This window comes from Nomascus leucogenys, chromosome 18 (assembly GCF_006542625.1).
Source record: "Nomascus leucogenys isolate Asia chromosome 18, Asia_NLE_v1, whole genome shotgun sequence".
Classification (NCBI taxonomy): domain Eukaryota; kingdom Metazoa; phylum Chordata; class Mammalia; order Primates; family Hylobatidae; genus Nomascus; species Nomascus leucogenys.
The window spans coordinates 41,448,784-41,592,962 of NC_044398.1; positions in this window are offsets into that span (position 1 = coordinate 41,448,784).

Genomic DNA, 144,179 nt, shown 5'->3' on the forward strand with positions numbered 1-144,179 from the left:
TTGCTTTTTGCACTTCTGTCAAAAAACAGGGGAACACATTTGTGTGGGTCTACTTTTGGGTTCTTTACTCTGTTCCATTGATCTATGTGTATATCCCTTGAGTAATATGCCACAGTCGTGATTACTTTAGCTGTATAATAAGTCTTGAAATCAGCTGGATAATTCCTCATATTTTATTTTTCTTTTACAGAATTGTTTTAGCTATTCCATACAGATTTCTATATTAATTTGAGAACAATCTTATTTATAATATATCCATCTAAATTGTCTATATCTCCAAAAATCTTGATGAAATTTTGATAAACCTGTATATCAATTCAGCTGAGAGTTTGTCTTCACCATACTGAGCCTTCTAATCCACGAACACAGTATGCATCTCTATTTATTTAGGTCTTCTTTTATTTATTTCATCAGCATTTGGTAGTTTTCATCATAAAGTCTTGTATATATTTTCTTAGATTTACACTTCAGTATTTTTTTATTTTTCAATGATATTGCATTTCAAATTTTGATTCCCATATGTTCATTGGTAGTATGTACAAATACAATTGATTTTTAAATATTTACCTTGTATCTGTGAACCTGTATCTTGTTGAACTCATTTATTCTAGAATTTATTTTGGTAGTTTTTTTTTTAATCTGCATTGGCTATCATGTCATCCACAAATAGGAACAGTTTTACTTCTTTTTTAGTCGGTATGACTTTTATTTCGTTTCTTTGCCTTAATGTGCTGGCTAAAACTTTCAAGTATTCTGTTGAGTAGCAGTGTCACATGAAAGTAGAATCCATGCCTCATTCACAATTTTAGGGGGAAAACATTCAGTCTTTTACCATTAAGTACCATGCTAGCTGTTTTGTAGATGCTCTTTATCGAGTTGAAAAAGTTTATCTCTACCACTATTTTATGACAGTTTTTGTCATAAATGGGTATTGAATTCTGTCAAATGCTTTTTCAGCATCCATTAGTATAGTGGATTACACTGATCGATTTTTCAATATTTAACCAGCCTTGCATTCCTGGAACAAGCCATACTTGGTCATGGTGTATATTCTTTGTACATATTGCTAAATTCTATTTGCAATTTTTTTTCTTTGTGGTATCAAGGTAATATTGGCTTCATGGGATATATTAGAAAATGTTCTCTTTTTTCTGGAATAGATTGTATAGATTTGGTATGGTTTTTCTTAGATCACATATTAGTCCTTTCTTGCACTGCTATAAAGAAATGCCTGAAACTGGGTAATTTATAAAGAAAAGAGGTTTAATTTGCTCAGGGTTCTGCAGGCTGTACAGGAAGCACGGCTGTGGAGGCCTCAGGAAACTCACATGGCGGAAGTTGAAGGGGAAACAGGCACATCTTTCATGACCAGAGCAGGAGGAAGAGAGAGAGGAGGGAGGTGCCACACACTTTTAAATAAACAGATAACATAATAACTCACTCACTATCATGAGAACAGCACCAAATGGGAAATCTGCCCACATTATCCAATCACCTCCCACCAAACCCCACCTCCAACATTAGAGATTACAATTTGGCATGAGATTTGGGTGGGGACACAGACTCAAACCATATCAGACCATTTGGTAGAATTCTCCAGTGAAACCATCTAAGCCTGGATATTTCTCTTATGGGAGGTTTATAATCATGAATTCAACATTCCTAATTGTTTACAGGATTACTCAAGTCATTTATTTTACATTGGAAGAGTTGTGCTACTTTGTACTTTTTGAATAATTTGTCCATTTAATCTATGCTGTCAAATTTACTTATGTAGAGTTGTTCATAGTGTTAATTATTCATTTGATGTCTGCAGAGTCTATAGCTATCTTTTCATTTTTGATATGGTTGAATATCTCTAATCCAAAAATTCAAAATCCAAAATGCATCAAAATCTGAAAATTTTTGAGTACTGACTTGACACTCAAAGGAAATGCTTATTGGAGCATTTTGGATTTTGCATTTTCAGATTAAGGATGTTGAACTATAAGTGTAATGCAAATGGTTCAAACTCTGAAAAAGTCCCAAATCCAAAACACTTCTGGTCCTAAGGATTTTGAATAAGGGATAATAAACCAGTACTGGTATATTTGAATGTCTTCCTTCTTTTTAAGTTTTGCTAGAAGTTAATGACTTTTACTTTCATTGAAGTTCTTTACTGTTTTTCTGCTTTCAATCCCACTGATTCTTGCTCTTTTGTTTCCTTCTTTCTACTTGTTTTAGGTTTATTTTGATTTTATTAAGATGAGAATTTAGCATTGATTTGAGACTTTTTCTTTTCTCTAATGTAAGCATGTAATGCTATAAATTTTAGTCTTGGAACTGCATAATTGCATACCATAAATTTTGATATATTTCATTTTAATTTTCATTTTCAATGTAATTTTTATTTCCCTTCTTTTAGCTTTCCTTTGAGAGAAGCTTAATTTCTCCTTTATTACTTATGAATATTTTGGGTGAATATAGAATTTGGGGTGAACAATTTTTTTTCTTGCATCACTTGAACAATGCTTTGCCCCTCCCTTGGGCCTCCATGGTTTCTGATTAAAAAAATCTACTGTAGGCTGGGTGCAGTGGCTCACACCTGTAATCCCAGCACTTTGGGAGGCCAAGGCAGGTGGATCACGAGGTCAGGAGATCGAGACATCCTGGCTAACATGGTGAAACCCCATCTCTACTAAAAATACAAAAAATTAGCCAGGTGTGGTGGCGGGTGCCTGTAGTCCCAGCTACTCGGGAGGCTGAGGCAGGGGAATGGCATGAACCCGGGAGGTGGAGCTTGCAGTGAGCTGAGACTGTGCCACTGCACTCCAGGCTGGGTGACAGAGCAAGACTCCATTTCAAAAAAAAAAATCTACTGTAATTTAAATTATTTTTCCCATGTAGGCAACGTGCTCTCTTTCTCTTGTTGCTTTCGGGATTCTTTCTTTGTCTTTAGTTTTTAGAAATTTGACTGTGGTGTATCTTCGAGTGAATTTCTTTGAATCTATCACGTTTGGAATTTATTTAGCTTCTTGCATCTCTAAATATATAGGTTATTTTGGCCACATTTGTTAATTTAGCGTTGTTTTTTGAAAACATTTTTAGTTCCATGATCCCTCTCTTCTTCTAGGACTTTGAGGACATGCTAAATTTTTTGTTATAGTCATATATGTAAATGAGGCTCTGCTAATTTTTTCAGTCTGTTTCCTCTTTGTTGTTCAGACTGAGTAATTTCTATTGCTCTATCTTTAAGTTTATTGATTTATTTTCTTTTGTCATCTACATTCTGCCATTGTGCCCATTCACTGAAATTTTTATTTCAGTTGTTGCATTGTTTAGTTCTAAAATTTCCCAGGGATGAAGCCCACTTGATCATGGTGGATAAGCTTTCTGATGTGCTGCTGGATTCGGTTTGCCAGTATTTTATTGAGGATTTTTGCATGGATGTTCATCAGGGATGTTGGTCTAAAATTCTGTTTTTTTGTTGTGGCTCTGCCAGGCTTTGGTAACAGGATGAGGCTGGCCTCATAAAATGAGCTAGGGAGGATTCCCTCTTTTTCTATTGATTGGAATAGTTTCAGAAGGAATGGTACCAACTCCTCCTTGTACCTCTGGTAGAATTTGGCTGTGAATCCATCTGGTCCTGGACTTTTTTTGTTGGTAGGCTATTAATTATTGCCTCAATTTTAGAGCCTGTTACTGGTCTATTCAGAGATTCAACTTCTTCCTGGTTTAGTCTTGGGAGGGTGTATGTGTCAAGGAATTTATCCATTTCTTCTAGATTTTCTAGTTTATTTGTGTAGAGGTGTTTATAGTATTCTCTGATGGTAGTTTGTATTTCTGTGGGATCGGTGGTGATATCCCCTTTATCATTTTTATTGCATCTATTTGATTCTTCTCTCTTTTCTTCTTTATTAGTCTTGTTAGCGGTTTATCAATTTTGTTGATCTCTTCAAAAAACCAGCACCTGGATTCATTGATTTTTGAAGGGTTTTTTGTGTCTCTGTCTCCTTCAGTTCTGCTCTGATCTTAGTTATTTCTTGCCTTCTACTAGCTTTTGAATGTGTTTGCTCTTGCTTCTCTAGTTCTTTTAATTGTGATGTTAGGGTGTCAATTTCATATCTTTCCTGCTTTCTCTTGTGGACACTTAGTGCTATAATTTTCCCTGTACACACTGCTTTAAATGTGTCCCAGAGATTCTGGTATGTTGTGTCTTTGTTCTCCTTGGTTTCAAAGAACATCTTTATTTGTGCCTTCATTTTGTTATTTACCTAGTAGTCATTCAGGAGCAGGTTGTTCAGTTGAGCAGTTTTGAGTGAGTTTCTTAATCCTGAGTTATAATTTGATTGCACTGTGGTCTGAGAGACAGTTTGTTATAATTCTGTTCTTTTACATTTGCTGAGGAGAGCTTTACCTCCAACTATGTGGTCAATTTTGGAATAAGTGCTATGTGGTGCTGAGAAGAATGTATATTCTGTTGATTTGGGGTAGAGAGTTCTGTAGATGTCTAATACGTCCACTTGGTGCAGAGCTGAGTTCAATTCCTGGATATCCTTTTTAACTTTCTGTCTTGTTGATCTGTCTAATGTTGACAGTGGGGTGTTAAAGTCTCCCATTATTATTGTGTGGGAGTCTAAGTCTCTTTCTAGGCCTCTAAGGACTTGCTTTATGAATCTGGGTGCTCCTGTATTGGGTGCATACATATTTAGGATAGTTAGCTCTTCTTGTTGAATTGATCCCTTGACCATTATGTAATGGCCTTCTTTGTCTCTTTTGATCTTTGTTGGTTTAAAGTCTGTTTTATCAGAGACTAGGATTGCAACCCCTGCTTTTTTTTGCTTTCCATTTGCTTGGTAGATCTTCCTCCATCCCTTTATTTTGAGCCTATGTGTGTCTCTGCACATCAGATGGGTCTCCTGAATACAGCACACTGATGGGTCTTGACTCTTTCTCCAATTTGCCAGTCTGTGTCTTTTAATTGGAGCATTTAGCCCATTTACATTTAAGGTTAATATTGTTATGTGTCAATTTGATCCTGTCATGATAATGTTAGCTGGTTATTTTGCTCATTAGCTGATGCAGTTTCTTCCTACCATTGATGGTCTTTATAATTTGGCATGTTTTTGCAGTGGCTGGTATTGGTTGTTCCTTTCCGTATTTAGTGCTTCCTTCAGGAGCTCTTATAAGGCAGGCCTGGTGGTGACAAAATCTCTCAGCATTTGCTTGTCTGTAAAGGATTTTATTTCTCCTTCACTTGTGAAGCTTAGTTTGGCTGGATATGAAATTCTGCATTGAAAATTCTTTTCTTTAAGAATGTTGAATATAGGTTCCCACTCTCTTCTGGCTTGTAGAGTTTCTGCCGAGAGATCTGCTGTTAGTCTGATGGGCTTCCCTTTGTAGGTAACCTGACATTTTTTCTCTGGCTGCCCTTAACATTTTTTCCTTCATTTTAACTTTGGTGAATCTGACAATTATGTGTTTCTGAGTTGCTTTTCTCGAGGAGTATCTTTGTGGCATTCTCTGTATTTCCTGAATTTGAATGTTGGCCTGCCTTGCTAGGTTGGGGAAGTTCTCCTGGACAATATCCTGCAGAATGTTTTCCAACTTGGTTCCATTCTCCCCGTCACTTTCAGGTACACCAATCAGACGTAGATTTGGTCTTTCCACGTAGTCCCATATTTCTTGGAAGCTTTGTTCATTTCTTTTTACTCTTTCTCCTCTAAACGTCTCTTCTTGCTTCATTTCATTAATTTGATCTTCAATCACTGATACCCTTTCTTCCAGTCAGCTACTGAAGCTTGTGCATTCGTCATGCAGTTCTCGTGTCATGGTTTTCATCTCCATCAGGTCATTTAAGTACTTCTCTACACTGGTTATTCTAGTTAGCCATTCGTCTAATCTTTTTTCAAGGTTTTTAGCTTCTTTGCGATGGGTTCAAAATTCCTCCTTTAGCTCGGAGAAGTTTGATCATATGAAGCCTTCTTCTCTCAACTCGTCAAAGTCATTCTCTATCCAGCTTTGTTCCGTTGCTGGCAAGGAGCTGTGTTCCTTTTAATTCTTCCTTTTACCTCTGTCTTCATTGAGATTTTTGGATTTCTTTGCTGAAACTTCTATATTTTCCTGTGTTTCAAGCTTGTTTTTAATTGCTAATTGCAGCACTTTTCATAACGATTGTATTAAAATTCTTGAAAGATAATTCTAGCAATTGTATCATCTCAGTGTTGGTGTTTTGTTGATTGTCTTCTCATTCACCTTGAGTTGTTTTTGGTTCTTGGTGTAATGAATGACTTTTGATTTAAATATAGACATTTGGGTATTATAAGACTATGAATCTTATTTAAATAATGTGTTTTAGCAGGCTTCCTCTGTCATCTCTTCAGTGGGTGAGGCGGTGGGGTCACTGCCATGTAATTACCAATTAGGGTTGGAAAACCAGGTTCTCCACTTGACCTTTTTTGGCACCTAGGCTGGGGGAAGGGCTCTTTGTTACTGCTGGGCAGAAATGGAGTTCAGGTTCCCCACATTGTCTCCACAGACATGAAGGGACAGGAGACTTGTTACTACCTAGCAGGGAGGAAAACCCTGGCTCCCAACTCAGCCTTTATTTATACCAGCTGGCAAAGGAGGTGGAGATGCCGCATAACAACACAGTAAGGGCAGAAGTCCAGTCCCCCTGCTCAGCCTTGGCTTGTGCGAGTGGTAGTGGAGCCACACTTTTTCTGTGTTTGGCTGGAGTAGGCATTTTATTCCTAAAAGTTTTCTGTCTTGCTAGGTTTTTCCTTTCCTGGTTCTTTGGCTAGAAAGAGCTGGCGGTTTTTTTTTTTTTTTTTTTTTATCTTCACTAATTAGCAGTTCCAGGTTGCTGACTTTCCAAATACCTGATCTTGGGATATATGAGGCAATAAGAGACTCATTGTCATGTTATTCCTTTAAGTCCCATGGTCTCTGGCTGTTCTGCCTTCTTCTCTGTACCTTTCAGAGTCTTCTTATATTTGTTTTATATATAATGCCTAGGCCATTTAGTTATACTTAGTAGGAATAGGGAAAAGTATGTCTACTCCATCTTCCTGGAAAATGGAAGTCTTATTCTCATAGACTTTTGGCGTTCAGGGAAATTGAAATAAGAGCTGGATCCCTGGAAATAAATCAGGCCAAATTCCATGATTGGGACTTGCTGAGCATTGAGTAGATAGTGTCATTCATTCATTCATCCACAAATGTGTGAGCACCTGCTCTGTTCCAAGAACTGCTTAGAAACTGCAAATATAGAAATAAACAAAGCAGTTAAAGTTCCTGTCTTGGAGACTCACATTCTACAGAGCAGACAGAAAAACATCCATGATACATAAGCAAAAAGTATATTTTATTAGATATGTTATTAAATGCTGATAACAAGATGTGAATGAGGGAAAGAGGATATAAAGTGTTAGATGGGGGGTGGGAATTCCCAGCAAAGTGGCCAGGACAGGCCTCATTCAGAAGGGAACTTCTGAATAGAGACTTGAAGGAAGTAAAGCAATCAGGATTTCAGGCATGAAGCACACTGAGTGCAAAGGCCCGAAGCAGATGTATGTCTGGCAGGTTCAAGGAAGGGTCAGGCAGGAGATGAGAAGAGGGAGTTTGGTGAGTGAGCTGGAAAGCCATCAGCAACCTGACAGCAAGGGTGAGTCTTAATCTAACTTTCATAAATGGTCATTCTGGCTGCTGTGTTGAGAGCAGACTGAGGAGAGGCAAGGGCAGAAATGAGAAGATCAATTTGGAGGCTTGTTCAATAACACACTAGAGAGGGTGGCTTGACTGCTTGGGGACAACAGGGGCCATGAGTGGTCAGAGTCTGGATATGTTTTGGAGATGGAGCCAATAGGATTTGCTGAGGCTGGATGTGGGGTGAGAGAGGAAGCTGGGAGCTACAGGTAACACCAATGGGTGTGGCCTGAGCGTGGGGCTGACTCTTGGTGTGTTAGGAGTGTGGACCTGCCATGAGTGTGGACATGCCACGTCATGATGCTGTTAACCTTCCCACAGGGAGGTCCAGCCCACTGTGGACACAGGTTTGAGTTGGGGACTAGTCTGAGAATCAGCATCGGTGACTTTAGAAAAGCATGACCTGTGTGCTGACCCTTGAGGCAAGTGTAGATGGAATGTGGCTTCACACATGGGGCATTTGGGAGGACCCCACACTGGCGAAAGTCCCAGTTCATGAGATTCTGGAACCTTCCCTGATGGATATGGGCTCTTTAAACTCCCTGTTATCATGGGAGGCAGCCTGACAGTACCTCTCTTAGGGCTCAGCTTTTCCTGGCAAAATCCTTTGCCTTTGTATGTGTCCCTTCATACCCTCCAATGTGTTTCCTCTGCCCACACCCCATGCCCACCCCTGTGCCAGCAAGTTTGTGTAGTCAGGATGCCTGGCTGGGACCAGGGTGGCTCCCACAGCACAGTGCTGCAGCCCAGGAAGCCCGATCGAAGGTGCAGGGCGGTTTGTAAACTCCTCAAGGATTGCTTACACACCCAGAGAAAATTCCATTTGCCTATTTTCTTACACATGTGTTCACCCCCTTGCTGGCTTTCCCAAGTCCAAATAAGAGGATCAATAATTTTGTTTAACAGTGCACAACTTAGTCTGATTCTGTTTGGGAATTTTCATGTTTTGAGAAATGAACCTTCCTGTTAAAGAGATTTAGCATGCACCCAGACCACAGAAAGCTCATATGGAGAAAAGTAAGGCAACATACCGTAAGTTTTGTTTTCAAGGCCTCCAGGACCCCAGCAAAAGCAGCGGAGTCAAGTGAGCCAGCTTTCCCGCCATCTGAGTTAGACCTAGTGACGTCTTCTGGAAAGTATGAGCTTAACATTTCACAAGTTGTGACTCAAATAAAATTTGCACCCACCATCTCTGCTGGCCCCATGCCTGGCACTCACTTAGTGAAAGACTTTCGATAAATCCTCAGCCTGTGAGCCTTAGGTGCAGGGGAGGGAGCAGAGCAGGTGTTCTGAGGGACCCTCCCGCTGAGGAGCGAGGCCATGATGCCTGGCTTGTGCCAGTGGGTGTGACCATTCCTTATGCCCCAGTTAAACCAGTGCAGACTGCAGCTGCCCTTGGGCAGTATTTCCTGGCCTGCCCACCTTGACCCTTCTACCATTCTATATCTTCTCTCACTCTTCTGTGAAAGGCTCAAACGAGTAGGTCAATTCATGGGCATCCAAGAAAATGCCCCCCAATGCATGGGGCAGGGTCAGCACTCCTTCAAGGGCAAGAGGAAGGAGTCTTTGCTGTATTTCTCCCCACTGATGCCCCGCTCAAAATTCCCCCTTGGACATCATGCTCCAATTACCCAGCAGGACAGGGGCTGGGAGCAGAGTTCTAGAATGGGCTCTTCCTGTAGGAGGGGCAGGTTCCTGGCAGGAGACCAGCTGCAGGGTCCAGGAGGATGCGGGCGGATGGGAGAGGGTGGAGATGGAGGTAGCCGCTTGTCTTTCCCAGCCACTGAAGTCAAATTCGTGAAGTGCTTTTTGAATTGGAAAATGGCTTACAAGTGTTCACTGCTTTGAATTTCTGGTAACCTGTGATAGACGTGTGTGTGTGTGTGTGTGTATGTGCACGCACGTGTGCTGGGGAGGTGGGTAAGGAGTGAGGGGAAACACCAACACCTCACAATTACAGTCCCCTCCTACTTCACCTTTGTATTTCCCACAATCTTCAGAGCAATCAGAAGGGGAAGCATTACTCCAATACTATGGCAGAGAAATCTGAAAGTCACAACAAACAGAACTGTTAAGCCAAGGGGCCAGTCCCAGGTGCTGACCACTTGAGATGTCAGCAGGGCTATTTCTCCTTGGCTGACCTGCCAGTCTTGGGCCGTGACCCTGGGACCTGGGTGGGACAGGTGGAAGACACATGCTTTATTGGTTTCTCAACAAGCTTTCTGGTCTATACAGAGGGTGGAGCATGCAGATGTCCTTGACAGCACACAAGGAACCTGGATGGAGAGAAAGGCAGGCTTCTCAGAGAGGTCTGCAACCCAAGAAGTGAGGCAGGGTGGCCTGGAGTCTGGGGCAGCGTTGCCAGTTCCCAGGCTCAGAGTGCCAGGCCAGGCCACGCATTTTTCAGGCTGCGCAGTCTAGAAAAATGACTTCTGCAATCTTATCCTTATCATTCACAAAGTGAGCACAGGGGCTGCTTATCTCATTGGAATGTGGCAAAGAATACTGAATTGAGATAATCACAAGGCGTGCAGTCAGGTTTATAAAGTGCCATGTAGAACAATACAGAAATAAATGCAGAAATGCAAGTCCTTTCTTCAGGAAGCTTGTCATCTTTGTGGACTAAGAAAAAACTTAGTAGACACTTGAACAATGAACCCTGAAGTACAGGGCATGCTCACCGTGTTGCCTTCATTTACAAACCTTTCTCCGAAGGTTTGTCAACCAAGGAGTTTCGCTTAAACCTGTCTGGTAACTGCAATATATTTGCAGTTAAATGTCCCAGCAAAGTGCATTGTATTTTTCCCCCTTTATGCAAAAGTTGTGCTCAGATTTTAATTCCTTTGACCTGTGGGCCATTTGATCCCTTCTGGCTTTAATTACTTCTATCCCTGATTAATCCCTTGGTGTTCTTCGCCTTCTCTGCTGTCACTAGCAGAACATACTGCAAACTGCAAATGCTTTTTGGTATGTTTGTGAATTTAACTGATCCCAAATGTGGAGGAGAAACCTCCTGGAATTTAGATCTGGAATTTTCATTTGATGATTAGAATTTCACAGGTGTTTTCTTCTTTTTTCCTGTCTTGAATGAAGGCTTTGGGAACGTGTTTTATCATTTTATTTTTTTGTAATTAGATTTTGTAATCTCTGTCTCCTATGTTCCCATCAACAAACACTATATCTTGCTCACAAATAACACGAGCCACAAGTATAATCTGCCTTTTCTTCTCCTGAGGATTTTAGTTAATATCTGTGCCTTTCAATCCTGCATTGCTTGAAGCAGCAGCAGGCAGCCTATGGCTTTCCTGTACCCGGAGTCCTGTCTCCCTGTGGATGGTGGAGCCAGGGAGAATAGGCTAAGGGAGTGAGGTCCTGCGAGTGAAATTTAGATTCCATACTCAGTCTGTATTTGATTCTGGGCAAGAATTTCAAGTGTATCAATATTTTTCATCTCTCAAACAGAATGAAGCTATTTATGTTAAAACACTTAAAAAGTGAAAAGCACTGTATTCAAAGGGGGGATTTGCACACATGTTCATACATGTACATGCACAGGATTGAGAACACAAAAGCACAATGCGTGTATGGTTTTTATGAGTGACAATGACAGAAATAGGTATTCAAATTCTTTGCATTTACCAAGACACTCTCTCTGTTTCTGTTTTTCTCTCTTCCCTTCACTCCCTCCCTCTCTCCCTGGCTTCTTCTCCTTCCCCTCCTCCTTTCTGTAACTGTTGCTCTCACGACACACACACACACACACACACACACACACACTCATTTTCTCTCTCTGTTACACACACAGCTGTGGAAAATTGGAAAATTGATATCAGAAGTTAAATTATCAATTGTTTTAGAGGTTAAATTTATTGCTGTCTACAGATGCTATGCTTTAGGGAATTTAATTTAATAATAACATCTGTTTCATTTACATAGTTAAGAGTGAATTGATGTGAAAATGATGTATCAATATTATATCTCTCAGTGACTAAGAATTGCACTACAGCCACTAAATAATTGTTTCATAATTTTATTCCTTAAATAATGTTACTATTGTTTATTACAGATTATTTCTATAAGCAAACTTTCAAATCCATATCCTTGCATATCCACCTGTCAAAATACAAAATAGGTGGCTCTTTTTTGGCCTGTTATGTTTTTGGTGGTTGTTGATAAAATATGATTTACAATCAACAAAATGGAGAGGTCTAAATTTTTCTGTGCATATGAATCCCAGCAGTTTTCTTTTTTTTAAAAAAAATAGATTCCATAGCGTGTTCTATGTACATAATTGTCTTCTATTAAAAAAAGATAGTTTTATTTACTTTTTAAAAAATGCTTGCTCTTTCCTTTTCCTTGCTTTATTGCCCTTGCTGGAATTTCCAGTAGAATAACATTGAATAGAAGAGCGGAGAGTGGAAAGCTTTATCTTGTTTCAGATCTTAGGAAGAAAGTGTTCTATTTTTCATCACAAAATTTGATGTTAGGTGTAGGTTTTTTGTAGATGTCCTTTATGTGATTAAAAGAGTTCCTTTTTATCTCTAGTTTGCCAAGAGTTTATCATGATGGACATTAGCTGCATATGTATTTTGAATTATTGCCTCTTGTTTCTTGATCACGGCGTGGCCTCAGCTCCCATTGCCTCAGGTGTCCATTTCAATCCTGTAGAGTTGCCTTTGCTTAGGCCTTAATCTGTCTCCTTCGTTGGTCTTAGCAGAGTCTAAAAAAATCCTAAGGGTTTTTTTTTGCGACATGAAGACAACATTACCCACTGTTTGTGAAACTAGATGTCAGACTTTATATTGTTTATTGTACAACTTTGTACAATCTAAAAGTTCTTTCGCCCATCCAATTTTAAATCAATTCATTATTTCACAAGGCTATCATTGGGATTTCATAAAATATGATCCTATAATGTTTTAGGACCATAATGAACCAAACCACACTACCTGAACCAAAAGGTAGTAATTGAGTTTAAAGTAAAGGAAACTAGTTCATCATACCTATTGTCCAGGAGTGTAGGCTGGGTCTTCGTGATAACCGTTCTTTTTTCTAGGTGTTAAGAAGCAATTGATATATTAGAATCTTACTATAGAATCCATTTTATGGTCCTACACTTTTACTTTTGAAATGTATATGTAAACAAAAGAACTTAAATCAAAACCCTCTGATTTTAAATTTGTAAAAAAGACCAGCAGGAACTTATGATGCATGTTTTTTTTTTTTCTAAAAAGAAGTTGTGTTTTCTAACTCTATTCACTGAAAACACCAAGAGGCAATGGCAACTCCATCATAATTAGCACTTTAGGGACCCAATTTGTGAACTTTAAATTATATTTCCCACTAAAACAAAATTCAGGGCTTCTTGCAGAAATGGTTGATTCCAGGTTTGAAACAGAAAATGTTAAAGATAAGTTTTTATGTGCCTTTAACTTGAAGGACTCCTGGCCTGAGATGGAATGATTTGACACACAAAGTAATAATGCTGCAAGTGATTGAAATACAATACATAGATTTAATGTTTTTATGAGTTCTAATTATAGTAAAAAAAAAAGCAAAACCATTATTGGTCATGTTTCAATACTGCTATATAATCAATTCATTATTTTGAAAATATATAATTAAAAGAAAAAATTAAACATTTATCCTGCATTTCCTATATAAACTATGGCCAAATAATTGCTTCTTTGTAGAAGACATTGGCTAATGCAAGTAGAAGAAGTGAGATCCACAGAAAATCACATATTTGTAACCTTTCATAAGATAATGGGTTTAGGCAATGGTCTAATGGCTGTAGAAATCTCCGAGTGAAATTTTAGTGGGGAGTCATCTGATAGACGGATAAGGCTACCAACAGCTGAACCCACTCAGCAGCTCTAACATCATAAAAAGAAAGGCAATCGGACATTCAATGTTTCCTGATGTGATACAATAAGAAAAAGTGCACGTGAAATATTATTTCAAAAAACATGAACCTGTACCTGTTTAAGTGTCTAGAGCTAGCTACCATTTACAGGAAATCAGAGGGTAGAATAGTGTGTTAAATGTCACCAAAGGATGTCAAATCTAGAGTGTGGGAAAATTTACAGGACAATTGACCTGCTTTCTTCAATAAATAAATGGCAAAAGAAAGAGGCAAAGTAAAAAATAAAAAAGGGGCAGGTGGAATTTAATAGACAGACTCATCAAATGAAATGTGTGGCCTTGTTTGGATCCCAACTGATAAAAATCATTTAGAGACAATTGGAGAAATTTGAACACCGAGTAGCTATTTGATGATATGAAGGAATTTATTGATTATTTTGTTAAACGGGATGAAAACATTACTGTTACTTATTGTGCCTTATCTATTAGACATTAAAAGAGGAAGCAGTTTCTGATAAAATATGGTATCTGGGATTTGTTTTAAAATGTTCCAGTGCATAACAGTGGTGGTAAAAAGAATGTGTGGGAAGTACATAGGGTGGCCATGTAATTTATCATCCAAACTGGAACACTGGAGAATAATGTGGTGCCACAACATTACAAGCATGAACAGGCATCCCCAGGCTCTTGCCCTGCGTGCATGTCTGCTTGGAGCCGTGGATGAGCTGCTCTGGTATAGACACATTCACATTTCTCATGGGGCACCTGGGAGTGATACAGTTTGGCTTTGTGTCCCCACCCAAATCTCACCATGAATTGTAACAATCCCCACACGTCAAGCCAGGGGCCAGGTGGAGATAATTGAATCATGAGGGTGGTTTACCCCATACTGTTCTTGAGATAGTGAATAAGTCTCACAAGATCTGATGATTTTACAAATGGGAGTTCCCCTGAACAAGCTCTCTTGCCTACTGCCATGTGAGATATGCCTTTCTTCTCCTTTGTCTTCAGCAGTGATTGTGAGGCCTTCCCAGCCATGTGGAACTATGAGTCCATTAAACCTCTTTTTCTGCGTACACTACTCAGTCTTGGATATGTCTTTTTTAGCAGAGTGAGAACTGACTAATACAAGGAGACAGCACTCCCACAGTGCAGCACTGGGCCCCATCAGCTACGAGGGGCCCAACCACGGCCAAGATGGCACTTGAGCAAAGAAGATGCTGCCTGTGGTTCACAGACTACTCTAAGCTTGTCCTCTCTTTTTTCCTGTGTGCTTAGCTGAAATAGAGAAACTGCCTGTCTTGGTGATTCCTTCTTTGGTGAAGGAGGCAACACCATCAGCGATGACTTCATGTTCTTTCTAAGCTCTTGGAAATATGGTCTTGGCCACTGGCCCTTTGCTGACAAACAAGGCAGTGAGGATCACTGCTTCCTGGTCATGATGAAGAGGTAGAAGAAGCAGGGCAGCAGTGAGATGTCTCCAAGGCTGGCCTATGAAATGAGGTTTTCTGCAAAGTACCCCAGCACTGTCTCATTCATTCATTTTGTATTTATTCCATGAATTTGTATTGAGTCTTTGTTATATGCCAGGTTCTGGGCTAGGCTGTGGAAAAACTGAGATAAGAGACACAGTCCTTGTTCTCAAAGAGTTTGTCATCTAGTGGGACAGATGGGCAAATATTTCTCTCAGAAGTGTAAGCTCAAAGATATATACTTCATTAGTTCATCCAAAGAACACGGCTGATTAGAAAAAGGTTGAGCATTGTTTTAGATACTGGAGAAACAGTCCTGGTAGAGAGGGTTGCTGTCCTTACCTGGGGAAGATTAACATCAGGTTTGAGTGGCCAGAAAGGATGTCACAGGCCCACGGATGTTGGGCACAGTCTTGAAGGACAAAGTATGTAGGAGGGAGTGAAGACCAGGCATCCCAAGCAGAGAGAACAGCCTGGGCCAAGAGGCAGAAGCAGAGACATGCCAAATGTCATAGAAGGAAAGGCCAAATTCTCACCCCTGGATGGATTCCAGACTTTCAGCCAACAAACAAATGTGTTAATTGATTGCTTTATGAGCTAATTATCTCATGGCCATCAGCTTCTTTAATTGAGATGAGCACAGGCCCAGCTTCCATATCAGCTGAAACTTACATCCCACTCTGTTCCCTCCCACACCCTGGGAAAGGAGTCAGGATCAGGAAGACATGCCCGGGCAGCCTGGGCTTTCTATCTCATTGTGCCAAATTGTTTGGCCAGCATTGTCTTCAAGGCTTTGCTCCAGGCTGTGGCTGGACATCTCTGCAATCTAATCATTTTTACAAGAAATGGATTCTTGCTAATGAAAAGTAGGAATTACAGCCAATAGCATACTCTTAGATACCAGAACCCACCCAAATTTGTCAAGGGTTTCTAGCTGGGTTTCTGATTCTAAAAACATTGCTTAAAGCATAGTTACTAAAGCTAGGAGTCGGTCTCAGGTTTGATGAGTAACTCTATAGGTCAGTAGTGGTGACAGGCACTAAATAAAAAGCCCCCCCCAGGATCCATCACTTCTGCCAAATTTCTCCTATAACTTGTTTTTCTGTCATTTGTTTCCTAAGTCCCCATCCATTCAGTGACAGTCATAGGCTATCTGACAACCCGGAAATTGTAGAGCAAGGGGCATAAAGGGTGCCTTTTAGTCTATGGCAATACATAGAGAGGATATACATAATTACCTTGCATATATCTTAAGATACAAGTAAACGTTTTTGAAAGTGTAGTAAAATACTACAGGCATGACCTTAGAGCAAAGTTTTGCCTATTGCCACCTGAAGAGTCATAATGAAAGAGGATCACAAAATGAACTCAACATATCTTTTTAGATTCATCAGATAATTGAGCTCACAGAGCAAAATGATGTTCCCCAAATTGAAGAAGCAGGTGAATGCAGAGAATCACAGCTTGCTGGGACCATAAGCTGCTGAGGAGGGAAACAAGGATTCCATATAATAACATGGGGTTACAATTAAAAGAGCCACAACACTAATACTCAGTTAAGAAAGAAGCTCAGATATAACAGAGGAAATGAAAAGAAGGACACCAGAAGAAACTGAAGCCTCAGACACCTACAGCTAAAACAAGGAGTAAACACAGACACAATAATTCCTAACCAGATAAAGATAAAGCCACACACTAAAAGCTTACTAACCTCAACTTCTACTCTCCAATATGCAACAAATGTTTCTCAATGAAAAATTACAAACCATGAAAAATGGTTCCAAGATGGCCCAATAGGAACAGCTCCAGTCAGCAGCTCCCTGCGTGATCTAAAGACGGGTGGTTTCTGCATTTCCAACTGACATACATGGTTCATCTCATTGTGACTGTTCTGAAAGTGGGTGTAGCTCATAGAGGGCAAGCCAAAGCAGAGCAGAGCATCGCCTCACCCGAGAAGAGCAAGGGGTTGGGGGATTTCCCTTTCCTAGCCAATGGAAGCCGTGACAGACTGTACCAGGAAAATCAGGACATTGCCACCTAAACACTGTGCTTTTCCAATGGTCTTAGCAAATGGCACACCAAGAGATTGTATCCACACCTGGCTCAGTGGGTCTCATGCCCACGTAGCCTTGCTCACGGCTAGTCTGAGATCGAGCTGATAAGGCAGAAAGCCTGGCTAGGGAAGGGGTGTCTGCCATTGCTGAGGCTTGAGTAGGTAAACAAAGCAGCCAGAAAGCTCAAACTGGGTGGAGTCCACTGCAGCTCAACGAGGCCCCCCTGCCTCTATGGACTCCACCTCTAGGGGCAGGGCATACCTGGACAAAAAGCAGCAGAAACTTCTGCAGACTTAAATGTCCCTGTCTGACAGCTCTGAAGAGAGCAGTGATTCTCCCAGCATGATGTTTGAGCTCTGAGAATGGACAGACTGCCTCCTCAAGTGGGTCCCTGATTCCCACATAGCCTAACTTGGAGACACCTTCCTGTAGGGGTCGACTGACACCTCATACAGCTGGGTGCCCCTCTGAGATGAAGCTTCTAGAGAAAGGATCAGGCAGCAATATTTGCTGTTCTGCAGCCTCCGCTGGTGATACCGAGGCAAACAGGGTCTGGAGTGGACCTCCAGCAAACTCCCAACAGACCTGCAGCCGAGGGACCTGACTGGTAGAAGGAAAACTAACAAACAGAAAGGAATAACATCAACATCAACAAAAAGGACATCCGCACCATAACCCCATCTGTAGGTCACCATTATCAAAGACCAAAGGTAGATAAAACCACAAAGATGGGGAGAAACCAGAGCAGAAAAGCTGAAAATTCTAAAAACCAGAGTGCCTCTTCTCCAAAGGATCGCAGCTCCTCGCCAGCAATGGAACAAAGCAGGATGGAGAATGACTCTTACGAGTTGACAGAAGTAGGCTTCAGAAAGTCGGTAATAACAGATTTCTCCGAACTAAGGGAGGATGTTCGAACCCATTGCAAGGAAGCTAAAAACCTTGAAAAAAGATCAGACAAATGGCTAATTAGAATAAACAGTGTAGAGACAAACTTAAATAACCTGATGGAGCTGAAAACCATGGCATGAGAACTACTTGACGCATGCACAAGCTTCAGTAGCCAATTCAATCAAATGTAAGAAAGGGTATCAGTGATTGAAGATCAAATTAATGAAATGAAGCAAGAAGAGATGTTCAGAGAAAAAAGAGTAAAAAGAAATGAACAAAGCCTCCAAGAAATATGGGACTATGTGAAAAGACAAAATCTACATCTGATTGGTGTACCTGAAAGTGACAGGGAGAACAGAACCAAGTTGGAAAACACTCTGCAGGATATTATCCAGGAGAACTTCCCCAACTTAGCAAGGCAGGCCAACATTCAAATTCAGGAAATACAGAGAATTCCACAAAGATACTCCTCAAGAAGGGCAACCCAAAAACACATAATTGTCAGATTCACCAAGGTTGAAATGAAGGAAAAAATGTTAAGGGCAGCCAGAGAGACAGGTCGGGTTACCCACAAAGGGAAGCCCATCAGACTAACAGCGGACCTCTTGGCAGAAACACAACAAGACAGAAGAGAGTGGGGGCCAATATTCAACATTCTTGAAGAAAAGAATTTTCAATGCAGAATTTCATATCCAGCCAAACTAAGCTTCACAAGTGAAGAAGAAATAAAATCCTTTACAGACAAGCAAATGCTGAGAGATTTTGTCACCACCAGGCCTGCCTTACAAGAGCTCCTGAAGGAAGCACTAAACATGGAAAGGAACAACCAATACCAGCCACTGCAAAAACATGCCAAATTATAAAGACTATCAATGCTAGGAAGAAACTGCGTCAACTAATGGGCAAAATAACCAGCTAACACCATAATGACAGGATCAAATTGACACATAACAATATTAACCTTAAATGTAAATGGGCTAAATGCTCCAATTAAAAGACACAGACTGGCAAATTGGAGAAAGAGTCAAGACCCATCAGTGTGCTGTATTCAGGAGACCCATCTCACATGCAGAGACACACATAGGCTCAAAATAAAGGGATGGAGGAAGATCTACCAAGCAAATGGAAAGCAAAAAAAAGCAGGGGTTGCAATCCTAGTCTCTGACAAAACAGACTTTAAACTAACAAAGATCAAAAGAGATGAAGAAGGCCATTACATAATGGTAAAGGGATCAATTCAACACGAAGAGCAAACTATCCTAAATATATATGCACCCAATACAGGAGCACCCAGATTCATAAAGCAAGTCCTTAGAGACCTACAAAGAGACTTAGACTCCTACACAATAATAATGGGAGAATTTCACACCCCACTGTCAATATTAGGTCAATGAAACAGAAGGTTAAAAAGGATATCCAGGACTTGAACTCAGCTCTGCATCAAGCAGACCTAAGAGATATCTGCAGAACTCTCCACCCCAAATTAACAGAATATACATTCTTCTCAGCATCGCATCACATGAATTCCAAAATTTACCACATAGTTGGAAGTAAAGCACTCCTCAGCAAATGTAAAAGAAGAGAAATCACAACAAACTGTCTCTCAGACCATAGTGCAATCAAATTAGAACTCAGGATTAAGAAACTCACTCAAAACCACTCAACTACATGGAAAGTGAACAACATGCTCCTGAATGACTACTGGGAAATAACAAAATGAAGGCAGAAATAAAGATGTTTTTTGAAATCAATGACAGCAGAAACACAACATACCAGAATATCTGAAACACATTTAAAGCAGTGTGTAGAGGGAAATTTATAGCACTAAATGTCCACAAAAGGAAGCAGGAAAGATCTGAAATCGACACCCTAACATCACAATTAAAAGAACTAGAGAAGCAAGAGCAAACAAATTCAAAAGCTAGCAGAAGGCAAGAAATAACTAAGATCAGAGCAGGACTAAAGGAGATAGAGACAAAACCCTTCAAAAAATCAATGAATTCAGGAGTTGGTTTTTTGAAAAGATTAACAAAATTGATAGAGTGCTAGCAAGACTAATAAAGAAGAAAAGAGAGCAGAATCAAATAGATGCAATAAAAAATGAAAAAGGGGATTTCACCACTGATCCCACAGTAATACAAACTACCATCAGAGAATACTATAAACACCTTTACACAAATAAACTACAAAATCTAGAAGACATGGATAAATTCCTGGACACATACACCCTCCCAAGACTAAACCAGGAAGAAGTTGAATCCTTGAATAGACCAATAACTGGTTTTGAAATTGAGGTAATAATTAATAGCCTACCAACCAAAAAAGATCCAGGACCAGACGGACTCTCAGCTGAATTCTACCAGAGGTACAAAAGTAGCTAGTACCATTCTTTCTGAAACTATTCCAACCAATAGAAAAAGAGGGAATCCTCCCTAACTCATTTTATGAGGCCAGCATTATGCTGATACCAAAGCCTGTCAGAGACACAACCAAAAAAGAGAATTTTAGACCAATATCCCTGATGAACATCAATGCAAAAATCCTCAACAAAATACTGGCAAATCGAATCTAGCAGCACATCCAAAAGCTTATCCAAGATCGAGGTGGCTTCATCCCTGGGATGCAAGGCTAGTTCAACATATGCAAATCAATAAATGTAATCCATCACATAAACAGAACCAACCACACAAACCACATCATTATCTCAATAGATGCAGAAAAAGCCTTTGACAAAATTCAACAAGGCTTCATGCTAAAAACTCTCAAGAAACTAGGTATTGATGGAATGTATCTCAAAATAATAAGAGCTATTTATGACAAACCCACAGCCAGGATCATACTGAATGGGTAAAAACTGGAAGCATTCCCTTTGAAAACAGGCACAAGACAGGGATGCCCTCTCTCACCACTCCTATTCAACATAGTGTTGGAAGTTCTGGCCAGGGCAATCAGGCAAGAGAAAGAAATAAAGGGGATTCAATTAGGAAAAGAGGAAGTCAAATTGTCCCTGTTTGCAGATGACATGATTGTATATCTAGAAAACCCAATTGTCTCAGCCCAAAATCTCCTTAAGCTGATAAGTAACTTCAGCAAATTCTCAGGATACAAAATCAATGTGCAAAAATCACAAGCATTCCTATACCCTAATAACAGACAAACAGAGAGCCAAATCATGAGTGAACTCCCATTCACAATTGCTTCAAAGGGAATAAAATACCTAGGAATCCAATTTACAAGGGATGTGAAGGACCTCTTCAAGGAGAACTACAAACCACTGCTCAACAAAATAAAAGAGGACACAAACAAATGGAAGAACATCCCATGCTCATGGATAGGAAGAATCAGTGTCGTGAAAATGGCCACACTACCCAAGGCAATTTATAGATTCAATGCCATCAACATCAAGCTACTAATGACTTTCTTCACAGAATTGGAAAAAACTACTTTAAAGTTCCTATGGAACCAAAAAAGAGCCTGCATCACCAAGTCAATCTTAAGCCAAAAGAAAAAAGCTGGAGGCATCACAATACCTGACTTCAAACTATACTACAAGTCTACAGTAAACAAACCAGCATGGTACTGGTACCAAAACAGAGATATAGACCAATGGAACAGAACAGAGCCCTCAGAAATAATGCCACATATCTACAACTATCTGATCTTTGACAAACCTGACAAAAACAAGCAATGGGGAAAGGATTCCCTATTTAATAAATGGTGCTGGGAAAACTGGCTAGCCATATGTAGAAAGCTGAAATTGGATCCCTCCCTTACACCTTATACAAAAATTAATTCAAGATGGATTAAAGACTGAAATGTTACACCTAAAACCATAAAAACCCCAGAAGAAAACCTGGGCAATACCATTCAGGACATGGGCATGGGCAAGGACTTCATGACTAAAACACCAAAAGCAATGGCAACAAAAGCCAAAATTGACAAATGGGATCTAATTAAACTAAAGAGCTTCGCACAGCAAAAAAAAACTGCTATCAGAGTGAACAGGCAACCTAAAGAATGGGAGAAAATTTTTTACAATCTACCCATCTGACAAAGGGCTAATATCCAGAATCTACAAATACATTAAACAAATTTACAAGAAACAAGCAAATAACCCCACCAAAAAGTGGGCAAAGGATATGAACAGACACTTTTCAGAAGAAGACATTTATGCAGCCAACAGACACATGATAAAAATGCTCATCATCACTGGTCATCAGAGAAATGCAAATCAAAACCACAATGAGATACCATCTCACACCAGTTAGAATGGCCATCATTAAAAAGTCAGGAAACAACAGATGCTGGAGAGGATGTGGAGAAATAGGAATGATTTTACACTATTGCTGGGACTGTAAATTAGTTCAGCCATTGTGGAAGACAGTGTGGCGATTCCTCAAGGGTCTAGAACTAGAAATACCACTTGACCCAGCCATCCCATTACTAGGTATATACCCAATGGATTATAAATCATGCTACGATAAAGACACATGCACAAGTATGTTAATTGCAGCACTATTCACAATAGCAAAGACTTGGAACCAACCCAAATGTCCATCAATGATAGACTGGATTAAGAAAATGTGGCACATATTCACCATGGAATGGTATGCAGCCATAAAAAAGGATAAGTTCATGTCCTTTGTAGTGACATGGATGAAGCTGGAAACAATCATTCTGAGCAAACTATCACAAGGACAGAAAACCAGCCACTGCATGTCCTCACTCATAGATGAAAACTGAACAATGAGAACACTTGGACCCCAGGTGGGGAACATCACACACTGGGGCCTGTCGTGTGGTGGGGGGATGAAGGAGGGATAGCATTAGGAGAAATAACTAATGTAAATGATGAGTTAATGGGTGCAGCAAACCAATATGGCACATGTATACATATGTAACAAAACTGCATGTTGTGCACATGTACCCTAGAACTTAAAGTATAATAAAAAAACATAAAATAATAAAAAATAAATAAGAAAAGAAAAATTACAAAGCATGCTAAAAGGCAAGAAAGAGCATAGTGTCAAATGGCAAAGCAAGGAATGGAGCCAGTCTCAAGTATGATGCAGATTTTCTAATTATCAGAAGAGATATTTAAATTAAGAATGATTAATATGCTAAGGGCTCTAATGGAAAATGTGACTGATATGCAAGAAAGAATAGGTAGTGAAAGTAGAAAAACGTAAGCTCTAAGAAAGAATCCACTGGAAATTTTGGAAATCAAAAACACTGTTGCAAAGAAAAATGCATTTGATGGGCTCGCCACTAGACAGGACCCTGGGAGGAAAGAATCACAGAACCTGAAAATGTGTCAATAGAATCTTCCTAAACTAAAATGCAAAAGAAAGGAAATAAGAATAAAATGAGGATGGCCAAATAGGAACAGTTCCGGTCTACAGCTCCCAGCATGAGTGATGCAGAAGACGGGTGATTTCTGCATTTCCAACTGAGGTACCAGGTTCATCTCACTAGGGAGTGCCAGACAGTAGGTGCAGGACAGTGGGTGCAGCGCATCATGTGCCAGCCAAACCAGGGTGAGGCATTGCCTCACCTGGGAAGTGCAAGGGGTCAGGGAATTCCCTTTCCTAGTCAAAGAAAGTGGTGACAGACGGCACCTGGAAAATGGGGTCACTCCCACACTAATACTGCACTTTTCCAACCGGCTTAAAAAACAGCACACCAGGAGATTATATCCTGCACCTGGCTCAGAGGGTCCTACGCCCACAGAGTCTCACTCATTGCTAGCAGAGCAGTCCAAGATCAAACTGCAAGGCGGCAGTGAGGCTGGGGGAGGGGCACCGCCACTGGGGAGTTAGTTGTTTGATTAGGTAAACAAAGCAGCCAAGAAGCTCGAACTGGGTGGAGCCCACCACAGCTCAAGGAGGCCTGCCTGCCTCTGTAGGCTCCACCTCTGGGGGCAGGGCACAGACAAACAGAAAGACAGCAGTAACCTCTGCAGACTTAAATGTCCCTCTCTGACAGCTTTGAAGAGAGTAGTGGTTCTCCCAGCATGCAGCTTGAGATCTGAGAACAGGCAGACTGCCTCCTCAAGTGGGTCCTGACCCCCAAGTAGTCTAACTGGGAGACACCCCCCAGTAGGGGTGGACTGACACCTCACACCGCCGGGTACTCCTCTGAGACAAAACTTCCAGAGGAACAATCAGGCAGCAGCATCTGTGGTTCACCAATATCTGCTGTTCTGCAGCCATTGCTGTTGATAACCAGGCAAACAGGGTCTAGAGTGGACCTCTAGCAAACTCCAACAGACCTGCAGCTAAGGGTAATGTCTGTTAGAAGGAAAGCTAACAAACAGAAAGGACATCCACACAAAATACCCATCTGTACGTCACCATCATAAAAGACCAAAGGTAGATAAAACCACAAAGATGGGAAAAATACAGAGCAGAAAAACTAGAAACTCTAAAAATCAGAGCACCTCTCCTCCTCCAAAGGAACACAGCTCCTCACCAGCAACGGAACAAAGCTGGATGGAGAATGACTTTGATAAGTTGAGAGAAGAAGGCTTCAGACGATCAAACTACTTGGAGCTACAGGAGGAAATTTGAACCAATGGCAAAGAAGTTAAAACTTTGAAAAAAAATTACACGAATGGATAACTACAATAACCAATGCAGAGAAGTCCTTAAAGGACCTGATGGAGCTGAAAACCAAGGCATGAGAGCTATGTGATGATGGCAGAAGCCTCAGTAGCCAATGCAATCAACTGGAAGAAAGGGTATCAGTGATGGAAGACGAAATGAATGAAATGAAGCGAGCAGAGAAGTTTAGAGAAAAAAGAATAAAAAGAAACGAACAAAGCCTCCAAGAAATATGGGACTATGTGAAAAGACAAAACCTACGTCTGATTGGTTTACCTGAAAGTGACGGGGAGAATGGAACCAAGTTGGAAAACACTCTGCAGGATATTGTCCAGGAGAACTTCCCCAACCTAGCAAGGCAGGCCAACATTCAAATTCAGGAAATACAGAGAACGCCACAAAGATACTCCTCGAGAAAAGCAACTCAGAAACACATAATTGTCAGATTCACCAAAGTTAAAATGAAGGAAAAAATGTTAAGGGCATCCAGAGAGAAAGGCCAGGTTACCCACAAAGGGAAGCCCATCAGACTAACAGCAGAAACTCTACAAGCCAGAAGAGAGTGGGGACCAATATTCAACATTCTTAAAGAAAAGAATTTTCAACCCAGAATCTCATATCCAGCCAAACTAAGCTTCATAAGTGAAGGAGAAATAAAATACTTTACAGACAAGCAAACGCTAAGTGATTTTGTCACCACCAGGCCTGCCCTAAAAGAGCTCCTGAAGGAAGCACTAAACATGGAAAGGAACAACCAATACCAGCCACTGCAAAAACATGCCAATTTGTAAAGACCATCAAGGCTAGGAAGAAACTGCATCAACTAATGAGCAAAATAACCAGCTAACATCATAATGACAGGATAAAATTCACACATGACAATATTAACTTTAAATGTAAATGGGCTAAATGCTCCAATTAAAAGACACGGACTGGCAAATTGGAGAAAGAGTCAAGACCTATCCGTGTGCTGTATTCAGGAAACCCATCTCACATGCAGAGACACACATACGCCCAAAATAAAGGGATGGAGGAAGATGTACCAAGGAAATGGAAAATAAAAAAAAGGCAGGGGTTGCAATCCTAGTCTCTGATAAAACAGACTTTAAACCAACAAAGATCAAAAGAGAAAAGAAAGCCATTACATAATGGTAAAGGGATCAGTTCAACAAGAAGAGCTAACTATCCTAAATATATATGCACCCAATACAGGAGCACCCAGATTCATAAAGCAAGTCCTTAGAGACCTACAAAGAGACTTAGACTCCCACACAATAATAATGGGAGACTTTAACAACCCACTCTCAACATTAGACAGATCAATGAGACTGAAAGTTAACAAGGATATCCAGGAATTGAACTCAGCTCTGCACCAAGCTGACCTAATAGACATCTACAGAACTCTCCACCTCAAATCAACAGAATATACATTCTTTTCAGCACCACACCACCCCTACTCCAAAATTGACCACATACTTGGAAGTAAAGCACTCCATAGCAAATGGAAAAGAACAGAAATTATAACAAACTGTCTCTCAGACCACAGTGCAATCAAACTAGAACTCAGGATTAAGAAACTCACTCAAAACCACTCAACTACATGGAAATTGAACAACCCGCTCCTGAATGACTACTGGGTAAATAATGAAATGAAGGCAGAAATAAAGATGTTCTTTGAAACCAGTGAAAACAAAGACACAACATACCAGAATCTCTGGGACACATTCAAAGCAGTGTGTAGAGGCAAATTTAGAGCAATAAATGCCCACAAGAGAAAGCAGGAAAGATCTAAATTTGACACCCTAATATCACAATTAAAAGAACTAGAAAAGCAAGAGAAAACACATTCAAAAGCTAGCAGAAGGCAAGAAATAACTAAGATCAGAGATGAACTGAAGGAAATAGAGACACAAAAAACCCTGCAAAAAATTAATGAATCCAGGAGCTGGTTTTTTGAAAAGATCCGCAAACTTGATAGACCGTCAGCAAGACTAATAAAGAAGAAAAGAGAGAAGAATCAAATAGATGCAATAAAAAATGATAAAGGGGATATCACCACTGATCCCACAGAAATACAAACTACCATCAGAGAATACTATACACCTCTATGCAAATAAACTAGAAAATCTAGAAGAAATGGATAAATTCCTTGACACATACAGCCTCCCAAGACTAAACCAGGAAGAAGTTGAATCTCTGAATTGACCAATAGCAGGCTCTGAAATTGAGGCAATAATCAATAGCTTACCAACCAAAAAAAGTCCAGGACCAGACGGATTCACAGCCGAATTCTACCAGAGGTAGAAACAGGAGACGGTACCATTCCTTCTGAAACTATTAAAATCAATAGTAGTGGAGGGAATCCTCCCTAACTCATTTTATGAAGCCAGCATCATCCTGATACCAAAGCCTGGCAGAGACACAACCAAAAAAGAGAATTTTAGACCAATATCCATGATGAACATCGATGCAAAGATTCTCAATAAACTACTGGTAAACCGAATCCAGCAGCACATCCAAAAGCTTATGCAACATGATCAAGTTGGCTTCATCCCTGGGATGCAAGGCTGGTTCAACATATGCAAATCAATAAATCTAATCCAACATATAAACAGAACCAAAGACAAAAACCACATGATCATCTCAATAGATGCAGAAAAGGTCTTTGACAAAATTCAAAAGCACTTCATGCTAAAATCTCTGAATAAATTAGGTATTGATGGGACGTATCTCAAAATAATAAGAGCTATCCATGACAAACCCACAGCCAATATCATACTGAATGGACAAAAACTGGAAGCATTCCCTTTGAAAACTAGCACAAGACAGGGATGCCCTCTCTCATCACTCCTATTCAACACAGTGTTGGAAGTTCTGCCCAGGGCAATCAGGCAGGAGAAGGAAATACAGGGTATTCAATTAGGAAAAGAGGAAGTCAAATTGTCCCTGTTTGCAGATGACATGATTGTATATCTAGAAAACCCCATTGTCTCAGCCCAAAATCTCCTCAAGCTGATAAGCAACTTCAGCAAAGTCTCAGGATGCAAAATCAACGTACAAAAATCACAAGCATTCTTATACACCAATAACAGACAAACAGAGAGCCAAATCATGAGTGAACTCCCATTCACAATTGCTTCAAAGAGAATAAAATACCTAGGAATCCAACTTACAAGAGACATGAAGGACCTCTTCAAGGAGAACTACAAACCACTGCTCAATGAAATAAAAGAGGATACAAACAAATGGAAGAACATTCCATGCTCATGGGTAGGAAGAATCAATATTGTGAAAATGGCCATACTGCACAAGGTAATTTATAGATTCAATGCCATCCCCGTCAAGCTACCAATGACTTTCTTCACAGAATTGGAAAAAACTACTTTAAAGTTCCTATGGAACCAAAAAAGAGCCCACATCGCCAAGTCACTCCTAAGCCAAAAGAACAATGCTGGAGGCATCACGCTACCTGACTTCAAACTATACTACAAGGCTACAGTAAACAAAACAGCATGGTAATTGTACCAAAACAGAGATATAGAACAATGGAACAGAACAGAGCCCTCCGAAATAATGCCACATATCTACAACTATCTGATCTTTGACCAACCTGACAAAAGCAAGCAATGGGGAAAGGATTCCCTATTTAATAAATGGTGCTGGGAAAACTAGCTACCCATATATAGAAAGTTGAAACTGGATCCCTTCCTTACACCTTATACAAAAATTAATTCAAGATGGATTAAAGACTTACATGTTAGACCTAAAATCATAAAAACCCTAGAAGAAAACCTAGGCAATACCATTCAGGACATAGGCATGGGTAAGGACTTCATGTCTAAAACACCAAAAGCAATGGCAACAAAAGCCAAAATTGACAAATGGGATCTAATTAAACTAAAGAGCTTCTGCACAGCAAAGGAAACTACCATCAGAGTGAACAGGCAACCTACAGAATGGGAGAAAATTTTTGCAACCTACTCATCTGACAAAGGGCTAATATCCAGAATCTACAATGAATTCACACAAATTTACAAGAAAAAAAAAAACAACCCTATCAAAAAGTGGGCAAAGGATATGAGCAGAGAATTCTCAAAAGAAGACATTTATGCAGCCAAAAAACACGTGAAAAAATGCTCATCATCACTGGTCATCAGAGAAATGCAAATCAAAAACATAATGAGATACCATCTCACACCAGTTAGAGTGGTGATCATTAAAAAGTCAGGAAACAACAGGTGCTGGAGAGTATGTGGAGAAATAGGAACACTTTTACACTGTTAGTGGGACTGTAAACTAGTTCAACCATTGTGGAAGTCAGTGTGGCGATTCCTCAGGGATCTAGAACTAGAAATACCAGTTGACCCAGCCATCCCATTACTGGGTATATACCCAAAGGATTATAAATCATGCTGCTATAAAGACACATGCACACGTATGTTTATTGCAGCACTTTTCACAATAGCAAAGACTTGGAACCAACCTAAATGTCCAACAACGATAGACTGGATTAAGAAAATGTGGCACATATATACCATGGTATACTATGCAGCCATAAAAAATGATGAGTTCATGTCTTTGTAGGGATATGGATGAAACTGGAAACCATCATTCTCAGCAAACTATTGCAAGGACAAAAAACCAAACACCGCATGTTCTCACTCATAGGTGGGAATTGAACAATGAGAACACATGGACACAAGAAGGGGAACATCACACACCAGGGACTGTTGTGGGGTGGTGGGAGGGGGAGGGATAGCATTAGGAGATATACCTAATGCTAAATGATGAGTTAATGGGTGCAGCACACCAACATGGCACATGTATACATATGTAACAAACCTGCACGTTGTGCACATGTACCCTAAAACTTAAAGTATAATAATAAAATTTAAAAAAAGAATAAAATGAAAAAAGGAACAAGATATCCAAGAACTGTAGTACAATTACAGAAGGTGTAATATATGCACAATGAGAATTCCAGAATTTGTTAAAGAAAGGACCAGAAGAAATATTTGAAGTAATAATGGTTGAGAATTTTCAAAAATTAATGACACGTGCCAAGCGACAGGTCTAGGAAACTCAGGGAACACCAAGCAGGATGAATACCAAAAAAAAAAAAGTTGACACTTAGGGTCACCCTATTCGAACTGCAAGAAACTAAAGATAAAGAGAAAATCTTGAAAGAAGCCAAAAGAATAAAACACATTACTTATAGAGGAGCAAAGATAAGAATTATATCAGACTTTGGAAGACAATTATACCGGGCTTCTCTACAGAAGTCCGATATAATATAGATCTTCACAGGTAGTGGGTACCTTATAACAGAGTAAGTCCCAATTTCTTCCTCCCATGCAAATGAGAAGAGGTGAAGTGGAATATTTAAAGTATTGAAAGAAAGAAATACCCATCAACCTAAAATCCTGTGTACTGCAAAATTATTCTTCAAAAGTAAAGGAGAAATAAAGACATTTTCAGGCAAACAAAAATTGAGAGAATTTGTCTCCAGTAGGCTTGAATTGCATGAAATGTTAAAACAAGTTCTTCAGAGTAAAAAAAAAGGCAGAAATTTTGATCTACTGAAAGAAATAAAACTTTAGTAAAGGAATAAATAAAAGTAAAATTTTAAGGATTTTGCATTTTATTCTTAATTGTTCTAATAAATAATTATTCACATAGTAATAGCAACAGTGCATTGGGTGACTAGCTTAGCGGTAAGTGGTATAAATGTTTGAAGGCATGGGAGAAAGAAATTGAGACTACTCTGTTATAAGGTACACGCTACCTGTGAAGAAGTGTAGCATTATTTGAAAGTGGACTTACATTACTGCAAATTCAAGAGAAACCATTGAAAAAGAGGGTGGGAAAGAAGTATAATTGATATGTTATGAGAGGAGATAGACTGAAATCATATAAAGTGCTCAGTTAACACTGAGAGAAGGCAGAAATGAGAGACAAAATAAAAACAAAAAAGGGCAACAAATAGAAAACAATAACAAATATGATAAATATTAGTCCAATTATATTAATAATCACTTTAAATGTTAATAATATAAATACACCAACCAGAAGACAAAAACTGATAGAATGAAAACAAAAAAGACTAAACTATATGTTGTCTATAAGATACCCATTTTAATTAATATAGACACAGATAGATTAAAAGTAAAGGGATGGAGAAGATATACCATGCTATTATCAGGGATAAAGAAGGATATTACATGACCGGGTGCAGTGGCTCATACCTGTAATCCCAGCACTTTGGAAGGCCGAGGAGGGCACATCATGAGGTCAGGATATCTAGACCATCCTGGCCAACATGGTGAAACCCCATCTCTACTTAAAACACAAAAAATTAGCCAGGCGTGGTGGTGGGCGCCTGCAGTCCCAGCTACTCAGGAGGCTAAGCAGGAGAATGGCTGGAACCTGGGAGGCGGAGCTTGCAGTGAACCGAGGTGGTGCCACTGCACTCCAGCCTGGGCAACAGAGTGAGACTCCGTCTCCAAAAAAAAAAAAGAAAAAAGAAAGATATTACATAGTGATAAAGGGTCAATTCTCTAAGAAGATCTAATAGTTTTTAATGTATATGTGCCTAATAACAGTGCATCAAAATACATAGGGCAAAATTTGGCATAACTACAAGGAGAAATAGATTAATCCACTATTATAGTTGAAGACTTCAATGTCCCTCTATAAGAAAAGGACAGATCCAGCAGGCAGAAAATAAGTAAAAACATCGTTTAATGTAACACCATCGGTTAACTGGATCTAGTCAACTTGACACATTACAGATGCTCCTTGAGTTACTATGAAGTTACATCTTAATAAACCCATTGTAAGTGGAAAATACACAAAGTCAAAAATGCATTTACTACACCTAACTTACCAAATATGATAACTTAGCTTAACTTAAATGTGCTCAGAACACTTACGTTATCCTACAGTTGGGCAAAACTATCTAAGCCTATTTTATAAAGGGTTGAATATCTCATATAATTTATTAAATACTGTGCTGGAAGTGAGAAATAGAATGACTGTATGGTGCTTGAAGTATGGTTTCTGCTGAATGGGTTTTGCTTTTACACCATCTTAAAGTCGAAAGTTGAATCATCGTAAGTCAGGGACCATCTGTACTTCATCTAGTAAAAGCAGAATACACATTTTTCTCAAGCTCATATGGAATATACTTAGCAAGATAGAGTCCTTTCTGGGTACTGAAACAGAATGAACGAATTTTTAAAAATTAAATTCATAAAAAGTATGCTCTTGGACCATAATGAAATTAACTAGAAATCAATAACGGAAAGATGGCTGGAAAATCACCAAATATTTGGAGATTAAGCAACATACTTGCAAATAACACGTGAGTCAAGGAGAAATCTCAAGAGAAATTACAAATATTTTGAATTAAATGAAAATAAAGATACAACTTATCAAAACTTGGGGGATACATCAAAAGGAATGGTTAGAGAGAAATTTATAGCATCGAATGCATATATGCATATATTAGAATAGAAGGATGACCTGAAATCAATACAGGAAATAGGAAAATAGAGCAAGGAGAGCAATATAACTCTAAAGTGACCAAAAGAAAAGAAATAATAAAAATCAGAAGTTCAGTGAAATCAACAACAGAAAAACAATAAGGAACCCAACAAAACCAAAAGTGGATTCTTTGAAAAGATCAATAAAATGGATAAACTTCTAGCCAGGCTAAACAAGAATCAAAGTGAGAGACACACATTTGTAGGGTGAGAAATGAAATAGGGGAAATGACTACTGATCCCAAGGATATAAAAAGAGTGATACAGGAATATTATGAACAACTCCATGCCCACAAATTTGATAACTTAGATAAAATGCACTTCTTTACAAAATGCAGAAGATGCGATGAGAAAATGACTTGAGTATTAAAATGGGGAAAATCAACATATTCTAAAAACTTCAAGATGGAAATTCTGTCATGATACAATCCAAAAAAATTTAGCACATAACTAATGAAATAATTAATTATCATCTACAGTAAGAATGGGATTATTACAAGAGGGAAATGATGAGCTCATTAAGATTAAGTAACATTGGAATAGTGCTAGTTATTTTTTTCAGTAATATATGTAACATAACTACATAAGGAAAAAGAAGTGAGAATGTTTTGGCCTATATGTCTTAATTTTTTTAAGTGACATAATGTCTTAAGAATACTAGAAAACAATGTAATGAAGTGTGTTCTTTTTAATAGTACTTGTGGAAAAGTATGTAACCAGCTTGTGTAACCCTGTCCTAACACTGTGATTAATAGCTTAATCTCAACACAGAGGGAGGCTTCAGGAAACAACTACAATTCTGTGTTTCCACTCTCTTATTCAATATTCTTATCAAGGAATAAAATTAAAACCTTGAAGGAATACACATAGAGCTAAATATTTAAAAAAATAGATTGAGAGATTTTGAAATGGCTGTATCAGGATTAAACTTAACAGGAACAAATATAAAGTCCCTGTGTTGGGAGTTTCCAAGACTACCTCCAGTTTCAGTGATTTCCTAGGAGGATGCAGAGGCCTCTGCATGTAGTCATATTCATGGCTATAATTTATTACAGCAAAAGGGTACAAAGTAAAATCAGTAAAGACAAAAGCCATATGGGGTGAAATCTGGAGGAAACTAGGCACACGCTTTCAGGAGTGTTATCCCAGAGGAGTCACACAGTATGTGCTTAATTCCTCAAGCCCTGAGATATGACAACACGTGCTCAACATCTACCAGATGTCTACCAGAGAAGCTCATTAGAGGCTCAGTGCCTGGGGTTTTGATTGTGGGCTTGTCATATAGGTACCCCTCTGTCTAACACATACCAAAATTCCACACACCAGGAAGGAAAGCACATATTCAGCATTAACCATATTGTTTGAACAAACAGTTTAAGCACAGTGAGCCATTCTAATCAGGGAATAATGGAAATTCTCCTGAAATCCAAGACCCCAGGTGCCTGTCAAGGGCCAGCCTTGCAAACAAGGCTTCCTAAGGAATGCAGTCTCAGGCCTACTCTGTTAACCCTTTTCTACACAGCCCATATTATGGTGAGCACCAGCTTCATTGCACAAGCAAAGGGTATCAATGAAGTAATTGGCAGCACTTCACAGGAAACAGATCTAATGGTCTCCTTTGACATCAACCATGGAGCAGGGAGCATGATGGAAAGAACTTAGTTTTGCAGTCATAGATATCTGAGCTCAAATATCAATTTGACCACTGACTTAATTTGACTAAGTTACTTAAACTGAGTTTCAGCTTCCTTGTCTATAAAATGGGATAGCAATAATAATAATGATGATGATAATAATAAATGTTGGTATTATTGTGGGGATTATAGATACATTTTATAAAGAATCTGGCAATCAATAAATGGTAGCTACTACTGTTTTAAGCTTAATATTAACCAAAATTGTACTGTGACTGGTAAAAACAATTCTACTTTTGGATTTACTATGGGAGTGAGAAGCAGATTATAATCAGTCTCTTAAAACTATTTCCAACATTTGAGCCATGAAATAATTTAATGTTATAATAAATACAGGGAGGAAGCTTTGGTGGCAAGTGAAATACAAAAGACCATTACAGTCCATTGGAGGTGAAAGAATATCCTTGGTGGGGATGGAGGTTGTATCAGGAATCTTCAGAAGGCACTGGGAAACTAGAACATGAAATATAAAAGACATGTTGAAATTGAACTCAAATGTTTGATTACCCTTTTGGGAAGATGAGATTATAATTTTATTTTATAAGGTTCTGATGGGCTGAGTTAGGATAATTCCTTAGAAATTACAGGAAAACTCAGATTTGTTAAGATAAGGAATATTTTTCTGACAAGCAGCTCTGTCTAACATTGGAATAGAAGACAACTGGAGGTGCTGAGGTCTCCATTCTGGAATGTGTTCAAAGAGAATCTGGATAAAACATCTGCTAAGAACACTGTAGAAGAGTTCCCTGTATTAAGGGGAATGAGGTTGCTCTTCTTGAGGAATCTTTTTAAGTATGTTGTAGAGAAAATCAGTAATTAATTTTTTCCTGTTCAGATCCCTTTCTACACTTTTTGTCAATAGCATCCCAATTTCCCAGCCCTCATGTCCAACCTATGAAGTTTAGTGTCATGACCCTGCCCCTACCTGTGGAAGCCATGTGCCTCAGACTCGGCTACTCAGAAAACTGCCTCCTCTTGCTACAGGACTAGCCCGGGGTGACACATGGACCAAGATAGGACAGAAAGAGCCCTCACTAGGGCTTAGGCTGGAGCCACCAGGGAGGAGACGCTGCAAGCTTACTGGGATTGCTAAGAAGGTGGCCTACAAATTAATCCTGCTGGGCCCAATTTGCCACCTGATGGAAAAGCCTACTGAGAATTCAGCCAGCACAGAGGAAACAAAAGCTAGAGTCAGAGACAGGAAATGAGAGAGACAGCCCTGATAACATCTTTTGTGTTATCACATCCATCCAGGCCCTGCATCCATCCATTTCTCCCAGTTTTATGAGCCAATAAAACCCCATTTCTTACTTAAAGTGGTTTGAATGAGGTTTTGTTAAATGCAACCAAATGACCCCTAATAATACATTTTTTCTCCTAATTGTCAAATAAGCTATTTTAAGAAATGAAATATATGTGTAAGCCTCTTGTCACTCTAAAGAATATGGATGCCACTTATAAATACAATAGGGCTAACTAAAGTTGGCATTCAAAGAGATAAACCAGAAAGTCCTGCACGTTTGCTAAAGCTGGGTTGCACATTTACCTAGAAGTCTTTCAAGAGCTGCTCAAAACAGATAAAGAGCATTTGTTACAAGATCAGCAAAAGAGGATCAGTTGTAGCGTTCATGAATACAAACAGTGCTTGGGGATGGCATTTGTTCCAGGGCACTAATGTCAGAGAGAGGTTTCTCCTTGGGTCGTGGTAAGACCACCTCCTTGCTAACCTCCTACAGCAAGAATAATTAACAAATGCTGCCAGTTGCCCTCTACAGCCCACCTTGACATAAACTACAGGAGCCACAGAAAAGCAAGAGAAATTAAAGCCCATCTATGCAACATCAAAGCAAGTCTATATATTTCAATCTCTATTCAGAACGGTAAGAGCTCTGATAATCTGGCATCAGTAAAGGGAAGAGTTGACCAGATTTAGAAGAATGAATGAGTCCTTCATTTTCATGCAGCATTTGCTGAGTGGCAGAGCCTCCATATCTGGAAGTGCAAGTGGCCCTCTTCCCTGATTTCTCAGGTGAGGGGCCAGTTCTGCTCAGTGTGCTGGATACTCTAGCGCAGGGCTGCATCCCAGAGGGAAGGCCTGCCTTTTTCTCACTTGCTAGAAATGCAGTCTCCCCCTTCTAGCCAAAACAATCTTGAAAACGAACAAAGTTGGAGGTCTCATGCTTCCTGATTTCAAAACTTATCACAAAACTACAGTAATCAAAGTGGTGTGGTACATCAAACTGGTGTAGATCAATAGACTAGAATAGAAAGTCCAGAAATAAACCCTCACATATATGGTTAAATAACTTTTGAAAAGGGAGCCAAGATTATTCAATGAAAGAAAGGACAGTTTTCCCAACAAATGATGTTTGTTGGAAAAATGCATATTCATATGCAAAAGAATGAAGTTGAACTCTTACCTCACGCCATACACAAAAATTAAATCAAAAGGGATTAAAGACCTAAACATAATGCTAAAACTACAAAACTCTTAGAAGAAATAGCAAATGCATCATGTTGTTGAATTTGGCAATGATTTCTTGGGTATGACACCGAAAACACAGGCAAATAGCAAAAATAGATAAATTGGACTGCATCAAAATTAAAAACTTCTGTTCACCAAAGGATACAATCAACAGAGTAAAAAAGTAATCAATGGGATGGAGAGAAAATGTTTGCAAATCATACACCTAATAAGTTAATATCCAGAACATACAAAGAATTCCTACAACTCAGTGATAAAGAAGACAGCCAATCTGATTAAGAAATGTTCAAAGAACTTGAATAGACATTATTAAAAGCAGATACAAAACGGCCAACAAGCCTATGAAATGATGCTCAATGTCACTGATCATTAGGGAAAAGCAAAACAAAACCACAATGAGATGTCACCTCACACCCTGGCTACTATAAAACAACAAACAACAACAACAAATACAGAAAATAAGAAGTGTTGGTGAGGATGCAGAGAAATTGGAACCTTTGTGCACTCTTGGTGGGAATGTAAAATGGTACAGCTGCTGTGGAAACAGTATGGTTGTTTATCAAAAAATTAAAAACAGATATATCATGGGATCCAGCAATACTGCTTCTGAATATATAGCTAAAAGATTCAAAGCAGGATCTCAAAAGATTTGAAAGCATGGTCTTAAAGAGATATTTGTACATTAATGTCCATAAAGCACTATCCACAATGGCGAAAGGGTGAAAGCAACTGTCAGATGAATAGAAAAACAAAATGTGGTATATACAGAGAATAGAATATTATTTATTCTTAAAAAGGAAGGGAATTCTGACATACGCTATGTTATGGATGAACCTTGAGGACATCATGCTAAGTTAAATAAGACAATCACAAAAAGACAAATACTGTATGAGTCCACTTATAAAAAGGTACCTAGAGTGGTCACATTCATAAAAAGTAGAATGGTGGTTGCCAGGGGCCGGGTAGAGGTAAAGTGGGGAGTTCTTTAATGGATGCAGGGTTTTAGTTTTGCAGGATGAAAATGATGTGGAGATTGGTTGCACAACAATGTGATTATACTTAACACTAAGAACTGTACACTAAGAAATGGTTAAGATGATAAATGTTATGTTATGAGTATTTTACCACAATTTTAAAAAAATGTATAGTCTGCTCTCCGAGCCATGCTTTTGTGGAGACCATCCAGAGGGTCTCTTTTGTCTAATTTGCACGAAGGTATCATAAAAGACAACAGAAGCCCAGGAAACATGTCTCACCATAGCATTTGGGGCACATTTTGAGAAACAGTTTAAAGCGATAATATGGAAAAACTTGGAGCAACATTGATGTGTGTCCCAAAGGATATTATATCCAAATGTTCAAAAACACAAATGGTGGGTTGTGTTGTCTTGAAGAAAATTATAGTGCCTGAAAAGATTTGTTCCTGAGAAAAAGACCATTCAGTCCTTACTCAGCAGTGGAACAAAGAATCACATTTGAGCAGGACTAAGAAAACAGCTTGGATATGCTTGAAACACAGGACAAATAGGGGCTGGGGCTTCAGAGTTCTGAACCATGAAGTGTGGCTGCAGTGATGTTGGAAACATTCTGAGTAAGTAGTTACAGTCACTCACTGTGGCCATAAAACCTTCTGATAACTCATCCAGAAAATGATTAATTTTAAGCAATGCCATTTCCTAATGAAACTTACAAGATAAATTGGTTGCAAAAATGTACATTCTGGTAACTAAATGAGTTGACCTGCAGAACACGAGTCAATTAAATGTTGGCAGGTGGCTAATCTGGAGTTTAGAGAAGTTGATCTTAATTCATTCTTTTGGTTTGAAACTGGATACAAGGTCCACTGGTCTTTTGGGCTCACTTCTAATTTATGACTATTAATGAGAAAATAGTTCCAGTTTATCTAAAATGGGCTTAGGTAAAATGTAAGGTGAAAGCAGTATGTATAGGACACATTCCTCTTTTATCACTATCTAAAATTAATATTTCTATAGAACACATTTTTTTCAGGGACACTGGAGGACAGTGTTATGTATAAGCATCAGTGATTAGGGACTTGTGATTAAATGTCTCAAAGGAAAGACATTATTGAGGGTGTTGATTCTCCTTATTTTTCCATATATTTAAAACAATTCCAACCAAATGTGTCTCATGACTGCTTTTTTAAAACCTAACAAAAAATAAAAACATAAATGCTACCAGCTAAGAAATTGTTATATAGGAGTAATGAGGAAGAATTTTATTAATAGATATACATTGTATCATTCAGAAATCGACACATGTGTATTGACAGAATTTATTCTTGTAAGAAATTGGGTTAAAGGTGAAGGTGGCTTGATCATTTAAAAGCCACAGTTGACTGGATAACCATTTGGGAAAAAAAAAATGAATGCAGACCCGTATCTCATGCCAGATTTAATTCAGAGTTAATTAAAATTCTAAATACAAAGCCTGAAAACATTATGTGCTAAAACAACATAAATGAATCTTTATCTAATCATGAGGGAGTGGCATTTCCAAACATGGCCTCAGAAGCAGAACCCTTGAAGGGCAGATTTTGAAAGCTTTTCACAGTAAAATATACAGATCAGTACACACTCTTCTCAGATACCCGAGGCATAGTCATAAAACAGACTATGATTAGGACACAAAGGACATCTCCATAAATCCCCAAGGCAGAGAACCTTGATCCATAACCCTTGATTGCAACACAATTATATATATTTAGAAAAGCATTAAAAAAAAGTACTCCCATCTCTCATTCTCTTCCAAAGCAAACAAAAAACCCCACATAGACATTTAAAATTAAAACAACTTCATATCACATTCGTCGTTTAAATCAAAAGTAAAAATTGAAATTGAGAATCAGCAATTACAGCACTAAATGGCTAAACCTGAGGGCTGGAGCCAGAGCAACTGCGGGGATATTTTACAACTTTCAAAGTTTTTAATAAGACATGATGAAAACTGAAAGCCTGAATACATTTTTTTTTTTGTTTTTACCTAGCGTTTCATCAATGAAATCCCAAAGAGAAGAAATCTGCCAGAGAAGAGGATGGAATGGACTTGGGTAGGGCAGGCCATAAGCTGATGAGGTTTCAGAAAATTTCCCAGTAATGGAAAGGAGTAAGGAACATTCAAGGATATGAGAAAGAGGGGAGCCACAAACTGGAATGTGAACACAAGAGCAGCTGCAACAGAGGAGGGCACCCCTCGTCCTAACATCTCCCTGACCACTTACAGAGACCAGATCAGTAACCTGCCCCCTACCCCACCCAGCAAACACAATTTCAATTTATCCTTTGTTCCAATCACAGAGTGAACAGCTCTCTAGCATTTTTCCACTAGTCAACAAAACCAAAAGCCAAATCATAAGGATTGTTTTGAAGAAAATATTAACAAGAAGCCTGATCCATTAGCATATGGATGTTGGGATCGCAAAACAAGGCCATCTTCACTTAGGGGCCTCTCTGCACATACCTCCCCACCTATCCTCAGGAGTCATCTCAGGGAATGATGGAGGGGGAAGCTATCTAAAATGTTTGCCCCCCACCTTCCCCCATAAGGACTGTTAAAATGACAAGATTAGAATAAATTTTCAATTAGTTTGAATGCTTGAAAACATAGATTATTATTTTTCCCACTGGTCAGCAGTTGAGGGTCATGGAGTCCAGTTCAGCTAACAACAAAATCAAGGACTTACAGCATGGGTTTGAATGTGGAAGGCTGCTATCACTCAACCCATACAAATGTCTTCCTTTCTCTCCATTGCCCACAGGCTCCTGAGCACCCATTTATCCAGGCTGGTCCCCCTACAAATTTATGGTTTCCAATCTCTAGAGAAGACTCAAAATCTGTCTGGCTTATCTTCTTTTTCTTCTCTCCAGCTATATTAGAAGATGTCCCTCTTCTTCCAGTGAACCCATGATCACTGTCCTTGAATCCATGGTCACCATTCCTGAACCTATGGTCACTACCCTTGAACCCATAGTTATTGCCATGGACCCATGTTCACTGTCTTTGAACCCATGGTCACTGCCCTTGAACTAATGGTCACTACTCTTGAATCCATGGTCACTGCCTTTGAAGCCGTGATCACCATACTTGAACTCATGGTTACCACCCCTGAACTCATAATCACTATTCTTGAGGCCACAGTCATCAGTCTAGAACTACGGTCACTGCCCTTGAACTCATGGTTTCTGCCCTTTAACCCATGATCATCACCCTCCCTGTCCTACAATAACATCCCCTCTGGTATTCTCAGCCTTCAAAATCATGACTTATATGGGGATAACAGTTTCTGCCCAGTCTCCTTTCAAAGAGTCTTTTTCCACATCCAGACCTGTGCAATGTTTACAGGGGTCAGGAGCTGCTCTGAGACTCTGCTGTCCCCCACATGTCTAAGCACTAGACTGGGAAAGACAGGCAGGGACAGCAAGTAGGGAAGGGCCAACAGCCAACCTTGTCTCCTGCAAGTGGAGACAGTTCACATGCTATGCAAGTGGAGCTCTGAGACTGTCCCCAAGCCTGCTTCCTTTTAAACAGATTGCTTTTGAATAACATTAGGGAATAGGAAAATTGGAGGATATGTTTCCCATTTGGCCTGAAAGTCCAAGTACAGACCAGAGCCCCAGAAATCTGTTATCAGAGATGCATGCAAGCTGAAACCTGCATGGCAACCCTGCCCTCTTGTATTTCCTTCATAGGTCAGAAGATTGGCCAGGCTGCTGCTTGATTCTCTCTGGTGCAATATATGATCAAGGTTTGGGAGGAGCCCAGTGTGTGGTCACCCTGTATGAGGACAGACTGACTGCTGATGAAATACCTGCCAGGGAAGGGAATCTGGAAATTCATTCATTTAATTTGTTCCTTCATCTGTCAATTTCTTTATTCTAGAGTGGTTATCTCTTTTATTTTATTTTATTTTTATTTTATTATTATTATATTTTAAGTTTTAGGGTACATGTGCAAAACGTGCAGATTTGTTACATATGTATACATGTGCCATGTTGGTGTGCTGCACCCATTAACTCATCATTTAGCATTAGGTATATCTCCTAATGCTGTCCCTCCCCCCTCACCCCACCCCACAACAGTCCATGGTGTGTGATGTTCCCCTTCCTGTGCCCATGTGTTCTCATTGTTCAATTCCCACCTATGAGTGAGAACATGCGGTGTTTGGTTTTTTGTCCTTGCGATAGTTTGCTGAGAATGATGGTTTCCAGCTTCATCCATGTCCCTACAAAGGACATGAACTCATCATTTTTTATGGCTGCATAGTATTCCATGGTGTATATGTGCCACATTTTCTTAACACAGTCTATCGTTGTTGGACATTTAGGTTGGTTCCAAGTCTTTGCTACTGTGAATAGTGCTGCTGTAAACATACGTGTGCATGTGTTTTTATAGCAGCATGATTTATAATCCTTTGGGTATATACCCAGTAATGGGATGGCTGGGTCAAATGGTATTTCTAGTTCTAGATCCTTGAGGAATCGCCACATTGACTTCCACGATGGTTGAACTAGTTTACAGTCCCACCAACAGTGGAAAAGTGTTCCTATTTCTCCACATCCACTCCAGCACCTGTGGTTTCCTGACTTTTTAATGATGGCCATTCTAACTGGTATGAGATGGTATCTCATTGTGGTTTTGATTTGCATTTCTCTGATGGCCAGTGATGATGAGCATTTTTGCATGTGCCTTTTGGCTGCATAAATGTCTTCTTTTGAGAATTCTCTGTTCATATCCTTTGCCCACTTTTTGATGGGGTTGTTTGTTTTTTTCTTGTAAATTTGTTTGAGTTCACTGTAGATTCTGGATATTAGCCCTTTGTCAGATGAGTAGGTTGCAAAAATTTTCTCCCATTCTGTAGGTTGCCTGTTCACTCTGATGGTAGTTTCTTTTGCTGTGCAGAAGCTCTTTAGTTTAATTGGATCCCATTTGTCACTTTTGGCTTTTGTTGCCATTGCTTTTGGTGTTTTAGATATGAAGTCTTTGCCCATGCCTACATCCTGAATGGTATTGCCTAGGTTTTCTTCTAGGGTTTTTATGATTTTCGGTCTAACATATAAGTCTTTAATCCATCTTGAATTAATTTTTGTATAAGTTGTAAGGAAGGGATCCAGTTTCAGCTTTCTACGTATGGCTAGCCAGTTTTCCCAGCACCATTTATTAAATAGGGAATCCTTTCCCAATTGCTTGTTTTTGTCAGGTTTGTCAAAGATCAGATAGTTGTAGATATGTGGCATTATTTCTGAGGGCTCTGTTCTGTTCCATTGGTCTATATCTCTGTTTTGGTACCAGTACCATGCTGTTTTGTTTACTGTAGACTTGTAGTATAGTTTGAAGTCAGGTAGCGTGATGCCTCCAGCTTTGTTCTTTTGGCTTAGGATTGACTTGGTGATGCAGGCTCTTTTTTGGTTCCATAGGAACTTTAAATAGTTTTTTCCAATTCTGTGAAGAAAGTCATTGGTAGCTTGATAGGCATGGCATTGAATCTATAAATTACCTTGGGCAGTATGGCCATTTTCACGATATTGATTCTTCCTACCCAAGAGCATGGAATGTTCTTCCATTTGTTTGTATCCTCTTTTATTTCATTGAGCAGTGGTTTGTAGTTCTCCTTGAAGAGATGCTTCACATCCCTTGTAACTTGCATTCCTAGGTATTTTATTCTCTTTGAAGCAATTGTGAATGGGAGTTCACTCATGATTTGGCTCTCTGTTTGTCTGTTATTGGTGTATAAGAATGCTTGTGATTTTTGTACATTGATTTTGTATCCTGAGACTTTGCTGAAGTTGCTTATCAGCTTGAGGAGATTTTGGGCTGAGATGATGGAGTTTTCTAGATATACAATCGTGTCATCTGCAAACAGGGACAATTTGACTTCCTCTTTTCCTAATTGAATACCCTGTATTTCCTTCTCCTGCCTGATTGCCCTGGCCAGAATTTCCAACACTATGTTGAATAGGAGTGGTGAGAGAGGGCATCCCTGTCTTGTGCCCGTTTTCAAAGGGAATGCTTCCAGTTTTTGTCCATTCAGTATGATATTGGCTGTGGGTTTGCCAAAGATAGCTCTTATTATTTTGAGATACATCCCATCAGTACATAGTTTATTGAGAGTTTTTAGCATGAAGCGTTGTTGAATTTTGTCAGAGGCCTTTTCTGTATCTATTGAGATGATCATGTGGTTTTTCTCTTTGGTTCTGTTTATATGCAAGATTACATTTATTGATTTGCATATGTTGAACCAGCCTTGCATCCCATGGATGAAGCCCACTTGATCATGGTGGATAAGCTTTTTGACGTGCTGCTGTATTCAGTTTGCCAGTGTTTTATTGAGGATTTTCACATTGATGTTCATCAAGGATATTGGTCTAAAATTCTCTTTTTTGGTTGTGTCTCTGCCAGGCTTTGGTATCAGGATGATGCTGGCCTCATAAAATGAGTTAGGGCGGATTTCCTCTTTTTCTATTGATTGGAATAGTTTCAGAAGGAATGGTACCAGCTCCTGTTTGTACCTCTGGTAGAATTCTGCTGTGAGTCCATCTGGTCCTGGACTTTTTTTGGTTGGTAAGCTATTGATTATTGCCTCAATTTCAGAACCTGTTATTGGTCTATTCAGAGATTCAACTTCTTCCTGGTTTAATCTTGGGAGGATGTATGTGTCAAGGAATTTATCCATTTCTTCTAGATTTTCTAGTTTATTTGCGTAGAGGTGTTTGTAGTGTTCTCTGATGGTAATTTGTATTTCAGTGGGATTGGTGGTCATATCCCCTTTATCATTTTTTATTGCATCTATTTGATTCTTCTCTCTTTTCATCTTTATTTGTCTTGCTAGCAGTCTATCAATTTTGTTGATCTTTACAAAAAACCAGCTCCTGGAATCATTACTTTATTGAAGTGTTTTTTATGTCTCTATTTCCTTCAGTTCTGCTCTGATCTTAGTTATTTCTTGCCTCCTGCTAGCTTTTGAATGTGTTTGCTCTTGCTTTTCTAGTTCTTTTAATTGTGATGTTAGGGTGTCAACTTTGAATCTTTCCTGCTTTCTCTTGTGGGCATTTAGTGCTATAAATTTCCTTCTACACAATGCTTTGAGTGTGTCCCAGAGATTCTGGTATGTTGTGTCTTTGTTCTCATTGGTTTCAAAGAACATCTTTATTTCTGCCTTCATTTCCTTACGTACCCAGTAGTCATTCAGGAGCAGGTTGTTCAGTTTCCATGTAGTTGAGCAGTTTTGAGTGAGTTTCTTAATCCTGAGCTCTAATTTGATTGCACTGTGGTCTGAGAGGCAGTTTGTTATAATTTCTATTCTTTTACATTTGCTGAGGAGTGCTTTACTTCCAACTATGTGGTCAGTTTTGGAGTAGGTGTGGTGTCGTGCTGAAAAGAATGTATATTCTGTTGATTTGGGGTGGATGTCTGTTAGGTCCGCTTGGTGCAGAGCTGAGTTTAATTCCTGGGTATCCTTGTTAACTTTGTGTCTCATTGATCTGTCTAATGTTGACAGTGGGTTGTTAATGTCTCCCATTATTATTGTGTGGGAGTCTAAGTCTACCTACCTACAAAGGTAGGTCACTCAGGACTTGCTTTATGAATCTGGGTGCTCCTGTATTGGGTGCATATATATGTAGGGTAGTTAGCTCTTCTTGTTGAATTGATCCCTTGACCATTATGCAATGGCATTCTTTGTCTCTTTTGATCTTTGTTGGTTTAAAGTCTGTTTTGTCAGAGACTAGGATCACAACCCCTGCTTTTTTTTTGTTTTCCATTTGCTTGGTAGATCTTCCTCCATCCCTTTATTTTGAGCCTATGTGTGTCTCTGCATGTGTGATGGGTTTCCTGAATACAGCACACTGAAGGGTGTTGACTCTTTATCCAATTTGCCAGTCTGTGTCTTTTAATTGGAGCATTTAGCCCATTTACATTTAAAGTTAATATTGTTATGTGTGAATTTGATCCTGGCATTATGATGTTAGTTGGTTATTTTGCTCATTAGTTGATGCAGTTTCTTCCTGGCCTTGATGGTCTTTACAATTTGGCATGTTTGCAGTGATGGGTACCGGTTGTTCCTTTCCATGTTTAGTGCTTCCTTCAGGAACTCTTTTAGGGCAGGCCTGGTGGTGACAAAATCTCTCAGCATTTGCTTGTCTGTAAAGTATTTTATTTCTCCTTAACTTATGAAGCTTAGTTTGGCTGGATATGAGATTCTGGGTTGAAAATTCTTTTCTTTAAGAATGTTGAATATTGGTCCCCACTCTCTTCTGGCTTGTAGAGTTTCTGCTGAGAAATCAGCTGTTAGTCTGATGGGCTTCCCTTTGTGGGTAAACCGACCTTTCTCTCTGGCTGCCCTTAACATTTTTTCCTTCATTTCAACTTTGGTGAATCTGACAATTATGTGTCTTGTTGTTGTTCTTCTCGAGGAGTATCTTTGTGGCGTTCTCTGTATGTCCTGAGTATGAATGTTGGCCTGCCTTGCTAGATTGGGGAAGTTCTCCTGGATAATACCCTGCAGAGTGTTTTCCAACTTAGTTCCGTTCTCCCCATCACTTTCAGGTACACCAATCAGACGTAGATTTGGTCTTTTCACATAGTCCCATATTTCTTGGAGGCTTTGTTCATTTCTTTTTATTCCTTTTTCTCTAAATTTCTCTTCTCGCTTCATTTCATTCATTTCGTCTTCCATCACTGATACCCTTTCTTCCAGTTGATCGCATTGGCTACTGGGGCTTCTGCATTTGTCACATAGCTCTTGTGCCTTGGTTTTCAGCTCTGTCAGGTCCTTTAAGGACTTCTCTGCATTGGTTATTCTTGTTATCCATTCGTCTAATTTTTTTTCAAAGCTTTTAACTTCTTTGCCATTTTAGAATTTCCTCCTGTAGCTCAGAGTAATTTGATCATCTGAAGCCTTCTTCTCTCAACTCGTCAAAGTCATTCTCCATCCAGCTTTGTTCCGTTGCTGGTGAGGAGATGCATTCCTTTGGAGGAGGAGAGGTGCTCTGATTTTTAGAGCTTCCAGTTTTTCTGCTCTGTTTTTTTCCCCCATCTTTGTGGTTTTATCTACCTTTGGTCTTTTATGATGGTGACGTATAGATGGGTTTTTGGTGTGGATGTCCTTTCTGTTTGTTAGTTTTCCTTCTAATGGACAGGACCCTCAGCTGCAGGTCTGTTGGAGTTTGCTGGAGGTCCACTCCAGAACCTGTTTGCCTGGGTATCAGCAGCAGTGGCTGCAGAACAACAGATATTGGTGAACTGCAGATGCTGCTGCCTGATTGTTCCTCTGGAAGTTTTGTCTCTGAAGAGTACCCAGCTTTGTGAGGTGTCAGTTCACCCCTACTGGGGGTGCCTCCCAGTTAGGCTACTCTGGGGTCAGGGACCCATTTGAGGAGGCAGTCTGCCCGTTCTCAGATCTCAAGCTGTGTGCTGGGAGAACCACTACTCTCTTCAAAGCTGTCAGAGAGGGACATTTAAGTCTGCAGAGGTTAATGCTGTCTCTTTGTTTGTCTGTGCCCTGCCCCCAGAGGTGGAGCCTACAGAAGCAGGCAGGCCTCCTTGAGCTGCGGTGGGCTCCACCCAGTTCAAGCTTCCCGGCCACTTTGTTTACCTAATCAAACAACTAACTCCGCAATGGTGGACGCCCCTTCCCCAGCCTCACTGCCGCCTTGCAGTTTGATCTTGGACTACTGTGCTAGCAATGAGTGAGATTCTGTGGGTGTAGGACCCTCCAAGCCAGGTGCAGGATATAATCTCCTGGTGTGCTGTTTTTTAAGCCCGTTGGAAAAGCACAGTATTAGGGTGGGAGTGACCTGATTTTCCAGGTGCCATTTGTCACCACTTTCTTTGACTAGGAAAGGGAATTCCCTGACCCCTTGCACTTCCTGGGTGAGGTGATGCCTCACCCTGCTTCGGCTGGCACACAGTGCACTGCCCCCACTGTCCTGCACCTACTGTCTGGCACTCCCCAATGAGATGAACTGGGTACCTCAGATGGAAATGCAGAAATCACCCATCTTCTGCATCGCTCATGCTGGGAGCTGTAGACAGGAGCTGTTCCTATTCAGCCATCTTGGCTCCTCCCCCAACAGTTATCTCTTAATAAGCACATAGAATAAATAGCTTTTAATTTTCTTTGTTAGAGAGACAGAAGTTGTTTTATGGCAAGAGAGTGTGATTGAGAGCTGAAGAGTGGAAGAAAAGTTTTTCGAGGAGGCACTTTCCAGGAGGAAAGCCCTGTCTGCTGCCCAGGTGAGTGGTGTCAAGTGGAGGCAGCATACGAAGCCACAGCAGGAGGTGCCCACATCTCCAGGAGACTCCGTGTTAGCAGCACCACACTTCCTGTAAGAAGAAATCTCACTGTCCTCGGCTTCTAGCTCCTTTCTTTTCCAGAATAAGGTGATTGGTCTGGGATAAGCAAACTTTGCCTGCAGGAAATTGTTAAAGAGCTACCCTTGTGTGGATTCATTTCTCTCATGCTTTGAATTTGAAAGAGTAAATCCATTAGAAGCAAGAGCTTGGGGTGCCTGATGGAAATTATCCCTGAGAGGACTGAACAGATCACCAAAACCAGTACTCAGGGCTATCTGTAAGGCAATGAATGAACGCATCAGACCCACACCAGTGTGGAAGCAGTTCTGGGACCACATGAAATGTGGCTAGTAAGCCTGGGAAAATTGGATTTTTAATTTACTTCTATTTAAATTACTTTGCATTTAAGTTCAGACGGCTGCAGGTAGCTCATAGCCACCAAATTGACCAGGGCAGATCTAAAGGACTTCATGAATATTAGAGTGATTTGAATCTTATTATAATAGAAGAGAGGAAATTTTTTAAAGTGTGTATTTGTTGATATACAACCCTATAATCTCATTCGTAGGCAAAAAAAAAAAAAAAAACAACAACAAAAGCAAAACAAACAAATCAGACTTACTGACAAGTCAAGTGCTATTGGTTTTATCTCATTACCACTAGAAGCTGCTTCACCCCAGGGTCACAGGATCTAGCTGAAGTTTTAAAATGCTATGGGAGAGCCAAAGTGTGCCCATGGGTTGGAAGAGACAGTGCATAGTACAGATATCAGGAGAAAAGTTCAGGGGACAAAGAAACTTTGTGGCACTAACAGAAAAAAGAACAGTCAGGGATTTTGAAGTGAGATGTGTTCCCTTTTCTTCATATCCAATGTCCTTTACTAATAGTTAAGGAGGTTGGACCAGGGACACAGCAAAACGAGGGAGTGACAACCCTCTGAGTATTGAACATCTACTGAGAAAGGGGCAGCTCCAGGCTATTCTCCAGTGCAATACAACAAAGAGAGAAGAGACGGGGTCATTGGTGCCCTGGGCCACAGACACGGGAGACTCACGAGGGTGATGGGAAGGCAGGGGAGGAGGTGGAGGGGCCTTTGGAGTGGTCTGCCTCCAACACCAGAGGCTTCCATTTGTTTCATTCCATTGATGCTTAGTAAGCATATTGGCCTTTATATAGTTCTTGGTGCTAGGGAGGCAGCAACAACAAAAGACACCTGATATCTGCCCTCAAGGAACTAAAAGTCTACTAGGAAAGCCAGAAGTTAAATACACCATCATGTAAAATTAATTAAGCATACTCTCAGAGGCTATGAAAGCATATGGTTGGCAAAGCTGACCCAATCATAATGGGCAGAGCCTAGTGCAGGCCTCCAATAAGAAAGCATTTCAGCGAATACCCAAAATGTCAGTAGGTGTTCCCTAGAAGAAAGAAGAGCAGACTTGGAAGGGAAATCCTGTATAGGAAGCCTTAGAGATCTGAGAGACCCATGTGGAGAGAGGCAGGGGTAGCAGAGAACCTGCAGGCAGAGGGCTCACACAGGGCTGGAGCAGCCTGAAGGCCTGTGGAGCCACATCCATTTCTTCAGCTATCACCTCACAAAAAAAAAAGGGACAATGGAAAGTTCAGCCAGGATTCGGGCAAAGCACATTGTAGGATAGTGGTGGTGCCATTCCATCTGTCCTGGCCAACTTTGCTTGACAACAGAAGAAAACTAATGCCACAGAGCCCACTTTATCTGAAGTCCTGTGGAAGAGCCCACTTTCTCTGGGGTCCTGTGGAAGAGCCAGCTTTATCTGGGGTCATATGGAAAAGCTCTCTTTATCTGGGGTCCTATGGGAGAGCTCACTTTATCTGGGGTCCTATGGAAGAGCCCGCTTTATGTAGAGGTCCTATGGAAGAGCCCGCTTTATGTAGAGGTCCTATGGAAGAGCCCACTTTATCTGGGATCCTATGGCAGAGTCCACTTTATCAGGAGTCCTGTGGGGTTGCCCACCCCATGGCTTCCATCCAAGGTCATTGCACACCCAATGGCAGTGGGGTTCTTTCAGGACATATGGGTAACAAAGGAACGTGAGTTTGGGGCAAAGACTTTGCTACAAGTAATCCACCTAGACCCTGGTCTCCATATTCAAAATGCCTCCAACTGAACAGGGGAAGCATTCGACTCTTGCCTTTACCCAAGATAGGGAAGCCAAGGACATTTCTCTTAGTGTTACCAAAAGCTCCAGCTTCCTGCACATCCAACTTAGTTCTTCATTATTAAGGCATAATACTGGAGGCTTCCATACTCTGGGCTCCACATCCACTCTGTGATTTTGTGAATAAATCAGAAACATTACAATCTGCTTGGATCTGCAGAGCTGGTGAGGAGAAAGAGCCTCGTATGCATCTTAGCCTGGGTTAAGCCTAGGTTTGTTGCTGGGTGCTCAGTTCAATTTACATTTCAGATAAACAAGAAACCACTTTGTAGCTTAAGTCTGCCCCAGGATATGGAAATATTGTCCTAGATAGTTATACTAGCAAAATGCTTTGTTATTTTTATGAAATGTAAATTTAACTGGACATTTTTATTTTATCTGGCAACTCTGTGTGTGGGTGATGGGTGACATCTCATTGCAGTGCATGGGGCCTTCTGGGAAAGATTTGGAAAAGGAACTGGTACAGCTGAGGGTAATCCCTGCAGGAAGACTGTGGGGTTCTGTAGTTTTGTGGCTCTGAAATAACGCTCCAAAAAATGGCAGCTTCGTGGAAGTGTAGGATAGGGGGCCAGCCAGCCTAACCATGAACCTTAGTTCTGTCGCTGTGTGATCTTGTGCAAGTACTTTGATTTCTCTGAGACTCAGTCTTCTTTCCAATGAGAGCTAGTAATATTTGTTTATGAGAGTTTAAATAAAGATTAAAGATAAAGTATGCAATATGCAAAGGATATGGAACCTTGTAAATATATAAATTGAAAAAATTATAATAAAAATCGTCAGAATTCTCCTGCCCAAAAAGAAGAAGACGATTGAAGAAGTAGGTTTATTAGGAAACTAAAGCCCAGGTGAAGTCAGCCATGCAGCTGTGGGTAGAGCTGGAGAGGGTGTTCTAGGTGCTTCCTGACCTGACCCAGTGGACTTGGAAGTTGCCTCTATCCTGTTGCTGTGGATTCTCACTGTCAGGCTGACTGTGTCTCTCAGGACATTGTACAATATAACCTTGCATGACACAGGTTTGAACTGTGCAAGTTCACTTATATGACGGTTTTTTTTTCAATAAATACATTGGAAAACTTTTGGAGAATTGCTACAATTTTTAAAACATATGCAGCTGAACTGCATAGCTTAAAAATATTGATGAAAACAAGAAAAAGGTAGGTATGTCACGAATGCACAAAATATATGTAGATACTAGTCAATTTTATCATTTACTACCAGTAATTATGGAAATCTTATAAAAAGTTAAAATTTGTCAAAACTCATGCACACAAATGCTTACAGATCATACATGGTGCCATTCTTAGTTCAGAGAAATGTAAACAAATGTAAAGATTCAGTACTAAATCATAACTGCATAAAATTAACTGTAGGACACACTATACTACCATAATAACTTCATCTTCCGTTGCTATTGCAGTGAGTTCAAGGGTTGCCAGTATCTGCTTATAATGCCCTCTGACACTAATCATCTCAGCATGGGCAGGACATCTCTCCAGTAAACCGCATATTGCAGAAAAAAAGTGATTTCTAGATGTTCTCATGTATTTTTCATCACGTTTAGTGCAATACTGGAAACCAATAACACCACGGGACCCAGGCAAAGTGCCACTAGTGATGCTGGAAGTGCTCCCAAGAAGCAGAGAAAAATCTTGACAGTACAAGAAAAAGGTGAATTGCTTGATATACACCATAGACTGAGGTCTGAAGCTGTGGTTGCTCATCATTTCAGGCAGATAATTCATCTTGTAAACAGATGACATAAACTTATGGTATTGATAAATACAGTACACTACTGTAAATGTATTTTTTCTTCCTTATGATTTTCTTAATGAACTTTTCTTTTCTCTAGCTTTTTTGAGGAAGAATATAGTCTATAATACATATGAAATATGTGTTAATTGACTATATTATAAGCAAGGCTTCAAGTCAACAGCAGATTTTTAGTAGTTAAGTTGTGGGGGAGTCAAAAGTTATAACATGGATTTTCGACTGCATGATGAGTTGGTGCCCCTCAGTTCTGTGTTGTTCTAGGTTCAAATGTAAATACTTCTTGAGTAGAATAAAAAAAAATTGAGTGAGATGTACTAAAAGCAATTGAACTGGCTTGGGTTTAAAAGAGTTTTAAAGAGTTAAAGCCATCAATCTGTTATTTGCTTTGATTTAACACACAACTGGAACCAAAATTACTATGTGTGTCTGGTGACGATGCACACAGATGATCTGGACTGGCAGAACTAGCATGAGGTTTACCAAAGATATCACAGTAAATGAATTTCCTGCAGTGCCTTCTTGGCGTGCACCATTATACCGGGAGGGGCACAAAGAAGCAGAGAGAGGAAACACGTTCTCACAGTCAGGCACTGTGAGTGGTCCTTCTGCATCTTTGGGTGTTTTACAAACACAAATGTCCACAAACTCTTTGACAGTCTTCAAAAAGTAAACCCCAATTATCTTCTTGTTAAATGAAAGCAGGACTCAGTGACTCATTTTTAACAAATAAATGTGGGCAGAGGTGAAGGTGTGTGAATTTTAGAACTAAGTCATACAAGCCACTGCATCTTCTTTTCTCTCTTACCCTCTCATCACTGATCTAGGGGGAGGTGGATGCCATTTTGTGAGGACACTCAAGCAGCCCTGCAGAAACACCCCTAGGATGAGAAACCAAGGCCTCTGGCCAACAGCCATAGAGTGCACCATCTAGTCCCAGTCAAGCCTTCAGATGACTGCAGCCCAGGCCAACACCTTGACTGCAGCTTCGTAAGAGACCCTGATAGTGGCACCACCCAGTTAAGCTGTTTCTGGATTCCTTACTCTCAGATCTATGGAAGATAGCAAATGCTTGTTGTTTTAAGCCATTTTGTGATAATTTGTTGTGCAGCAATGAAAAATTAATACAAACAACAATAGCTAACATGCATTGAGTGCTAATATGTGCCAAGAACTCTTCTAAACATCTCGTACATATTAACTATTATTATTTTTTATTTACAGATGAGGAGACTAAAGTACAGGAGAGGTTACATAACTCATCCAAGGTAAGTACATACTAACTGATTCATACATAGCTAGACTCTCTTTCTATATGCACTCTCTCTCATGCATATGTGTTTTACTGCAGTACTATCTGTTTTCCTAAATAGATTAGAAGTTCCATAATGTAGGGGAAGATATTCTGCCCATATCATTTGAACCCAGCAGAATGCTTAAAAGACAGCATGCCTAAAATAAATATTTAGATAAATGGAATAGATGGATGATAAAGAAGTAAATTAAAAATTATTACATACCAACTCATTGCCCATGAAGTTTGAGCTTTTGGGTCTAACACAGACCCATATATGGGAACCTCAAGACTGGATGATAATAGGGTCCTTTCTTTCAGAATCTGAAAAATTAGACTTCATATTGTTGCCAATTTTAGATGCTCGAATCTAGCCCAGAAAGCCAATGTTTTACAAATTTGTATTTAATTCCACGGAGAATTGGAAATAACCTAAATACCCAACACTGAAGTTTAATGAATTATGATACTTCAGTGCAATATAATTTTATGCAACTACTAAATTATAAAACTATGTTGAATCAAGAAAAATGTTTCAAACAATATTTAACTAAAAGCAGAAACAAAGTAAAATTAGGCAAATTAATATTATATGTACTATTTAGTTACTAAAACTAATAAATATTTATTTGTACTTCATGGAGCAATCCCAAAGAGATATTTTTTAGTTCTAATGTTAGTAACTAAGAACAATTTTGTGCAAAATAACATCTTTTTAATTTTTGAGATAAAGTTTCTCTCTTTTTGCCCAGGCTGGAGTGCAATGGCACAATTTCTGCTCATTGCAACCTCTGCCTCCTGGGTTCAGGTGATTCTCCTGCCTCAGCCTCCTGAGTAGCTGGGGTTATAGGCGCCTGCCACCACGGCCGTCTAATTTTGTACTTTTAGTAGAGATGGGCTTTCAACATGTTGGCGAGGCTGATCTCGAACTCCTGAACTCAGGTGATCTGCCCGCCTCAGCCTCCCAAAGTGCTGGGATTACAGGCGTAAGCCACTGCACTCAGACCAAAATAACATTTTTTATTAAAAAACAGAAAAACATATTTCCAAGAATGACTCCTACCTTAAATGATAGTAAACACTGAAGAGACATTTTGAGAAGCTTTGGTCTCATGTATAAAACTTGAAGCAAGCCTGGCATGTCAGTGAACATTGTATGTCATGCAAATAGCATGACATGTCAGTGAGCATATGACCCAGTACAAAGCAAACAACTTAATATTAGCATGTCCAAACCAGAGGACCCAGCATGAAGATGCCTGGGACACAGCAGACAGGAACTTTGAATATAGTCTGGTCAAACTCATCACTTTATGGATGTGGAAACCAATGCACAGAGAAGCAAAGGGTTGTACTTCCTACCAAACTGCTTTGAGGTGCAAGAGCTGAGACAGATACTCAGGTGTCCAGAGTCTTAATTGAATCACAGAGAATTCAGCACATTCTATCTCATATATGTTGTATCCCATGATGGTCATATACTATTATTACACTTGTTTTCCAGAGGGTGAAATTAAGGTGGATAGAGTGACTTAATGTGCTGGTCCAGAGTGTGGCATCTCATGTGTGACTACCTAGGCTCAAACTTTTCTCATACATTTAACAAGTGTGTGGCTTGGAAAAGCTGCTTAGTCTAAGACTCAGAGTCATCTATAAAGTGGGGACAAAAGTAACCCTAACTTATACATCTGTTTTGAGGATCAAATGAGATAGCTTACCTAGAGCTCCTGGCAGAGCACCTGCACCTGACAACAATTTAATCAACATTAACTGTTATTTGTTGTTTATGTATCAATCACAGAGACCCATAGTTTGGGATTCCAAACTGATTCTACAACTTCAAGCCTGACATTCTTTTGGAAATAACTCAGTTGTCATCTAGTGCTAACACTGCTATAAATAAGGAATGTGACCTTGAGTGGCTTGTTTCCTTTCTCTGAGAGTCTCCCTCGCCTTTGGGATGGAATGTGGGTTCTTGGGGCTGGGCTTGATGACCTCTGAGATTGCTTCTAGCTCTAGGATGCAATTAATTCATCTGTTCATTTATTCACCTGTGCATTCCTTCCTGAGTGTCACCAAGTAAAATGAGTGGCCTCGGGAACATATAGGTGCTGAGATGAACCTGCCCCAAAGGCAGCTTAGATAAGATGTATGCACAATACAATGCATACTCTGGAAGAAATTGAAATGTGCTGTTAGAGGTGAGAGAGAGAGATGCAGATCTTTGGGGCTTCAGAAGGGAGTCATCTACTTTGAGTGTGTGGAATTAGGGGAGATTAAGTGGAAAAGGGAGCTTTCAGTGAAGAGTCAGTGGATGTGGTCATGTGGAATTTCAGACAGAAGAATGTATACATTCAAAGAAATGGAAACAGCCCCAAGGGCCATGCAGCAGAGGAGCCAGTGGTCCAGATGAGGAGGAGGAACACTGGAGAACAAGCCTTGAGAGGGAGGCAGGCCCGCATCTTGAGAACTTCAAATGCAGGGGAGGTAGAATGACGTGAACTAGCACAGAGAAGGATGGGCAGTCTGGAACAGGGAGGCCTGGGCTGGGGTAGATCTGTGAGAACAAGGATGAAGAGGATAAGGAAAGAAGGAGCTAGGAAGACTCTGCCCTTCTAACTGTGGGACCTGGAGACTGGGGATGTGGCTAACGTTGTTCGATAGCCCCGAGGAGGAGTGGGCTGGAGAGTAGAAACTGACGGAGCCGTGCTGGGAAACTGCTAAGTGTGGGTGTGCATGGGACATCAGGCCAGGCAATGGCCAGGAGGAAAACAGACCCCAGGAGCCAAATCTCTGCAGGGAGGCCAGGGCTAACTGCAGATCTGCTCAGTAATTTCTTCCTCAAATTTTAGGATTTAAATGAGCACAATTTTATATTTACAAAAATATTGTGATGATGGTACTTAGAGTTCCCATATCCTTCCTACCCAGTTTTTCCTACTGTTAACAGCCTATATTAAATGACATGTTTGAACAATTAATAAATTGTGAACAAAATTGATTCATTATTATAAACTAAAGTCCATGCTTTGTTCGTATTTCCTTTGTTTTTATCTAATATCCTTTATGTGTTCAGGATCCCACTGTGGATGAACACTGTGTTACATTTAGTCACAGGATCTCCTTAGGCTCTCCTTGACTGTGATGGCTTCTCAGGCTTTCCTTGTTTTTGATGATCTTGACAATACTGAGGAGTACTGGTCAGGTACATTGTAGGCTAATCCTCTATGGGAGTCCGTCTGAAGTTTCTCCCATGATTAGACTGATGAGGTGATGGGCTTTGGGGAGAAGCCCAACAGGGGTAAGGACTATTTTAATGACATTGGGTCAGGGATCCATGCTATCAACATGACTTGTCACTGTTGATGTTGACCTTGAGCACCTGGTTGAGGTGATACTTTGCAGGTTTCTCTGACGCAAATTTACTCATTTTTCTCTTTTGTACTGTAGTTTTTTGGAAGAAAGTCACTGCCACACTTCCACTCTACCACAGCCCACACTTAAGGAGTGGGAGTTATGCTGCACCTCTTTGAGAGCTATCTACCTAAATTATTTGAAATTCTTCTGTACAGTAGATTTGCTTCTTTTCCCCCATTTATTTACTTATTCAGTCATGTATTTATATCAATGTGCACTCATGCATAATTATTGTGCACTTTGGGTTGTAATTCAGCACAACTCTATTTCATTGCTCCAGCTGTGGCCATGCAGAGCTCTTTTGTTTGGCTCCTGTGCCCTTTGCTGCACTCCCTTGCAGTAGTTTTGTTTGAGCACCTTCTTACTTTCTGGCACTACAAGATGCTCTAGGCTCCTCTTAGGTAATTGCTCTTCTGCCTTAGAATCAACCATTTTCCTAAGAAATCATGAATCCTTTTACTGGAGAATGGTTTTAGAAACCAAGATGTGGGTATGAGCTGTGCTCGTTGAAATTGAGATGTCCTTGCTTCTAGTGCTTTTAGCTGGCAGAGCAAGGAAATACACATATGTATATAATAACATGTTTATACACACATACATATTTATAAATATTTTCATGTCTTGTTTTTGAGACAGGGTCTCACTCTGTTACTCAGGCTGAAGTGCAGTGGTGCAATCATAGCTCACTGCAGCCTCAACCTCCTGGGATCAAGCAATCCTCCCACTTCAGCCTCCTGAGTAGCTGAGACTACAAGCACTCCACCAAGCTTGGCTAATTTTTTATTTTTAGTAGAGACAAGTTTGCGTTATGTTGTCCAAATTGACCTTAAACTTCTGGCCTCAAGTGATCCTCCTGCCTTGGCCTCCCAAAGTGTTGGGATTATAGGTGTGAGCCACCATGCTTGACCTCATATGTCTGTATTTTTGTATCTGCATCTTTATTAAGTTAAACATTAATTCATATTGATTTTTCCAACCATAATATACTACCACTCATGGGTCATTTGCACTTTTCCTTTGCTTATCTGTAAGGTCCACTTCAACAGTGAGATGCACAGCTCCTCTCATCTGTATCCAGCAACATTATACTTCAAAATTAAGGAGAAATAAAAACTTTCTCAAACAAAAAGTAAAGCAACTCATTACTGGCAAACCTGTCCTCCAATAAGTTCCTCAGGTGGAAGGAAAATTATATAGGTGAGAAACTCAAATCTACATAAAGAAAGGAAGAGAGCTGGAGAAGAAACAAATGAAGGTAAAAGAAAATCTTTTATTTTTCTTATTTTAATTGGCCTAAAAGATATCTGTTTAAAGTGAAAATAGTAACAATTATTGGATAACTGTGGCATACCAACAGTGAAATAAATGAGTGACAGTTGTCCTCTCACATCAAGGCCAGGATCTCCTTGACTGTGCCTGGAACACCCTTGTTCTCCACAGAGAGCTGCCTCTACTATCATCCTCACAGCCTCTGATACGCTCTGAGAGAACAAGGGGCAGGGCCTGTTCCCTGCTGGAGCTCTTCCATGTATGCACATGTTTTCTCTGGGGACCATTTGCCGAATTCACCTCAGAAATGAGCCCTAGTACCCTCCACTGACTGCCATTGAGTGACTTGGGGTACAGCCCTCCAAGCTCTCATGTATGGCAGTTGCTGAAGGTGAGTAGATTCCCCGTTTAACTCAGTTAAAGGGGTGGGGATGACTGGCCCCAAGGATGTTCTCCTAGAGGAGATGGGGAAGGAGGGCCTGGCCTGCCACCCCGCACCATCCACCAGCACAATGCATTCTTAGTAGATGGAGGAGGGGACACAGGGAACTCCAAAAATCTATGAGTGATAACAACGCTTACCACAAATTCCACACTTATGTGGGTTTTGCCATCTGGGGCTATTACCCCTTACTCAACACTGAAGGCCAGAGTGAAATGTCCCTGGAACCTGAAAACACATATCTCTTCTGAGACTCAGAAGAAATAAATGGAAGAAATGTTTTCTCATTTTTAGCAATTGTTACAAGAATTCTTTATTTGGAAGGGACTTAGCTTTTTTGGGGAAATGGTTTAATAAGCCTATTGAGGGTATAGAAACGAGCTTCCAGGACCTGGGCTTTGGGCCTGTGCCTAGTTTTCATGAGGAAGGAAAAGGCTTCTCTGCCTAGTAAATGGGAGGGGAGGAATGTGATGTTCCTACAGAGAGAAGTCCAGGAGGGAAGTGGAGAGAGAGAGAAAAATCAAACCCCATGGGAAGGCATGATTAAGAACAACAGGGCTCTGGAGTGAGAGCAAATCGAAAAAGGCCAAAGAGCAATGTCTGATTTTTCTTTTTTTATCACGATGGGGTTGGATGACATAACACTTCTCTGCCATTGCCTTGACAAAATTGTTCCTGCTTTTGGACATGTGGATTGGGGCTGGGGAATTATGAAGCCAAAAGGGAATTCCAGGCAGCAGCAGGCTGTGCCTGTGTGGTTGATGAGATGAGCTCTCTGCAGGAGTCGCTAGGAAGAGCAAGTGGGTTTTTCTTTTATTCCTCGCTCAAGGCAGGATGAGTGAAGCCTAGAAGTCCCCTAAGTCTTGACTGTGAAAAGGAGCTGTGACAATCATCAACGTATCTGAGTTAACGAAAGCATGAAAACCTCACAGTACCAGCATGCCCCTGTGTTTAGAAGAGCTGGCTAAATTTTCTCTGGCTTCAAGAAAAAGCACAATTGACTAATTTGTCCATTCTGGAAGTCTGTATTCATGGTCCTGTAAATAGAATAGACCCACCCAGAAAAGGCCTTGGAGAGAAGAGAGCCAGAGAAAGCCAAGATTTCAGAATGAATGGTTCTGTTTGAAGAGCTTTGTATGGCAAATGAAGGTTAAAAATTTTTCCTCACCTTTCGTTTAGAGCAGTGATTTTTGAAGTGTGGACTTTTAACAGCTGCAGCAGCAGCAGCATCACCTGGAACTTGCTGGCATTGCAAATTATTGGGCCCCATTCCAGACCCACTGAGTCAGAAAGTCTGGGTATGGGGTCCAGAGATCTGTTATAGAACAAGTTCTTCCAATGCAAGCTAAAGTTTGAGAACAATTGCTCTAAAGCAGCAGATCTTAAATTGAATTCAGAGGTTTGTGAAGCCAATGGGGAAAAAAATAGATACCATTATTTTTACCAACATTTAACTGAAAGTTAGCATTTCCTTCTGTTGTGAACACAGTCCAAAAAGCACAGTAGGATTGACCACACTGGGGCTTTTGCACCAACAGAAACCTTTTTATAGCAGCTTTATTCAGATATAATTTGCATATAATGCAATTCATCCATTTAAAATGTAGAATTCAATAGTTTTTAATACAATTACAAAATTATGCACTAAGCACCTGTAATGGTTAATTTTGTGTGTCACCTTGACTAGGCTAAGGAATGCCCAGATAGCTGGTAAAAACCTTATTTCTGGGTGTGTGTGGGGGTGTTTCCAGAAGAAATTAGACTTTGAATTGGTGGACAAAATGAAGAAGACTCACTGTCACCATAATAGGTAGTCATCATTTGAATCTGTTGGGGCTCAAATAGAACAAAAACAGAAAGAGAAAGGTCAAATTTTCTTGGTGAGCTGAGACATCCATCTTCTCCTGCCCTCAGATATGTAAGCTCTGGCTCTGGGGCCTTCAGACTCCTGGACTTACAACAGTGGCCTTCTATCCCCCAGCTCCCCACCCTGCTTCTCAAGCCTTCAAATTAGTATGGAATTAAACCTCAGCTTTTCTGAGTCTCCAGGTTATACTGCAGATTCTGAGACTTCTCAGCCTCCATAATCTTATGAGCCAATTCCCACAATAAATATCTCTATATCTCTGTCTCTCTTTATATATATATATAAATATTTATTATATTTGGATATATATGGGAAAAACGTATACCATTATTTTTACTAACATTTTACTGAAAGTTAGCATTTTCTTCTGTTGTGAACATAGCCTAGAAAGCGCAGCAAGATTGACAACACTGGGGCATCAATCAATCAATCAATCAATCATCAATACACCAATCAATCATCAATCATCTAGCTATCAATCAATAATCTCTATCTATCTATCTATCTAATCTATCCATCTATCTAATCTATCCATCTATCTCTATCATCTGTATCTCCTATTGGTTCTGTTTTTCTGGAGAATGTTAACACAGGACCACAATCAAACTTGAACATTGTCCTCACCACAAAAGGAAACTTCATGTCTATTGCCATGCTCCATCATCCCCCTCCCCTACTTTAAGCAGCCACTTATCTACTTTTCATATTTTTAGATTTGAAGATGCTGAACATGTCATATAAATAAATAGAATTATATAATACATGATATTTTGTAATTGACTTTTCCACTTAGCATAATGTTTTAAAGTTCATCCATGTTGTTGCATGTATCAGTATGTCATTTCTTTTTTTTTGTCAAGTAATATTTCACTGTATGGATATCTAACATTTTATGTATCTATTCATTAATTGATAGACATTTGGATTGTTTCTACTTTTTGGCTATTGTGAATAATATTGCCATTAAAAATGTCTGTATAATACAAGTTTTTGTGTAATCATATGTTTTTATTTCTCTTCATTAGACCCCTAGCAGTGAAATTGCTGGGTCCTCTGGTAACTCTGTGTTTAACGATTTGAGGAGTTGCCAGACTGTCTTGAAAAGTGGCTGCACTGTATTACATTTCCACCAGCAATGTATGAAGGCTCAAAATTTTCCACATCTTCATCAACACATTGTTTTCTGGCTTTCTAAAATTACAACCATCCTAATATGTGTAGCAGTATCTCATTGTGGTTTTGATTTGCATTTCCCTGATCACTAATGATGTTGAGCATACTGTCATAAGTTTATTGCCTATTTATATACCTTCTTTAAAGAAATTTATATTAAGATTCTTTGACCATGTTTAATTGGGTTTTTTTATTACTGAGTTGTAAGATTTCTTTGTTTATTCCAGATACAAGTAACCTATTATGTGCATAATTTGCAAATATTTTCTCTCATTCTGTGGGTTGCATTTTTACTTTTTAATATTACCCTTTGAAGCACGAAAGTTTCTAAGTTTGTTAGAGTTCAATTTACTTATTTTTAGTTTGTTGCTTGTGCTCTGGTGTCTTACATAAGAAATAATTTCCTAATCCAAGGTGACAAAAATTGATGTCTATGTTTTCTTCTAACATTTTATAGAATTAAGCCTTATGTTTAGGTCTTTCATCCATTTTGAGTTAAATTTTGAATATGGTGTGAGATAGGGATCTAACTTTATTCTTTTGCATGTGGATATCTAGTTGTCCCAGCACCATTTGAAGAGATGATTCTTTTCACAATAAATTGTTTCAGCATCCTTGTTGAAATCAGTTGTACATAAAGGTGAGAGTTTATTTCTGGTCTCTCAGTTCTGTTCTAGTGATCTTTATGTCTATCCATATGTTAATACCATACTGTCTTTATTACTATAGCTTTGCAATAAGCTGTGAAGCTGGGAAGTGCGAGGCCTCCAACATTTTTCTCCTTTGTAAAAACTATTTTGGCTATCCTGCATTCCAGGCATTTTGATATGGATTTTATTAGAAGCTTGTCAAGTTCTGCCAAATAGGCAACTAGAATTTTAATGGGGAGTGCATTAAATCTGTAGATTGTTTTTGGTAGTATAGTTATCTTAACAATATTAAATCTTGCAATCCATAAACATAGGATGTCTTCCCATTTATATAGAGCTTTCAAAATTTTTTTCAATAATGCTTGTTGTTTTCAGAGTATAAGTTTGCACTTCTTTTGTTTATTTGATTCCTGTATATTCCTGTAAGGTCTATACATCCCACTTGAAGTTGTACAACATTGATTGCAAGTAGATTTTTAAACATTAAATATGTCTACTGTAATCCTTAGAGCAACCACTAAAACAAATAAACAGAGAAAAAACAAACAAAACAAAGAGATATAGTCAAAATACAACAGATAAATAAAAATGGAATATTTAAAAAATGTTCAACTATCCCAAAAGAAAGCTGGAAAGAGGAACAAAGAAATGGAAAGCAGAGGTAATACACAGAAATAAAATATAAAATGGTAAACCTAAATCCAAACATATCAATAATTACATTAAATGTAAAGTGTCTAAGCACCCAATTAAGACACAGAGATTTTCAGAATGAATAAACAAACATATGACCCAATTACATGCTGTCTATAATGGTAATGATACAAGCAGATTAAAAGTAAAAGAATGGAAAAATATAGACCATGCAAGCTTTAATTTAATGCTGGAATGACTATATTAATATCAAAATAGGCTTCAGAGCAAAGAAAATTACCAGGGACAAAGACGGATATTCCATAAACATAAGAGTCAATTTACCAAGAAGACATAACATTCAAGGTGTGTAAAAACTAAAAACAGAGCTCAAAAAAATAAGCAAAAACTGTCAGAAATAAAGTATTAATAAACAAACTCACAATCATAGTTTTGAGACTTCAACTCTTTCAGTAATGGGTAGAACTAATGGAAAGGGAATCGGCAAGGATAGAGAAGATCTGAACCGAACCTTTAACCAAATGAATTTAACGGACATTTATAAAATTCTCCACCTAAACAAAGCAGGATATACATTTCAGGGGAAGGCAGGAAATATTTTGAACTGAGGAAAAATGAAAATACAGCATATTGTATCTACAGAATGTGGGTAGAGTGCTGAGAGGAAATTTATAGAATTAAAGGCTAATGTTGGAAAAGAAGAAAAATTTCAAATAAATAATCTAAGATTCTATCTCCAGACTCTAGGAAAGAAGTGTAAAATAATCCCAAAGCAAGCAGAAGCAAGAAAATAATAAAGATAAGACCAGAAATAAATAAAATTTAAAATAGAAAACTAATAGAGAAAAATTGATAAAACCAAAAGCTAGTTCTTTAAAAAGATAAACTTCTAAAAAGACTGATGAAGATGAAAGGAGAAGAGACACAACTTATTAGCATAAGAAGGAAAGAAGGCATATTGCTACAAACACTGCAGACATTCAAATAATAATGAGAGAATATTATGAACAATTTTATGTTCATAAATTTGACAACTTAAAAGAAATGGACCAATTCCAGCTGGGCATAGTGGCTCATGCCTGTAATTCCAGTGCTTTGGGAGGCCAAGGCTGAGGTGGGCGGATGGCTTGAGCTCAGGAGTTTGAGACCAGTCTGGGCAATATGATTAAATCCCATTTCTACAAAAAATATAAAAAATTTTCCCGGGGGGTGGTGGCATGCAACTGTAGTCCAAGCCACTCAGGGGCTGAGGTGGGAGGATCACTTGAGAGTGGGAGGTAGAGGTTGCAGTGAGCCAAGGATCACACTATTGCACTGCAGCCTGGGCAACACAGCAAGATGCTGTCTCAAAAAAATACATAAATAAAAAGAAATGGACCAATTCCTTGAATACCAAAAATTATCAAAACTCACTCAAAATTAAATAGACAATCTGTATAAAACAACTTGGCTTTGTAGTTGAAACTCTTCTGAAAGAGAATTGTCTAGGCCCACATAATTTCACTGGAAAATTTGAATAAATATTTTAAAAAGAAATAAATAAAACCAACTTTACTCAGTCTCTTCCAGAAAATAGAAGAGGGGAGAACACTTCCAAATTCATCTTATAAATGGTGACAACCATCTATAAAACGACCCAAAGGTTATTCCCTGGGGAATGAGACAAGGACAAGAAATCTCTCTCTCTCTCTCTCTCCATACATACATACATATTTTTATATATATAATCTTAAGCCTTTTTTGGAGGGCAGAGTAATTTGATTTTTAATTATGTACATGCATTACTTTCATTATAATGTGATTAAATATAAGTATCCTGGTTGCAGGCCTAAGAAACATCCAGCATAGATGTCAGCTGTCTTGCCCCATGGACTCTACCCTGGAAGCCTGGTAACCTGGCTGTCATTTTCTCTTTTCTCCCCTTAAAATCTCTTTATCTCCCAACAACTGCAGAGCTGTCTCGGAGTACTTTCCACTGCAGGTCATTTGACTTGTCTCTTCTCAGCTTTCTCTCTCTCTCTCTTTTTTTTTTTTTTTTGTTTGTTTATTTGCTAATTTCCCCTAAAGCAGGTCCTTGGTCCACAAAATTCATGTGAGTTCAGGGTTTTTTTCCACAGTCAGCCTCAGGAGAACAATCAATGAGGTCTTAGAAAAGAATGCACATCGAGGAAATCCCCTTTGAGCTGACTGCATGAATGCCAATTCCGTTCATGGTTTCATGCGTGCCAAGCACCAAGAGTGTACCAGGGGACTCGTAGAGAAGGCAGTTGGGGCACACATGGGAGGTCATGACACCATGAATTAGGAAACTGCACTGGCCAGCGGTGTGACTGACCTTGGGAAAGTGTCCATTTCGGGTAGGTGAGAGGGGCTGGGCCATGCTATGCAACCCACTTGGGAGGATTATGAAAGCTTGGGGGGCAGCATGGAGTTAAAAGTTCTCAGACATGAGATAATCCCATGGCCATTGCTCAACCTGGATGGAGCCCAGGATAAAGGAGTCAGAACCACATAGAATGGACTTAAGGTCCATTCTCATCTCAAGAAGGAGATCTGGTTGGCAGAAGCAGTCCCTGTGAAGAACAAGATGTTTCTGAAAACACTCTGAGCCACTTGTTCACGCCAGATGTCACTGCATGGATCTCAGCCTTATCCGCAGCCCAATGCAGAGGCTTATCAGCCCTTTCAGAACCCTTGGTACAGGTGGCTGTTTTTGACACACTGAAATGTGCAGTGACAGTAGCAAAGATTGGGGGTGGTCTGGCTGATTTCACATCTGGAGCCTGATTTCTCTCATGTTTGGTCAGTGTCTGGGCATGATCCGAGGCACCTCAGGCCTTGCTCAGGCATTGCTCTACGGGAACAGAACATCTGCTACTCACCACAGGAAGCCCAACGGAGAAGCTGTGAGGTTACTGGGTAGAACTTCTTCTGAGGGGTCTGCTGTGAGCCCCTGAGCACCCAGAAGGCACAGCACAGAGAACAGCGCAGGCAGGACAAAGCTTGTCTCCAAGGGCCATGCCCAGGTCCTGAAGAGCATACAAGTGTGATCAGATTTGAGAAGACAGTAGACAGGCTCTGGTAGAGCAGCAAAGACCTGCAGAATCAACCACTTTCTTCCTCCTGAAGCACAGACATTGGAGTAGTCTCTACTCCAAAGGCCCTCATTTAGGGGAAACTAGGAATAAAAGAGCTGAGATGAGACAGGTCAGATGACCTATAAATTGAAAGGACTGAGACAGCTCCGCAAACAACTATAACAACAATGTGTATGCCTCACTCACTTTGAGCAACACACTGTTCTGAGGGCTGTATGCGCCCTGACCTATGACCTTGGTCACTCTTACAACAATCCTGGGTTGTTAGTGTCACCATCTGGTAGATAAGGAGACTAAGGTGAACAGGGGCTCAACTTACCACCAATAAGTGGCAGAGCCATGATTCAAATCTGGACAGACTTGTCCCAGCATGCAACCTGGTCTAAACTTCCTCTTTCTTTCCATGAAGCAGTGCCCATCTGGATGTGCTAAAGTCCCTCTCAGCTAATGCCATGGTTTCCTTGTTGTGTGGAATTATCACATGTCTCAACTGAAGCAGTGTTGTGGTCTTTGAAGCACAATTTTAAAAATTATATATTTCTGATAATGTCCAGGCATATATATAAAACTTTAATATCAAATGGCATTTAACACCTTTATCTCATCCTTGAGACTTAGACTGACGCACGTTTTTAAGTCTTGCCTATTTGTGTCCTTTCTTCAGGGGACTGAGTTGGGAGTAGGGTCACGAAGCAGAACCCTGAAACCTGAGTGTTCTTAAGAAAAGCTCCAATCCTGTATGAGGTGTAAGTTCCAAAAGATAAGAACCCCTGAGCTGAAATACAGGGCAAAGGTGTGATCAGGAGAGTGTCAAACACCAAGACAACAGAAACACACATGCACAGTGCGGAAGTAACGGTGAGGAAGAACAGACCGACGATAGACGAGTAAACTCAGAAATCAAGATGGGGGTAATGAGGGAGCCACAGATGAGATGCATGGTTTCCAATGTTCAGTTGGCTCCAGGTTGAGCTCAGAGTGGGCTGCCCTGTGGGACAGCCTTCTTAACATATTATGGTGGGCTGCACTTGGCCACAGCAAACAGGAACAAAATTAAAACAATGTCTTCTCTTCCATTATGATCTGTAGCTTTTCCCCACACTCAGTTGATGCGCCTCAGGGTCTGAGCCTTTCTTTCTCTCTTCCCCTCACTCCTTCACCTCCAGTGCACAACATAATTTTTGGCTCATTGCACTATCATCTGTGGTCAATGCATAACCCTCTTTTATTCATGTGTTCATGTATGTAATTAGCTATATATTTTTGATAATGTAACACCTACGAGATACTGTCCAGCACAAAACCTGGGACCTTACCAATAGCCCACAACTGTATTCCACCCCATCCTTTCCACTTATCTCATTCTGACTTTGCTGGGCTCTAAGCACTTTGTCTTTGTGAGTCCCTTCCTTTATTAAAAATTATATTTATATGCATAATTGTCATTATATTATTTTTTCTTTATGATTCTAAATGTAACTAAAATTAAAACATTTGTGTGGGACCTTAACATTACCATGGACCCTATGCATTGCTGTGCTTATTGTGTTTAATGGATAAGTTGACCCTGAACCCACCTAGTTTAACCATCTTCCTGTATCTGGTGTTTATTAATACTCTGCTTTCCTTTTAATAAGACTTTATCTATATTAATATAGGTACATCTGTGCATGTGTGTGTAAATAGTTAATGTACAAAGAGAATGTGGGACATCCAGCAAGTGAAAAGTTTGGAAATCATCCCCTCTATTCTTATAGCAAGAAAAAGCTGTACAAATTGAAAATCAACAGCTTTTCTTACACCTATCAGGGAATGGAGGTCATAGGGCAAACTGCCATCCTGAAATGTGCTGGAGGGACCAGCAAATCCAGAGGGTCATAGCCAAGGTCTGCTCACCCAGACCAGAGGCTACTGGGGCCATACACTGGCGGGAGCACTGCAATGGTAATTTTGATGGATTGCTGGAAACAATGTGGACTAGTGGGAAATTCCTGGGGGCACAGTCTTGGGGAAGGGGTGGTCTTCACACTTTTACTGGCTTTATCTTTCATAATCCAACCAGATTCTCATGGTAAAGCGCCAAGAATTATCCCCTCCTGGCTCTGGTAGAGGTAAGAAAAGAGTACTTTTTTAGAAGTATGCCCAGTGAGCTCTCCAAAACAAAGCTTTCTCCAGGGTAAAAGACTTACCAGAGCCTTCTCCCACTGGGGGAAAGGACATTTCTCCAACTTCACTGTCCCTCCCAGCTTTCCTGTATCTCTTAAGAGCAGGGTAGAAGCGAACAAAACACTTGTGAAGGCCACAGGCCAGGGGCACAGGCACACAACAGACTGAGATTTAATCCTGTAATTACAGAAAGTACCCCATCCCCTAACACACACACCTTACAACCACACCAACAAGGCTCTAGTGTAACAAGAGCTAAAGAAACTGCAAGGTTCACACTCTATCAAAGGTGTTCTTTGGGAAGCCCAAATCAACAGGAAGGACAAAAATAAGGAAGGAGGCTAGAGGAATGAGAAACCTCTGGAACAGGAAGCTACAGCAAACATTAAGGGAATAAAACACCTTGACTTGGTTCCTCCTTCTTGGACCTTCTCTTTTGAAAAGTGAATTGCCCATTAAAAAAAAAGGATAGTGTCTCATCCTTCCTGATCTATGTAAATCCTCTATAGCACAGAAACTTCATGAGCTAAAACCAAACACCACTGATATTTTGTCAACTTGGAAAAGAAACAAAGCTTTGATAATGAATAGAATTTTCTTAATTTGACATAGCTTGCCCACGAACTTTTCTAAAAGCTTTGTTATCTGATGGTGCTTGCTTGCCTGCATTCTCCTGTAACTTAGTATGTGATTTCAGCCAGGTAAGCATATCGTAGGTGGCCGCATTAGCCAAAATGCACTTCTTAGTATTTATTCAGTCATCTGAACTAGTTCAAAAACAACTTTTGGTGGATGTGCATGAGCGAATAAGAATATTTATTTTGTTAGGTTCTTAACTATCTTTTCCCTTAAGGCAAAAACATGTATTCTGGTCCTTGGGCAAGTTAGTACAACAATGGGATTTAGATGAACTGACACTACGTCCTCGTGAGCTCCCCTTTCCTCAGAAGGCACTTGGGAAAGCATGTGAACAAGTTCCTTTACTCAGGATTGTGAGTGGCGAGGCTGCTTGGACCATGATTTCCAGTTTCCAGGACCTGCCCAAGAGGATTCCTTCCCAGCCTGTTGTTGGAGACAAGTGGGATCTTCTTCCTGAGAGAACTGCCTGCTTTACCCACTGTCTCCTGCATCATTTTATTCTGAATGTCTCCAGTCATTTCAACTATCTTAGGAAGGACTCTGGGAAAATGAAAGCTGTGTATGTCACTTATGAGTTTCTTACAACAGGAACCATGTTCTACCCTGCATTGATGGCTAATTGATTAAAAATGGTGCAAATGCTGCTGTGGTCTTGGTAAATCCTTCTCAATATAACTTGTTTTTGTTTTTTCACCAATATGTGAATGGCACATGTCACTGAGACAGTGACTGGATTTGATTACCAAGGATTGTGAATAAAATATTCTTTCAAGATGCCCATTCTCTTATAGCATTAGCATCCCAAACCCCCAGTTCTCAAGCTAAGAAACACATACTTTGCTGAAAGACATTCAAAATTCCAGTACAGAGCTCCATTAACTAGCTGGATGAATAGCAAAGACTCGGCATCCACTGTGTGTGAATTACATCTAGAAAGTTTCTCATCCCTACCCTCATGAAGATCACAATCTGGTGGAAAAGCTGAGGCACGTTCAAGGAAAAAATCCAGGGGATGCATGAAACTGACATGCAAACAAGCAGTTCATGGATAAGGAAACCCACCAGGCATTATTAATACAGGTTGGATTAATTCAGGACAGGCCATGTGATATAGGATGCAGGTGTGAAGCAGAAATCTAGTGACCCTCTAACAGAGAATGGACTAATATTTGTTTGGAGGTAAAATGAACCGATGCAATTACAAGTGAAACTTTTGGTTGTGTATAAGAGAGAGAGCCCTTGCCACTTTGTTCAGTAAGTCACTTGATAGTTTCATTAATTCAGTTAATCATTTTGGAACATATAGGGCTATGTACTCTGTATACACTCATTTGCTATCTGTCATAGCAACTAGGTATGTGTCTTCTCAGCCCTGTGTTAGATTGCAAGCAGCCAGAAGGCAGGGCTTGGATCCTGCTCATCATGTAGACCTGAAGGGGGTCTTTTGATGAGTAGAGAGCCATTGGTCTTAAAATGAATTGCAAAGGGACACCCACAATCTCAAGAATCACCATTTTGAATTCTAATTCTGAGTAAGGTGGCTAACGAATCTTTTTGGTTCACTGACTGAATTGATGCACAAACATGAAGTAATTGTTACTCTGTATGTTTAGAACAACATCCTCTTGTATTTTTGGCCACTAAATACTTGTGGCATTGGTTAGTAGAAAGCATAAATTAAAAACTGCAGCCTGAGTAAATGGATTATTCCAGTGGTTTGCACACATTTTTCATAGTGACTAATCTTTTTAAAATAAAATTTTAGGGGAAATCCCATTATAATCATAGGAGATAATATATTCTGAACACTATATGCCAGGAGTACTGTAATAACTCTTTTCACTAATGAACTGATTTCTTCTTTGCAACAATTCAATGAAATAGAATACTGATGTCATTTGCAACTGAGAGTTGAGGAAACTGAAGCAAAGAGAAGTGATCTGGCTTGCCCTAGGACACACAGAGCCAGCCGGCCTGTAATGATCCATGATGCTAACATATGCAGTCTGGCTTAGAGCCTGTGGATAAAGTCCCAAGGCTATCTGTGGAGAATTCCCTCTTGCCTGGGGAGGCCATTCTGTTTGTTCTATGCAGTTTGCAATTGCAGGAGGCCAACCCACACTATGTACATTATGGCGGGGCAATTGCTTTACTAAAAATTTACTGATTTAAATGTTAATATCTTCCAAAAACACTCTCCAAGTTGACACATAGAATTAACCACCACACCAGGTCGTGGTAATAAAGGGGTCTCAGAGATGGTTCAAATGCTGTTCAGTAGAAAGCATTTCATGGTATGCAACAATCCAGAAGCACCTCCCTGGGACAAAATTTGACAACCATGGGTTGCTCCACAAAGCAGGTGTTATTACTTATTTCCTTACTCCCAAACCCACTAGTCTGACTCTCTCCTCTGAATGTCTTTTTTTCTTCTAAAATATGTGACTTTCTGTGCTAGACTGCTAAGGTCACTTAGATCCATGGTCTCCAAACTTTCCGATTCCTCATCAATAGCAATAAAAAGTTTTGGAGTGTGCTCTTGTAATATTTGGAAATTTATAAATTAGACCCCAAAACAAAACATCACAAGGCATACATAAAATAGAAAAACAAGGAAAGAGACAGTCTTCCTAAATGTCACATTTTGATGGCTTTATCTCAAGGTCAGTATGCACTTGGCTAAAGGGTTATTGCTATAGTATCTTAATGATATTTTAAATCCACCTCTTGATGATCTTAAGTGACTTTTTGGCTAACTTTATGTCACCTATGATTATATCTTTATAGTCTTCCTAATATGGCTGATAATGAGCTCTTCTGACAAGTATGAGAAATGTCAGCTCTGATGAGCAATTTCAGCAAAGTCTCAGGATACGAAATCAATGTGCAAACATCACAAACATTTCTATACACCAACAACAGACAAGAAGAGAGCCAAATCATGAATGAACTTCCATTCACACTTGCTACAAAGAAAATGAAATACCTGGGAATATAGCTTACAAGAGATGTGAAGGACCTCTTCAAGGAGAACTACAAACCACTGCTCAAGGAAATAAAAGAGGACACAAACTAATGGTAAAACATTCCATCTCCATGGATAGGAAGACTTAATATCATGAAAATGGCCATACTGCCCAAAGTAGTATATAGATTCAATGCTATCCCCATCAAACAACCATTGACATTCTTCACAGAATTAGAAAAAACTACTTTAAATTTCATATGGAATCAAAAAAGAGCCCATATTGCCAAGATAATCCTAAGCAAAAAGAACAAAGCTGGAGGCATCATGCTACCTGCCATCAAACTATACTGCAAGGCTACAGTAACCAAAACAGCATGGTACTGGTACCAAAACAAACATATACACCAATAGAACAGAATGGAGACCTCAGAAATAACACCACACATCTACAACCATCTGATTTTTTACACACACACACACACACACACACACACACTTGGCAGGAGGGACATTCAAAAACATATTCTGATGTTGACTGATAGTATTATTTAATGTAATAACTAACAGAGAATTATTTCACTTACTGATTGTCTACTATATTCCTGTTACTTTACTAATATTATCTCCCCTCCTCACAAAAGCTTTTAAGTGTTATTGTCCATTTTACTGCAGACTAAACTGTAGTTAAAAGAAGTTGGGTAACTTACTAGAAACCACACACCAGAAAAAAAAGCAGAATTGAGATTTAACTCTGAACGTTTCTTTCTCTAAAACTTTTACCCTTTTCACATCAGAGAACTTCTTTTTAATTGTTGACCTCGGAAAAAATTGCAGTTCTCTCTTTCAGCTTCCTGCCATACCTGAGCATCTGTAAGTCAGTTAAATTGCACTCAATGGTTAATGAAACATTGGCATTTGACTCCATCAGAGGTCCTGCTTAGTTGCACAGGTGTCTGTCTCCTCTGTAAAGACTGTTGGGTTTGAGGCCAGGCATGGTGGCTCATGCCTGTAATCCCAGCACTTTGGGAGGCCGAAGCAGGCGGATCACAAGGTCAGGAAATCGAGACCATCCTGGCTAACATGGTGAAACCCCGTCTCTACTAAAAAATACAAAAAATTAGCCGGGCATCATGGCAGGTGCCTGTAGTCCCAGTTACTCGGGAGGCTGAGGCAGGAGAATGGCATGAACCTAGCAGGTGGAGCTTGCAGTGAGCTGAGATCGCACCACTGCACTCCAGCCTGGGGGCCAGAGGGAAACTCCGTCTCAAAAAAAAAAAAAAAAAAAAAGACTGATGGCTTTCAGAGAAAATTTATTCCTCGTAGCTCATTCTTTTTTTTGATTTTTTTAATTTCTTAATTTTTTAAATATACTTTAAGTTCTAGGGTACATGTGCACAATGTGCAGGTTTGTTACATATCTATACATGTGCCATGTTGGTGTGCTGCACTCATTAACTCGTCATTTACATTAGGTATATCTCCTAAAGCTATCATTCCATCCTCCCCCTACCCCATGACAGGCCCCAGTGTGTGATGTTCCCCTTCCTGTGTCCATGTGTTCTCATTGTTCAATTTCCATCTATGAGTGAGAACATGTGGTGTTTGGTTTTTTGTCCTTGCGTTAGTTTGCTGAGAATGATGGTTTCCAGCTTCATCCATGTCCCTACAAAGGACATGAACTCATCATTTTTATGGCTGCATAGTATTCCATGGTGTATATGTGCCACATTTTCTTAATCCAGTCTATCATTGATGGACATTTGGCTTGGTTCCAAGTCTTTGCTATTGTGAATAGTGCCGCAATAAATATACATGTGCATGTGTCTTTATAGCAGCATGATTTATAATCCTTTGGGTATATACCCAGTAATGGGATGGCTGGGTCAAATGGTATTTCTAGTTCTAGATCCTTGAGGAATCGCCACATTGACTTCCACAATGGTTGAACTAGTTTGCAGTCCCACCAACAGTGTAAAAGTGTTCCTGTTCCTCCACATCCTCTTCAGCACCTGTTGTTTCCTGACTTTTTAATGATCGCCATTCTAACTGGTGTGAGATGGTATCTCATTGTGGTTTTGATTTGCATTTCTCTGATGACCAGTGATGATGAGCATTTTTTCACGTGTTTTTTGGCTGCATAAATGTCTTCTTTTGAGAATTCTCTGTTCATATCCTTTGCCCAATTTTGATGGGGTTGTTTTTTTTTTCTTGTAAATTTGTGTGAATTCATTGTACGTTCTGGATATTAGCCCTTTGTCAGATGAGTAGGTTGCAAAAATTTTCTCCCATTTTATAGGTTGCCTGTTCACTCTGATGGTAGTTTCTTTTGCTGTGCAGAAGCTCTTTAGCTTAATTAGATCCCATTTGTCAATTTTGGCTTTTGTTGCCATTGTTTTTGGTGTTTTAGACATGAAGTCCTTGCCCCTGCCTATGTCCTGAATGGTATTGCCTAGGTTTTCTTCTGGGGTTTTTATGATTTTAGGTTTAACATGTAAGTCTTTAATCCATCTTGAATTAATTTTTGTATAAGGTGTCAGGAAGGGATCCAGTTTCAGCTTTCTACATATGTCTAGCCAGTTTTCCCAGCACCATTTATCAAATAGGGAATCCTTTCCCCATTTCTTGTTTTTGTCAGGTTTGTCAAAGATCAGATAGTTGTAGATATGTGGTATTATTTCTGAGGGCTCTGTTCTGTTCCATTGATTTTGTGTCCTGAGACTTTGCTGAAGTTGCTTATCAGCTTAAGGAGATTTTGGGCTGAGATGATGGGGTTTTCTAAATATACAGTCATGTCATCTGCAAACAGGGACAATTTGTCTTCCTGTTTTCCTAACTGAATACCCTTTATTTCTTTCTCTTGCCTCATTGCCCTGGCCAGAACTTCCAACACTATGTTGAATAGGAGTGGTGAGAGAGGTCATCCCTGTCTTGTGCCCGTTTTCAAAGGGAATGCTTCCAGTTTTTGCCCATTCAGTATGATATTGGCTGTGGGTTTGTCATAAATAGCTCTTATTATTTTTGAGATATGTCCCATCAATACCTAATTTATTGAGAATTTTTAGCATGAAGGGCTGTTGAATTTTGTCAAGAGCTTTTTCTGCCTCTATTGAGATAATCATATGGTTTTTGTCTTTGGTTCTGTTTATATGCTGGATTACATTTATTGATTTGCGTATGTTGAACCAGGCTTGCATCCCAGGGATGAAGCCCACTTGATCATGGTGGATAAGCTTTTGGATGTGCTGCTGGATTCGGTTTGCCAGTATTTTATTAAGGATTTTTGCATCGATGTTCACAAGGGATATTGGTCTAAAATTCTCTTTTTTGGTTGTGGCTCTGCCAGGCTTTGGTATCAGGATGATGCTGGCCTCATAAAATGAGTTAGGGATGATTCCCTCTTTCTCTGTTGATTGGAATAATTTCAGAAGGAATGGTACCAGCTCCTCCTTGTACCTCTGGTAGAATTCTGCTGTAAATCCGTCTGGTCCTCAACTTTTTTTGGTTGGTAGGGTATTAATTATTGCCTCAATTTCAGAGCCTGTTATTGGTCTATTCAGGGATTCAACTTCTTCCTGGTTTAGTCTTGGGAGGGTGTATCTGTCCAGGAATTTATCCATTTCTTCTAGATTTTCTAGTTTATTTGCATAGAGATGTTTATAGTATTCCCTGATGGTAGTTTGTATGTCTGTGGGATCAATGGTGATATCTCCTTCATCATTTTTAATTGCATCTATTTGATTCTTCTCTCTTTTCTTCTTTATTAGTCTTGCTAGTGGTCTATCAATTTTGTTGATCTTTTCAAAACACCAGCTCCTGGATTCATTGATTTTTTGAAGGGTATTTTGTGTCTCTATCTCCTTCAGTTCTGCCCTGATCTTAGTTATTTATTGCCTTCTATTAGCTTTTGAATGTGTTTTTTCTTGCTTCTCTAGTTCTTTTAATTGTGATTTTAGGGTGTCAATTTTAGATCTTTCCTCCTTTCTCTTGTGGGCATTTAGTGCTATAAATTTCCTTCTACACACTGCTTTATGTGTCCCAGAGATTCTGGTATGTTGTGTCTTTGTTCTCATTTGCTTCGAAGAACATCTTTATTTCTGCCTTCATTTTGTTATTTACCCAGTAGTCATTCAGGAGCAGGTTGTTCAGTTTCCATGTAGTTGAGCAGTTTTGAGTGAGTTTCTTAATCCTGAGTTCTAGTTTGATTGCACTGTGGTCTGAGGGACAGTTTGTTATACTTTCTGTTCTTTTACATATGCTGAGGAGAGCTTTACTTCCAACTATGTGGTCAATTTTGGAATTCGTGTGATGTGGTGCTCAGAAGAATGTATATTCTGTTGATTTGGGGTGGAGAGTTCTGTAGATGTCTAATAGGTCCGCTTGGTGAAGAGCTGAGTTCAATTCCTGGATATCCTTGTTAACTTTCTGTCTCATTGATCTGTTTAATGTTGACAGTGGGGTGTTAAAGTCTCCCATGATTATTGTGTGGGAGTCTAAGTCTCTTTGTAGGTCTCTAAGGACTTGCTTTATGAATCTGGGTACTCCTGTATTGGGTGCATATATATTTAGGATAGTTAGCTCTTCTTGTTGAATTGATCCCTTTACCATTATGTAATGGCCTTCTTTGTCTCTTTTGATCTTTGTTGGTTTAAAGTCTGTTTTGTCAGAGACTAGGATCACAACCCCTGCTTTTTTCTGTTTTCCATTTGCTTGGTAGATCTTCCTCCATCCCTTTATTTTGAGCCTATATGTGTCTCTGCATGTGAGATCGGTCTCCTGAATACAGCACACTGATGGGTCTTGACTCTTTCTCCAATTTGCCAGTCTGTGTCTTTTAATTGGAGCATTTAGCCCATTTACATTTAAGGTTAATATAGTTATGTGTTAACTTGATCCTGTCATTATGATGTTAGCTGGTTATTTTGCTCTTTAGTTGATGCAGTTTCTTCCTGGCATTGATGGTCTTTACAACTTGGTGTGTATTTGCAGTGGCTGGTACTGGTTGTTCCTTTCCATGTTTAGTGCTTCCTTCAGGAGCTCTTCTAGGGCAGGCCTGATGGTGACAAAATCTCTCAGCATTTGCTTGACTGTAAAGGATTTTATTTCTCTTTCACTTAGGAAACTTAGTTTGGCTGGATATGAAATTCTGCATTGAAAATTCTTTTCTTTAAGAATGTTGAATATTGGCCTCCACTCTCTTCTGGCTTGTAGAGTTTCTGCCAAGAGATCCACTGTTAGTCTGATGGGCTTCCCTTTGTGGGTAACCCAACCTTTCTCTCTGGCTGCCCTTAACATTTTTTCCTTCATTTCAACTTTGGTGAATCTGACAATTATGTGTCTTGGAGTTGCTCTTCTCGAGGAGTATCTTTGTGGTGTTCTCTGTATTTCCTGAAGTCGAATGTTGGCCTGCCTTGCTAGATTGGGGAAGTTCTCCTGGATAATATCCTGAATAGTGTTTTCCGACTTGGTTTAATTCTCCCCATCACTTTCATGTACACCAATCAGACATAGATTTGGTCTTTTCACATAGTCCCATATTTCTTGGAGGCTTTGTTCATTTCTTTTTACTCTTTTTTCTCTAAACTTCTCTTCTCACTTCATTTCATTCATTTGATCCTCAATCACTGATACCCTTTCTTCCCGTTGATCGAACTGGCTCCTGAAGCTTGTGCATTCATCACGTGGTTCTCATGCCCCAGTGTTCAGCTCCATCAGGTCCTTTAAGGACTTCTCTACACTGGTTATTCTAGTTAGCCATTTGTCTATTCTTTTTTCAAGGTCTTTGCGATGAGTTCAAATTTCCTCCTTTAGCTCGGAGAAGTTTGATCATCTGAAGCCTTCTTCTCTCAACACATCGAAGTCATTCTCCATCCAGCTTTGTTCCATTGCTGGTGAGGAGCTGCATTCCTTTGGAGGAGGAGAGGTGCTCTGAGTTATAGAATTTTCAGCTTTTCTGCTCTGTTTTTTCCCCATCTTTATGGTTTTATCTAACTTTGGTCTTTGATGATGGTGATGTACAGATGGGGTTTTGGTGTGGATTTCCTTTCTGTTTGTTAGTTTTCCTTCTAACAGTCAGGACCCTCAGCTGCAGGTCTGTTGGAGTTTGCTGGAGGTCCACTCCAGGCGCTGTTTGCCTGGATATCAGCACCAGAGGCTGCAGAACAGTGAATATTGCTGAACTGCAAATGTTCCTGCCTATAGTTTCTCTGGAAGCTTCATCTCAGAGGGGTACCCAGCTGTGTGAAGTGTCAGTCTGCCCCTGCTCAGGGGTGCCTCCCAGTAAGGCTACTCGGGGGTCAGGGACCCACTTGAGGAGGCAGTCTGTCTGTTCTCAGATCTCAAACTCCATGCTGGGAGAACCACTACTCTTTTCAAAGCTCTCAGACAGGGATATTTAAGTCTGCAGTGGGCTCCACCCAGTTTGAGCTTCTTGGCTGCTTTGTTTACCTACTCAAGCCCCAGCAATTGTGGGCACCCCTCCCCCAGCCTTGCTGCCACCTTGCAGTTCGATCTCAGACTGCTGTACTAGCAATGAGCAAGGCTCCGTGGGCCTGGGACCCTCCAAGCCAGGCATGGGTTATAATCTCCTGGTGTGCTGTTTGCTCAGTTGGAAATGCAGAAATCACCCGTTTTCTGCATCGCTCATGCTGGGAGCTGTAGACTGCAGCTGTTCCTATTCAGCCATCTTGGAATCACCCCAACAACCATCTGATCTTTGACAAACCTGACAAAAACAAGAAATGGAGAAAAGATCTCCTATTCAGTAAGCGGTGCTGAGAAAACTTGCTAGCTATATTCAGAAAACTGAAACTTGACCCCTTCCTTACACCTTATACCAAAATTAACTCAACATGGATTAAAGACTTAAATGTAAATTCCAAAAATCATAAAAACCCTAGAAGAAAACCTAGGCAATACTATTCAGGACGTAGGCATGGGCAAAGACTTCATGATGAAAACACCAAAAGCAATAGCAACAAAAGCCAAAATTGACAAATGGGATCTAATTAAACTGAAGAGCTTCTGCACAGCAAAGGAAACTGTCATCAGAGTGAAGAGGCAACCTGCAAAATGGGAGAAAATTTTTGTAATCTACCCATCTGACAAAGGCCTAATATCCAAAATCTACAAGGCACTTAAATCAATTTACAAGAAAAAAATGAAACAACCCCATCAAAAAGTGGGCAAAGGATATGAACAGACACATCTCAAAAGACTTTTATGCAGCCAACAAACATATGTATAAAACCTCAACATCACTGATCATTAAAGAAATGCAAATCAAAACCACAATGAGCTACCATCTCACACCAGTCAGAATGGTGATTAGTAGAAACTCAAAAAACAATAGATGCTGGTGGGGCTGTGGAGAAACAGGAACACTTTTACATGGCTGGTGAGAATGTAAATTAGTTCAACCCTTGTGGAAGACAGTGTGGTGATTTCTCAAGGATCTAGAACCAGAAATACCATTTGACCCCGCAATCCCATTACTGGGTATATACCCAAAGGATTATAAATCATTCTACTATAAAGACACATGCACATGTGTGTTTATTGCAGCACTATTTACAACAGGAAAGACATGGAACCAACCCAAATCCATCAATGATAGACTGGACAAAGAAACTGTGGTACAATTGCACCATGGAATACTATGCAGCCATAAAAAGAATGAGATTATGTCCTTTGCAGGGACATGGGTGAAACTGAAAGCCACCATCCTCAGCAAACTAACACAGGAACAGCAAACCAAACACTGTATGCTCTCACTCAAGTGGGAGTTGAACAATAAGAACACATGAACACAGGGAGGGGAACAACACACACTGGGGCCAGTATGGGAGTGGGGGGTGAGAGGAAGGAGAGCATTAGGATGAATACCTAATGCACGTGAAACTTAAAACTTAGATGATGGGTTGAGAGATGCAGCAAACCAACATGACGTACGTATACCTGTGTAAGAAACCTACACATTCTGCACTTGTATCCCAGAACTTAAAGTTAAAAAAAAATGTACAAGTTGAAACACAGAGGATTACAGTGAAAATCATTATAGTGGATATAGTTATCAGAATATTTTTCTAAGTGAATTTGTGCCATAGTGATAAATGTGCTTAATTGATGTCTTGAATAACAAGACCTAATAGTAGGTCTAATAATTTCTGTAATTTTCAAGTAGTAATGAGCATAAACATTATTCTGAGATATGTACAACAAGGTAATGTGATTTCAGTATACCAATACTTCCCATTGGTGACAATGTAAAAAAAAAAAAAGAAATTTCAGCTCTGACATTTTCTTCTTGTTTGCTCGGTATCTCCAAAGCACAGGGTTTTTCTTCATGTAAGCATTAGTTCGTTAAAAACCAGATAATTTAATTTGTAGTTCTACTTGCCAGGAAATATTGTGAAAGACTTTGAAATAAGCAAGAAAAGATTATTGAGTGTCTTGCCTAGTGCAACATTTTATTACCATCACACTATTTTACAACTCTGAGAGTCATAAAAAGTTGGTAAGGATGAAAGTCTCCATTTCATAGAAATGCAAATGATTATGTACAGTAAAATGTAACTGATTATTGCCCTGTGGACAAGGGCTGCATCTAATTGTTCATTTGTTTCATCAAATTATGCTGATGGTTTATATGTGTGTGTTTTTTGTATTCTCCTTTGAATTAGTCCTATCATCTCACTTATGGTCCTCGTTAAATTATGAGTTAAATAAAAGCTTTGACATGTGGTTGTTTTTTATTTTTATGAAAGTAATGAGCTTATCCTTTAAAAAACACCCTAAACACCCTGAATGAAGTGCACACAAGGTCAATGCAAGACAATTGCTGGGAGGATGTGAGCAGATGAGAGCACTGTGGTTATGCTCTCTGCAGTGTGGAGCTCCTCCCAGTCTTTCCCCAGCAGGCCCTGTACATGGCACACATGGCACATGACACATGCCTACCATAATGTGGGTGGGCCTCATCAGATCAGCCGAAGACCTGAGAAGAACAAAAAGCTTTTCCAAGCAAGAAGGGATTCTCCAGCTGATGGCCTAACAGGCTGAGAGAGGATGCCATGTCAATTTATTAAACATTAGTGAACTTTTATTTCTTTCTTTAAAAAAAAAGGCACAGTTTTATTTTCCTTGGTGGAGAATCTCGTGTACTCTCCCTTGGAGATGACTTCACTAGAACAGGGGTCCAAGGAACCTTTTCCATTAGCTTTTATCTAAAAATCTGCAGAGTAAATAATTTTAGAGGACCCATCACTAGCCGGCCCTAAAACTGTACTTGATTTGAAGAGTACACGGCCTGTAGGTCAAGGTACTGATGAAGGCTTGAGAGATATAAGACAGTAAAGCATGAAGGTAAGGAACAATCTACCATAAGAGTTTGGGTATTTAGAGTTCCACTGTTACCAGAGGTCATGGGGAAAAGTCTATAAAGCCTTCAAGCTTGGGTTGCAGTGATTTTATGTTGTGGTTTGACATTCATGCCATAATTTATAAACATTCACACAAGATACTTGTGTGACAGTTATGACTAGCGAAAATACCATAAAAAGTAGCCTAATGCATTTCTATATTTAGAATATCCAAGCCCTGCAGACTTCTCTATGCCTAAAAAAATCCCTAAATAATAGCATATCTTTTAAAAGCCAAGAAACCCCAGGGAATCTCTCAACTGAACAAACAAAGCCAGAGGAGGGGAGGGTGGGGTGGGGAAATGGGCATTGGTGGTAGAAAAAAACGATAATGAAACTATCAGGAAAATTCAAAGTAGAAATGAAAATTCACTCTTCAAGGTAACTGAGGGCAGAGTTTTGGTCTTTGAGAGATGATAAAGATTTTTTTCTTCCTCTTCCTTCTTGCTAAGCACAACTATAAACTCTGGACATGGCCCAAGAGACAAGCTGATGAAGACTCTGAAAGATAGTGGATAGAAGGCCCTGAGCTGGTGTGGGCCTAGACCTGGAGGCAGCACTGCACAGGGCGCCCTGCAACCCTCACTGAGCACCAGAAGGCCACCCAGATGCCATGTTCCCAGATGCACACACAGAAGGATCTTTCTTGGATCCAATGGATGTCCCTCCAGCACAGTGGTCCCCAACCTTCTTTGCACCAGGGACCAGTTTCACAGAAGACAATTTTTCCATGGACTGTGGAGGTGGGGAATGGTTTTGGGATGAAACTGTTCTACTTCAGATCATCAGGCATTAGATTTTCATAAGGAGCCTACAACTTAGATCCCTCACATGCACAGTTCACAATAGAGTTTGATCTCCTGAGAATCTGATACTGTTACTGATCTGACAGGAGGCAGAGGTCAGGTGGTAATGCTCACTTGCCCACCGCTCACCTCCTGCTGTGCAGTCTCATTCTTAATAGGCCATGGAGGACCAGTACTGGTCCATGGCCTGGGGATTGGGGATCCCTGCTCTAGTGGACAGCTGAATCTGTGCCCACCCTTTGAGTAACCAAAGTGTAGGTGCCAGTCCTGTGAGCAAAGATACCTTCAGAATTTTTTAGCCCCAGCCATTCAAGTCTCCCTAGCTGAGGCCCTGTCTGCTGTGCCTATTCTGAATTCCTGATCAGCATCTCCTGAGAACGCTAAAAATGCTGTCTATTTTATGCCACTAAGCTATGATGGGTTTGTTATACAGTAATAGATAATCAAAATCCTTCACAGTGCTATGAGGCAGGTACTACTATTATCCGTAACTTATGCATAAGGAAATCAAGGCTTTTAATGGTTGACTACATGCAGAAATAATAATGACCAAAGATATTTTTTGAGCCTTTCTATGTGTCAAGGACATTATGTAGATGATCTCATTTAAGTAGCATGAAGCTCTGTGAAGTAAGCAATTTAAAAAAAATGTTTAATTTGTGTGGGTGCATAGTAGGTTTATATATTTATGGGGTATAGGAGAGGTGGTCACTCACCTCCTGCTGTTTGGCCTGGGAATTGGGGACCCCTGCTCTAGCAATATCAGGTAAATATGATGCTGATGATGAGGAAGATTGACCTGGATCCATGAATAAATTAGCAGCCAGGGGAGGCCCTCTCCTTTCCTGTCAGGCCAGAGGCTCCCTTCACCAGAGACCCTGAGGCTGCTGGAGGGCAAAGCTGGTGAGGGAGTCCTGGCTACACCAGGCAGCTTGCTTAACAGGCCCCTTTATCCCTGTAGGAGGAGACCCCTTCCCCACCCAGAGACACGGACTTGACAGATTGCACTGGAGAAAGGTACCCAGGCACAGCAGATGTCTGGTTCAGAAAACCTTCTTATCTCTGAGAACCTGAGAGTGTCAGCCTCCTGCAACCGGAGACAGCAAGGGACCCCGGAATAGTAAGCTGCCTGGCCCAGGAAGCCTCTCTGTTCTGCAGGCCTGAGACTATCTTCTCCCTGCCAGAAATAGCTGTGAAAGCAACAACAGAGGGATCCTACCACACTCTGCCTGCCAAGAGACCCCCAGGGACTGGCCTGGGGAAACTCCTCCCACCTTCTCAGGTAGTATCTACAGGGAACAGCAAGATCCTGGGGGGGCTCCAGATAACCAAGCAGACCAAAATAGCACTCATAGGCTCTGAAAACTAAACTTCCACTGGAACTGCAGCTAATGAAAATAGGCTAGAACCTAGGTGTTAATCTAAACAAGGTGACTGCCTGCTAAAAAAAAAAATATTTAAATAGGACCCAGAGTCTCCTGACATAACAGATACAATTCCAGAATACAATAAAAATATCACCCATAATACCAAAAGCCAAGAAAATGACAACTTGAATGAGAAAAGAAAAGACATCTGATACCAAGATGAACCAGATGTTGGAATTCTCTGACAAAAATTTTAAAGCAGTGAACATAAGAATGCTTCAATAATCAATGACGAATTCTCTTGAAACAAATGAAACAGTATGAAATTTCAACAAAAATAGATATTATTAAGAACCAAATGGAAATCATATAATTAAAAAGTATAATAAAACATGTAGAACTTGGTGCTGAATAGGCTCGATAGTAGAGTGGAGATGACAGAGTACAGAATCAATGAATTTGAGGACAGGACAATAGAATTTACCCAATATGAATAAGAGAGAAATACTAGGCTTATAGAGAATGAACAGAGCCTCAGGGACCTGTGGGACAATAATAAAAGATCCAGCATTTGTATAATTGGAGTGCAAGAAGGAAAGACAGTGGGCTGAAAGGCTACTTGGAGAAATAATGGCCGAAAACTTGCCAACTTTGGTGAAAGATATAATGTTACAAGTCCAAGAAGCTGTGCAAACCTGAAACAGGGTAAACATCATAATTAAACTTTGAAAAACGAAACATAAAGAAAAATCTCTTGAAAGTAACCAAGGAAAAGCAACACATTACATATAGGGAAACACCAATTCAAATGACAGAATTCAGAAGGAAGTGCCCAATATTTTCCAAGTTCTTAAAGAAAAGAAATGTCAACCATAATAAATTCTATATTAGCAAAACTATTCTTCAGGAATAAAAAGGAAATAAAAACACTCTTAGATGAAGAAAAACTAAAAGAAACTTATTAGCAGATCTACCTATAAAGACTAGCTAAAAGTTCCTCAAACAGAAAGAAATTGATAAAAGAAGTAATCTTGGAGCCTCAGGAAGGAAGACAAAATAGCAGAAAGGGCAGAAATGTGCATACATAAAATAGACTATCTTTTTCATGTGAGAATTATAAATGATATTTGATAATTAAAGCGAAAAGTATAAGTCAACATCTGCTACCCAAAATACAGTGGGAGAATAAAGGGAACTAAATGGAAGTGAGGATTCCACATGTTATTCAAAGTGGTAAGATGATAATATCAGTATATATAACAGTTATAAGTCACATACATATCTTGTAATTCCCAGAGAAATCACTGCAAAAATTATAGCAAAGACACACTGGAAATCACAGTAAATAACTCAAGATGGAACCCTAAAAAATGTTCAACTAACCCACAGAAGGCAAGAAAAAGGAAACAAGTACCTGAGGAAACAAATAGAAAACAGAAATAAAATGGCACACTTAAATATTAAATATTAATAACATCTTAAATATAAATGGTCTAAATTCATAATCAAAAGACAGAGTTTGCCAGAGTGGAGCAAAAATGTCATTCAACTACACTACTTAATAGAAACTCACTTAAAATTCCATGACATGAGTAGGTTGAAAATAACAGGATAAAAATATATCATGGAAACATTAATTTTTTAAAAAGCAGAAGTAGCTACATTAATATCTGATATTAACATAACCACTTATAGCCTTCAGAGAAAAAAGTTACTAAAGACAAAGAGAGACATCACATAATGAGAAATGATTAATCTATCAGGAAGACCTGACAATCCTAAGTATGCATGTGTTGAACAACAAAGTCCCAAAATATATGAAACAAAAACTGACAGAACACATTCACATTTATAGTCAAGTACTTTAATATCTCCCTCTCAGCAAGACAGAAAATCAGTCAGTGTAGGGAAGAGCTGAACAACTCAATCAATTGACAGGACCCAACTGACACACACAGAACACTCCATCCAACAGTAGCAGCACACACAAGTTTTCAAGGGCCTATGAAATAGTTACCAAGGTATATCATATCCTGACCCACAAAACAAACCTCAACAAATTTAAAAGAAAGAAAATCAGAGAGTGTGTTGTCTGATGATAATGAAATCAAATTAGAAATAAATATCAGAAAGACAATAGGAAAATCTCTAAACATAGAAATTAAATAACACATTCCTAAATAATCACATAGGTTAAAGAAGAAGTCTCAAAGAGAATAAAAATACACATCGCCCAATAAAAATGAAAACACAACATAGTAAACTATGTGGGATACAGCCAAAGCATTGCTGAGAGTGAAGTTTATAGCACTAAAATGTTCATATTAGAAATGAAGAAAATCTCATACCTAAGTTCCCATCTCAAGAAAATAAAGAAGAAAAAAAATCAGTCCAAAGCAAGTAAAAAGAAAGAAATAATAAAAATCAAAGCAGAACTCAATGAAATTTAAATTTAAAAATAGAGAATATCAATGAAACAAAAAGGTGGTTCTTTAAAGAAATTAATAAAGTAAATAGACCCCCAGCAGTATTGACAAAAATAAAAAGAAAGAAGACACAAATCACTAATATCAGGAAAAAACTGGGAGTATTTCTATATCCTTCAATAACTGGAAAGACAGTAAAGTAATACTACAAATAATTTTACACTTATAAATATGATAACTTTCAAGAAATAAATTCTTCAAAAACCACTAACTACCAAAACATGTAAAAACTTTTTAGGATCCTTTTTATAATTCTACACCTTGACCAAGTTGGATATGCCCAAGAATGTTTAACATTAAAAAAATCAACCAACGTAATTCATCATATCAATAAGTTAAAGAAGAAAAGTTATATGACCACATCAAATGATGGAGATAATAATAATATGTGCCTCATTAGATAATTTTGAAAATCAAATAAGATTATGAATGTGCCTAGCACACAGTAAGGGCCTAATAAATATATGTTAGGTATTTTTATTTACCCTCTAGTACAACTCCCATATGGGCCTGATTGTGTTCTCCAGTGAGAGGGAGGCTTGAGTAAGAAGATACATCAAAGAGATGTGTTCACACAGAAATCTCTGAGAGGGGAAAAGTAAAGCCACCACGAAACTCCCAACTCTCACCCGTTTCTTGGGGCATCCAGAGGGCATACAGTCCAGTTTGCCCCTCTGGCCCATCTGCAGCATATCAGTAAGATGCACAGTGATAGTATCCAGCATGAAAAAAAAATGAGAGCTTCACCATAGCAGAGGCAGTTCAGGAAGATTCAGAAGCAATAAAAACAGTAATCTTGGCAGAGTCATTTAACACCATCCATCTTCTTAGGAACAAAATTTGTATTGATAGTTGTAAGGAAGGTTTGGGGGCCTTGGAGAAAGACCTCACCAGAGAAAGCTGCAACAGTTCAAAAGAGTAAAAATACCAAGCACTGTGTTGGCACCCAAGGGATGTGCCAAAGCCACATTTCAGACACCCACAGAGATGTTTAGAAATGGGCTCAGGGGATTTGCAGCTGGAGGTAGGAACCAGACACAAAGAGAAATGATTTGTTTTTATAAATGCAGACCCAATTTTACACCAGGCTGAACTGGCCTGAAGAACTGCAGGTGACACTTGGATTTAGTAATGCAGAACTGTGTAGAAAAAGCAAACTGTTTTTCTCTGCTTTCACACAACAACAAGCAACACAGAAGACTTCTGTGGCCAATGTCAGGGGCTTTCTCTCCACCAACAAGCAAGCAATCAGTTCTGCTGTGGATACCCGCTTGGACCTATTCAATTCAGTTCTGACACTTGACATATCTACCAACATCTACTGGAGATAGTGTCAGATCCCACAGATTGAAGGTTTAGTCCCACAAGACTACCCCCACTGCAGCTGCCAGTCAGAAGTCTGGGCCTCTGGAACTTTTGATGGAACCAGTTCAAGTTGAGTTTCCTAGGACTCCCTCTTCAGGTTCAATTAATTTGCTAGACCAACTCACAAAACACAGTGAAACTCATTTAACAATTTATTATAAAAGATATTTTAAAGGATTTGAATAAGTACCCAGATGAAGGGATACACAAGGCAAAGCCTGGAAGGGTCCTGAGCACAGGAGATTTCATTTCTCTGAAGTTGGGGTGCACCAGCCTCCTGGCACGTGGATGAAATTCTTATTCATTCACCCTCCTGCAAGCCCCTCAAGTTCAGCTGTCCAGAAACTCCTCAGACCCCATCCTCTTGAGCCTCTTATGGAGAATTGATTGGATAGGCACGACTGAAGCATGGACAACCTTGTAAAACTGTGATTGGACAAAAAGGGCATGCTCTACTACTAATAGACTGGGCACAGAAACCCAGCAAGGCCTGCCTGCCCAGATTCTCCTTGGCCTTTCTGTGCAGCATTTCTTCTTCCTGGATATGGGGTAGGATCTCTTCTGAAATGGGGATCCTATGGCCTGCAATCAGACAAGGTAGGTCATAGAATTTCTTTATGGCCAGTTCCAAGACAGAAAGGTGGGGAAAGATTGGAGTCCTGCTGTGGGAAGAAAAGGGAGCAGGAGAAAGGAGGGCAGGAGAAGGTCAGAGAGAGAGATTCTGTTTTCTGAGGCTGCTTCTGAGGCCTGAAGTGCCCCAACAATATAACAAAAGACTGTCTTTGGCCTTTATCACTCTGAAGCTGTTCCAAAGCTGCTTCAGGAAACAAGGACAAAAGGCCAAATGCTTTAACAAGAGATAGAGAGATACACTTATTGTTCTAGTCACTTGGGAAAAAACAAGGGCTATGTGAGTTATGAACCAGATATTGTGGAAGAATATATATGTCTAAATAATCACAGGAACTAACCTGTTTCTTTTCCACTTTTCTGGTCACTTCTGTTTCTGTGAGCTTCTCTTCTTAAAGGCCTTCTTCATTACCCTTTTCTTCATATGCACTTTCCACCAGGGCAATTGAATCGCCTTCTTAATTTCATTGTGAGACTTTCCGTTGCTATCAAAATCAACTGATTTTTGTATTCCAGTCTCAAATCCTGTAACTGCTGAATTTGTCTATCAATTCTAATAGTTTTTGTGTGGACTTCTTCGTATGTTATGTTTACAAGATCATGCCATCTGCAAATGTAGATATTTTCACTTCCTCCTTTCCAATCGGGATGTATTTTATTTCATTTTTCCTAATTGCCATGGCTGGAACCTCCAGTACAATGTTATAGAAGTGAGAAAAAATATCTTAGTCCTACTTCTGATCTTAGAGAAAATTGTCTAGTCTTTCACCATTAAGTGCGATTTTAGCTGTGGGTTTTGCCTCGACACCCTGTATCAGAAGGAGGAACTACCCTTCTATTCCCAATTTGTTGTTGTTGTTTTATAATGAAAAGGGCTTTAATTTTGTCAAATGCTTTTTCTTTGTCTATTGACATAAATTATTTGGTTTTGTCCTTTGTTCAAGTAATATGCATTACATTGATATGATATTTATTTTTTATGTTAAACATATGAAATAGACCTTGCATTTTATGGATAAGTCTCACTTGATTATGGTGTACAATTCCTTTTATATGTTGCTGGATTTGGTTAGCCAGCATTTTGTTAAGGATTGTTGTGCCTATATTCATAGGATATATTGGTCTATAGTTTTCTTTTCTTTTGATATCTCTGTCTGATTCTGGTATCAAGGTAATATTGGCCTCATATAATGAATTGGAAAGCCTATGCTCCTCTTAGATATTTTGGAAGAGTTTATGAAGGATTGTTATTAATTCTTCTTTAGATATTTCATAAAAACTCCCCAGTGAAGACTTTTCTTGGGGGAAAACTGATTAATTACTAATTCCTTCTCTTTACATGTTAAAGAACTATTCAGATACTCTATTTCTTCTTGAGTTATTTTCAGTAGTGTGTATCTTGCTAGGATTTATTATTTTATCGATTATCTACTTTGTTGGCATAGAATTGTCACAGTTTAATATTTATAATATATATATTTTTTATTTCTGTAATGCTGACAGTGATATTCTCTCTTTCATTTCTGATATTAGTAATTTAAGTCTTTTATCTTTTGGTCAATATAACTGAGGTTTTCTCAATTGAATAGATTTTTTTCAGAGAATCAACTTGATTTCATTGATTTTTCTCTAATGATTTTCTATTCTCTTATTTATTTTCATTCAAACATTTATTATTTTCTTTCTTCTTCTGCTTTTTGGATTCAGTTTATTCTTCTAGTTTTTTAAGATGGAAGTTCAGGTTATTGATTTGAGATTTCTAAGGTTTGCTCCAGCTTCATTGCTTCAGTTTTGGTGTATTGTGTTTTTATTTTCATTTATCTCAACACATTTTCTAATTTCCCTTGATTCCTTCTTTGATTCATTAGTTATTTAGAAGGGTGGCATGTAATTACTACATTATTGTGAATTTGCAAAATTTCCTTCTGTTATTGATTTCTAATTTTATTTCATTGTGATTGTATAATGTCATCCTTTAGCAATTACTCAGGCTTTTTATGGCCTAACATATGGTCTATCTTGGAGAATGTTCCATGTGCTTTTGAGAAGAATGTATATTCTGCTGTTCTTGGGTGGAGTAGTATGTAGATGTCTGTTACATCTAGTTGGTTTACAGTGTCATTGAGGTCTTCTGTTTCTTTGTTGATCCATTTGTTGTACCCATTATTGAAAGTGGGGTGTCAATTTTTCTAACTATTATAGTTGATTTATCTATTTCTCCCTTCAGTCCTTTTAATTTTTGCTTCATGTATTTGGGGATTCTATTGTTAGGTGAATGTATGTTTATAATTTTTATATGTTTTTGATGGATTGACACTTTTATGATTATAAAATGTCCTTCTTTGTCTTTAGCAACACTTTTTGTCGTAAAGCTTATTTTGTCTGTTACCAGTGTAGCCACTTTAGCACTCTTTTGCTTATTGTTTGCATAGCATTACATTTCCCATACTTTGATTTTGAATCTTCTTGTTTTTGAACCTAAAGCACGTCTCTTCTAAATGGCGTATAGTTGGCTTATGTGTTTTTTTTAAATCTATTTTATCAATCTCTGTTTTTAATTGATATGTTCAAACCATTTATGTTTACATAATTACTGATGACTTAGGATTTTACTACTTGTGTTTTATGTCTTTTTTTTTGTTTCTCTATTCCTCTATTATTACCTTCTTTTATGTTAAATAAACATTTCTCTCTGATGTCATTTTAAGTCTCTTGTATTTTATTTTACTATATTTCATTGAGTTATTTTCTCAAAATAGGTCAGATTAAAATTAATATGCTAACTTAAAACAATGCAGTTCGAGTTTGGGAAGATGAAATAGTTCTGGAGGTGGGCGGTGGTAATAGTTGCACAATAATGCAAATATACTTAATGCCACAGAACTTAACTAATTTTAACTAATGTGATATGGCAACTCTGCAAATCAGATCGCACCCCCTCCTTTTGAGTTCGTTGTTGCCTTTTGCTATTGTTGATGTTGTTTGCCTGTTTAGCGATTTTTCTGTAAAGTATGTATTCCATGTGTGGAGACTGAAATCTCTACTCAGTTTACATAGTGGTAAACTGAAACTAAATATTGGATGTAGATTTCCTTAAATGCCTTGAATCAATTAAATCTCCCACCTTTTGCCAAAGTATGCTGAGGAATGCCTTCAAAGTTCCAGCGGTTACTGACTTTCCCTTAGCCTTCATTTTGTGATCACACAGCACCACAAGGTCAGCCAGAGGTAAGAGCTTAGGTTCCTTTCTGGTCTTTCCTGAGCATGCAGATAGCCATGTCCAGGTGCATGACCTTCTAGACTTCCAGAAATACGTCAGAGCTCTTCAAAACTACTTATGGACATCCCATTTGCCAGATTTTCTTTAATTTTTTTTTAAAAACGTGTTTCCCTTATTATATTAAAAACATGTGTTTACCTTATCATTTTTACTTCGGGCAGCTTGAGTGTTAATTGCAATTAATTTATTTTTTCAATAATGCCCTGGAGATAGGATTCTATTCACAGGGCAAGCCCTGAGTCAGGTCAAATGAAGACAAGCTCTGCTATTGGGCCTCTCAGGCAGCTGAGAGTGGGGCTTTTGGGGAAGCTCCAAAGCCATTCTGTCCCCTCCACGTCTGCTAAGCTCCTGATTTTCCACACCCACCATGCTCCCGAGTCTTATGGTTTTCAAAGAAACCATGGACCTGAATGTAGAAGGATGGGAATAGCACAAATTAAAACACCACGAAGCTTGTTCTTTTTCTGAGATTCAGACATTCTTTTCCTTGAGTAAATGCTCCTTGGATAGTTTTAGGCTTTTGGTTAATTTCCAAAGTTCTGAAAAAGTTAATTGTGATATAGTTTGTCAATATTCTAGTTGCTTTTAGGATGATCATATTTTAGGAGAGTCTTGTTCCACCATTCTGGACACACTTCCTATGAGAGATATTAATAAAATTATCAATCCTTCAGGAAAATATCACAATCATTAATGTTTATGTACTTAAAATAAGTTTCAAAAATACATGAAGCAAAACTGAATTAAAAGGTTTTTAGACAAATTCATAATCATAGTTAAGGTTTTTAAAACTGTACTCTTAGTAATTGAGAGAAACTAAAAGACAAAATATCATTAAGGATGTTTTGAACAACTTGAAAAACACAATGAATACACTCAATTTAGTGTACTTTCATGGGATAATACATCGAACAATTGCACCACACATATTCTTTTAAAGCACAGATGGAACACTCATCAAAAGAGACCATTTGTTAGGCCATAATGATCAAGAAATTTATAAGAATTGAAATAATAAAATTATGTGACCATAATAGGATTCAACCAGATTTTTAAAAATTTTGGAAAACCTTCAAATACTTGATAAACAGCACACTTCTAAATAGCTCATGAATTTAAAAAGAAATAAGGGAAATTAGAAAATGCTTTAACTTTTATTACGAGGGAAATAAAATAAATCAAGACTTGTGGGATGTAACAAAAGCAATGCCTAGAGAGAAATTTATAGCTTTCACTGACTATGCTGGAAAGAAAGAAATACAAAATCAATGATCTAAACTTCTACTTTAACCAGGTAGAAAAAGGAGAAGAGCAAAGTAAAGCCCATGTGGTGGAAGGAATAAAATAACAAAAAGCAGAAATCAATGAAGTAGAAAATAGGCAGACAATAGAGAAACTTAAAGCCAACATTTGCCCTTTGACAAAATTAATAAAACTGATAAATTCCTGGTAAGATTTGAAAAAAAGAAAAGAAAACACAAAATACCATTATCAGAAATAATAAAGAGCCTATCAGTATAAATCTGAAAACATCAAAAAGACAATAAGAGGACTTACTGAATAATATTAAACAATTAAATTTGACAACTTGATAAAATGGAGAAATTCTGTAAAAAAAAATAAAAAGTTGCCAACACTGACAAGAGACAAAGTAAGAAATCTGAATACTTACATATATAAAAGGAATTGAATTCATCATCAAAAAATTTCCTACAAAGAAATCTCTAAATCTTCTTCCACTGAGTGAGGACACAGCAAGAAGTTGGTCATCTACAACCCAGAAGACACACCTCATCAGAACCCAATCAGGCTGGCACATGGTCATGGACTTTCAGCTTCCAGAACTGTAAGAATTACATTTCCATGGCTTATAAACTACCCAGTCAATGGCGCTTTGTTAAAGGAGCCCAAGCAGACAATGACAGGCATGTGGGTTTCCACTGTCCCCCAGCTGCAGACCACTCTATGGACATTCTTGTACATGTTTTGTGCACATGTGTGTTTCTCTAGAGCAGCCTCTCAATTTTTTTTTCTATTTCAACCCTTAGTAACAAATGCATTTTACTTTGCTATCACCCCCACAAGATGTCTGAGCCTAGATAGAGTCACTGATAAGTTCTATCAGATGTTTAAGAAAAAAATACCAATGTTACACCATGTTCAGAAAAGCAATGAAAGAACACTTCCCAATTGCTGAGGCCAGTGTAACTCTGAAACCAAAACCAAACAAAGGCATTACAAGAAAAGGAAACTACAATGTTCCTTAAGAGCATAGACGCTAAATTCTTAGCAAAATTGAAGAAAATGAATCCAACAAGACATAAAAATATGAACATTGTGATCAAGCAGGGTTTTTCCCAGGATTGTGTGTTGGTTTAACATTTAAAAATCATTCAGTATAATTTATCGCATTAACAGAATAAAAAAAAATAACTATCCTAACAGACGCAGTAAAAGCACTTGCCAAAATTTAACATTTACTTCTGATTCAGAAAATGGACTCTCAGCAAACTAGAAATACAAGGGAATTTCATTGATATGAAAGGTGGCTAACATGATAATGGTGAAATATGTCTGGTCTCACCAGTTCTATTCAACATTGCTCAAAAGGTTCTATCCAGTGTAATGAGGTAATTTAAAAAATACTTAGCAAAAAGAATGGAAAAGGAAGGAAACTAAAACAATGCATTATTATTCATAGTAGGAAGTAAATGTATATTATTTTAAAACTACATAGTCAGGTTCAGCCTTTATGGAGGATAATTTGGAAACATCTATAAAAAATTTAAATAGCACATGTTATTTGATTTAGAAATTCCATTTCTAAGAATTCTTCCTAAAGATATACTTGGCACATATGTGGGATAATGTATGTACAAAAATGTCAACGTGATCCCTCTCTCTCTGTCTCTCTCTATTTCAAATCTAGTAGACATTTGGAAACAACCTAAATATTCATCACCATGGGACTGGCTATATGAGATATTCTGCAGCTGTATAAAGAATAATAATAGGCACCAATATGTTCTGATATGGAACTATCTGTAAGATATTTTTGAAAGTTAAAAAAAGCCAGTTGCAAAACAGTGAACAGATCTGGCTCACTCTTCTTTGAACTATGCAAATCTAGTTCAATTTCACTAAGGGTGGTCGAAGGGCTGCCCGCATCAGGACCCTCTGGGGTCCTTGTTAGAAACATCGATTCCCTCCCCCTCCCCCATCCCCCATATTGTAATGCATACCAAATATTCGAGAGCCAATGAATGAATGAATGCCGATTTGCTATCAATCCCATGTTATTCCTCCTCCCACGTTGATCTGAAATGCCTCATTGTTCACAGACAACCAGGAACTACACTTTCTGTGCTTCATAGCTAATGACAATCACTACTGTGCAAGGCAGTGTGAGCCATTGGCCAAAGGGCGAGATACAAATTCCTCTGTCTTATTTCTGGCTCTTACTGTGACCGGGGAATGTGTGTCCTCCATGACATTTCTTTTTCTGTGCTTTGATTTGTGCATCTGCTCAATAGGGAAAATGATATTGCAGGAATACAGTATGGAGCACGGAGCCCAGTGAGAAATTTTCTTAGAACCCTGGGTTCAAAGTAATGGGCTAAGAACTTTCTAAGGTATTCTCATGATTGTTTCTCATGATTAAAGAAACAAATTGCCATTGATCACTTTGTAGTACTGATTAATGCTCAATTTTAATTTGATTTTGCTTCATTTGTTGCCTGGGGTTTTGTTGTTTTATTTCTTTTATTGTTTTATTCTTTCGCAATGGTTCCCTTTGCACTGAAAACTTACCACATATTCATCCAAATTAAACTAACCTCTTGACACATTACTAGGTACTAATTTTAGGTGAGATGCTGTGCTTGGTTCTATGGGGATGCCAAGGTAAATAAGGAAGATAGAGGCTCAGTTTACAAAAATCTTCTAACGGGGGAGAAGGTGACTGCCTAAATAAATGCAGTGTCTGACAGCTGTAAGAGCCGAGCGAGGCACAGGCAGACTCACCTGCTGAAGTGAAGCGAAGGGCGCCAGCTCTACTGAATGGGGAGGGCAGAGGACGAGCAGAGGATGAGAGATCAGCTTTGTGCCCAGAGGAGGCTTTGAAGAGCTAGGCGTGGTGGAGGCAGCAGCAGCACTGCAGAGGCACTAAGTCAGGAAGCCATGGAGCATGCGTGGGAGAGGAACTAAAGATCAGGTGAAAAAAGCAGACAGGGTTTTAGGAGGAGAGTTCTGTTGACTTATTGAAAAGTGTTTGATTAGATTTAGAACAAGTGAAACTAAGAAAAAAAAAAAAAAACTCTTACAGCAAATGCTTCCGTTGATAACACATTTGCTGCATTTTTTTCCCACACCACCGGTATCTTTAAGCCCCAAAAGTGAGAAGATACACCTCTTGGATCATTGGTATGCTGTTGGCATTCAATAAGTATTTGTGAAAAAAGTAAGCCATTGAATAAAATGAAGCAGAAACTGAGGGCCAGAGGGAGAACTGCTGCTTAGGGTAAGATGGCGACACTCAGCGAGGCTGCCGGCATTGAATTCACCTTCCCCCAACACCGGACAGAGAAGGGATGAGTGGCAGGGCCAAGTTTAAAGGGAGAAGTTTGAGCTTTGCTATATGAAATATTTGAATACAGAAGTGCAGAGGAAGGATATATCTATCTTTTTTTTTTTTTTTTAGATGGAGAGATGGAGTCTTGCTTTTTTCACTCAGGCTGGGTTGCAGTGGCATGATCTCGACTCACTGCAACCTCCGCCCCCCAGGTTCAAGCGATTCTTCTGCCTCAGCCTTCTGAGTAGCTGGGATTACAGGCACTCACCACCTATATTTTTAGTAGAGGCGAGGTTTGACCATGTTGGCCAGGCTGGTCTGGAATTCCTGACCTCAGGTGATCCACCCACTTCGGCCTCCCAAAGTGCTGGGATTATGGGCGTTAGCCACTGTACCTGGCGGAAGGGTATAGAGAGCATCCCAGAGGTCTCTGGACTGCTTCGTGATGTCACTTTAGGCGTTTGACGTCCCTAGGCAGGGGCCACAGAAACGCAGTCCTCTCTTGTTCTCTGTATCCTGGTGGAAAAGAAGTGAATGATATTATTTTGCCTGATTATAATAACGATGTCAGTAATTTCACGTAACTAGGGCTTTAGGAGTTTTTAAAGTTCTTCTGTAACATTATTTCATTGATTTTCACAATTCATTATTTGTGTGAGGCAGCAAAGGGAAGAGTTACTTTCATTTGAATTGATAATGAAGAAATTGAGGCCTAGAGGGATTTTATGGCTTTCCTAAGATTTGGCTGCCAAACGGAGGAGATGAGGTTCATCTTGGGTTTTTATTTATTCAGTAGTTAAAAGTCTAAATATCTTCTACATTGCAGGCACTTGCTGAATGCTGAATAAACCACATGTCCTAATTGAAGGCCCGCAGAGTCCATTGGGAAGGTTCTAGTTCATGCAACAGAGGATAGATCCATTGTACGGTACTTTCCAATTATAAAAGCAGAAAAATTCTGGATAAGTGAAACCAAAATAAAGTCTTTTCAGACACAACTGAACTTAGTAGAAAGAAAGAAAAATCCCCATATTCTAGAAATGAAAAGGAAACGTAAAGCTAGAAAAGGAAGCTTGTGGTCAGATGCTTTGGCCAGCAGAGGGGCAGAAACATCTGGACAGAGAGGCTCATGGCTTGGGGCTGGGGACCAAATGCCCTTGCAGGGACGGAAGGTGGGGTCGAGGACCTGCAGAAGGCTGGAGCTGTACTGAGATGTTCTATTCAGAGCTGGAACTCTGAAAGGGCCATCGTTCCACAAAGGGAAGCTCAGAACAGAAGCAATGATGAAGCCACTGTCAGTCTGGAGCATGGCGCGTGCGCACTATCAAAGCGTCAGGTGTGGGTCAGGTACAGAGGTGGTAGGGAGCACGAGCGTATATTCCCACAAGGTATAGGAATCCCTGGAAATGAGCATGAAACGGGAGTTAGGCAGGTGCCCTGCAAAAGCAAAGGCTAAGCCACTCTCTGTGGAACTTTCCACAGTCCAAGGTGCACAAAGCACCCAGAGATAAATAACTCCACTGGAACATGAACTTTAAAATAAGAATGACAAACTACACAAGGAGCTATCAGCTGTGAGAAAGACTCAGCAGGCACAACACACATGAAAATAGCACATAGGAACTAAAGATTATCTATCTGGAAGAGACTAAAAATAAGTGTGTTCTAATACTTTAAAGGGAAGAGATAAAACGACTAGAAATGCAAATGGAATAATAGAGTCTGTGTGGAAAAACAAAACAAATAAGAGAAAATCAAGCAACTTGCATTCCCAGAAAAAAAAAATTGAGTAACTGACATAAACAAAAAGATAATGTACCAACAGATGGGACTTAACTGAAGACGATTGTTTGAGTGATCAAACTGAAGAAACTGGTGATTGAAAATGCAAACCAAAGTTTCAGAAATATTGAGAAGAGAATAAGAAGCTCCTAACAGGGCAGGGTGTAGTGGCTCATGCCTGTATTCACAGCACTTTGGGAAGCTGAGGAGGGAGGACTGCTTGAGCCTAGGAGCTCGACACCAGCCTGGGTAACATAGCCAGACCCCAACTCTACAAAAAAATACAGAAATTAGACTGTGTGATGGCATATGCCTGTGGTCACAGTCACTTGGTAGGCAGAGGGAGGAGGATCACCTGAGCCTGGGGAGGCTGGGTCTGCAATGAGCTGTGATCATGCCACTGCACTGCAGCCTGCAAGAGTGAGACCTGTCTCAAAAAACAATAATAATAATAATAATAATAAGATCTTAACAGACTAACAGGAGTCCTGAAAGTAGAAAAGAGAGAGGATGCAGGAGATGCCATCTCAAAGTCATCACACTTGAGAACTTTCCAGACATGATAAAGCCTCAGTTGACATTGTATATCACGTCCCAAGAAGGATAAAGAAAAACAAATCCACACCTAGGATTTTTTAAGTTAATAGTAGTTAAGCCACAGAGCACTACAGACCAGCAGGCGTGTGACAAAGATGAGTCCTTAGAGGATTAATCGCTGATGAGGGGTGCCTGAGAGGCTCCAAGGAGGGAGAGGGCAGCCGCCAGGGGACGTCAGAAGCAGTGAAGTGGCCACTCCAGATGCACAATGGTGAGATGGGGAGACGGCTGGACAGGGTGCTAGAGCGAGATGAGCATGAGAGAAGCAGCAGTGGTAGGGAGGCGGGACTGCTCTGGGAGACTGATGTGTGCCCCTCCTGTAGGCCAAGGACAGTCACAAAAGACTTTAAGCAGAGTGGGGACAGGGTAGGATTTGCATTGTGGAGGATGCTCTGGCTGCAGTGTGGTGGGTGGACAGGACATGGGTAAGTAGGGAGGCAGGGCTGGAAGATTGTTAGCACTACCCAGGCATGAGACGGAGGCTGGGGGCAACAATGCAGGCAGGGCAAGGAGGAGGGGGCAGCCCTGGGAGAAGCTGAAAGACATGCGGGGTGTAAGGCCTACAGCAGGAGGGACAAGGGGCTGAGATGACCTCCATGGGTCCCCAGAAACAGGCCACACAAGCTTCCTAATCTTAACAAAGTGGGTTTTACAGGTCACTCTTTATTCGCTATTCACTGCTTCACTGTCTGTCTTTTAATAGCCAACACCAAACATTATTGATTCACAATTATTAACTCACTATTATGAATAATCTTGAAAAGCAATTCATGTTTAATTTGGGATCAGTGGTGAAAGAGGACATTCTTTGGTAGGTAGCGTGACATAATGGGAAGCAGAAGAATGCCTAAACTATTCATCTGCTGTATAGGGAGGTCTCTTTAGAAAGAAAGAAAACACTTCTCACAAATGTGGACAGACAGAGAGCATGTAAGTAATAGGGATTTGTGAGGGCTTTGGGGGAAGATGATGTTTATAATCACAGCAATTTCTCAGTATCATAAATGGATATAGCTGAAACCCCATAGGCTCCTTCAGGGCCTTAGACAGCCTAGACTGGCCTTGCCCATCCTCCCCAGGCCTCCTGAGTGCATGGGGGACACACGGTTTCTTATTCCAGGAATAAGAGGAGATAATAGGTGTCTACCTGTAGGCAAGGCACAGGGTCAAAGAATCGGCATTACTGAATGTCCAGAGTGTGCCAGAGACTCTCCATACAGAAATTCTATTAATAAACGAATCTCACGTCAAGTGTGACTGTATTATTACAGCTCTTTTAAAGGCAGGGAAAGGGGCACTTGGAGAAGTGTCTTGGTGGAAGCCCGGAGCTGAGAGAGGTGTGTGAAGCCAGTTCTGTGGGGAACTCTGCTGCAGCCCCACCTGAGTCCAGGGCTCCCCAGCGGGGGCCTCCCGCCAGCCTCTGCTTCTTCATGAGGGGTCTTGTGGGGACTGCGGGGGCTTGGGGCAGTGGCCAGGCTGGGCTCCCCCATGCTCTTGCTGTGTGGTCTCCAGAATTCACTTAACCTCCCGCTGCCTTGGCCCCCCATCTGTGAAATGGGGATCAAATTCCAGCGCTGCCAGTCTGTCTGCCCAGTGGAGTGGGTGATTAATGAGACCATGAGGGGATGTGTTGTGCCCTGGGGCAGACTCATTTATCATGGAGCAGAGTCCATGTTTCTTCTTCCTTCCACACCCTGCCAAAGATTAAAATAAACAAGCAAAAGGTAAAATAAGCTAAGGGGAAATTTTCCAGAATTTTATTGCATAACATTTAATAATTACAAACTAACTTAAGCTAAAATCCTTCATTTTCATTAGTAATTCCCATCACTATTTGAGAGAACTGATTTGGTTTTGGAGCTGGCATAATTCTCAAGAGTTTAAGCAGACTTAGCTTTTTATTCCCTAAGTAAAATGGATTAGGCACAAAGTGACATTTCAAATGACCACAGTTTCCAAACACCTTAAGGGCTTTGAGGTTTTGGCCTTTCTCCAGGGAGATTCTGGGGAAGAGTTTAAATAATTCCAAACCAGCTTTCAGCTCATTATGACTTCTAACATTTAGAACTGAATAAAATTTTTATGTTTTTCTCTCAAAGCTAAGAGTTAGGGACAGAGCAGGGGTATCCGTCTTTAAAAATATCATCAGCAAATACTTACATATGAGTCACTGGACTGGATACTCAGTTGCTGTTCTGTGGGGAGTGCTGTAAACGGCATCCGCTGGGGTTCAGGCCTACAGGGAGATGTGAAAATGTTTGCAGATCATCTTGCCACATGGTGGACAGAGTTGTGGTGACACCGAGGATTGCCAGGCCTCCAGGGTCAGATGCTTTAAGACAAGCACACGTACTTGGAATTCAGGAGGGACTCATGCTCCACTAAGGTTTCAGTCTGAGAACATTTTTGCCAGTTTCTGACACTCTCCTAGATGCTGCAGACCCTTTTATTCATGGGATAGATGCGAGGTGGGTGTGACTATGTGCCGGGCTATGTAACAGGGGTGGGCTGTGAAGATCAACAGACGTGAGACTTATTTAAGACTCACATGTGCACAGGTGGGAGACAGCAAGTGGGGGCTGGGGAGGGATCACTTCTAGCAAAGATCATCCTTCCCTGTCCCAGTGCTGGGCCAGAGGGAAAGCAGATGTCTTCCAAGAGGTGGTGAAAGTTGGGACTCTTATGTAAAGCTTCCTGAGTTTCAAATATTAGAGATTAACTGCAAAACCATGTTTCTTTCAATACTAGGTGCTGTGTTCAGCCAACTACAGCTAGTTAGCAACCTCCCTCTAAGTTTTCTTTCTGCCCAAAACTCTCTACTTTCATCCCCAGCAGCCAGATGTCTTGCCTGTGTGTCCTGGGTGAGAATGTTCCAAAGTGCAACAGCTCACTTGTGGTTCTTATTTGGTGACGTAGCTATCTCATTTCTTATAGAGAGCAGTTCAGTTATTATTTAAGAGCAGGAGTTCTAACCTGAACATATTGCTTAAGGGGGCTGATATCAAAATGTGTGCACTACCAGGCACATACATTAGCCAGTCAAGCATTCTCCTTCACATTGTCTTTTACTTCTTCATTGTTTCTTACACAGAAGCCTAGTATGCATTACTCAAACTCTCAGTGTATTGCCACTAAGACCTTTTACTTTAAAAAAAAAAAACAAGGGGAGTTGAGAGCTACTTTTAGAAGCTTGTTTCCTATGTATTTCTGTGCTATCATTTCTTTCTGTGAATAAAGCCCAAAAAGAAGGATGGAAACACTTGGTGTATCCCATCAGTAAGGTCATTAGTCCTGAATTAGATCCACGTCCCGTAAGTGACAGTTCCACCCACTGTGGTGATTCTGGGCTTCTGGTGGCCTTGGCTCTCCACCGCTCTGTGGCTTTGCCAGCTGCAGTATGGCTGAAGGGGACAAACATGCCTACAGACATAGGACTCAACTGACCAGTATCCATTTAAGTTACCAGTTGTCTTGGAGACTTCTCTGGGTGAAGCAGAGAAGCAAAAGATTTATCAATGTGATCAGGAAAAAAATATCTTATTCCCTCTATTGCATATATTTGGGCGTGCTGGGTAGGATGGCTGGAGAGGTCACAGCTCTCTTTCCCACAGCTCACAGGCTAACATAAACAGCAGATGCATCTGAAGGACTCCCCACACACACATTCCCCAAAGTCACTCTAAGTGAGGCACGGGAAAAAACGAAGCCATCGGCTATCCCTCCTTTGGGATTGAAAGGCCACCTAGGTCTCGTTGGAAACACAGTAGGTGTGGGTCTCTCACTTGGTCGCTGGTTGGCATCTGCGTTTGGGGTAAAGAAGCACAGTCTGCAAGGTGGCAACAGCCTGGTGTGTGCAGTTCCACTGGGGACAAGCATGAGCTGAGCTCATTCTGTTTTTCATCTTTTCTTTTTCTAATTTGAGACAAGTTCTCATTTTTTTGAGTGCAGTGACGCCATCATGACTCTCTGCAGCCTCCACCTCTGGGCTCAAGGGATCCACCCACCTCAGCCTCCCAGGTAGCTGGGACTACAGGCATGCACTACCACACCTGGCTAATTAAAAAAAAAAATTATTTGGTAGAGACAGAGATTTACTAGGTTGCTAAGGCTGGTCTCGAACTCCTAGCTTCAAGCGATCCTCCCACCTCTGCCTCCCAATGTGCTGGGATAACAGGCATGAGCCACTGTGCCTGGCTGCTTTTCTTCTTGAGTAACATCATCCTCTGCCTTGAAGAGAAATTATGGGTGTCAGAGAGAGTTCAGAAATATATCAAAGCCAGGAGAGTTATCTGTGTGGAAGCTAAACACAAGTGCACTCATGGTACAAACCACAAACCTCATATTTTAGCCTTATTTTGAATTTCTCTGTGATCCAGGGCACTCGTTATACCCAGCTGCAACTGAATATTGACAGTGACCCCTGGGGGGAGACACCAAGACCATTTACCCTGAATACATGATATGCTGTAATGAAAGTGAACGGGACTTAAACACCAGCAGAAATTGCTCATGGTCTAACAAGACAGTTTCTCCAAGAAACTGAGATTTGCTGAAATAGTTCCTGGCTAATTATTTATTCTCTGTGTTGCCCCTTTGGTTTTAGCAGCCATCAAGATTTTGTGAAAATCCAATGATACGGATATTACATTTACCTTTAGCTCTATTACAAGGAAACAGTAGCAGATTTAATCACAAACCAGAGTATTAATTGTAAGCCCTGGCTTTGTTAAAGGAATAGGCCTCCGATAGGGTAAGCTAATCATTCGTATGTTGGTCTTTACCTGGGTGAAAGAAAAAAACTGTGGGTTTCAAGGTCTTTGGAGGATGGGTGCAGTGAGAGAGTATGCAAAGATATGTGCTTATTAGGGTATTCCTGAACATGCCTTCAAGAGCAAATGCCTGGTCTTTGGAAAAATCCCTTACTCGGGGGATTAGAATATCTTGTGGTTTCAATCTCTCACATTCCACTTGCCTGTGTCCTCATTAGGGTCACGTTTCCCAGTCACCATGCAGCTAGCCCTGCTCTGATTTAATCAGCAGCAGACTTCCATCAGAAGGAAGGAAGGACCATCCCTGCCCCCTTGCAGCCTCCCATTAGTGAAATATTCATCAAGAAAACGGAGCCAGAATGCAGACAAACAGGGTTGACCATACCCTCACTCCACTTATAACCTCCTGTGATCTTTGGCTTCTGTTCAGTAATTGCATTTATTTTGACTTCATTAAAAAATGTGAGAGATGGAATTTCACTTGAGTCTAAAGTTCAAAGATTTACAGCCCAGATATAGCAGAGAGTTGTCTTGGTGTTCTTATCAATTTGGGGTTAGAAGTCTTGTTCTATTTAGGATGTTTCCCTGCAAAGGAGGTAACAAATGTCCCTTACATTTTCTCAGCAATATACCAACAGTTTAGAACATACTTTCATAATCATTTTTCTCAATAACATTGTAAGTTAAGTGTGATCACTCTTATTTTATAGATCCGGAGTCCCCTCATTTTCCCAGAACTTGATTAAAAACTCAATGCTTCACAGCTGTCACAGATTGAGATAAGCAGCTTCTTCCGTTCATAGATGTCAGTCTACTCTAAGTGCCCTCTCCCTGTGCCAAACCCACTGTCCTGGGCCCACACACAGGGATGCAAACCGTGAGTCCAAGCAGTGTTGCTTGTAATGGACATGTCAGGGAAGAGCCAACAAGTTTGCATTTTTATGATTATTAGTTAAATCACCAATCCCATTTGATAATACTAATTCACAAAGCTACATCATTAGACATTGTTTACAAACATGTTCATGATCAGAAGCCCCATCACCTTGAGTGTTCATCTCTATGCTCTTGAATCCCTCAACCCTGCCGTCTACATGCAGCAGAGCAATGCCTCATTCAGGCCCCATCACATCTGCACCCTGAGTCTTGTCTGGCAGGTCTCCAGCAACTGAAGGGAGCCCCAAATCTGTCCCTAGCAGCATGGCATTCTAAAAAATTACTGTACCATAAAGCCACATGAAATATACACCAAACTTCCAAAGAGAGATGAAAAAACTAAAGCTTAGAAAGTTTACATACCGGAACCCGGTTCAGGTTACTATTATAAATATGACAAACATGGAGGGGAGCCAAGTTGATGGGTGAAGAGTCCTCTCTCAGCTTGATGGTAGGCTGACTTGACTGACAGCATGGTAGGGAACTGCTGACATGAGACACTAGGATGTCTTCTGGGAACAGGAGCAGGACAAGTGCTGACCACAGCGGATGTGGACTAAAGATGCCGAGCCCAGCAAACATGTATCACAAATAGGGACACATGCCAGGGAAACACTGTGACCTGCAAGCTGATGAAGGGCGTTGAAGGGAAGCTCGTGTTTATGCATCTTCACGCCCTCAGCTTCCAAGAGAGGGCCTGGCTCAGAAGGTGCCTGACCACAAATGCCAGGAGGTAATGCTCTGCTGATGTGCGCTAGGACAACTGCGTGCCAGGACACCTAGGTCAGAATGCTCCCCCAACAGAAGCAACACATTTATTTTTAAGTCGCTCCTTTTTATGGTATTCTGATTGATGCACCAGATGATAACTAATCAGTATCGAAACTATTACCATTAGCGTGTACTCCTCTTTTAAATACTTGCCTTTGCTCCTCCCTGAATTGCAAGCAAATTCCCTAAAAGTCGACCTCAGTGATTCTTTTCTCTTTCACTGTTTTTACAGTTTCCAAAAATGGCTCTAAAATTCAGTGTGAATGGGATTGTTTTCTATTTCCTCTGCTTATTTTCATTAGATGAGGACAATAAAAAATTTGCCCTTAATTGTCCAGATCAGTCAGGGTATTAACACCAATTTATGGCTTTATACTAATGTGTCCCATATTTAGAGTGACATACTACTTTGAAATCTAGGATTGTGTGATTCATAAACAATGGCATCAGAGTAATTTGTGGAGCTTGTCAAAGTCTGTACCCCATGGAGCTTCATGAAGTTGAACTCATTGAGCTTTCAGCCAGAAAGCAATGGCCCCATTGTTTCTTTCACCATCCCTGCCATCGAAGAGCTTCCTAACAACTAGACACGTGCAGGAGCTGGCACGTTAGGGAAACATCAACCCCAATTATATGAATATACTTGACTAGTATAAAAGAAGAAAAAAGAGAGAAGGCATAAATATGAAAAACTAAGAATGAGAAAGAGTACCTAACCACAGACATAAATTTCAAATTTTACAAGAAAATATGAAGAATATATCCACGTTAATCAGTTTAAAATCAACTATTTCCTAGAAAAAAAGAGAAATAATGGTGATTAACTAAAGAATCATAAAACTTGAATAGAATCATAGTTATAGAGATGTTGGTGAAGGAACATCATGAGAATGTCTCTGGTGGCAAAATTGATAATTTTTTTTAAAGCTTGTGAGGTTCAGATAATCTTTACATTTTGTAAACTTCAAGGAGTATAGAAATGTAAAAAGTTTCTCAAACCTCTTTTTGTGTTAGTATAACTGTGGTATCTGAATCTGAAAATACTAAAAGAAGAAAGCTTTAGGTTTACTTCAGTTGTGAATACCAAGGCCAAAATTCTAAGTTGAAGACTAACCAATGGCATTCGTTCACATATTTGAGGAATAACAGTCTGTGTCTAAGTTCTCCTCAGGAATGAATTGCTGATATATTAAAAATAAGTCCATTAGTAGACTATCTAAAATAAACTAGCCAAAGGGCAAATAATACAAATTAATTTCAAAAACTATCAAAGGGGCATTCATTAAACTTCAACATATGTTCTCATAAAAACTGTATTCAATGATCAATGAGGATGACAAGAAATATCTAATAAAATTCATCTGTGGGCACCTGTGATGGTGAAATTATTGAAGCATTGCTTTTAAAATCAGATGCAAGGAAGGGTGCCTATTATGATTTACCATCTTTCTGGAAGTTCTAGTAATTACTCTAAGATATGGAGATAGAAATAAGGAATACAGCAATTGCTAAGTAAGGGAAAGCGAATTGCCTTAGAAAGAAAAAGCCTGATTTTTCTTGTGTGAGTTGCCTTATTGCTCTCAATGGTTTGATCCCTTGAGCCATATTTGGTATTATATTCAAATATAGTGCCTCATGCTGGGATATGAAGCTAATCCTAGCCCTTCCTCATCACTGGGAAAGTGGTCAAGGAAAAGCAAATGGTGTCAAATTCCTCTTTACCCATTGTCGTGGCATGAATTGTGTTTCTCCTTAATTCATATTTCGAGATCTCAATGCTCAGAACCTCAGAATGTCACTGTATTTGGAAATAGGGCCTTTACAGAGGTGACTAAGTTAAATTGTGATTGTTAGGGTGGGCCCCAATCTAATATGACTGGTGTCCTTATAAGAAGAAAAGATTAGGATACAAAGGGAAGACAATGTAAAGATATAGAGAAGGTATAGGGGGAAGATCATGGGAAGATATAGGGGGAAGACATAAGAAAGAGTCAAGGAGGGCAGCTTCAGAAGAAACAAAACCTGCCAGTGCCTTGGTCCTGGACTCCCAGCCTCCAGAACTGCAGGAGGCATATGTTTTTGTTGTTTAAGCTGCCCAGTCTGGTACTTTGTCATGGCAGCCCCGGCCGAATGGTGTATCCTATTTTCTCACGGTGTTCTTATGTTCTAGTTGGTGTCCAGTGGTCTTGGCTCTATCTGCATAGCTTCTGGTGGCAGTGTCGATGCTTTATGACCCAGTTTGGTGCACGGATATCCAGCCGCACTGAGCTAGTGAGACCTCACGAATCTCAGTGACCATGGACCAGCTTGCCATGTCTGATGTAGAACTGCTGTTATAAACCTATTAAATGGTGTGGATGCTATCTGGCTGAGACCACAACAGGGATTTCAATGAGGTGGAAGAATCAGGCTTTTTGTTTCTAAACTCACACCAACCTCTGTGCTTCAGAAGTCTCTCTCAGAGCATTCATCCCTTCTGATTCATATGCTGTGGCAGGCATCGGACGCCTGCAGTGCAGTGGGTTCTTTTCCAAAAGTCCATGTGACTTCGTCATGTGAAACAGTGTCTTGTCAAACGCCAGATGCTGCATCTCCCCTGATCCCATAAAGGGTGTTTTGTTCGCATCTTAAGCAGCCCAGCCCTTCTTGCATTTCTTGAAGAGCTCTGGGACGGTGCACCAATGGTTCCAGAAGAAAGCACATCACAGTTCTGACTGTGGCACTGAGAGCTCCTCCGAAAATGAGAGGCAATATTGTTCTAACAAGGAGCACATGGAGGACACAGATGCCTTAGCCAAAAATCTGGGAAAGTTGAGAAAGAGGAAAATACCAATATTGCCAAATCCTTCTGAGCTACAAGTTAGAAAACATGTTTTATTCAGCATTGGTCTGCATTTTGGTAATTCAATAATAATAGCATTGCCCCACTGAAGAACTCAGAATTGCATAGAACTAAAACATAAGTGAATTCACAAGAGGATCCCACTCTTGAACACATTCAACAGAAGGAATGCCCTCATTTGCCTGGAGAGCTTAAGTCTCACTCTTACACTGCAATAATGCAAAACAAACCCAGTGACGAATTGCCACATTTTATGGGTGGGAGAAAATGTGCTGTAGCAAGAAGCAGATTGAGAGTGATGTTGTTGTTCATACAGTGTCACATATAATTACTTCATCATGAGGGCTCTGAGCCATGCACCAAATATACACAATAATGAGTTCTTTCACATCTCTTTTCTTTTTTTGAGACAGAGTCTGGCTCTGTTTCCCAGGCTGGAGTGCAGTGGTGCGATCTTGGCTCACGGCAACCTCCGCCTCCCGGGTTCCAGCGATTCTCCTGCCTCAGCCTCCCAAGTAGCTGGGACTACAGGCATGTGCCACCACACCCAGATAATATTTTTGTATTTTTAGTAGAGACGGGGTTTCACTATGTTGGCCAGGCTGATCTCGAACACTTGACCTCCTGATCCACCTGCCTTGGCCTCTGAAAGTGCTGGGATTATAGGTATGAGCCACCCTGCCAGGCCTCACATCTCTTTTCATTTGATTAGATTTGCATAGCCTCAAATCCTTGTGAGTGTCCTTCCCTGTGAAATGTTCTTATGGGAGAAACTACTAGCTGCGTGCTGTTCCTGGAAAAATTCTGATGACAACAACAAGAAACAACAAAATCTATGCAGCTTCTTTCTCTCCTGTCTTCTCTGTGCAGGAACATGGAGGCAGTCCCTGTAGATCAGAATGGTGAAAAGGAATGCACATAAGTTCCTATAGTGCAAAGCCAAATCTTTGGATATTCAGCAATAACAATGGTGTTCACTGAAAGACAGTGGAGGAAGGGGAGTATCAGAGACCTAGGTTTGCCTTTTCCAAACTCTACCCAGTATCTGCCTCTCTTTCATTCAATTCCCTGATGCTGAATTCTGAAAATTTCCCCTAGTAGCCATCTAACATTGGCTTAAAATGAATTGAACATATTCTTTAAAAAAATATTCTTGGCAGGGAGCAGTGACTCACGCCTGTAATCCCAGCACTTTCTGAGGCCAAGGCGGGCGAATCACAAGGTCAGGAGATCGAGACCATCTTGGCTAATATGGTGAAACCCTGTCTCTACTAAAAATACAAAAAATTAGCCAGGTATGTTGGCGGGCACCTGAAGTCCCAGCTACTCGGGAGGGGAGGCTGAGGTAGGAGAATGGTGTGAACCCGGCAGGCGGAGCTTGCAGTGAGCCAGAATTGCACCACTGCACTCCAGCCTGGGCGACAGAGCGAGACTCCATCTCAAAACAAAACAAAAAAAAATCTTTAAACATCTCTGAATATTCCAGATGTTTTTCTTTTTATATTTAGTCTTTTTTTTCTATTACAAAAGGAAACCAGGTTCATTTAAAAAATGAGAAAAAGGCGGGGCACAGTGGCTCACACCTGTAATCCCAGAACTTTGGGAGGCCAAGGTGGGCAGATCTCCTGAGGTCGGGAATTTGAGACCAGCCTGACCAACAGGGAGAAGCCCCGTCTCTCCTAAAAATACAGAATTAGCTGGGCGTGGTGGCGCATGCCTGTAATCCCAGCTACTTGGGAGGCTGAGGCAGGAGAATCACTTGAACCCAGGAAGCAGAGGTTGTGGTGAGCCAAGATCATGCCATTGCACTCTAGCCTGGGCAACAAGAGTGAAACTCCATCTCAAAAAAATAAAATAAAATAAATAAATAAAAATAAAAATGAGAACAATACAGAAAAGCAAAAGAACAACAAAATCTCCCGCACTCCCACCCACCTTAGGACAACCCTCAGCCTCACCTTGGAATATTATGGCCTTAGATGCCTTTCTTATACAAATTAAACTATACTACTATTTGTCTGAGAAATTGTCTCAGAAAATCTACTGATGAGCATTATTTATTCTACCTTTTCACTACTTAAAGTTCAACAGAGCAACAGAACAGAATAGCAAGTACAAATTTAAACACATTTATGAGCATTAAAAAAGTTTCTGAAAAACTGGCAAAACTTCTTAGAGGTAGATCAAGATTTGCAAAACTACTCCCCAGGATGCATCCAATATGACCTAGTTATTAAATATTTGGTTTTTGACCTAGACATCGTTTGGCCAAATTGTCTTGTTTTTCAACCTGAATGTAGGCCAGTCTACCTTTGGCCAATGTAATGCTGCCAAAATTGTCTGTAACAAGTCTAGGAGACTTTCTTCATTTTTATCTCAGTATTCTTTCTCTAGAACTCAATCTCCATCCCTGACCTCTTATTGTATCCTCTCCCCTGGCCCTGTTTAAACACCCTCCGGTTCTCCATCTGGCTCTCTGCCTAAATTTCTGGCAGTTTCTTCAAAGTTCATCCTCCTGAAAATTCCAAGATGTACTGGGGAGGAAACTGGATATATGTAAAGTGCATAGTACCTGGTAAATATCTGCCCAGCAAAAGTGGTATCTACTCTTATTTTTGCAGCCTTTTATCCAATAACAAGTATAGCATACATGGTTTAAGTCTTTTTTAGTCTTCATAAAAATTACGCATGAGTTAGTTTCCTTTCCCCCATGTAAGAGTTGAAAGCACCAAGATGCTGAGAATGTATGTGATTTGCATAAATGTGGAGGCAGATTTTAAATAGAGATCTAACTATTAATTATTTTCTGCACAGAGCTATATGTAATATGTGGACATGAGAATTGGCTTTGTTTGAAGTTGAAGGAAACTTTAAAACTTAAAAAACTGGGCACAAAACTAAAAACTTGCTGAGTTTTCAAATTCTGTTATGGCAAATTATTTCACAAACCTTAAATTTGGGAATGTAAATAACATTCTTCCAGGCAATGCAGAGCTATTATTTAAAAGTTAAAAAAACAGACTCCTTGAGCAACGGCTTTGTAAACTTGGTTGGCACTACAGCATGTGTTTTGCAGAGTCAACACAAAATTATTTACGGGAGGTCCTGTTGCTCAATGTGACTTCATGTGTGTTTGATCGTGTTTCACAGAACATGGAGAAAGTGCTCCCATTAGGTTGGGAGGTCAACATGGCTCTGCTGAATGCCAGTGGCTTTGGATCTGATCTGACCGAGCCCTAATCAATACTCAGCATTTCCTCCACGCAGTTACTCCGATCATTTACATATTGCCTTACTCCTCATGGCAAACCTACACATTCTTGTGATTTCACAGATGAAAAGACTGAGGCATGGAAGGGATGAAGAGCCTGTCCAGGACCAGCAGTTAATGACAGGAGAACCGGGAGCTGAGCCCAGGCTGCCTGGCTTGCAGCTGCCCTGGGCCTGCCTCTCTGTGCTGCAGGGCTGTCAGATCCAATGCCCTTGGCATCTGTAGAGAAAAGCAATCCACACGATTCTTATACATAAAATAAAAACCATTTTGCCTACTACAAAATATACTGTATTCATTCCATGTTCATATGCATTCATTGGTCAGTTCCAACTGTCCTCTTCCAATGTCACAGTAGGTGGGCAGCAGGATGGCACAGTGGTCAGAGCTGTGTTACCTTGCTGGCCTGCACCCCGTCACTGCACTTTCCCACCATGTACCTTATATGTCTCCCTCCCCAAACTCAACACGGGAGCCCACTCCCACATCCCAGAGCACAGTCTTCACCATGTTTGAATCTGACCAGACAACACTGGGCAGTGTCCCTGTCGTTCAGAGAAAGAAATGGAAACCTACCCAGGAAGGTGGGAGGAACACATGGAGGAGACAGCAGTCTGGGTCTGGAATGCTGGTGGGATTTCTATGTGGTAGGAGTGAGTGAGGAGATATCTGTTTTAGGAAAGAGGAAATATTTCATGAGAACAAATGCAGACAGGCCAAGCTGGGCACAGACAGGAGTGGTCAAGGGAGCCCAGGAAGGGCAGGGAAAGAGCAGGAGAACAGGGAGGCCTGGGAGTGGTGGTTTGCAGCCTGAGTGTCCTCTGCATCTTGTCTTCTCCAGGCCCATAGCCCACCTTCTATGAGCTTCCTTCCAGGCTCTGTCATGGAGAGACCCTCAACTGCCCAACTCCCTTCTAAAGGGTGATGAGTGGAGAGCACGTACTGGGTTCAACCTGTGGGCTTCAAGACCATGGGGTAGTGCATGCGTGAGTGTGTGTGCATGTGTATGTGTGTCTGCATGCGTGTGTGTGTGTGCATGGGTGCGTGTGTGTGCATGTGTGTGTGTGCATGGGTGCGTGTGTGTGCATGGGTGCGTGTGTGTGCATGGGTGCATGTGTGTGCATGTGTGCATGTGTGCATGCGTGCGTGTGTGCATGTTTTGAGTGTGTGCATGTGTGCATGTGTGAGCATGTGTGGGTGTGGGCATGAGTGTATGTGCATTCATGTGTGTGGTGTGTGTGTGTGTGTGTGTGTGTATGTGTCTATAAAGGGCTTTGTGCAGGAGAGCAGCATGGAACAGCTAGGCATTAGGATGGTAGTAAACCTGATGGGGGCCAAATGAATTGAGAAAAGAAGGAAGAAGAAAGGAAAGGAGGAAGAGAGGGAGAGAGGGAGGAAAGAAGAAAATGAAGGAGGGAGAAAGGAAGGAAAAAAGTAGGAATTAAGAAATAAAGAAAAGAAAAAGAAGTGAAAGGAGGCAGGTGCACAGTGTCAAGGGACACGCACCTTGGCATGGCAGTGGAGATGGAACAAGAGGGACCAGAGGCTTCCCGGACCCCCCGAGGGGGACTCGCACAGCAATGCATCAGTCCCTCCGTCTCCCACGTTCCTCTCTATGCTTCTCAGGGGAAAGTGGACGTTTCCATTTTACAAAAGAAGAAATGACCTTACAGGACAAAGACAAAAATAAAAGTATTAAGATTGGTGCTGGATGGATAAGTTTGGATACCCAGCAAACACTTGGAAAAAAATGAGTTAAGATTTTTTAGCTTATAGGCCCTATCATGAATGCAGTGAATTCAACTCACCTGAGATTATTCACTGTGTTTTGTTTGTCTCAAAATATAAAACAGTAAAAAAAACAGCTAATGTATTTAACCTGTGCTCAGCTTCAGCTGTGTGCCAGGTGCTGTGCTGGGCATGACAGGAAATGCAAGGATGCATAAGACACTGTCCTTGACTCCTATGGAAGTGAGGGAAGGGCATTGCATGGCAGGAGAGGGAGCCCCCTCAAAGCCCACCCCTTGTCAATCCCTACTGGTCTCATCCCTTCATTTGTGGTGGTATTTATTTGTGGGTGGACAGGGGGCACAGAGAGATGGAATATTTGGGAATATTGACATAAGAACCTCTGTAGCTTCGAAACTTTCACCTATGTGTATTTGTTAGTGTTGGTCTGATGCTCGTGTTAAACAAATCGCACATGAAGCTCCCTGGTGGGACATTCAGAATCCAATGGCAACAGAAAAAGTGCAGAAAAACCTCAACACAAGCATTGCCTTCTTTGTCTATCCATGGGAAGAGGCACTTTCAGAGAATGTAGGGGATGATGATTCTGGCCAAACTAGGGGTGTGTGTTGCAAGACAGGAAAGCATCTGCAAGTCCAGCTGGAGATCCCACAACCTCGACCAATGATTATTTTGGTTTCCCATTTCAAACACTGGCTCCAGGTCTGTGGCTTTTGTTTTTTAATGAGAATGTCAGAGCCGGGAGGCCCTTTAGTCCAATGCAGTTGAGTGGGCAGTGGCTGGGGCACACACGCAAAGCAGAGCTGCCTGGTAGTGGACAGCACCTTGTTGAGACTCTTCCAGCTCTCCTGGGGAGGGGGTGCAAAATAGACCTGGTGTTTTGTGCCTGAAGCACAATTTGCTTTATGTTACAGTGATAGCTCAGTAGGCAGCTGTTTTTAAAATTTTCCCTTCATCATGCATGTTTTAAAGTGAAACTTTTGGCTTTGATTTCTTTAATAAAAATCTGGTGGTAACCATTCCAGAAACCCATTATGAAGTTGTTTTTTTCTGGCAATGACAATTGTGATCATTGTGCACCTCAGGCCAATATCCAGGTGGGCTTTTGACCAGGAAGCCTTCCTCCTTTACCAGAACCTGGGACCAAAGAAACCCCAGTCACAAACAGGCTGAAGCTATTTGCTTTTTGTCAGCTCCTCGATTGCAGGAGAACCCTCCACTCTCACCACACTTATACTGTGCACTCCTCACTTATACTGTGCACCCCATCTGGGTGTCAGGAAAGCAGGGTACCTTAGGTCCAGAGGCAAACACAGCACTAGTCTTATTGGGGGCATCTCTCTACCTGTACTACCCATCACCAAGGCTTCATGCTTCATCTTGGAAGGAAACAGCAGGGAAGTGGCAGGGGATGAAGGGACACCAATTAACTCCCTAGAGAGAGAAGGGGCATGTGTAAAGGTGGAGAGGCTGATGCTCTCAAAGAGGCTCTACAACCTGATAGGATCACCAGCCCCATGAGACCGTTCGTCTCCATGGCCTGGGCAACAGATGAGTGTCCCCTTTGAGTAAGGCCACCATGGGCTTGTCGGCTGGTGGGTGCAAGGTTCATAAGGAAAGGAACGGCAATCTGGGGCACCAGCTTCTCTAGTTCTGAGAACACCTGCAGCCAGGAGGTTTCTTTTCCCATCCTAGGACTCTTCATCACTTTGGCCCAGACATAAACATCAGTCTCCAAACAGTGAGCCATTGTCCATTCCTCTGTTCCTTCATCCATTTTTGTCATAGAGCGTCATAGTGCACAACTGTACAGCTCCCACAGAAACAGTTGGGGGATCAAAAGAGCCTGGGATCTAGTAAAGACATTGAATTTATGGTTATAAAAAACCTTCCCACAAAAAAAAACCTCCAGTTCCATAGAGCTTCCCTGGTGAGTTCCCCTGAAGAAGAAATGATACCCATTCTATACAAATACTTCTAGAAAATTGGAGAGAATGGAATTTCTTCTAACTTATTCTTTGAAGCCAGCATTACCCTGATATGAACCTAGTTAAAGACATGACCAGAAAAAAAACTAAAGGTGAATATCTTCCATGAAACAAGATGCAGAGATTCTAAACAAAAGTTTAGCAAATCAAATTCAATGATATACAAAAACAATATACATTATGGCCAAATGAGGTCTATCCCAGAAATACAGAGTTGATTTAACATTTGAAAATCTATCAATCAAATTTACTGTACTAATAAACTAGAAAAGAAAAACCATATGATCATTTAAATATATGTAATTCTTTTGAGCAAAAGCTAACCTCCATTCCTGCCATTCCTGATAAACTGTCAGCAGACTGTAACAGAAAGGAATTTCTCAACCTCATAAAGAATATCTGCAACAAACCTATAGCTAGTATAGTACTGATTAGTGAAAAATCGAATGCTTTCTTCCTGCTATCAGGACAAGACAAGATACCTAGTCTCATAACTGCTATTCAACATTCATTGAAGTTTCTAGCCTATGCATCCGTCTCGGAAAAGAAGAGGCAAAACAGTTTTTTCTTTACAGATGACTAAAATTTGATGGAATCTACGAAAAGCTACTAGAACTATTAAATAAGTTAAGCACGTTTGTATGACACAAGCTAACACACAAAAGCCAATTGTATTTCTATATACTAAAAATGAACAATAAAATATTCAAAAAATTTAAAACAGCACTGTTTAAAATGGCATCAAAAATATTAAATACTTGGTGATAAATATCAGAAAAGATACGAAAAACCTATACACTGAAAATTAGAAAATATTGCTGACTAAAATGTAAAAAGACCTAAATAATTGGAAAGGTAAAACTTGTTTATAGATTAGAAGGGTCTATATTATTATGATATCACTTTTTCTATAGTTTCAGTGAAATCCCAATCCAAATTCCAGAAGAGTTTTTGGGTAGAAATGTACAAGCTGGTTCTAAAAATTCATGTGGTAATACAAAGGATCTAGAATCACCAAAGGACCACTGAAAAAGAAGAGCAAAGTTACAAGGTTGATACAAACTAGTTTTAAGATTTATCAGAAAGCTAGAGTAATCAAAAGAGTGTGGTATTGGCATAAGATAAAAAAAATACATCAGGGTAACAGAAGAGAGTCCAGAAATAGACTGACACATAAATGGTACAACTAACTTTTGACAAAAGTGCAAAGTCAATTCGTTGGAGAAAACATAGTCTTTTAAACAAATGATGTTGGAACAAGTGGATCACTATATGCAAAAATAATGAACTTTGATACGTATACAAACATGACTTCAAAATAGCTCACAGATCTACATGCAAAACCCCCAAAGTTAAAAATTCCAGAGGAAAACAGAAGTAAATCTTTTTTTTTTTTTTTTTTTTTTTTGAGACAGAGTCTTTCTCTGCCCCCAGGCTGGAGTGCAGTGGCGCCATTTGGGCTCACTGCAAGCTCCGCCTCCCGGGTTCACGCCATTCTCCTGCCTCAGGCTCCCGAGTAGCTGGGACTACAGGCGCCCATCAACACGCCTGGCTAATTTTTTGTATTTTTAGTAGAGACAGAGTTTCACTGTGTTAGCCAGGATGGTCTCAATCTCCTGACCTTGTGATCCACCCGCCTTGGGGTGCTGGGATTACAGGCTTGATAAATCTTTTTAATGTTGTGTTAAACAAAGATTTCTTTGCTATGACATCAAAAGTAAAGTCCATTAAAAAAAAAAAAAAAAGATGAATTTGACTGGGCATGGTGGCTCACACCTGTAATCCTAGCACTTTGAGAGGCTAAGGCAGGAGGACTGCTTGAGCCCAGGAGTTGGAGATCAGCCTGGGTAACATAGAGAGACCCCCATATCTACAAATAATAAATCAATTAACAAGGCATAGTGGCGTGTGCCTGTGTTCCCAGCTACTCAGAAGGCTGAGATGGAGGATCACTTGAGCATGGGAGGTTGAGACTGCAGTAAGCTGTGATCACACCACTGAACTCCAGCCTGGGTGACAGAGTGAGAACTTGTCTCAAAAAAAGAGATAAATTGATAAATTTGACTTCATTAAATTTGACAATATTAAAAACTCTGATTTTTGAAAAACACTGAGAAGAGAATGAAAAGACAAGTCATTACCAGGTGAAAATACTTGTTGATCAACTATCTAATACATAACTTGTATTCAGTATGTAAAGGACCCTCAGAAGTTAATAAGAAGAAGACAAACAACCCAGTAAAAGAATTGAGGCCCTTATCAAAGAAATGCAAATCAAAACCACAATGAGATACCATCTCGCACCAGTTATTAAAAAGTCATTAAAAAGTCAGGAAACAACAGGTTCTGGAGAGGATGTGGAGAAATACGAACACTTTTACATTGTTGATGAGACTGTAAACTGGTTCAACCATTGTGGAAGACAGTGTGGTGATTCCTCAAGGATCTAGAGCTAGAAATACCATTTGACCCAGCCATCCCATTACTGGGTATATACCCAAAGGATTATAAATCATGCTATGATAAAGACACATGCACACATATGTTTATTGCGGCACTATTCACAATAGCAAAGACTTGGAACCAACCCAAATGTCCATCAATGATAGACTGGATTAAGAAAATGTGGCACATATACACTATGGAATGCCATGCAGCCATAAAAAAGGATGAGTTCATGTCCTTTGTAGGGACATGGATGAAGCTGGAAACCATCATTCTCAGCAAACTATCACAAGGACAAAAAACCAAACACCGCATGTTTTCACTCATAGGTGGGAATCGAACGATGAGAACACTTGGGCACAGGTTGGGGAACATCACACACCAGAGCCTGTCTTAGGGTGGGGGGATGGGGGAGGGATAGCTTTAGGAGATATACCTAATGTCAATGATGAGTTAATGGGTGCAGCACACCAACATGGCACATGTATACATATGTAACAAACCTGCACACCTGTGCACATGTACCCTAGAACTTAAAGTATAATAAATAAATAAATAATAAAAAATAAAAAAGTAAACCACAAAAAAAAAAGAATTGAGGCCCTATGTTAAAAAAAAAGAATAGGGAAAACAGACACTTCAGCAAAGAGCAAATAACAACAGAAAATATGATCAACATCATTAGTAATTTGGAAAATGCAAATTAAAACCATAATGAGATACCATACACACTTATTGGAAGGGTTCATATAAAAAGAGTGACCATACCGAGTGCTGGTGAGGATGTGGGGAAGCTGGACTTTCATACATTCTCCAGGAGGAGGCATGTGAAATGGTACAATCACTTTGGAAGACAGTTGTCAGTTTCTTAAAAAGTTAAACATATGCTTACCAAGTGATCCAGCTATTTCATTCCTAGGCATTTGCCTAAAAGAAATGAAAATACGTGTCTATACAAAGACTTATGCGTGAAAGTTGCTGCAGCTTTTTATTTGTAATAGCCAAAATCTGAAAACAATCTAACTGTTCATCAACATATCAGAGGATAAACAAATTGTGGTATGTCCATGTAATAACACTACTCTACAGTGAAAAGGAATGAAATATTGATACATGAAACAATGCGGCTGAATCTCAAAATAATTACACTGAGTGAAAGAAGCCAGACTTAAAAGGGCACATCATGTAGGCACATCATTCATATAAACTCCAGGAAATGAAAACTAATCGTTAGTGACAGAAAGAAGATCAGTTGAATTGACTGGGCATGGGGCAGAGTAGAGGGATGGGTCACAAATAGGTATAAGAAAACATTTGGTGGGGAGACATGTCTTCTATCTTGACTGTGGTGATGGCTTCATAAGTGTATGAGTAGGTCGAACATCGAATTGTACACTTTAAATGTGTGCAGTGTATGCTATGTGAATCACACCTCAATAAAGATGTTAGAAAATAAAGAGAATTAAAACAGCAATGAGATACCACTACGTACCTGTTAGAATGGCTGAAATCCAAAATACTGGCAACACCAAATGCTGGCAAGGATGGGGAGTGGCAGGAACTCTCATTCATTGCTGAATGGTACAGCCACTTTGAAAGAGACTTTGGCAGTTTCTTACAAACTAAATATACTCTTAGCATATGATTCAGCAATCACACGCCTTGGTATTTGCCCAAAGGAATTGAAAATCAGTGTCCACAGGAACACACACATGGATATTTATAGCAGTTTTGTTCATAATTGCCAAGACTTGGAAACAATCAAGATATCAATAGGTGAATGGATAAACTGTGGTACATCCAGACAATGGAGTAATATTCAGTGCTTAAGAAGAAAGGGGCTATCAAACCATGAAAGGACATGAGAGAAACTTAAAGGCATATTGCTAAGTGAAAGAAGCCAGTCTGAAAAGGCTACATACTGTATGATTCCAACTATACGACACTCTTGGAAAGGCAAAATTATGGAGGTAGTAAAAAGATCAGTGGTTGCCAGGGGTTAGTGGGGAGGGAGGAATGAATAGGCAGAGAACAGAGAAATGTTAAGGCAGTGAAACTACTTTGTACAATATCCTAACAGTGGGTAAATGTCATGATAAATTTGTACAAACCCATAGGGTTGTGCAACACCAAGATGAGCCCTAATGTACACTGCGGACTCCTAATGTACACTGTGTCCTAATGTACACTGCGTCCTAATGTACACTGCGGACGTGTCAGGATGGTGACACAGGGGAACAGGGACTCTCTGTACTTTCACTCAATTTTGCTATGAACTAAAACTGCTCTCAAAAGTAAAGTGTATTTAAAAATAAAATAAATGAAGAGGAGAAGGATGGAAGAAAAGATGGAGAGATGAGGAAAGAGGACAACAGGAAGAGAAAAGCAGAGGAAGGAAAGGCAGAAAGAGGGGAAAATGTGAAGAAAGGATTTTCTTTGGGTTCGGGTGGCTGAGAGGTTGGATGGTGGTGAGCAGGTGCCTGGGAATGTTCCAGAAACTCTTCCACCCAATCACCACAATGAGGTCCACTGTGTTCGTCTCAACAAGGCCATGTGTCACCCTTGGGAAGGAGCTTGGGTCCAGAGAAGGAAGGATCTTCTTTTCCAGTGGCTCTGTCCCCAACCTGAGGCTTTCTCAGCACTTCCAGGGCCTCTGGAGAATGATTTCATTGGTTCTGCTCTCTGTACTTTGCCCACACCACAGCAGAGAACTTTCCGTCAGCTCTTAGCATGGCCCACAATGCCCTGAAGACTGAGGCTCCATCTTCTCTCTAGACACTCTCACTCCATAGGCTTCAGCCACACCAGCCTTCTCTCTTCACCTAAAGCCAACCAAACTCTTTTCTGTCCAGGACCTTTGCACACACAGTTCTCAGGCCTGGGTACTCCCCTCAACACGCCTGAGCCTGCCAAGGTCTGGAGGTCTAAGGTACATGTTACCAAATAACTAGGCTTTTTATTTCCTGTTCTCAGACTAGATTTACTCCTTTACATCAGACACAAACTCTAGTTTCCTATCCAATATTGAGAATCACAGTGCTGCTGTTATAAAACAGAAGGTGAGATTTGCCTTTTTTACTTCATGCCATTTGTGAAACCACTCCCACGTCTATGCATGCCCACGAGTAAAGGCAAATGCCAACCTGCGGGGCCTGCCTGCTCCCAGTCCCTGGGTCCCTGAGGCCCGTGTGCATCGGGTCCTAGCCTCCTCCTTTAAGAACATCACTTCACCAAACACAGAGCTCCTGGCAATCACCTGCCTCTGCACGGTTTTGAACCTGGGAATGTGGAAATTCTCTAGGTTGCCTCCCGACTCATGGAGCTCATAGCTGGGCTGTTGCTCCTGCATTAGCATGCAGCCAGTGCATCTCAGTTTGAAATCTGAGACCAAAGAGCAGCGGCCTCAACCGTGAAAAACAAACTCAATACAATTCCCGGTTGGAGCTTGTGGGTTCTTCTCTAAAACCCACAGGCTCAGCTTCCCAGTTTTGCCTTGACTCTGTCTATAAATTACTTTTATAGGAATGTTATCATCTTATTGAAAAGCAATAAAGCCTTTCTAGACACGCAGCTCTCCTGTTTTTGCAATCTTGTGTGGATGGCTTCTATGTGCTACCTCACCCATCTTCATCCAAGCTACTCAAGCCCCTTAATATCTCCTGGTGGATCTTTCCCTTAGTCACCTTTTAGCTTAAGAACAAAGAATCCACTCCAAATGGAATAATATTACTACCAGATTATTCTTATATCTCAATATCTATAGGGAGCTAACAGCTGGGTCAAAGAACATAAATAACATGTGGATTTTATTTGAGAGTGAACTCTTATCAACAGGGAAGCTGCTGCCTCCTAATGTTTCTATAAAGTCTCTTGGTGTTTTGTACAGGGATTGCTTTCAAACGCATGAGATCTCAACTACTCTTCAAGTTTGCAGACTGCTTTCCTCTTTGAGCTCTGATAGAAAATAGTCCACAGGGCTGGGTGCCACCTCCTTCCCCTAGGGGCTGCACGTTCCCCGGCTGTGTGGCTGCAGAGCCACCTGCCCTCCCTGGGACCATCCCACTTGCTCTGGGGGGCCACAAGGAGGCAGGAAGGGCAGCATGCCTCACAGGCCCTCAACTCACTATTGCTGCTCTGCTACCCAGGCCATTATTGAAGGGACAACTGGGCCGTCTGCTTCCAGACTCCATCCAACGTCCAGGTCTCCTCTTCAGCCTGAGACTGAAGCTGACCATGTCATTCCATCTAAAATCCTGTGAACCTGTTGTTTGCAGGATGAAATCTCAGATCCTCCCTGGGAACCTGGATATGCCTGGGTTCCACCCTGCCTACCTCTCACCTGGTCTCCTGACCCTCTCCAGCTTTTCCTAAGGTTTCCTGGAGCTGGGGGGCTTCTCCTGAGCCCACCCACAGGGCTACAGCTCCCCCACATGTTGCTGGAGCTGTTTCCTTTCCTTTACATAATTTCTTATTCTTTTTCTCCACCGGATTAACTACATACTTATCCTTCAGGATGCACGTGTGTGTGTGTGTGTGCATATGTGTATACATGTGCTGCATGCTTCCCTAAAAGAGAAGAGAAATGCTTCCAGTGACAATGAAACAATGGCAGTGGACAGAGCAGAGAGCTGGGGTCAGCCCCAGGGACTTCTCCACTGCCACCTCCTCTTGTGTAATTTAGGAGTGTATTAGTCTGCTAGGGCTGCCATAACAAGAAGCCACCAGCTGTGCAGCTTAAGCAACAGAAATGTATTTTCTCACCATCCTGGAGGCTGGAAGCCCAATATCAAGGTGTTGCAGGGTTGGTTTCTCCTGAGGCCTCTCTTCTTGCCTTGCAGATGCTGCCTTCTCCCTATGTCTTCATGTGGTCCGTGTGTGTCTGTGTCCTAATCTCCTCTTCTTATAAGGACTCCGATCATATGGGATTAGGCCCCCACAACAACCCCATCTTACCTTAATCACCTCTTTAAAGGTCTTCCCTCCAAATGCAGTCCCATTCTGTGAAATGGGGATCAAGATTTCAACACATGGATTTTGTGGGACACAGTTCAGCCCACACTGGGGAAGTGGTCCTTTCTCCAACCTGGCCTCAGTTGCTCTTTCCCTTTGTAATAGGAGGGTTGGGGGCTCATCACAGTAATCTTGTGGGTTCTCTGCTGCTTTCAATTTTCTGGAAGAAGAGTCAGGCAAAGTGAACCCAGAGCTGAGGCCATTCCATCCTTGTGCCGTTCTGTCAGAAAATGAGCTAGGCGTGTCAGACAGGCTTATCTGTGTGGTGCCTGAGTCCTCACTCTGCTTTCTTTTCCCTCTCTTGCAGGGAGAGATAGAAGAGCGAACCAGAGGAGGTGGGCGGTGAAAATGCCCAGATCCCTATATGGTCCACAAAGCAGGGGATCCAGCATTGAAAGACTTAGAACAAAGAGAACGAGTGGAGGGAAGAGGAGAAGGGCACTAGTGTGAGTGTCCAGGCCTCCAGATAACAAGAAAAGCCATTTGACCCACAGTGGCTGGGGAAGTAAGTGACCTCTCAGGAGGGGCCGGGGGCCTCTCCTTCCTTCCCTCTAGTCTTTAGGGATGGCTCCAGCACATGCCACTGTCAACACAAGAGATAATAACTGCTCACTTCTGGGGTGTCCCACTGGGGTGCCCAGGGTTGCGGGGCCCAGCCTGCAGACATCTCTTTTGGTGGGTCTCTGAGTCATCCTCCAGATGTCTGCCCTGGAGAAAGTCAGGCATGGAGCCCAGGGGCTGTGGTATGCACTTTGGAACAGGAAACATCTAACATTGCTTAAAAAAAGACTCTGCTGTGTTTACTTTTGAAACCACTTGCCAGCCCATTCTCGCAAACTGGAAGGCAGAATAAGTTGATGGTTTTGGAGCAGATAGAACTCTGGTCTCCAAGTTCAAGTCCAGCTCTAGAGTCATGCTCCTTACAATGGCCCAAGGACTGAGTGTGGATTCTGTCACAAGCAGTATTTATGTGGTCATAGTCACAGATGCTCCTTAGTGATTTTCCTCTGTAAACACCCACGTGTGGACAAGGGCATAGAACACTCCACTATTGTTATCATAAAGGAATGGCTAAGCTGGCACTTTGCAGAGGTGCTCTCCAGTGAGAAGCCTGGCTGACCCTTCTCCAGGCTTGGACAGGCCCCCAACCCATATGCCCCTTCCGTACCTCTCCACCTGCAGTTGTGGAGGCTGCACACAGAATGCAGTTCACATTCGGGGTTGTCACAGGTACACATTTTGATGGGACTTGCTACGTGCTTGGAGAAAGGAACAGCTTGTGCTAATTCTGCAAGTGATCCATGGGCTGTGAGGGGCTGGGTAGACCTCAGGGGCAGTGACACCTGGTTACTCACATGCTTTCCTCTGCACTGGGAGCCCACCAGGCGCTAGCCAAGTCTGAACAGCTTGTGGTGGGTCCCAGCTTGTACACAAGGCCTAGCACAAGATAGGCATCAATGTGATGAAAGAAAGGAACTAGTGGAGATCTGGGGATGAGAAGAGTCCCTGGAGGGAGTGCAGGGAGAGCAGATGAGTGGGGCTCCCAGGGCGGAGCTGAAGGCAGAGAGAAGAGCTGGCCTGCAGGTCACAAGAGCATGAGCCGTCGCTGTAGCCAGCAAGCATGCAACCTCAAGCAAGGCCTCAGCCTCTGCGCCCTCAGGTTTCCTCATCAGAGCACAAGGGCAGGAATAGCAACTCTAGCAAGGACTCTTGTCAGAGAAGTAATTTAATTGATATTTTGTTTTTTAAGTTATTAAAATGTTTATTTAAATTGATAGCTAAAATATATATTTATTGAGTACAACATGATGTTTTGAAGTGTGCATACATTGTGGAATGACTAAATCTAGCTAATTAACATATGCATCACCCCACCTAGTTATGATTTTTGTGGTAGGAACACTATACATCCATTTACTCCTTTATCTAACTGACATTTTCCATCCTTTGATCAACATCTCCCCAATTCCCCAGTACCACTCCCCAACTCCCTGATAACCATCATTCTACTCTCTGCCTCCATGAGATCAACTTTGTTAGATTTTACATGAGTTAATACATCTTTCCTTTCCTTTCCTTTCCTTTCCTTTCCTTTCCTTTCCTTTCCTTTCCTTTCCTTTCCTTTTTTTCTTTTCTTTTCTTTTCAGACAGGGCCTTGCTCTGTTGCCCAGGCTGAAGTGAAATGGTGCAATACCAGCTCACTGCAGCCTCGACCACCCAGCAATCCTCCCACCTTAGCCTCCCAAGTGGCTGGTACAACAGGCACATGCCACCATGCCCGGCTAATTTTGTTATTATTTGTGTAGAGACAGCATTTTACTACATTGCCCAGGCTGTTCTTGAGGCTCAAGTGATCCTCCCACCTCAGCCTCCCAAAATGGTGGCATTACAGGCCTGAGCCACCACATCTGGCCATGAGCTAGTATTTCTAAAGTGCTTAGAATAGCACCAGGCACAGAGATGGCAGGATACAAGTGTTTAATAAACTAGACAAACGAAAAGAAGAATGTTAACCTCGACAACGTGAAATTAAACATGAGGTGATAGAATTTGGAAGTCGGAAGGCGGAGGGAGAGGGAGGTGCTGACGCAGCTTGCTCAGAAGTGCTTTTGAGGAGACCTTGGTGACTGGCTTAGTCTCCTGGGCATTCACAGCCTCCGCAATAGGATGCCAATCTTCTGTCCAAGTGCATTGACACTGTTGCCTTTTCTTAAGGTGCAATCTTACTGGACTCTTTTTCCCAAATGCAAGGAAAGCAGAGAACTACGGCCATCTGACTGGAGGAGGCCCCTCATCTTGCCAAGCCTTGTGATGTGCACATAGATGTTGCCTCCCTTCCCAGAGTCATCTTCTTCTTCCTGACTCCTGACATCCATCATGTGACTTCTGGGTCTCCCACATGAAAAATCAGGTCAACCCACCCCTGGGCAAAGCAAAAGACAAGGGCCACATTCATGCAGGTTCCAAGTCTGGAACTTTCTAGGCAAGAAGAGGTAGATAAGAGTTGGAGACAGACACACCAGGAAAATCATGTGGTCTCAGATCCAACAACTGTGGCCGAGGCGCCTTCCCTTCCTGCCCCTGGGAGGCTGGGACCTTTCAGGACCTTCCAGGATGCAGCAATGGGGCTAGGGGAGGAAGGGTGTCACTGCTGGCCCAGGTGCTGTCTTCTGGGATGTGTGTCTCAACCAAAGTCCTCCTCCATTCTCACCTATGAAGAAAATTTCACTCAAATAAATGTTTTCATCCTGTCCACAGAAACTCCCTAGCCCACGGGCTAAGGAGTTTCTTTTAGCATTCTCTGCAGAGAATGATTTCTTGCTCTCATGATCAAGGGGATTTAATCTTCCCAAATGCATTTGTTTATTTTGGTAAGAAAACCTAAGAGAGAGGTGTCCTCTCTGTCCATTCCATGTGTGGTTCATTCTCAGGGCATGCCAGGAGCTTGGGCTCTGGAGGAAGGGCCCGGCCTCAGATGGCACTGAGTGCCCACTGAGGCTTCAAGAGGGTTCATGGAAGGTGGCTGAGGGTGTCTTCACACAGCCACCACCAGCCAGGGTACCTTCTTTCCACCTATTAAGATGACCTGTTTTTGAAATATCTAAGTTTGTTCTAACTCTTGCATTGGGGAAAAAAATGATAGGAAAAGTACAACAAAAATACCCAGAGGCTTGTCAAAGTGAGAGACGAAGACTCAACTCTAGGGCTGGGTTCAGTCTATTCTTCCTTCTGCTCCTCACTGTCTGAAACCTTGCACAGCTGTGTGTGGGTGGAGTGGGGAGGGCTGGGTCATACAGGCCTAATAGGACTAGAAATTCTCCAACTCATCCTGTCAGAAATGAAAGAGACATGTAGCCTCCGTATCACAAAATGTAGAATCTGGAAGTTTGAGGGTAGCTAGGTCCTGAATTTGGAAGTGAGTGAGCAGTCTCTGGCCCTGGATCTCTTGGTGGGGAACAGCTTGCCACTGGGGAGGCTGGGATCATGGCCTGTTCCCTGCCTCTGTGCTTACTAGTAATGACAATGAACAACATCTGCCCATGCCCTGCCTCTTCATGCATGACTTCTAGAGCAGGCTGTGGGTCTTCTTGCTCCTTGGGTATGTAGGTGGTTGGCTCTCAGGGCAGCTGTCCTCGGCCTTGTCCACCCCTGCTCCAAAGAAAGTGTCCATCAGTGACCTTCCTTCTCTTCTATTTCACCCCAATGAGCATACATACAGTCCTCAGTAAGTGATGCAGGCATGAGGAGAGTTGGGTGGTGACTTGGCTAGCTCCTAGTGGCACTGTAGACCCAGAAGAGTTGAGGGGGCAAAGCAGTGTCCTTTCTGTCTTCTTGCTTCTCCCAAAGGTACAATGCCAGAGGACAGGACGGGCAGAGGAAAATCTTAGCAGAGCTGAGTGACTTCTCACATTCAGAAGAGAAATCTCCTACATTCAGTCTTGGGCGAGAAATCCTCATGTCTCTTCATATAGTGGCACTGAGAATACCCTCCAGCCACTGGATGGAAAAGGGATTCAAACCAGCGACATGAAAAGGTCCCCCAAACCCGGGGTCTGATTGCACAATCCCCCAACCATGACAGCCCGTTGCCAAATGAGCTCAGGGACAGGACCCTTTTCCTGAAAACAGTGGGTTTTTTTGCACTTAGGAAACATAGCCAGTGTCTGGTGGACACAGAGCTGGGTGCTACTGAGGGAGAAGATGGTATTTGGGAAGGGTCATTGCTCTGCAGGTGGGGCAAAGCTTAGGAAGAGGCCCTGTTGTGCTGGGGTGTTAATTTGTCTGGGAACAACTTTGAACTTGACCGTGAGTTTTTCACTCTAGGTTTCTCCATGGTACTTGGCTGGGTCTCTTCATGGCAGAAAAGAAAGACCCCTCACCCATTAATGGTGGAAATGTTCATGGTGCAGCCACATGGGACCTGGAGAGTGAGGGAAAGTGGAATGATAGAGAAAAAGGAAGGAGGTCACCGCAGGTGGGAAGAAATGAGACGGCTGTTTCGTCACACACAACTTCCTCCAGGCAGGCTCCTCCCCACGCCTGGCCAGGTCCATGTGGAGCACAGGGGAACCCCTCCTGTGGCGTTGTGCATGGATTTAACCTTGAGAACAAGGACAACATGTGCATGGATGTTGCCATTAATGACATTGCTGTCTTTAGGGAAGATGATCCTGGAGCTTCCCTCCAGCCATACTTGATGACAACATACCAGGTCTTGTCCTTGGCACAGTTTGCCCATCAGGGTTGGGTCTCACCTCATGATCTTCGTGCACTTTGTGGAGCCATGACGATCCCCATATAGGGACAACACAACAAATGAACCGCAGTGAGGTTCTGGCCTCCAGCCGAGTGGTTCCAGGCTCTCCCTGGCCTTTTACTCAGCTCATGGAATTTGACATAATCTGGAGCATCCAACGGCCTCGCACTCTCTTCCTCTGAAGGGCTGAGGTGGCGGCTGCTCACAGAGAAGGCATTAAAGGAGTCAGAGCCACCAAAGGAAGAGGCAAAGGTGTGTGTGGGTCCCCATTACCTGGAAATATTCAGGCAGCGTGGCCCATCCTGGCCTCACCCCAATCTCCTCACCCTATCCTATGGGTCTAGAAAAGCAGCCATTAGTGGAGCCATTGTGGGGTGGGTTCATGCAGCAAGTCCTGCAGCCTGAGGAGATTGCACTCTGCTCCTCCTCATCGGATTCTGTGACAGATCTGCTCATAACACACATTTAATTCTCCCTGGTGGAAGTTCAGAGGGACCCAGTCCATCAGTAGGGGAAGGACCCAGGTGAGACCTCAGCAGGTGTGACTCCCAGCCCCATGCCATGTTCCTGTATCTGAGGCTCAGGGACTTCACACCATTGAGGAGTGGTGGCTTCAAAGGGTGCACTAGTTGGTTTTAAGTCACAGAGAAAGTTGTTCCTGGGCACCAGATTTTACTTATCTCCAGAGACCTACAGTCTGAGGCAATGAGACAGGACTTACACACAGGGGGCCTATGAAGGGTCAAGTTGTGTCCCTCCACATTTATATATTGAAATCCAAACCACCTAGTAGCTCAGAATGTGACCTTATTTGGAGATAAGGTAAAGACAGATGTAATCAAGTTAAAATGGGGTTCCTAATCCCACATGACTTTCATCTTCATAAGAAGGGGAAATCTGGACACAGAGACACACATGGGGCAAGCCTATGTGAAGAGACACAGGGAGAAGACAGCCACCCACAAGCCAGCAGAGGCCTCTGAGGAAACAACCCTGCTGACACAGTGACCTTGGACTTCCAGCCACCAGGGCTGTAAAGCAATACATCTCTGTTCTTCAGGTCTCCTGGTTTGTGGTGCTTTGTTATGGCAGCTCTAGAAATGAATACAGGGCTGGCCGAGTGCAGTAGCTCATGCCTGTAATCCCAGCACTTTGGGAGGCCGAGGCAGGTGGATCTCCTGAGGTCAGAAGTTCGAGACCAGCCTGACCAACATGGAGAAACCCTGTCTCTACAAAAAGCACAAAAAAATTAGCCAGGGGTGGTCACGCATGCCTGTAATCCCAGCTACTCAGGAGGCTGCTGCAGGAGAATCACTTGAACCTGGTAGGTGGAGGTTGCAGTGAGCCAAGATCACACCACTGCACTCCAGACTGGGTGACAGAGCGAGACTCTGTCTTAAAAAAAAAAAAAGAAAAGAAAAAAAGAAATGAATACAGGGCTAAGGGCTAATAGGAGACCTGTGTCAATGAGAAGGCAGAAAGTCCATGAATGGCCACCCCACCCCAGGCTCACTCTGCTCCCAGCATGGTTTGCCCCATCGTTTCCTACCTCTTGCTTGCAAGGAAAATCAGGAGAGCCCAAGAGTAAGGAATTTTTTAGTTGAGTACTGCTGGGGAAATGAACATGCTTGACTAAAAATCTCTCTGCAGGCCTGTGCTCTCAGCCAAAGCCTACTGTATGGTCGTTTACCCCCTGCAGAGCTGGGCCTCAAGGGCAGCTGCTGATCCTGCACACAAAGAGGGGGGCCTCTTGAGACACCCAACAACAGTCTTACACCCCATATCAAATGTAGAGCAGCCCAAAGGCATGGCTGGGCCAGCACTTGGGGTGGGCCTGCTGGGACCACACATTTCTCTGTGTATCCAGGTTCCATGTAGCAGGCTATTGCTCATTGGAATGTACTCCAGGGACGCTTTTAATAGCAAGAACTGTACTAGAATCAGTAGGGAAGGAGGCTCTGGCTTTGGAGCCTGCTCTGGTTTGAATGTGGCCACCAATGTTCATGTTTTGGAAACTTAATCCCCAGTGCAACAGTGCTGAGAGATGGGACCTATAAGAGGTGACAAGGTCATGATGGCTCTGCTCTCCTTTATGGGTTAATCTTCTTAGTGCAGGAGTGGGTTCCTGTAAAAAAAAAAAAAAAAAGGCAGTTTGGCCAGATTTTCTCTCTATCTACCATGCCCACTTTCCTTCTACCACAGGGTGACACTCATCAGATGCCAGTGCCATGCTCTTGGACTTACCAGCCTCCACAACCATGAGTGACATCAATTTCTCTTGCTTATAAGTTACCCAGTCTATGGTATTCTGTTACAGAAGCAGAAAACAAAAACAGAGTCTTTTCATCAGGAAGTTCTATTATCCCTGCATGCCACAGTGGGGTCATAGGGACAGGTTTGGATGTCCATTGAGAGGTTGGGGGCTAGTTCAGGGACATTAGCAGCTTTCTCATTACCTCTCCCCTGAGAGTCAGGGTCTGGCCTTTTCTGGGAAGAATGAGGTCTGGAGAGGGGTTGATTATTACTCCTTCTCAGGTGGGAGGGATGTGAATGGACACTGACGGAGGGTGTGGCTTCCCTCGGTAAGGATTCCTGATCTACCCACTTACTTTGCCTTAGGTAATTCACAGCTGGGGTAGGACCATTTACCAAGCTGCTCATTGCTATCTTCTCTCTAGGAGACTGCAGAGGATGCAAAGGGAATTTTGCCTTCTTCTTGTCTAGAAAGTTTAAGGCTTTTGGTCTGGGGGTGGGGGGTTGTTAATAGTTTTTCAGTTTACTGGCCCCAAATAGAAGTTGAAAAAGTGCTTTTACACCCCTTGAGGAAGGCTCCTTTGTGGGAGAAAAAGTTATCTGGGTGTTGCTGAGAGGGTGCTGGGTTAAACGAGGGGGGTTGCCCAAGGGTGGCACAGCCTCCCTGGACTTTGGAATAGGAGGATGAAGATCTGCACCACGTGCCAGTGTCCTGCCTGGAAGGGCCACGGTGCCACTGTTTTTTCCTGCTGGGCTGCTATAACAAAATATCGTGAACTGGGTAGCTTCTAAAGAACAGAAGTTCATTTCACAGTTCTGAAGGCTGGGAAGTCCAAGATCGAGTCACCCACAGATTTAAGTGTGATGAGAGTCCATTTCATAGATGACTGATATTGGGTAGGTCTTCCCCCGCTGGTGAATTGGACTCATAGCCCGATATACTTAAATAAAATATAATTTTATTTTAAAAAATCAAATTATGTGATGTTTCTTTTATGTCAGCATTATAGAGCAAATTTAAGCTTTCCTATTAATTACCTTTCAATATTTAAAAATCTTTGAACTGTAGGCATTGTTTAATCTCTTTTACAGATGGGGAAACTGAGGCACAGAGAAGTAAATATGTACATACTGGGCAAGCAGAGAAGCAGGAGCCAGGGGTGACAAACTCCTTGTGTGAGGAGAAATAATTTGTATTTAAGTTACAGAAAACACAACATATTGATTCATGTTTTGAACAAGCCTGGGGTTAGGGTTGCAGTCAGGCAGCTGGATTAGGCAGAGGCTTGGATGATGTCACCAAAACTCAAGGTTTCCCTCAGTCTCTTAGCCCTATTCTTCTGTGTCCTTCATTCTCAAGTTTCGTGTGATGGGAACATGCCAGTCAGCAAGTTCAGAGTGAGGATACTTGGATAAAATTCAGCAGCAGATCTGTGCCTCTTTCTTAGGTCCTGCATAGATTCATGGTTCCTTATGGGCTCTAGATGGGTCTATGTCCATCCCAAGTCAGTCACTGGGTGATGCAGTATTTCTTGCCAGGCCTAAGTCATATACTCATCCCCTGACAAGTGGTAAAATGGGTGGGGTAGGGGGTGGGAGCTGAGAATAAAGAATAGAGATGGTGGCTGGGCATGGTGGCTCACGACTGTAATCGCAACACTTTGGGAGGCTGCGGCTGGTGGATCACCTGAGGTCAGGAGTTTGAGACCAGCTTGACCATCATGGAGAAATCCCGTTTCTACTAAAAATACAAAATTAGCTGGGTATGGTGGCGCATGCCTGTAATCCCAGGTCCTTGGGAGTCTGAGACAGGAGAATTGCTTGAACCCAGGAGGTAGAGGTTGCAGTGAGCAGAGATCATGCCATTGCACTCCAGTCTGGGCAACAAGAACAACACTCCACCCCCCCCAAAAAAAAAAAAAGAATAGAGATGGTTTCAAATTAATTAACTCTATTTGGTAGAAATATATTTGATTTCCACTATATCTCAATGAACTGTACTTCTGCCTGGTTACCATGAATTTCTTAATGGAATTGAACTCAAAAAAGACATAATGACACACAGATGAAGGATTTATAATCCAAATTCTCTATCAACACAGAATAGATTTCTATAATCCACTTTAGAGAGATCACCAAAATAGTCAGGCAAAGTGCCAGTCATTGCTGCCACCAATGTGGAATCACTTGTTTGGAGTAAATGAACAACAACAAAAACACAAAAAACAAAAACTCCAAATTAGTAGAGAGGGAGGAAAAAAAAAAAAAACTAGAGAAGATATTGAGCAAAATTACAGTTCTATCGCCATTTGGGATTTACCTCTGTGAGCCAGAAAAGAGATGCCTGGGCTGCAGCCGCCTGTGAGGCACACTTGCTTTTCTGGCAACAGATTTTACCCTTCTCTGTCTGATGAGTCCACTGGGCATTGCACTCTATGACATCTGAAACTGTTAAAATATTATCTTTTTAAAGAGGGCATAATCATGTCTGTTGCACAGATATAAAAGAACACTTGTTAACAATTGTATCTTACTTATTAATAATGACTAAGATGTTTCTTTCAATTGATTCAAAGGAGAATCAAAGTATCACACATGCATAGGCAGAGAAGAGATGTTGCAATTAACTTAGATGCAAAGGGCATATCCACAGGGAAACAATTAATTGCATTCCACGGAACATAATTGTGGGTTTCTATAGGCAAGAAGCATTTGCGTTATTATCAGTTTCCCACAATTTACAGAGTTGTAAAACAGCTCAAAGGCAGGGGGTGGTAAGTAATCCTTTCTGTGTCCCATTGCCAAATCTCTCACATTCCCCCTGACACTCCAATATGCCCAACAAGCATCCCATCTGGCAAAAGAACTTCCGACCACTCCTGCAGAACTTCCAACTCCTGCAATGCGATTATGCTGGACCCCAAGGAAGGCTTTCCCTCAGTCTCCAGTTCTCATACGGTTTTTAGTGAAGTATCTCTCCTGGTCGTTCTTTGAATCCCTCTCTCTATAACTGAATAGTTCACATAGCTCAGGCCAGGCTAGTGAGGGTCCACCATACAGAGCTCAAAACCTGCCCTCCCTACTACCCTGACCCATCATCCTTATTCCAAGTTATTACGTTTCCCTCTTCATTCCCTTGAAATGGAAAAGTACAAAATGGCTTCTGTAGGCTTGCCCAGTTGTTCCTGAATCAATTGAGCAACAAAGAGATTTAGGTTAATGAGTTGGAGCTCTCTATTGAAAAAAAAAATCAATATCCACAATAAGAAGAAAACAGACAAAATGACTGCAGCCCTAACCCTAGGTTGTCCAAAACATGAGTCAATACATTGTGTTTTTTGTACCTTAAATCCAAATTATTTCTCCCTACACAAGGAGTTCACCACCCGTGGATGCTTCTTCTCTGCTTGTCCACTATGTACATATTTACTTCTCTGTGCCTCAGTTTCCCCTTCTGTAAAGAGACTAAACAATGCTTACACTTCAAAGATTTTTAAATATTAAAAGGTATTTAATAGGAAAGCTTAAATTCGCTCTATAATGCTGAGATAAAAGAGGCACATAATTTGATTTTTTTAAATAAAATCATATTTTGGTCTGAATGTGTAAAGCTTATAGGACTCAGTGTCTTTGTGTGAGGAACAAAATAAAGTGTGAAGATTAGACAAAGGGGTTCTGGACACCTTGATAATCCAGACTGTTGTCCATTTATTTATTTCTCTGCAAGCAAAATAGCAGCAACTACTTATAACCTCTTATGGATGTGCCTGGCTCTCTCCTAGGAATTCCTACATGCATTGTGCTTAACATCTTGGAAATGAAGAGAACCATGACTTAAAGGAGTGGAAAAGTTCGTCCAAAGCCACAGTTAGTAAGTGGAGGATCCTGGATTAGTGTGGTCACAAAGCCTGTCTTTTTGTCCTCACACTCTTCAGTTAGTGCTTGCAGAATGAGCTCTCCTGCTTTCCAGATGGCACAGTGAGAGACGATGGCCGACACTGCTGGAGTCTAGACGCCGCCGCGCAGGAACATGAGCCCAAGGAATCTGCAGCTGGAGCAGAACCACGTGTCCCTGCTGATTGCTTGCAGTGGAGGTGCCCGGGGCGTAGGGTCGGCAGTGAGCGTGAGGCCGCAACCCCAAACCAACCCATGGGAGATAACAGCAAGAAGAGGGCCCTGAAGCCCCCACTCAGAGCCCCAAAGCCCCCACTCAGAGCCCCGGGGACTCCGCCACTTTGCTGGCAGGGCTCTCCCAGCCCTGCGGGGCTGCCCACGGAGCTGAGGCAATAGGGGGTGGGCTTTGTTCTTGCTGGACGCTGGTGTTTCAGAGAAACCCCAACGGGCCTTGGCAAATTTGGTGAGTTCCTGTCCAGTGCGCAGCTTAGCTCGTAAGTCTAAAGTGCTAGGAACTTTAAGAGGGGACAGGGAGAAACGTATACCGGCACAAAGTGCCCCAAGCCAGAAGGAATCTGATGCCGATATTAGAAAAACTCTTGTGTGTGCAGATGGCGCGCTGAAGTTGGAATTCTTCCCTGCCCCAGCTTCAAGCTCCACTAAGAAGGCCACGTAACAGGTTTGAAGCTGAGACTCAGAGGCTTCCACCATTTGCCCAAAGCCCCGCAGTCTGCCCAGGCCTGGGCCAGAGGGCAGCAATTCCTCAAGGACAAAAACTACAAGGCTGATCACAGCTGGGGGAGATTCCCCTGCACCTGTTGTCTCCCTTGGGAAAACTGCCGGTTGGGTCTGGAAAGGATAAATTGGTTCAGCTTTTGACCTTCACATTGTTTTCCCCTCATTTGCTTAATTCATAAAATATGTGTAGTGGATCCTTGGTGGGGGGCAGGCCCTGCACCTGGTGCTGGGGGTCAACGTGAACAGTGACCAGGGCCCTGTTCAGCCCAGTACAGGACACAGGCAGGTTCTGAGTCCCGATCATGGTGATGAGGGCGGGGCTTCAGGCCTGGCCAGAACCACTAGCGCCAGCTCTGCTAAGGTGCAAACCCCTACACTGCAGCTGGTTCCTTGACATCCCTATGCTTCTATGCTTGTGCTTTCATCATACGTGTGTCAGGAGATTTAAATAAATTCATATATACTGATAAAATAATATGCTAGCATTGTGCATGTGCACATATGAAGTGTATTTATAGAGACTGGTAATCCCACCTTGTAGACCCTGCAGTGGGCGAATAGTGGTGGGGCTGGGATTTGAACCCTGGGGGTCAGGCTCCAGAGTCAGGACCTTTGGCCTCTCTCAGCTCTGCTTTAGCCAGCCTCTCCGTGTCACTAGGAGCCAGAGATGGAGCAGAGGAAGGTGTCCCAGAGGGTTGCGCTGCACCTGGCCCTTGGCCACTGTTGCCACCTTTGAGGAGATGGGCAGCATGAGATGGGGAGTGGGGGCTGCGTCCCTTGGTGTAGGTGTGCAGCTAGAATTCTCACTCTGCTCTTCCTCAGCATGGAACTTGAGCAAACGTCTGAATAGCTGACCTCCCAGTCTCCTCACATGTTAAATAGGCATGATGGTGCCCACCCTGGAAGGCCGTTACCAAGGTGATGAAGTGTGAAACTCCAAGGCTGGAGGAGTGCCTGGCAGGTGGCAAGTGCTCCATGAGTTCCCATCCAACTGTTCACTTCCTCATCCCGGCATCTTGCCTCCCCATCCACCACAGTGCACTGGTTCTTCGTGGATCATTGTTGCTCACTTCTTTTGCCCAGAAAATAGCTTCAGAGTTCCCTCCCCTCTCTTTCTCTCTTCTTCCTTTACTCATTCCCCCTTCCCCTATCTCTTTCTCAGTAACCTTTGCAGGTTTCTCCGATTCTGTCCATTCCCTAAACACTGGGGTTTCTCTGCATCCACCCTTGGTCATCTTCTCTGGTCCCACATACTGTCCCTTTGTAAGCTGCACATCCATCTTCTGACAGCTCCAAATTCTATGTGCTCAGCCCTGATCATCTTCCTGAGCTCCTGACCCACATTTCTAGTGATCACTGCTACTCCAACATCCTTTCGGTATGCGTCTAAATTCGGACCCTCTTTTTCACCCCTGTATTAGTCAAGGTTCTCCACAGAAAGAACCAATAGGAGATAGATAGATCTATGGGTAGATGACAGGGGATTTATTAGGGGAATTGACTCATGTGATTAGGAGGTTGAGACATCCCATGACAGGCTGTCTGCAAGCTGGAGACTCTGGAATGCCAGTAGCAGTAGCATGGCTCAGTCCAAGTCCAAAGGCCTCAGAACCAGGGAAGCTGATGGTGTCACTCTCAGTCAGAGGCTGAAGGCCTGAGAACCCCAGGGGGCACTGGGCAAGTCCTGGAGACCAAGGCCAGAGAACCTGGAGTTCTGAGGTTCAAGGGCTGGAGAAGAATGGCGTCCTTGCCCTGGAAAAGAGAGAGAGAATTCTTTACTCTGCCTTTTTGTTCTATTTGGACACTTAGCTGATTGGATGGTGTCCACCCACATTGGGTGAGGGTGGGTCTTCCTTACGCAGTCCACTAATCCAAACATCGGTATCTTCTGGAAACACCCTCACAGACATTTCCAGAAGTAATGCTTTACCAGCCATGTGTGTGTCTCCTAAACCATCAAGCTGACACCTAAAACTGACCATCACAATCCCCACACTGCATTTCCCCAGGACCCCAGTCTCCCCACTGCTAGCTTTTGCATCCTTTCCATTGTTGGCAAAGTGGTCTTTCTAACAAGACTGAGTCCTGTGGCATTTCTCTCCCTAGAGGCCTTCCCAAGAGCTCCCTAGATCCAGTCCCAAACTCCTCATGAGGCCGCAGGCTCTGTGACCCAGCCACTGTATCCGTTGTTGCCTCTTTCTTGTCCCTCTGCCGCCTGCTCCACATTTCCTGACTACAGCTACAGCTGCTCCTTCACCTCTATGCTTATTCAAGAGCTGCCTGAAAATGATCCTTCTCCTCGTTGTGCACTACACAAACTGGTTTTCATTCATCTGGATTCAAATGTAAGATAATTTTCTCTGTGAAGCCTCCCATCTTATATCTGGAAAGAAATGAACACTGGTAGGGGTACGAATTTCATTGAGAGATTGGGACGTCCTTGTGGGTAGAGGCCATGTCTTATTCATCTTCATGTCTCATTCCTCCCCTGTCACTTTTTTTTTTTTTTTTTGAGACGGAGTCTCGCTCTGTCGCCCAGGCTGGAGGTACAGTGGCACAATCTCGGCTCACTGCAAGCTCCGCCTCCCGGGTTCACGCCATTCTCCTGCTTCAGCCTCTCCGAGTAGCTGGGACTACAGGCGCCAGCCACCACGCCCGGCCAATTTTTTTTTTTTTTTTTTTTATTTTTAGTAGAGACGGGGTTTCACCGTGGTCTCAATCTTCTGACCTCGTGATCCGCCCGCCTCGGCCTCCCAAAGTGCTGGGATTACAAGCGTAAGCCACCGCGCCCAGCCTCCTGTCACTTTTTTAACAGATGAAGGAACATTTATTTTGCATATAAGGAAACTGAAGTGCAGGAAACAAATGTCACAAACTCAAGGTCATGTTACTAAAAAAAGTCTCTGCTGCTGTGGGTCCTGGACCTCTTCCTCACTCTAGTTCTTTCAAACTACAAAAAAAGAAAGGTGCCTTAGTCCAGGGCCTGCCCGTGCTGGACATAACACGGCTAGATTCTCCCAACCCTCTGGGAGGCTGCAGCAGTGGCACAGGCTGGCTTCAGGGCAGGCAACAGGACAGTCACACGGGGCCCTTCTGAGAAGGGCCCCACACTTGGTTTAATGTTCTGCTGTGACCAATTTGAAATTCTTACTAATTTTTCTTTGAGCTTGTGATTTGTAAGTTAAGTCTGATGGGGCCTGTGCTGGAGCAGAGGAGGTAGGCTGGGCGGGCACAGTGGGCAGCAGGCCAGGCTGCCCAGCTCACAACGGTGACACTGCAGCATCTGAGCCTCAGGAGACAGGAGGGGCTCTGCGTGCAGGCAGCACCAGGAGGCTTCCCTGACCTTTTCAATGTTTTGTTGTGTTGTGATTAGATAGCATCACCTTTTCCTCATTACATTTCATGAGTAATAAAATGCCTTCAGAGGATAATCTTTATAACTTTTATTTGTAACTGCATTAATTTTCCTGCTTTTTGAACAAGGAGCCCTATTTTCACATTGCTCTGGGCCCCACAAATTATGTGGTCTTCCCTGTAGATGGAACATGAAAGACAGCGAAGCATTTTAAATTAAAACACATAGGACTGAGCAGCTGGGAATTCAGAAGATAATATGAAATGCAGAGCAATTTGGCAGAGGTTAGATGGAATTAAAGAAGAGAAGTAAAATTCAGGTGAGTGTGGCAAGGAAAGGCCAGCTCTATTCAATAGTTATTGATACAATTTTAGCAGTAGTGATAGAGAAAGAAATCAATTTTAGAACTGCCGGGTCAGCAAACAGCCTATGAAGTGAAAAGAAAAATGAGTTTTAAAGAGAGCCTACTGTGTGACCCAAGGTGTGGCAAAATAGGTTTTTCTGATCGGATTTGATTTAACTGAATGATGCCTAGAAGATAGAAAAAATGGGTTGTCAATAGCAAGAGATACTTTCAATAACAAGAGGAATTTAAAAAATAAAAAAGAATGGTGTTTCTTTTTTCAAAGATGTGTTGCTGACTAAAGAAATGGAGAGCTGAGGAAAGAAAAAAATATTTTTTGCATGTTTGCCAAATATTTGAATATTTATTTCATCAAAGCATCTTAAAAGATTTCTAAGGATAGATACAGGTAGATATAGATAAAGATACAAATATATAGATATACATACATGTCTGCACACACATATAAATATATAGTTAAAAATAAATAAATCAAAGACATACTGTCAGCTCTCTGTATCTATCAGTTCTGCATCTGTAGATTCAACCAACCATGGATTAAAAATACTCAAGAAAACAAATTTTTCCTGTATCAAGCATGTACAGACATTTGTTCTTCTTATTATTATTTAAATCATATAGTGTGACAACTCTTTACATAGCGTTTACATTATATGAGGTATTATAAGTAATCTAGAGATGATTTAAAGTGCACAGGAGGACATGCATAGGTTATGTGCAAATACTATGTCATTTTCTATCAGGAACTTGAGTATCTGCAGCTTTTGGGCTTTTAATATCCATAGAGGTCCTGGAACCAGTCCTCCATGGATACTGAGGAATTACTATATTTGAAATTATAAATTTTATGTATAAATATATAATGTATTTATAACATATGTATGTAGATAAATTCATATAACTATATAAATCACTATATAACATATATAAAATTAAGATTAACACATTGCCTCAGATGACACACAGAGCACGGACTTGAACTTAGGAGTCTCTGGGTCTCAGTCTTGTGGATTTTCTCCCCCCTCATGCTGCTTCTCCTGCTCTCTGTCTTTTTTGAATCCGACATTGAAACTACAAATTTTTTTAGACTGGATATACTCTTTTAGGACAGATTATTATAATACTTTGAAAAGTTTAAATAAACAGAAGATTTTAAATGTCACCTAATTTGTCTAAAGTAACCACAATTTGAAATATTATTTTAAGAAATAAAATAGAGCTCAACTTGTCTTAAAAACTGAAAAGGCTCAGCCAAGATAATATGAGTTGTACCATCAGCCACAAGGAAAAGAGAAAGAGAAGCTGTATGAATGGGCAAGAAAAGGAAGGGCTCACTGGAAGATAAGGGAAAGACAAAAACAAAATCATAATTGAGATTGAGGGAACTCTGCAGCTTATGAGATGAAATGGGGCAGGCCTCCAAGGTACTCTGCTGAGATTTTGTAAGCATAGCCCTACTCCCTGCTCTCTCTTCATGGATAAACGTCTTGAAAAAGATGTCGCAACAGGCAGTCTCCCTTTCTTTATCTCTACTTTACTGGTCGATTCACTGCCATCTGGTTTTGTTCACAAAAAAAATACACTGAAACTGCTCTTGTCAAGGTTTCCAACAATTCCCATATTGTTAAGCCCAGTAGTCCATTTTTTGCCCTCATCTTGTTTCTTGTCATAGCAGGATTTGACAGGGCTGGCTACCTCTGAGTTCTAGCAATATTCTCCTTTCCCAGCTTCTGGGATGCTGCACTCACACAGTTTTTCACTTACTTCTTATTTAGAATCTCTTCTTCTTTCTTCTGTTTCCACAAAAGATGCTGTCAGTTTCCATATCCATAATAATACCTAGGTGTCAATGATGCAGAATTGCAATTCCTTCATATCAATAATCATATTTTGTAATTATTTATTTATTTTTCTTCTTTTTTATCCTTAAAATATCAGTTCCAATAGTCATATGACTTTGTAAATGTGGTCACTAAAAGGTGAAATAAACAGGTTCACATTCTGAAAATTAGTAAATTACAGAGCCAGAGATGGGTCATCTAACTTTCTAATTCCAGAGTTGTCTCTACTGTATGTTACTCTGCCTCTCATAAAACAACTATTAGGGGGGATTTCTGTGTCTGACCATAACAGAGTAACTTGAAGCAGACCAGCACTTCTGCCAGGAAAAATTTAAAAATCCAAATATAATACAAAATAGACAGATATTGAAGACATTATAGGGGTGCCAACATAGCTAGGAGTTAAGTGGTAAAAATCCCTGAAAGAAGGAAACCACATAAAATAAGCTCAATACTTGGTGGTTTTCCCCTCAAGGTATTTGCCCAATGCTTAAACTGTATAAGTCAAGAGTGTAAGAAGCAAAGAAGAATCACTGAATAATGGAGCAGCGTTTTAGCATTGCTATCAGACGGAGAAACCAAAAAAAAAAAAAAAAAAATTAGAGTTCGGACCCACCAAAGATGAGAACTTCTGAAAACACCCAGGTCCTTGATTGGAACACATGTAAGGCTACCAAGGAATGGTGACAAAACAGAGATAGACCCTAGCAAAGACTGCAACCCAGTCTCATAAAAGCTCTTCCCCAGTCACACTGAAGTATTTCACCCTAGAAGTATTTCACCCTACAGTAGTTGCCCACCTGAAGAAATGGTGATTCATCATCTTTGGTAGAAGATAACACTGCTCAGAACATCCCTAATGTTTTATATTAAATGTTTTCTATTTAACCAAAATTATTAGGGATATCAAAAGTTATGACAAATAGAAAAAGTATAATTGGTATACACCCAAAGAAGTTGAAAATATTAGAGCTAAACAACAACACATAGCTTTTAACATAATTGTGATTAATATATTCAAACAAAACAGATTAAAAGATGTAAAATGTAATCAGAGAACTGCAATTCTTATTTTAAAAAAGCTTAAGTGGAAAATCTAGAATATCAAAATAAAAAAATAACTTTAAGAACTTAATGGGATAAAAGCAGATTTGGTGAGGCTGAAGAGAATATTAGTGAACTAGAAGATAAATAGAAAAATTCTAATAACACAGAGAAAACTAGATGAAAAATACAAAAAGGTACATAATTGACATGTGAGACTCAATACAAAAGATAAATCAGTGATTCATTGGCTGGCTTATGCCAGCTAATAAGAACTTACTGGTAATTTTCATGTATTTTTTGAGCTCCTTGTTAAATAGTTGGTAACTTGAACTCAGCATGAAGAGAATATATGTAGCAAATGCCAGTTAACAGAACCATTTTATTTCCTTCAGAAAATTAGCTTATCATTAGGTCTAAAATGTGGGTAAGTGGAGTCACAGAAATAGAGGAAAGAGGGAATGAAATGGAAGTAAAATTTGAAAAGATAATGGCCAAAATTTTTTAAATCAGATAAAAAACTTCTAGCCATAGATTTAAGAGTGTGTAGTGCAGTAAACAACAATAAAACACACCTAGCCATTTCATAGCAAATGTGAAGGAAACCAAAGACAAAGATCTAAAAATCACCCAGTGTGGAAGAAAAGATCTATCTGAAAAGAAGCAAAATTACGACAAATGACTTCTCCATAGAAACAAGAGAAGGCCAAAAATTTGAAATGATAGCTGATATGGTTTAGCTGTGTCCCACCCAAATTTCATCTTGAATTGTAACTCCCACCATTCCCACATGTCATGGGAGGAACCTGGTGGGAGGTAATTGAATCATGGGGGTGGGTCATTCCCATGCTGCTCTTGTAATAGTGAATAAGTCCTATGAGATCTTATGGTTTCGAAAATGGGAGTTTTTCTGCACAGGGTCTCTCTCTTCGCCTGCTGCCATCCATTTAAATGTGACTTGCTCCTCCTTGCCTTGCACCATGACCGTGAGGTTTCCCCAGCCACATGGAAATGTAAGTCCATTAAACCTCTTTCTTTTGTAAATTGCCCAGTCTTGGGTATGTCTTTATCATCAGCATGAAAATGGGCAAATACAGAAGTTGATACCAGTAGAGTGGGGTGCTGCTGAAAAGATACTGGAAAGTGTGGAAGTGACTTTGGAACTGGGGTAACAAGCAGAGGTTGAAACAGTTTGGAGGGCTCAGAAGGGACAGGAAAATTTGGGAAAGTTTGAAACTTCCTAGAGGCTTGTTGAATGGCTTTGGCCAAAATGCTGATAGCGATATGGACAATAAAGTCCAGGCTGAGGTGGTCTCAGATGGAGATGAGAGACTTCTTGGGAACTGGAGAAGGGTGACTCTTGCTATGTTTTAGCAAAGAGACTGGCAGCATTTTGCCCTAGAGATTTGTGAAATTTGAACTTGAGAGAGATGATTTAGGGTATCTGGCAGAAGAAATTTCTAGGCAACAAAGAAGAAATTTCAAAGCATTCAAGATGTGACTTGGGTGCTGTTAAAAGGCATTCAGTTTTAAAGAGAAAGAGAGCATAAAAGTTTGGGAAATTTGCAGCCTGACAATGTGATAGAAAAGAAAATCCCATTTTCTGAGGAGAAATTCAAGCTGGATGCAGAAATTTGCATAAGTAACGAGGAGCTGAATGTTGATCACCAACATAGACAATGGGGAAAATGTCTCCAGGGCATGTCACAGGTCTTCATGGCAGACCCCCATCACAGGCCTGGAGGCCTAGGAGGAAAAAGTGGTTTTGTGGGCCAGACCCAGGATTCCCATGCTGTGTGCAGCCTAGTGACTTGGTGCCCCACATCCCAGCTGCTCTAGTCATGACTGAAAGGGGCCAAGGTACAGCTTAGGTACAGCTTGGGCTGTTGCTTCAGAGGGTGCAAGCCCCAAGTCTTGGCAGCTTCCACATGGTGTTGAGCCTCTGGGTGCACAGAAGTCAAGAATTAGGGTGGGAACCTCCTACTAGATTTCAGAGGATGTATGGAAATGTTGGGATATCCAGGCGAAGTTTGTTGCAGGGGTGGGGCTCCCATGGAGAACCTCTGCTAGGGCAGTGCAGAAGGGAAATGTGGCATCAGAGCCCCCACACAGAGTCCCTACAGGGGCACCACCTAGTGGAGCTGTGAGAAAAGGGGCACCATTCTCTAGACCCCAGAATGAAAGATTCACCAACAGCTTGCATGGTGCACCTGGAAAAGCCACAGATACTCAACACCAGTCCATGAAAGCAGTTGAGAGGGAGGCTGTACCCTGCAAAGACATGGGGTGGAGCTGCCCAAGACCATGGGAACCCACCTCTTGCATCAGTGTGACCTGGATGTGAGACATGGAGTCAAAGGAGATCATTTTGGAGCTTCAAGATGTGACTGCCCCACTGGATTTTGGACTTACGTGGGACCTGTAGCCCCTTTGTTTTGGCCAGTGTCTCCCATTTGGAATGTCTGTGTTTACCCAATGCCTGTACCCCATTGTATCTAGGAAGTAACTAATTTGCTTTTGATTTTAGAGGCTCATGGGCAGAAGGGACTTGCCTTGTCTCAGATAAGACTTTGGACTGTGGACTATTGAGTTAATGCTGAAATGAGTTGAGACTTTTTGGGACTGTTGGGAGGGCATGATTGGTTTTGAAATTTGAAGATGTGGGATTTAGGAGGGGCCAGGGACAGAATGACATGGTTTGGCTGTGCCCCCACCCATATCTCATCTTGAATTTTAACTCTCACAATTCCCATGTGTTGTGGCAGGAGCCTGGTGGGAGGTAATTGAATAATGGGGGCAGGTCTTTCCTATGCTGTTCTCATGATAGTGGATAAGTCTCATGAGATATGATGGTTTTAAAAACAGGAGTTTCCCTGAACAAGCTCCTCTCTTTGCCTGCTGCCATCCATGTAAGACGTGACTTGCTCCTCCCTGCCTTCTGCTGTGATTGTGAGGCTTCCCCAGCCACGTGTAAGTCCATTAAACCTCTTTCTTTTGTTTATTGCCCAGTCTCAGGTATGACTTTATCAACAGTGTGAAAATGAACTGATACAATAGCTATAAAGTGCTGAAAAAAATAGAATTCTATAGCTCTCAGAAGTATATTCCAAAAATCAAGAGCTAAATAAAAATGTTTCTACTCAAACAAATACTTAAAGAATTCATCAATGGCAGACACCTTGTAAAGTAATAGCAATGGCAGAAGTAAAATTATTCTACATGAGAACATATAGAGGAAAGCATAAAAGCAATGTAAAGGATAGAAATATGAACAAATATAAATGAAAATTGACTATAAAACAACAAAATGAATGATGAAAATACCTGAGACTGGGCAATAAATAAAAGAAAGAGGTTTAATGGACTTACACGTGGCTGGGGAAGCCTCACAATCACAGCAGAAGGCAAAAAAGGCAAGAGGAGTATAAATGGAATAAAAGTGATCTGAATTCTAGCATTTCTGAAAGTGAATAAAATTAATAATTTATCTGAGACTAATATATCAGAGATGTGTATGTTTCAATCTCTAGAATATTCACTAAAAGGATAGTGAACATGTGTATATCTAAGAAGTTAATAGAAGGAATTTTTAAAAATAATAATTACAATCTAATAAATTAGATTAATAATAATTTTAATCTATAAGGAGATATGAAAAGAGAAAAGCATAAGCACAAACTAGGTAGAACAGATATAAATCATGTGATCAATATAAACTCAAATATATCAATAATGGCAATAAATACTGATCCTTTAATTAGTCCTTTTAAAAGATAAAGACTGCCATGTTGGTTTTTTAACAAAGTCTTTGTGCTGAAAAGATGAAATGCACCTTGTATATAAGGACACCCAAATATTCAAAACAAAGGGTGGAAAAAGAAATTTCATGTGGGAGTGACATCATCAAGATGGCAGCATAAAAGATAATCTGTTCATACCCCTGACAGCATGAACTCTCTATGTATCGACAGTCAAAAGTCTCCTTTTGGGAGCCTCAGGATTCAGGTACGGGCTTGTGAAACACCTGGTAAAACCCAAGACATTGGAGAGTTATTTTGAGAGTGCACACCAACACCCAAATGGCTGATCTGTTGAGCTTGCTCCTGTGTTCAAGTACAGAAATAACACAGTGGTCCGAGAGCCTTGGTTAC